The sequence below is a fragment of the Pristis pectinata genome, chromosome 1 (genome assembly GCF_009764475.1).
Source record: "Pristis pectinata isolate sPriPec2 chromosome 1, sPriPec2.1.pri, whole genome shotgun sequence".
In the NCBI taxonomy this organism is placed as follows: Eukaryota; Metazoa; Chordata; class Chondrichthyes; order Rhinopristiformes; family Pristidae; genus Pristis; species Pristis pectinata.
In genome coordinates, this window is record NC_067405.1 from 121,467,772 (window position 1) to 121,593,485 (window position 125,714).

The following is a 125,714-nucleotide window of genomic DNA, read 5'->3' on the forward strand; positions in this document are numbered from 1 at the left end:
CTTCAGGGATTTTCACCTACGCTTAATATCCCTTACCCGGCAACAATTGAATGGGCCTTCTGGGTTTTGCATTCATGCAACCTACTGGTTTACTTGAGCATCCAAATGGCTTGGCTGTGAGGATGTGAAGATGTCAACAATGCTACCATCATTACTTACTGTATGTGGGCTTTTATCCCAGGTGGCTCCTTGGTATTGCACCTTGAGTGAAACTGCCTCATACTTTTAAACCCACCTCCATTTGGCAACCATTCTACACAATCCCTGGAACATTAATTCTAGCATTTCAGATAGGTAGACCTGAACTTTCTCATTTTCTAGTCCACACACTAAGTGATTTTGACTGCTCTGATGAAGGGTCCCAGGCCCAAAACGTTAATTGTTTCTCTTTCCACAAATACTTTCAACATTTTCTGCTTTTATTTCAGACTTGCAGCAGCATGAGTCTTTATGATTTTCTCTAACTAAGTGACTCTTTAACATCCAATCTAAACCAGTCAGGAAATTGCCTCTTTCCCCATGTGTCTTCAGTTTGACTACGTATTTACCAACTGTCTCCTCTGGACATCATTCTCAAAGATCTCTGATTATGCAGGATTAAAATGTACCTTCAACTGAGATCACATATATAATTCATAGCACTAGTGGACTCACTAACATCTCAAGTGTTTCCAGCCCTACTACCAGCAACAATAGCACCTTACTCTTCTTACATTAGGCCACATTTCTGTGTCCTTCACCGGGACATCATTCTCACTCAAGAACATTTCTATTCATCCCACATACAGCACATGTAGCTGAGCCCACTCATATCCCACAAGTCATTTGACTTACCTATCATGTCCACTGCCTGCCATTTTAACTGCTCTGCTTAGAGAACCCCATTCTGTATCTTCTTTGCATTGAGCCACTGTGCTGAACTCCCTCAAGCAGTGGCATCCTAAACACGAGGATTATGGTCTCTTAGATCCTTAGTACTGCTACTTACTAAAGCAAACAATAGAGCTGGAGCTGTCAAGAGAATACCCTTTATTGAAGTCAACAACCTCTCAACTAATGGTATTACAAGTCTTACCACATGATACATAGTACTTTAAAAGGTAGTTTATGATTGTCAGAGATAGTTAAAATCTGTTCAAATAGATATAAATAATAAAAAGTTAAACACACCAAACCATAGCAAAAATATTCCAATTAAGCAAAATAAGTAAATTAAAACCTGCCTTCTCTCTACTCCACAGCAACAACCGTTCATTCAAATGAATAGAGTTACGCCTACCACCTGACATAAAGCTGAGGGTCCGAATACGAACTGCAGCAACACATCAGGGCTTCACTATTGGACTCTATGAGAGTTCAGCAACAGAGCGAAAGGTCAGGTGTGCTGGAATCTATCCTCCAGCTCGCCTCCGACTTCCGCCTTCCAATGCGCCCTCGCAGAAGTCGCAGACGAGCTGAATAGAGAGAAAGTTAAGACAAAGATGAGCATGATACGGCTTATGCACTAATTCAATTTTCTAAAAGTTACGACAGTTTGAGAAAGCAACTTAAAAACATGTTAAATTGACTGAGCTGCAACACCCTCCATGCCATAACCGCCCTGATCCAGTATATCTCCTCTTGAAACAAAAGCAGAAAGTGCTGGCAACACTCAACCGGTCAGGCGGCATCTGCGGAAAGAAATATAGAGTTATTTCAGATCGAAGCCCCTTCGTCAGAACCGGGAAAGAGAAAAGTATCTAGATTTCAGTTGCAGAGGGGGTGAGGGAAAGGGTGGATAGGTCTCAATGGATGAATGGAAAATGGAATGTTTGTGATAGCGCGATGCCGTGGGGATTTGAAGAGGTCCTTCGGTCATATCGGTTAAGAGGACAGTCACAGGGCCAAAGCCAGTGACAAACAAAAAAGCGCGGTGTGTTGCAAATAGCAGGATTGTGGGTCATGCCCAGCTTGTCAGACTGTACTGATGGAGAGGCAAAAAATATGCCAATATCACAAATTGATACAGGAGAAATTACCAATTCTGATTCAGACAGGGAAAGTAAGTTACCTGGAAAAAAAAACTGCTGTTGCTAGAAATCTCAAATAAATTACCCGAATTTGCAGCATTTTACATTCAGACTGGAAGGCTACAACGTGCACAGGTGGAAGATGGGGCTCCCCCTATAAACCATTTGATTGGTAGACCACGACAACTTATTCCAGTTTTGATGAAAGGTCCCAGACCCTTGGGGGGAGGGGGTTAAATGAATTATCTACGTTTCGAGTCGAAACCCTGCATCAGGGTTTCCAGGACTGATGCAGGGTTTCAACCGTAAACTTCGACCATTCCTCCCCACCCCCCAGATGCTGCTCGACCTGCTGAGTTCCTCCAAACAGACTGTTTGTTGTTCCCAGACTCCAGCCTATGCAGCCGCTTGTGTTTCCAGACAATTTGCTCATTTAGTTTTGTTTTCTAAAACACACAGATCTTCAGTAATCTCAGCAAGTTGATGCGGCGCGCAGGAAATGTAAGACAAAGTAACATACTTTGCATCAAATGGATAAAACTGCCCGTGCCCTGACCTGCTGGTGGTGTGGTGGGCGCTTGGTCACGTGTGGCCGAACAGCCAGTGGGAGTGAAGCATGAGCAGGCGGCCCCGGCTGGCACCGAGTGAACGGCCGCCAGCGGGAAGCGGTGGCTGGAGATCGAGCGCGGGGTGGCGGCGGTCCGAGTCGGGCCGGGCTCGAAATGCCGAATAAAAACAAGAAGGAGAAGGTGAGCAAGAGGTGGGCGCCTCGGAGGCCTGATGGGCATCACTTGGGGGCGTCATGGAGTCTGTCTGTTGCTCGGACCGGACGGCGAGGGACTTGGGGACGGTCGGGTTGGAGTGGCGGTTGCACCCCCTCCATCTCGCCTCACCCTGGGCAGTGAGGCGAGGGGCTGATGAGCCTCCATCTGGGCCAGTGCTTGTATTCGGACGCGGACCGGACTGCCTGCGGGACGTTTGCTGGGATTTATCCGCGGCCACTTCTGGAGGGAGGGGGTGTAGCAGTACTGGTCACCGCAGAGACGCGGCCGACGGCCGGGGAGCGACTCTGCTCGGCCTCCCGGCTCCTTCAGCTCCCGGGCTGATTGACTGACTGATTGATTTCTGCATCTCTCACTTTAGGAACCAACTAAAAGTGGGAAAAGCAGCACAAAGGACGGACAGGAAAATGCCGAGCATGAGGTAAAGATTGAATGCGAGCAGGCGGCGGCCCTCACTCCTTTGGAGCGGTTAACAGGGGCCGGTGTGGCCGTGGCCAGCAGTGCTTTAGGGGAGTGCTGCCCTTGCACGACTGCGGTGCCACAGAACGCTCCCAAGTTCCTCGTTGCTGCAGCCCTCAACTTTGTCGCCCTATTCATACATTTACAGTTTCATTCGGCGCAGGAATGCGATACAGAAGAATATTTGAAACCGTGTTGTGAATGCAGAAATAGAATTTTCTCATCATCCTCATTAATTGCAGTTTTCCATCGTAATCACCTGGAATCTGAAACGTTAAAAGGAGCCGTTCGACTCGCGTGATCTATGCCGGTTAGAATACTCCACGCAAGCTCCCCTTAGTTCAGCTCTGCGCTGAAAGGAGCCGTTCGTCACGCGTCAGTGGGAATACTCCACACAAGCTCCTCTTAGTCTGATCTCTGCATGTAATCTCCTTTGCTATTCCACTGTTTGTGTTTGGTCCATCAGTGTTATTTATCTAGACTACTGTGGCTTACCGTTTGGTTTAAAGAAACTCCCGAGTTATATGATGTTGATGGAGTTGCACAAGTGAGATCCCCGTCCCAAATCTTTTTCATTAAAACTTTTAATTCTAAAGAATGGTGGAGTAAAACTGGAAATGCTCAGCAGGTCAGGGTGAAACAATGTAGAGAGAAACAGATTTTAACATTTCAGAGTAATGACCTTCTGTCAGAACAAAGAAAAGTTTAGAAATTGAACATGATTTTTAGCATTCTCTTATTTCAGATTTCCAGCAATGACATTTTTTTATCTTGCAATTCCAGCACTGGTTTTCATTTTCTGTCTCATGTCCCTTTTCATTTTCTTCTAATTATATCTCCAGATTTTTAATTTAAGTTTTCAGTTGTCGTGCTCTCCCCACAGATGCTGAATGTTTTCAGCATTTTGTCTCCTGTTTTGTAATTCTGAAGTCCTCAATTACCCCTTGTCTTGGTTATCTATTTTCCAGAGAAGAACCCCAACTTAATCACAAAGTAGTAACAAGAAAAAAGGATAAAAAGGAGTGTTAATGAAATACATTGATTAATTTCTGAAGAAACTGGATACAAAAGCAGGAATTTATGTGACAATATTTGCTGTGATAAGGAAGGAAGATGAGGACACATTAGAGAAAATATATTTAAAAAATATTATTTTATTACACATAAATTAAAAACAAGACTGCAGAATCTGGAAATCCAAAAGAAAAACAAAAAAATGCTGGAAACATTCAGCAAACCAAAGAAACCCCTTCTTCCCAGTACCTCCACCACATCTGTTCCCATGATGAGGCTTTCCATATGTCCTTTTTCAGTAACCGGGGTTCCCTTCCATCACCATCAATGCTGGCCTGCTGCCCTTGCCCGTATCTTCTCCACTTCCTGCACATCTGCTCTCACCCCCTCCCCGACAAGGTTCCCCTTGTCCTCACCTACCACCCTACGAGTCTCCGTATCCAACACGTATCCAGGGTGGCACGGTAGTGTAGCGGTTAGCGCGATGCTATTACAGCGCCAGCGATCGGGGTTCAATTCCCAATGCTGTCTGTAAGGAGTTTGTACGTTCTCACGTGTCTGCGTGGGTTTTCATCGGGTGCTCCGGTTTCCTCCCACATGCTAAAGATGTACGGGTAGGTTAATTTGGGGTTTAAAATGGGCGGTACGGACTCGTTGGGCTGGAAGGGCCTGTTACCACGCTGTAAATAAAATTTAAAATTTAACATCATTCTCTGCAACTTCCGCCACCTCCAAAGGGATTCTACCACCAGGCACATCTTCCCCTCACCCCCCTCTCCGCTTTCCGAAGGGACTGCTCTCTCCGTGACTCCCTTGTCAATTCGTCCCCCCCCCACAGATAAACCCCCTGGTACTTATGCCTGCAACTGCACCAAGTGCTACACCTATCCCTACACCTCCCCCATCACCACCATTCAGGGTCCCAGACAATTCTTCCAGGTGAGACAGAGCTTCACCTGTGTGTCCAAGGGTGTAATTTATTGCATCCAGTGCTCCCGGTGCAGCCTCCTGTACATCGGTGAGACCCAACGCAGATTGGGTGACCGCTTCGTCGAATACCTTCACTCCATCTGCCGCAACAACCAGGACTTCCCGGTGGTGACCCACTTCAATTCCACATACCACTCCCATACTGACATGTCTATCCATGGCCTCCCCTACTGCCACATTGGAGGAACAACACCTCATATTCTGCCTTGGGAGTCTCCAACCTGATGGCCTCGACATCGATTTCTCTAATTTCTGGTAACCCCACCCCTTTTTCTCCCCCCCCAACTGTCTTCCCTTATTCCTGTGGCTCCCTTCCCTCGGCTTGATGATCTGCTCATCTCCTCTTCTCCATCCTTTATTTCATGGTCCACTGCCCTCTCCTACCAAATTTCTTCTTCTTAAACACTTTGCCTCTTCTACATCATCTCTCAGTTTATTACATCTTCTCCCCCTTACCCACCCACCTACCATCCCCTCTGACCTGGACTCACCTATCACCTGCCTGCGTATGCTCCTTCCCCTCCCCCCACCTTATTCTGGTTTCTACCCTCTTCCTTTCCAGCCCTGATGAAGATGAAGGGTCTTGGCCCAAAACGTCGACTGTTTATTTTCCTCCATGGATGCTGCCTGACCTGCTGAGTTCCTCCAACACTTCTTGTGTATTGAAACAGTTATAATTTTAGGTCAAAGACCCTTCATCAGAATTGGGGGAGGTGAGCAAAAATAGTTTCAAGTTGTGGAAAGGGTGGAGGAGGAATGGACAGGACAAAGGCAATATCTCTTATAGGTTGAGGCCAATATTGCAGGTGACCCCAATATTTATTGGGGGCATTTGGTTATTAGATTATTGAGGGAAGTTGAAGAGAAGACAAATAATAGGATATGTTAAACTAGTGAAATGCAGGTCAGAGCTGCTGTTGAATCCTGAAACCAAAAGGAGAATGCTTTGGGTTTCAGAATTCAGAAGATTAACTTTACTGAAGGGCTGGTTGGTTCTGAAGCAGATAGAAAAAGTGAGTTATCTGAAATTGTTGAATTCAAAATTGCAGTCTTCAGGACTTAATATATTCAGATGGGAGATAAGATGCTGTTCTTCAAGCTTGCATTGGGCCTTACCGGAATAGTGTAGGAGGCGACAGACAGGACAGAGTGGGATGGTGAATTAAACTGACAGGCAACTGGAAGCTCAGGATCACCTCTGGACTGAACAGAAGTGCTCTGCAAAGTGGCCGCCCAATCTGTGTTTGGTTCCTCTAGTGGAGAGGAATCCTGAGCACCGAATTCTAGATGAAGTACAAGTGAATTGCTGCTTCACCTGAAGAACTGTTTACGTCCTTGTGTAGTGGGAAGGATGAGGTAAAAGAGCAGATGTTGCATTGAAATGTGTGGTAAGAAGGCTGTGGCTCATAGGGTCAGAGGAACAAACCAGGGAGTTGCAATGGGAACAGTTTCTTCAAAATGCTAAAAGGGAAGGGGACGTGTAAGAGTCAACCAGTTACTGTGGGTCGAGTTGCACACAGGCTCGAAGTCCAAAGAACGATACATTTCCTTGTAAATATTTTGATAATCTAGGAGTTCACTGTTACTGATGCTTGTTTTTACCATCCAGAATTTATTTAACTTCCTCAGTTGCCAGGGTGGGATTTTATTTGACTTGTGGTCACTAATCCAGATCTTATTTTTGTTAGTCCGGTAACTTACTGCAATGCAACTGTACTCCAGTAGGTGTGGGTTACATCCACCTGGACCTGGATAGCTATTGTTTGACAATATAATTGAGTGTGGCTGGTTTGTTTAGTATTTTCTTTCTTTCTATCTGTATAGTTTAATATACCAATTAACTCCATTGTTGCTCTTTCCTCTTTGGCAACTCAGTTAAAGCTGCCACTTCAATTTCATCTCATGAATTTTTCTTGTTTACTCCTTAATGGACATCCTTAATATAAACTCCTCTTGTTTGTGTGTAATGTTTGTTGTTTACAGAATATTTATTTTTGATTTCATATTTCCTCCGTTACTTGTGTTGGCTAATGTCGATTATGGAAGATAAAATGATACCATACACCAATCTTGTCAGCATTATAAGAGTTGTTTGGGGTAAGAGACCATGTTCATCGACCAAGCCTCTGAAAGAACTTGATATATTTTTCAACATTGTCGTAATTGTGTTTTTTTTCCCCCCACTTTTGTTATCCTTTTTATGCATTTTGGAAATGCCTTTGTCCTTGGATTCAATTTATGCCTTATCCAAAGCATATCATTTTCAGCAAATTCTTCTTGTCTTTGTGCATTTTATCTCTCATTGCTTATTGATTCACCTTGACGTATTGTTACTTGTTCTATTACTTCATCAGTCAATATTTCATTTAAGTCTTCTGCCTTAACTACTACATTCTTTCTTGTGACTCTACCCTGAGGAACTCTTTCAGCCTTGTCTTCTGTAAAATAGAGGATTACCTTGAAGTAATTACCAGTGATCAAGTTCCAAAATATTTCAATGCAACAGAAGTGAGAGCGGTACTGTCCTTGGAACGTAATGAGGTGGGTGGTGAAGGAAAACATTCTGGAGGACATCCAGGATTTCACTAATTGGCTTTGCTTTCTTCCTTAACTCTTCATCAGAAGGATGGATCTGAAACATAATGGACAGTAAGAGTTTCCTCCAGGCTTTCAAAGTTTGAATCTTCACAGAATTCCACATATTTTCTAAATTGCATCTTTGGTGTACTTAGATTGAAATTTTTGAATGCTATCCTTATAGTACACCAGTTTGTTCTACAAGAAAGATTTCATGAGTGATTTCATTTTTTTTCTTTTTTGGAGAATTTCTTGATCCATTAGCTGTATACCATATTTGCAGACAGGAAAGCTGTGAAAATATTCCCAGATGTTAACTTGGACTCTTAAAAGATGGACTCTGTGGTTATCAAGTAAAATCACCTTAGTATCTTCTGGCTTTCTTGTTCTGAAGTGTTCCTAAAATGTTCCTTTTTACTGCATAAAAGCACATTGGAACCAATAGAGTAAGATTTCTCTGTTCATCCAGGCATTAAATTGTGCTTTGTATTCCAATAGTGAATCCACGATGCCCTTGAAATATCTTGGCTTGCTGTATTTTCCAACAACCAGTAATTTTATCTTGTGCATGCATGCTATATTGCATATGGGACACTATCTTGATCAGTTGAGGATGGAGGCCTAGCCTATTTGATCTCTCCTCAAATGACAGACTCGATCCCCATGGTGTAAGTCACTGATGGGTCAACTTCTTTCTTGTTTGAATTTAGTGCTTATAGTATTTTAAGGAAGGAAAGTATGTCTTGCATTTGATGTTTTTAATTGTACTTCATTTTGTGGTTGTCAGTTACATTAAACTTCCTGGTTTTTAATTACTCAGTTTCTTTAATGTTCAATCATTGTATCAGTTTTATTTGAATTATGTCTGGATATTTCATCTCCCTTCTCTCTCTAAATGAGGGAAAACCAGATCATGTTAATTCTAGGCTGTGTTGGCTTATCAAATCCATATAGATTGTTCTTGTTCTTCCAGAAAGCAAGAGGTGACCTGTTTGAGATATGTGGCTGAAGAAGCCGTGGCAGATTGCTGTTGGCCATTTGTAGATCTTAAAAACTTGTAGACCAAGCAACGCTAGTGGTGGAGGAATGAGTATTTAAGGTGGAGGACTGGATGCAGATGAATAAGGTTGGTTCTCTCCGCGACACTTGTATTTCTGTTAATGATGATTTTGCCACCCATCTTCCAGGAATTGATGGTGGAAGAATAGTTTAATGTTGTTGAATGGTGGATAGGCTAACCATGCAGAGGGTCCATTGCTCATTATTTCCGACTTATTCATTTTCTGTACATTGGTCTCATTGACGAGTCCAGCACAAATTGCCCATCTTGAATTCTTCTGGATAAGGTGCTGGTGAGCCACTTTCTTGAACTGTTCTAGTACCCCCACAATATTGTTGGGTAGAGAGTTCCAGGACCTAGACCCAACACTGAAAAATCAACACATTTCTAAGCCAGGGTGGTCTGCAGTTTGGAGGAGAGTCCATATGTGGTTGTGTTCTTATGCACCTGCTGCCCTTCACCCACTTGGTGACTGAGATGGTAGGAATAGGAGGTATCCCAAGAGTGATCTAGGCAAGTGTAGCAGTACCTGTTCTGAATGGTGTAGATAGTGTGACATGGATATTACTTGTACTTTTCAACCCACTGCTGAAATTCTGTCTTGAGTCTTGTATGTTGTTTATTCTACTTCATTATCTGAGTTGCAGCTATAAACTGTTTCATTATTAGAGGACTGAACAATGTACTGTCATCAGTCAACATCCCCACCTGTGATCTTTTGACAGAGGTAATTCATTAATGAAGTAACTGGATTTGAACTTGGACTCTACCCTGAGAAACTCTTTTAGCCATGTCTTCTACTGGACAGGTCATTACTTGGAAGATCCAAAATATTTCAATGTGATGAGAGTGAGAACAGTACTGATCTTGTAATGTAATGGGGTAGGTGGTGAAGGAACAGGCTCAAATTGTTTATTTCAGTCATTTGAGTGTTGTCAAGTTTTTAGATACATATGACATAATTATTTTAAAGTACATTAGTTTGCATAGGCTAAAAAGGTTGTCCTTTCAAAGTTTGGACTCTCAATTACTGTTGAAACTAGCAGTACAAATTTTAAAATGCTCAATTTTGAAGTGCATAAAGAGATTTCTAATAATAAGACCATTGGAAGTAATATATGCATGACAATTATTGCAAATCTCATAGAACGTAAATATTACAGCACAGTACAGACCCTTTGGCCCACAATGTTGTGTCGACATTTTATCCTGCTCTAAGATTTATCTAACCCTTCCCTCCCACATAGCCCTCCATTTCTCTACCATTCATGTGCCTATCTAAGAGTGTCTTAAATATCCCTAATGTATCTGCCCCCACAACCTCTGCTGGCAGTTCGTTCCACACATCCACCACTCTCTGTGTAAAAAAAAACTTACCCCTGACATCCCCCTTATAGCTTCCTCCACTTACCTTAAAATTTATGCCCCCTTCTGTTAGCCATTGTTGCCCGACAAAAAAGGCTCTGACTGTCCACTTGATCTATGTTTTCACTTTTTTGATAAAACTTTGTTAGTGATAGAGAGCTCAACAGTTTTCCAAAGCATTCTTAATCAAAATGTCAGTGGTAGCACTCTTCCCCTAATTTGGATGATCATTAGTTAATGCTTCACTCTAGGACTTGGGTACGAGGTCTAATCGGAGATAATACAGAATGCTTGAATTACACAGCAGGTCAGGCACCATCAATGGATAGGAAAATAGAAATGAAATGTCATTGACCTGAAACATCAAAAGAATGGAAGGGGGGTGGGGAGAGTTAGGAGTAAAACCAGTTATAAGATGCTTGGGTTTGGTACTGAACTAATGCTAGTTTGTCAGATAAGATGAATTTCATATGAAATATTAAACAAGACCTTATGGCATTATTTCAAGGGAGAAGGTTCTTGATGTAACCTAGCAAATTCTAGCATCACGTTATCTGGCCATTAATCTTATTTGCTCTGTGCAGTTTGTTGACTGTGTTTACTCTATCATCAACCTAATATGGTTACTTCTGAGGTGCAAAGTATTTGATAGTGACCTGAGGACATAAAAACATGACAATAATGGCAAAATCTTTTTTGATAAAACTTTGTTAGTGATGGAGAGCTAAACTGTTTTCTAATATTTTTATATTTCCTTTTCTGTCTGCCTTTTTTATAATCACAAACAGACAATGAATTGCACCAGCAACATAGCATAATCTCTAAGTAGTGTTACCATTTGAGAACTACTTTGCCCATTGAAGTGTGGCTATTACACTTTAAATAATACATTTGGCATTAGTAACTATCTTATTTCTCACAGGCAGTAGTTCAACCTGAGTTTTGTATATAGTCCCTATTGCACAAGAAAATCATTGAGACAATGAAGCTTAAGGAAGAGAGTTTGATCCTAGTGTTAGAACACTTTAACTTAGAAAATGTTTAAAGCAATTGTTGATTAATGCTTTTATTTGGAAGAATTTTCTTTCCATTAATATATGTGGTCTGAACTTTTTTTCCAATTTTCATGATAGCATTTGAAAAAACTTAATGTTTGCAGGCATAGAAAGTTCTGAAGGCCAAATTCAGAACATGCTCTTCTGCATGTTTCCTCAGTGTTAAGTTGTTGTTGTTGTATTACTATGGAGGAACAGATAGGGATGAAGAACCAGGGGGAAAAAAAAGTATATTGTACACAGCCTATGATTTTTCTGGCCTTGAATTGTACTTTTTTTTAAAGATATCATAAATTTATCCCTGACTGAAATAGAGGGCTTTTTTCAACCCATGTTCCCGTTGAAGGTGGGAGTGGGGAGTGTATTGGATATTTTGTCTTGGCTCTAAGTGCATACAGTTTGATTGGAACTGCTCATGTTCAAGTCCCTCTTGGTATTAATGGACCTTCATCCAGACAACCTGCATACAGGCACAGGAACTATGCCATTGGTACTTAAACCGCAGTTGCCCAACAGATTTTCTGGTTCTTCAAATGTCCTTTTAAGGACTAATAATGGAAATGGTATTTTGTTGTATGGGTCTTGTTTGCTTAAAGACTATGCCTATTGAGGAAGTAGCATACTAATTTACTGGTCCAAAATGACATTTTTATTAAATCTTAAACAGTTTAGAATATTGTGTATTTGAATAACGCATTTATCAGGAGCATAGTTATGTTGTAAGTCACTGCTAATGTTGCATCATAACAGATGGTGTACATGTCTTCTTGATACTGAATACTTTTCTCACGTTGAAATCAATCTAATTTGAAAAGGAGCAGTTTTGCTCGTGAATACTTGTGGTACATTCCTTAACAGTTTGGATTGCGCTGGATCTGACCTGCCGCCCATGCAGACATGTCCAGATGCAAAGGATTAATCTCAAGGGCCATCCTTGCCCTTGAGTCATGTGGCGATGTCTCAGTGGCAACTTGGCCTCCGATGCTGTAATATATATTGTCAGGTTTTGATAGGACGCAAAGTAGGAGGAAGAATTTTGTGTTCAAAGCTGAGGCTTTTTAAATTGTTCATGTTTCTGATAGAGATTTTAATCCTCACTATTTCATTTTGTTTTAAGTTTAAAATTGCATTAAGATGTGAATTAAAAATTAACATAAAATAATTTTAAATTAACTTTACTATTCTGCAGACCAATCGTCTCCATTAAAATGAATTGTTTCTTTGACCCTGTGCTTGCCTAGGATCAGAGAAGTGATTTCTTTAAGTTTTATTTCTCCCAGCTGGAATCCAATGACAGAATATTGTGATAGATGAAACAAGAGGTGTCACAGAGTAAGGCCGGCACTTTCAGCAGGCCCATGCAAGTCCAAGATCTCTTTTTAAATGACTGAATGCCAGAGGTCCTAAAGGCTATAGTCAGGAAGGTCTGTTACATTCTGCTTTCAACATGGGCACTAACACCACTATTCACATTCTGCAATAATGTTTTTTTGGAGGCTGTGAAGAGACATTTTAAAGTACAATCATCTACTTTCTTGGTTTGAGTTCCAAGTGGGTATAGATGTAACCCTTTTTGTGAAAGTGTACCCTGTGAGGTATAAAACTAATTTGATATTTTGGTTTAGTTCAAATATTGCTTGGCATTGCTTTTGATAATCTGTCTCATTTTCTTTGATTTTGAAGGTGCTGCTATTATAGGAAAAATGATTTTCTATTGTGCATTAACATACATATTTAGAACTACAGCACAGGTAGTTCCAAACATGATGCCAAATTAAACTAATACCTTCTGCCTTCACATGATCCTTAAACCCTCCATTCCCTGCATATTTATGTGCTTGTCTAAAAGCTAATTAAACATCACTATTGTATCTGCTTCCACCACCACCCCTGGCAATGTGTTCCAGGCAATCTCTGAATTTAAAAAAAACTTGCCCCGTACATTATAAACTTTCCCCCTCTCACCTTAAAGCTGTGCCCTCCAGTATTCAACACTCCTACCCTGAGGAAAAAGATTCTGACTATCCTATCTATGCCTCAGAAGTTTATATCATGTCTCCCCTCAGCCTCCAATGCTCTGGAGAAAACAGTTCAGGTTTGTCCAACCTCTTATAGCTAATACTCTCTAATCCAGGCAGTATCCTGGTAAACCTCTTCTGCACCCTCTCCAAAGCCTCCACATCCTTCCTCTAATGGGGTGACCAGAACTGCACACAATACACCAAATGCGTCCTAACTAAAGTTTTATACAGATGCAACGTGAGTTCCTGTCTCTTGCACTTAGTGCCCTGACTGATGAAGGCAAGCATGCCATATGCCTTCTTTACTACTCCATCTACTTGTGTTGCCACTGTCAAGGAGCTGTGGACTTGAACCCCAAGATCCCTCTGTGCATCAATCCTGTTACGCATCCTGCCATCAACTGTATACTTTCCCCTTACATTTGACCTCCCAAAGTGCAAAACCTCACACTTGCCCAGATTAAATTCCATCTGCCATTTCTTCACCCATATCTGTGACTAATCTATATCCTGCTTATTCTTTGACAACCTTCACTATCTGCAGCTCCACCAATTTTTGCGTTGTCTGCAAACTTACTGACCAAGTCATCTACATTTGCGTTCAAGTCATTTACAGATTTCACAAACAACAGAAGTTCACAGACCTCCACCCAGAATAACACCCTTCCACCACTAACCTCTGTCTTTTATGGGCAAACCAATTCTTAATCCAAGCTACCAAGTCACTGTGGATCCCATGCATCTTAATCTTCTGGATCAGCCTACCATGAGAAACCTTGTCAAATGCCTCAGTAAAGTCCATTTGGGCATCGTTTTGCTCACCAAAGCAACTACAAAATTTACTCATGCAGAATCTCACTTGTGCAATGTCTTGTCAATATAACCTTATTTCCTGTGTCAAAATTTTGTCTCAGTGTGTCACCATTTCATGATGACAGATTTTTTTTCACTTGTAGCATCTTCTCAATGATGGGATTCAAAGCTCTAAGTAGCTTGTATATTGTGCTTTTGAAAATATAATTATTGTTTGGTCTAGAAATGTAGTAGCATATTTGAACATGGTCTCGTTGCTGTTTGTGGATTTTGCCAATAGCAAAATTATTTGATCATGGAATAAATATCCTCTAGTACAAAGCATTCACTTGTTTTTACATTAGCAATAGTTGGTAACAGAAACAGGAAATGCTATAAAAATATACAGCTATTCAGTATTTATAACATTGTTATCATTCTAGAATGATGTTTATGGGTTTAATAGTGCCTTAGGACCTTTTGTTTACATCTATCTTGGGGACAGTTTGTTCCTCTGACAGCACAGCACTCAGCTCTTTTTTAGCAGTATCAGCCTAGATGTTATGCTCTAATATGGTGGGAATTGAACCCATTATGTCTTGGAAGTGGTTCCATGTGAACCAGGTAAAACTGTGGCAATAATGGCAAAAAAAAATGTCGACTTTTGTTTTTGTAATAGGAATTTCTTATATCTGTCTGTTTTGTTGTAGGTTCATTCCTCCTACTAGTGCTGGCATTTGGCACAACTTGATGAGATTTACTCGCTGGTTTCTTTTTATCTAATATTGTACCTTATTTAGTCAATGTGGAAAATATTACAAAGCCATAAGCCTTTTGTTAATTGGATTTGGGGCTATCAGTTGTTTCCATGATAGCCCCTTGTTTTCTTTCCTGATAGCAAGTTTGAGGATGCTTTAATTGAGTGATTAGCTCTACTCTGCATTATGGAAGTATAACCTCCTGGACTCCTTAATCTAGATTTTATTTAACCTGCATGTTCCTCTCAATTTTCTTCAAAAAAAGTTCAATCAACTACTGAATACTGAATGAGTTTAAAAACAAAATCCATTACAAACATGCTTTGTTTGACAACATGCATGTGTTAAATGACCTGATAAAACTTTTTGAACTCTTACATTTGTTTTTCCCTCTAATTTGCCTTTCATGTAACAATAGGAGGTATAAGAAATATGTAGAAAATATTTTATTTTTCATTACAGAAATATGCTGTAATGCTTATGTACCTTGCCAAACTCTTGCAATCTCATGAAGCTTCTGCATTTTCCACATCACTGAAGACAGTATGATGCAACTTATGTGGATGATTACTGTTCTCATTGAGAAATCAAACTTCATGTCCTTTGACATAAAAAGAACTAGATTCAAGCATTCTGGGTTAAATACTTTTAAAACTAAATAGAATTATGAATTATCAAAGCATGAGAATATTGTAGTTAAACATAATTGGTAAAATTCATTGGATTAAATACCTGTTTTGTTTTGCCTTGAAACTTTTGACAAATTCCATTTACCTTTTATATTACTACTCCCCTTTTGGTCACTCTACAAATTAGAATTCACGTCAAGCAATTTCTCCTACTCGCCCCCAAACCCCAAACATGCTTTCATTTTTACTTTTTTCATTTGTTACATGGTAGTACAGATTTTCCACTGAGTTTAAATGGAGCTGGAAGTAGAACCCACTGAATTTCAGATTAACCCCTTGATGTTCCCAACTCCAGCCACACACCTCACTCGCAGTCTGGATCTCTGGCTTGCACTGTGGACTAATGTGTGAGCCAGGTGCTGAACCATCAGGATTTTCCCACAATCAGATGCTGGATTATTAGAGTTTTATTGTATTCACATGCTTCAACAGTTTATATACACAGAAGACAGCCATTTGGTCCAATATCTTCATCTCCTCCTCGCCAAAGGAATGCTATCTACATATGGTGGCACCCAAAACTGCGCAATGGCTCTGGGCCTAACAAATATGTTGCTATGTTCTTGGAAACAAAACTGAGTTTATAAAACAAGAATGTTAAATGTGACTCTTTTCTTGCACGTGAACTAAATGTTTATGAACCTCTAGATGGCTGAGAGTTTTCATTAACAGTATTCTCCCCTTCCCACTCCCTCTTCCAAATGGTTTAACTTCATATTTAATCCACATCATCCAAAACATGACTTTAAAAAAAGCATCTGCAGCACCTGCAGTCTCTTGTGTCTCCACATTTTAAATAAAAAAAAGCACATGAAAGGAATAGATAGGTTTAAAGTAAACCAGCATGAAATAGATTCACTAATCCTACGTGTCCTTTTCCATACATGAACAAATTCATTTTTCTTCTAAGTCCTTTCAAGTCAGGTCAAATTAAAAATGAGAATAAAGATATGGCTGAGAAATTAAATAGATTTTCTGTCTGTTTCTATATCTGAAAACTTTGTTGTGCAACAAACTTTCATAATCTTCCCTTGTAATAACTCTCTGCAATCTTATTGGTTAGCCATTTATGTTTGTATTTCTAAAAGATTGTGAAAAGAACACATTTGTGTAATGCCTTTCTGGATCTTGAGGTTTCCCAAAGTGCTTTACTTCACTAGTGAAATTTATTCATTGCTATTATATAAGAAAGAAGGCAGCCAATCTGCTCACTATAAGGTCTGGCACAGCAATATGATATATCTAGTGAAGTTCATTGGGGGGTAAACATTGGCTAAAAATTCTCAGCAATTCATCAATGCCATGGGATCATTTATTAGAAAGAGCACTACTGATGGCTTTCGAGACTGCACAGGAGAGTCAGCCTGGATTGAACTTTCAAGTGGCAAGATAACAATGCAACCGTTGAGCAATGGCACTTTTTATAGATTAATAGATTATTAAGGTATTTAGTGCATTTTAATATATACCAGAATTACTTAAATTCTGTTAGGTACTTGCAGCATACCTATGAAGAATTTTAATGTATGTTATGACCAACTATTGTTTCTATATTGATATTTTTCTTTAAATTTCAATATTTCTTTCTTGCCTCCAATTCTTACTAATAAGGCAAATCTTAATCAACTGAATAATGTTATGTTTATTCAAAGGAGGTTGGAGACAGCAAATTGTTAAGTTTGCTAAAACAAGGTTTAGTTGAATTTGGGAAAGACTGTTTCTAGTCTGGGAGAGAAACTACACAGACAATTTGAAAATAAATGTTAAAAATCTATTATCGTGCAAGGCTGACCCGAGTACTGGTTCTGTTAATGTTCTAAATATGTAACCGCTGGTTAATGAGATGAAAAATGATTAAGGAAAGTGAATGCAAGTAGATCTACCTTCAATAACAGAACAGCTTCTTGTGATTCCACTTTATTTCTAGCATTGATTCTTCTGGGAGCAGAGGAAGGAAAGGATCACTATTTTGGTAAAGTTAGAGAACATAAAACCATAATTGCAACTCCAGCTCATTAATTGTTTACATAGTTATATAATAAATCTTCTATAGTGAGTCACATAAAGATTTTTCACTGCAGACTTTTTTTTTGAAAATGGTGATGCTTACATATATTAAGTTCTTCCAAATGAGTTAGCTCTTGCAAAAAAAATTCTCAGTGCAAGCCAAATAAAACCAGAGTACTTGGATATTAATTGAAACTGTTAAGTAAGGACGTTCATTTTTAATTTTAAAAAGCTAATTCTCACGTTATGAAGGGCCATATTCTGTAATGTTGTGTAAGAATATTTGATTAAGCTATCGCTAAGCAAGGTATGGTGGTAGTTATTCTACTTGTAATTCTGAGATCTGCACAAATGATCTAGAGATTTGAGCAAATTCTGTCACAGCAGGTGGGGAATTTAAATTCAGTTAAATAAATTGGGATTACAAGGCTATTATGAAGACCATAATACTGTCAAGTTGTGATAAAAATCAAAATACTGAAAATGTTCAGCACATCAAGCAGCATTTGTAGGAAAGCCAAACTGATGCAGTTCCTTGACCTTCCAGGACAATCAGAAAAAACATTATTTTTGACTTTTTCAGGAATTGTTGAAATCTTTCTGGTTCACTAATGATCTCCAGGGATGGAAATCTGCCTTCCTTGTCTGTTTCTGGTCATAGGTGATTCCAGATCTACAGCAAATATGTCAGCCATGAAACCTACAACTTGGCAAGGTCCTATGTGAGCAAATCTGAGTGGACATGAAGATGAGGGTGGGAGTGAATGATTTTTGACGCCAAGGCAGCATTTTACGAAACATCAAATGGCCTTAATAAAATTAAAAATCAATGTGAATCGGGTCAAAATGTTGCTTGCTGGAGTCATGCCTGCTACAAAGATGGATGGTTGTAGTTGTTGGTGTTCTGTCTTTTCTGCTTGTGTCTTTGCTGAGGAGGTATCTCAGCAGAATCCTAGGTCCAGCCATCTTCAGCTGCTCCATTAATGATTGACAATGTGTCACATGGTTTTTTTTGTTTGTTAATGCTTGAGAGATTGAGAAGCTACAATAAAAAGTGACCAAGTGCAAGTTTTTGAAATATATGCTAATATTTACAGTATTGTTGCATAATCGTCCTTTTTTTTCAACTGAATTTGATTCAGCAATTAGACTATATGCTAAAATTTGTATCTGTCAATGTAATTGACATTGTATATCTTCATTGTGCTTCTCTGTCTTTTGGAGATACTTAGCAAAAATACTATCAATCCCAACCATGTTGAAAACATTTCCAGCAATTGCCATTAAATTCTGATTCAAATTACTTTTGTGTTCCTCATTTATTAACTATGACAAATGTTACCCTGATCTGCATTTTTCTTTGAATTCCCGTGTATGGTTGCATTTATCTTTTAGAGGGGCCCTGGTCAGAGCATCCATGTTACAACCCTAGGAGTCTTTGTGATGACTGATCCTGCTATCATCATTCATCAAATAAGCCAGTGCTATTGTGCCTGCCAGAGGAAGGACTTATGACTTTGGTGAATGGACATGAAGACAGACTTTGTCTCTGAATACTAAAGAAAATATTGACAGGTCATCAACCTGAAATGTTAGCTTTCTTCTCACAACAGATGCTGCCTAACAACCTGACGATTAAAATCACTTTTGAAGCTCTTGAAGGTGATATATGAAAGTCTTCTAATATAGTAACATGATTTAGATTTAAACTTAAAAATAAAAGATACAGCTTCACAAAAATGAACAGGAACTGTAATATCATAAAATAATAAGTGCTCAGCAGGTTAGCATCCATGGAGAGAGAAACAATTAATGTATTGGGTTGATGAATGCCAAATTCCTGAGTATTTCCAGCATTTTCTGTGTTTTTTTTTCTGATTTCCATGTGTTTTTTTCCTATGTTTTTGATTCTTTTATCTTTCAGTGACTAAATTGGCTACAAAGTGTATACAGATCTTGAAATTGAACCATAAAGCTGTAGTACAATTTGAAAATTTCTACTGAGATTTTTTTATTTGCAGAGCTCAAACAAGAGATCCAACAACAGTACTCCTCCTACAACACAGCTGACAAAGATAAAGCTTCCTGGTTCCACTGCAATAGTGAAGAAAGAAAAGCGACAGAGTTCTTCTAGGTTCAATATCAGTAACAACAGAGAACTACAAAAACTACCACCTTTGAAAGGTAATATTTATTCAGTTTTATGTATTTAACTGTATGGCAATTTTTATCTAAATTGGTGAATCCACTGTAACTGGGTATTGTAAAATCAAAAAATATCTGTTGCTGTACAAAACTTAAGTATTGCAAATGTTAGAAATCTGAATTTAGCATCACAAATGTGGCAATTTCGGGTCACATAGATCTATGGAGAGGAAAATGGAGTTAATGTTTTGTATTGTAGACCTTTTAATCAAAATATTCTGATGAAATGTCAGCAACCTGAAATGTTAGTATTCCTCTCACCATAAATGCTGCCTAACTTGCTGACATTTTCAGAATTTTTGTTTTTATTTTGGTTACTTGTGTGTGACTGGTCTTGCCTGTTTTCGATGTGTCTCCTGTTTTGCATGTCATCTTTTTCAGCCTTAACTCAGTGTAGTGTTCTCATCTTGGACAAGGATAACTCTAAAGGCTTTGGGATACAATCTGGGCAGGTTCCTCAGTACATTTTTGGGAGAGTGCAACATTGTCTTGAGGTGTTACCTTTCAATTGAGGCTTAAACAGAATTCCATCTGGCCCCAATGGTACACGTAAAGATCCCATACACTATCAAAGTTCTGGTGTTATGAACAACATTTATTCTTCAATTTGTACCTAGAACAAATGCTCTGAGCATTTATTTCATTGCTCTTTGGGATTTGGCATGTCAATTGCCTATTGTTGTAACAGTTACAACACCTGTATAGCTGAGGTTATGATGCTTTATAATGCAAGTTACTTTTGTCTTGTTTTATTTTTAGTTGGAGGATGTGGGTGGGTTGGTGGTGCATTGTGTAGGAAGAACCCATCAGCTCTGTTTAGTGCTGGAAAGTGAGAGTATCTATGTGGGAACTAATCTAGGTCAAAAGCATGATTGTATGATTTCATAGAGCTAGCGATGGGCCCTTTATTTTATTAATGAGCTGGACGATTATCATGATTGTCATTGTCCAGGCGGGTTGGGATCAGTGGAGGATGAACATGAGGTTGAATACTGAGAGATTGGTGCCAGCATAGGCTAATGACATGTGACTGAATGAAAAGGGCAAGTCTGTAAAATTCTCTCGCCCTTGCTACTTTTGCTAGGCTTGACCAACATAGCCACATCTAGCATTGTCTAGAACTGCTTGACCAAAGCAGGTTTCCATTACTAAGCAGAGAACTAGAATTTTGTGTTTTTTTAAATTATTACTTATTTAAGTGCTTCAAAAGATGTATACATCTTGATGCTGATGAGTGTGGCTCAAGTATAGATGGTGGACCTCATGACTAGGATAGGTTTGAACTGAAGCTAAGGCTTGGGAGCGGCTGAAAAGAATCAGGACCAATTGCAGGTCTCGGTTTAGTTAGGCTTTGCAGGGGAAGAACCAACTTGCCTGTTGACAGGTGGGTTGATGTAGTGAAAGCATTCGTTTAACCACTAGGTTCCCACCATGTGCTGCTCCAACTTATTTTAATTTCCTGTCTTTCTTGCTATATTCTTATCCATCCAATTTCCTATTTTTATCTTAAAGCTTTCTATACTTAGAGTCCAGTACGAGGCCTGCATGCATACAATCAAGCACTAGCTTTTTTCTATGCAAGGTACCGTGACTAAAAAAGTGCTAATTATAAATTTTACTTCAAGGATTTTGACAACTGTATTTTTAAATTTAATTGAGAAAACCCAAGGATTAGACAGTTTTAGGGGCTAAGGAAAAATATTGCATTTGTTATTTGTGAAACATTATCAGAAATTAGGTGGCTACAAAATCTGAATTCATTTGTCACCAATTGGGGGAGAAAGTACACTGTTAAAAATCTGGTTTTGTGGGGAAGACCAAGCCCTTGCAGTTTTTAAATTGAAGAGTAAAGGGGGGGACTTGGCTATTAGTATATTTTCAGTTCAAATCATCCTATGTTCTGATAATGCTGCAGCACATGGGGTTCCATCCACACTACTGACCTTAATTTGGCAGTCTGCCCTCGAGACTATGATTGAATCAGGTTCATTATCACTGACTTGTATGATGTGAAATTTGTTGTTTTGCGGCAGCAGTACAGTGCAAAGACATAAAAATTATTATAAATTACAAAATAGTCCAAAAAAAAGGAATAACGAGCTAGTGTTCATGGGCCATATAGAAATCTGATGATGGAGGGGAAGAAGCTGTTGCTAAATCATTGAGTGTGGGTCTTCAGGCTCCTGTATTGATGGTAGTAATGAGAAGAAGGCATATCCCAGATGGTGAGGGTCCTTAATGATGGATGCCAATGATATACTTAAGTCGTGTACCAATGAATGATCTACCTAAGTGGTTATTTAGTGCCTCCCCCCCCCCCCCCCCCCCCCCCCCCCCCCCCCCCCCCCCCCCCCCCCCCCCCCCCCCCCACTCTGCCTGATTTGAAGACAAAATATCAATACTAAGAATTGGTGGGTCTTTTTCTTTGTGACCAAAATTTTTTCTGCCATTTTGTGTGTGAACATTTTGAGTTTAGAAGTTTGATTTTTATCTCTCTCCCTCCCTATTTGACTTATGTGACTTGCTGTTTACTTTGTCACCCTTCACATTTTTAGCTAAATCTAAATGAGCTTTGATCGTAAGGGAGTTAACACTTACAAAGCATCTACCTGAATTATATGGTGTTCAGTTGCTGCACCTCGGCACTACTCCTTGGGTACTGATCAGTTGTCATGATTGGATTGTTTTATTGTCTTCAGAACCTAGGGTCACTGAGGATAATTGCCTAATGACTTTACTATAAACAGAATAGAGATAGAAACAGACCTTCATAATCTATGGCTTACCTAACTATTCCTTGAGTAAATGAATTGGAGGAACATTTTGCTTTTATTTATTCACTTGGCTGTACACCTGCTTTTGTGTAACAGAATAAGAGAATTAATATTTAATTATGCAGAGTACTCATTTGAAGGGTCCTAAATACTTTGTTAATTGCAGTGGTGCAGCAGTTACAATCAAATCTTCAGTTAACTCAGTCTTGCATTTTCTTAAGACTTAAAATCAAGTATTTGTGCACTATATCATGTATTGCTGTTGTGGGTGACTTCAACTTCCCCAGTATAGACTGGTACCTCCTTGGTGCAAGGGGTTTAGATGGGGCAGAATTTGTTAGGTGCATCCAGGAGGGTTTCTTAAATCATTATGTAGCTCGTCCAACTAGAGGAGAGGCCATACTGGACCTTGGTATTGGGGAATGAGCCTGGCCAGGTGACTGACCTTTCAGTGGGGGAACATTTAGGAAACAGTGATTACAACTTCTTAGGTTTCAAGGTAGCTTTGAATCAGAATAAGTATGGATCTTGCTGGAGAGAGGCAGGGAAAATTACAAGAGTATTAGGCAGGAACTAGGGAGAGTTAATTGGGAACAGCTGTTTTTGGGCAAGTCCACATCTGATGTGGGCATATTTTAAAGATCAACTACACAGAATAGAGGACATGTATGTCCCAGTTAGAAGGAAGGACAAGGATGGCAAGGCAAGAAGGCAAGAGAACCTTGGATTATAAGAGAGGTGGTGAATTTAGTCAAGAAGAAAAGAAATATGCAAGGTTTAGGAAGCTAAAATCAAATCAAACCCTTAAGGATTATAAAGAAGCCAGAAAAGAACTCAAAGGGAATTAGGAGAGCCAGAAGGGGCCATAACAAGTCCTTGGCAGTCAGATTTAAGAGAATCCCAAGGCATTCTATACACGCATCAAGAGCAAGAGGATAACTAGGAAGAGGGTAGGACCACTCAAGGATAAAAGAGGGAACATGTACTTGGAGACGGAGGATGTGGGTGAGGTCCTAAATGACTACTTTTTGTCAGTATTTACCAAAGAGAAGGACATGGAGGATAGATCAGTGTGGAGTGTGCTAATATGCTAGGTCATTTTGAGATAAAGAAAGAGGTAGTGTTGGGTCTCTTGAAGAACATTAAGGTAGATGAGTCACCAGGGCCTGATGGAATATACCCCTGGTTATTGAGGGAGGCAAGAGATGAGATTGCTCGGGCCTTAACCAAGATCTTTGTGTCCTCTCTAGCCTCAGGCAAAGTTCTAGAGGACTGGTGAGTAGCTAATATTGGTCAAGAACGGAAATAAGGATAATCCTGGAAACTATAGACTGGTGAGTCTTGCTTCAGTGGTAGGGAAACTATTAGAGAGGATTCATAGGGATAGGACATATGAGCATTTGCAAAACCATGGCCCTAATTGGGGACAGTCAGCATTGCTTTGTGGGGGGACAAGTCATATCTTAATAACTTGGAGTTTTTTGAGGAGGTGACAAAGGTAGTTGATGAAGGTAGAGCTGTGGATCTTGTCTGCATGGATTTTAGTAAGGTGTTTGACAAGGAGGTTCATCCAGAAGATTAATTTGCATGGGTTCCACAGTGACCTTGCTGTTTGGATTTAGAATTAGCTTGCCCACAGAAGACTGGGGGTAGTGGTTGATGGGACTTATTCTGGCTGGAGGTCTGTGACTAGTGGTGTTCCACAGGGATCTGTACTGGGAACTCTGCTGTTTGTGATAGATATAAATGTTTTGGATGAAAACATGGATGGGTGAGTTAGTAAGTTTGCAGATGACACAAAGATTGGTAGTGTTGTGGATAGTATGGAAGATTGCCAAAGGATACAGCGGGATAGAGATCAGTTGCAGATATGAGTGGAAAAATGTTGGATGGAGTTTGTTCTGGCCAAGTGTGAAGTGTTGCACTTTGGGAGATCAAATGAAAAGAGAGAGTACACATTTAATGGCAGGACCCATAAGGCGTTGATGTACAGAGGGATCTTGGAGTCCAAGTCCATAGCTCCCTAAAACTGGCTGCACAGGTTGATAGGGTGGGAAAGAAGGCGTATGGCATGCCTTCCTTTATTAGTCGAGGAACTGAGTTCAAGAGTCGGGAAGCCATGTTGCAGCTTTATAAAACTCTGGTTAGGCCGCATCTGGAGTATTGCGTTCAGTTCTGGATGCCCCATTATAGAAAGGATGTGGGGGCTTTGGAGAGGGTGCAGAAGTGTTTTACCAGGATGCTGCCTGGATTAGAGGGCATGTGCTATAAGGAGAGATTGGACAAACTTGAGTTGTTTTCTCTGGAGCAGCAGAGGCTGAGGGGAGATCAGATAGAGATTTATAAGATTATGAGAGGCATAGATAGGGTAGACAGCTTGTATCTTTTTCTGAGGGTTGAAATATCTAACACTAGAAGGCACGTATTTAAGGTGGGGGGGAGCGGGCAAGTTCAAAGGGGATGTGCGGGGCAAGTTTTTTTCCCCCACAGAGAGTGGTGGGTGTCTGAAATGCGCTGGGTGGTGGCAGCAAATATGATAGAGGCATTTAAGAGGCACTTAGATAGGCATATAAATGTGCAGAGAATGAAGGGATAGGGACATTGTGTAGATAGAAGGAATTAGTTTAGTTAGGTGTTTAATTAGTTCGGCATAACATCGTGGGCTGTACTGTTCTATATATATATATAGAGAGATAGGAGTTTAAAAGGCAATTATTTACAATTAATCTGTTTGCGTGGTTTTTTAAACTTAATGTATATTTGTAGATCTTCTAGTTCTAGAAATTGAACATGATCCCCAAAAGTGTTTTAATATACTCAAGATCAATAGATACAGTTGTGGTAATCTCATGTAATACTTTTGTATTCATTTATATTAATACTCAGATCATGTATCTTGCAATAAGATTTAATCCCTTTTCTATGGTGTAAGACCCGATCTCTTTGCTGGATGGAATTTTCAGTATATTTAACAATCTGTGACAGTAGATTGTTGTTCGTTAGTAGTGTTTATAATAAAGGATTAACAAAGTGGAGATCAAATTCATTAAGTCTGGTAACTATAAGCTGGCTGCCATAAGTGGAAAATTCAGGCTTTGTTGTAAGAAAGGTTCTTCAGGGTCTCAAAGGGCAAGGGCTCTGGACACAGTCTCTGGAATTTAAAAATGATTTATTCACAAAGGCAAATGTGGGACAGAATGAACGGGAATGAATGCACACTTGTGCGCGCGCGCACACACATGATCGCAAACATGGGAAATCACAACGAGAGTCACACACACACACACACACACACACACACACACACACACACACACACACACAACAAGTGATCAGGGAAAGAAACAATACAATGCCTGACCCCCTGACTCAGTGCAAGCATCAGCTCTATGCTATCGGGAATCTACTCAGGACGCTCCTAACCCCTGTGTAAGTGCACACTCTTACCAATGGTCCGTTCGGCGTGGTTTCAATTCCTGGAGCAATCAAAAGAGACTGAACCACACACATGTGGCATTCTTTATAGTGCTGGAGATGTGGAGCCAGCCCAGGTAATTCAAAAGATCCAATGGGTCATGGCCAGGTACAAAGGTGTGTACAGGAGCCAATGGTCAAGGGTGTGTACTAATGAGTGGGTGGACCCAGACCTTGATTGACAGTGGTGTTACTTTTGACCATGCACTCAATGGTGTCATGTGACAGCCATGACCTTTCACACTACAGGCTTGTAGACATATGCCAAAGTGCGTTGTAAACAATGAAGCACATTAGAAGTGTAATTCTTCAATCTATGAATGTTAGGTTTATGAATTTCTGTTATAATTCCATTGGTGCTTTGGAGTTCATTTCCTCAATTTATGAAACTATTTTTTGCTATAATAAATAATGCACTACTCTCCATGTATAGGAATACACCACTGAGTAATGTCAATAATGCATTTCACCTGGTGTTTACAATTTATAAAATTTCACTAAACTAAATATTCTCTTTGAACCTATCCTTTTTCGTAAATTGAGTAACAAAATGTAATGCTGTAATATAGGAAATGTAGCTGTTGATTTACACCACAACTCTTTTTAAAGAAAAACAATATGATATTAGATAAAGCTCTAAGTGTATCACTCGTGTCATTTAGGGAAATAAAGCTACTACAATACATGAATGACTTTTAAGGTAATGTGGAATGGACTGTAAATAACACCTTGCCATATTCTAAGAACAAATAATAAAACTGCTTCTTAAAATGGGTCGTGCCCTTGCAGTTGGTGTGTTTATGTACATTTGTGTCTCCCTTCCTATCCCATTTGGAGAACAAGTCTGGCAAATGTTTTGCAGTTTTGTTTATTTAGAATACATCCAAAGAATCATGTATAGCATTTTAGCTTATTGCTTTTTATGCTATTCCTTGCTTTAAAAGCAATAGAACATTAAATATGTAAAATATTCACTTGATTAACATGTATAATTCCTGTTTTTACATACTGCTTCACAAGAATATTGAGACGATAACATTTAGCATGAGATTGTGTGGAAACTTGTCAATGAAGTGAGTACAGAGAAATAACTCCAAGTGAACTAATGCATTTTTACTTGGGCTTAGCAAGACACAAATTTAGTAAACCGGCAAGTGTGGTTACCTGTACTACAGAGCATTCCTGTTTAATTGCTGTCATGCTGGAAATGAAATGAGAGTAACTGCCCTTGACATCAAGGTAGTATTTCATAGAATCATAGAACAGTACAGCACAATACAGGCCCTTTGGCCCACAATGTTGTGCCGACCTTTAAACCTCGCCTAAGACTATCTAACCCCTTCCCCCCACATATCCCTCTATTTTAAATTCCTCCATATGCTTATCTAGTAATCTCTTGAATTTGACCAATGTACCTGCCTCCACCACCACCCCAAGCAGCGCATTCCATGCTCCAACCACTCTCTGGGTAAAAAAACCTTCCTCTGATATCTCCCTTGAACTTCCCACCCATTATTTTAAAGCCATGCCCTCTTATATTGAGCATGGGTGCCCTGGGAAAGAGGCACTGGCTGTCTACTCCATCTATTCCTCTTAATATTTTGTATACCTCTATCATGTCTCTTCTCATCCTCCTCCTCTCCAAAGAGTAAAGCCCTAATTCCCTTTGTCTCTCCTCATAATGCATACTCCCTAAATTACACAACATCCTGGTAAATCTCCTCTGCACCCTTTCCAACGCTTCCACATCCTTCCTATAATGAGGCGACCAGAACTGGACACAGTACTCTAAGTGTGGTCCAACCAGAGTTTTGTAGAGCTGCATCGTTACCTCGCGGCTCTTAAACTCGATCCCACGACTTATGAATGCTAACATCCCATAAGCTTTTTTAACTACCCTATCTACCTGTGAGGCAACTTTCAGGGATCTGTAGATATGAACCCCCAGATCCCTCTGCTCCTCCACACTACCCAGAATCCTGCCATTAACTTTGTACTCTGCCTTGCGGTTTGTCTTTCCAAAGTGTACCGCCTCACACTTCTCTGGATTGAACTCCATCTGCCACTTCTCAGCCCAGCTCTGCATCCTATCAATGTCCGTCTGCAATCTTTGACAGTCCTCCACACTATCTACACCACCACCAACCTTTGTCTCGTCTGCAAACTTGCCAACCCACCCTTCTACCCCCTCATCCAAGTCATTAATTAAAATCACGAAAAGTAGAGGTCCCAGAACCGATCCTTGTGGGACACTGCTAGTCATAGCCCTCTCAATCTGAATGCACTCCCTCCACCACAACCCTCTGCTTTCTACAGGCAAGCCAATTCTGAATCCACACGGCCAAGCCTTCCTGGATCCCATGCCCTCTGACCTTCTGAAGAAGCCTACCATGTGGAACCTCGTCAAACGCCTTACTAAAATCCATGTAGACCACACCTACTGCACTACCCTCATCAATCTTCCTGGTCACCACCTCAAAGAACCCTATCAGGCTTGTGAGACATGATCTGCCCTTCATAAAGCCATGCTGGCTGTCCCTGATCAGACTATGATTCTCTAAATGCCCATAGATCCTATCTCTAAGAATCTTTTCCAACAGCTTGCCCACCACAGACATAAGGCTCACTGGTCTATAATTCCCTGGACTATCCCTACTACCTTTTTTGAATAAGGGGACAACATTTGCCATCCTCCGATACCATTCCTGTGGACAACGAGGACTCAAAGTCCTAGCCAACAGTTCAGCAATCTCCTCCCTCACCTCGCGGAGCAGCCTGGGGAATATTCCGTCAAGCCTCGGGGACTTAAGTGTCCTAGTATTTTCTAACAGCTCCAACACATGCTCCCTCTTGATATCTACATGCTCCAGAACATTAACCTTCCTGACACTGTCCTCAGCATCATCAAGGCCCCTCTCCTTGGTGACTACTGAAGGGAAGTATTCATTGAGGACCTCACCCACTTCCACAGCTTCCAGGCACATCTTCCCACCTTTGTCTCTAATCGGTCCTACCTTCCCTCTCGTCATCCTTCTGCTCTTCACATAAGTGAAAAAAGCCTTGGGACTTTCCTTAACACTACTCGCCAAGGCCTTTTCAAGTCCCCTTCTTGCTCTCCTCAGCCCTTCCTTAAGTTCCTTCCATGCTACCCTATATTCCTCATGAGCCCTATCTTGCTTCCTAAACCTTATGTATGCTGCCACTTTCTTCCTAACTAGTTGTTCCACCTCTCTTGTCACCCATGGTTCCTTCACCCTGCCATTCTTTCTCTGCCTCACCGGGACAAATTTATCCCTAACATCCTGCAAGAGACCCCTGAGCAATGACCACATCTCCATAATACATTTCCCTTCAAAAATGTCATCCCAATTCACACTCGCAAGTTCTAGCCTTGTAGCCTTATAATTTGCCCTTCCCCAGTTAAATATCTTCCTGTCCTCTTTGCTCCTATCCTTGTCCATGACAATGCTAAAGGTTATGGAGCAGTGGTCACTGTCCCCCAAATACTCACCCACTGAGAGATCTGTCACCTGACCCAGTTCATTACCTAATACTAGATCTAATATGGCATCCCCTCTAGTCGGCTTATCAACATACTGTGACAGGAATCCGTCCTGAACACACTTTACAAACTCTGCCCCGTCTAAACCTTTGGTACTAAGCAGGTGCCAATCAATATTTGGGAAGTTGAAATCTTGCATGATAACAACCCTGTTATTCTTGCACCTTTCCAAAATCTGCCTCCCAATCTGCTCCTCTGTATCCTTGCTGCTACCAGGGGGCCTATAGAATACTCCTAGTAGAGTAACTGTTCCTTTCTTGTTCCTAACTTCCACCCATACTGACTGTAGAGAGGATCCTTCTGCATTATCCACCCTTTCTGCAGCTGTAATAGTATCCCTGACCAGTAACGCCACCCTTCCTCCTCTTCTTCCCCCGCCCCCCCATCCCTTTTAAAACACTGAAATCCAGGAATATTCAGTATCCGTTCCTGCCCTGGTGACAGCCAAGTCTCTGCAAGAGCCACAATATCATAGTTCCGGGTATTTATCCAAGCCCTTAGTTCATCACCCTTATTCCTGATACTTCTTGCATTTAAGTAAATGCACTTTAGCCCATCCACCTTTCTACTTTTGTACCCTATACTCTGCTTCTCCTTCCTCCACTTTGATTGAGTGTGGCGTCAAGAAGCCCTGACTAAACTAGAGTCAATGGATATGGGGGTGGGGGGGAAAAGAAACCCTCTCCTGGTTAGAATCATATCTAACATAAAGGATGATCATATTGGTGGTTGGAGGTCAGTCATCTCAGCCACAGGACGTCTCTGCAGGAGTTCCTCAGGATAGTGTTGTAAGCCCAACCATCTTCAGCTGCTTTATCAATGACCCTTCAATCATAAGGTCTGAGGTAGGGATGTACGCTGATGATTGCACGATGTTCAGCACTATTCACAATTCCTCACAAGTAGTCCACATCCAAATGCAGCAATAGCTGGACAATATCCAGGCTTGCGCTAATAGGTTGCACATAAGTTACAGGCAATGATAATGTCCAATAAGAGAAAATCCAACCTTTACGCCATGACATTTAATGGTATTACCATCACTGAATCCCCCACTATTAATATCCTGGGGGCTGCAATTGACCAGAAACCGAACTGGTGTAGCCATATGCACAATATCGCTACAAGAGCAGGGCAGAGACTAGGAATTCTGCACTGAGTAACCCACCTCCTAACTCTCCAAAACCTGTCCACCATCTACAAGGCTCAAGTCAGGAGTGTGATGGAATACTCTCAACTTGCCTGGATGAGAGCAGCCTCAACAACACAAGAAGCTCAACACCATGGATAGAAAAGATTTGAAGGGATATAGGGCAAACAAAGGCAAATCCAACTAGCTCGAATAGACATCTTGGTCAGCATAGATGAGTTGGACCGAAGGGCCTGTTTCCATACTACCTGACTCTACAACCATGCAGGACATAGCAGCCCACTTGATGGGTACTCCATCCACAACCATTCACTCGCTCCAACACCTGTGCACAATAGCAGCAGTTTGTACCATTTGCAGGTTTCACTGCAGCAACTCAACAAAACTCCTGAGCCAGCATCTTCCAAACCCATGACCTCTACTTGTTGGAAGGACAAGGGCAACAAAAGCATGGGAACAGCACCACTTGGAAGTTGCCCTCCAGGACACGCACACCATCCTGACTTGGAAATATATCACTGTTCCTTCACTGTTGCTTGGTCAAAATCCTGAAACACTCCACCTAACAGCATTGTAGGTATACCCACACCTTAAGGACTGCACTGGTTGAAGAAGGCAGCTTGCCATCACCTTCACAAGGGAATTAGAAATGAACAATTAACTGCTGGCTCAGCCTGTGAAGCCCATATCCCTTGAAAGAATTTTTAGAAAGGCTTAAATTTGATAATTCATTATTTGAATATATTTCAAATTCCTATGACAAAATGTGAATCACAAGTGTATGTTATATTTTAAATGTTTGGCACATAGGAGCCAGTATCACAAATACAGCATGGAAGGAAGCCATTTGGCCCATTAAATCTACACCATTCTGTTCAAGTTCAGTCCAGTTAATCCCACTATGCATCTGTCCTTTTATTTGGCTATATAGTTTAAAGCACCATTCCTTTTATTGTCAAAGATACAAAACAGAATTTCAGTGAATCAGAGGACAAATAGTAACGAAACAACATTAGTGTTCTATCATCAAATGAAGTGAATAGTTTATCAGCTTGAGTAGGCTGATGGTGCAGGGATTAAGTTGCAGGCTAACAGTTCAGAAAACTTAATGAACAAACCAGAGATAAGAGTTCAAAAACCACCATGGCAGCTGTGAAATTTTAAATTAATTAATAATCTGGAATTTGGAGGAATAAACCTAGCCTTGGTAATGATGACTCTGGGAAAAATTAGTGGATTGTCATTAAAAGTCCATCTGGTTCACTTTTTTTGGGATGGGTGAGTAGGGGGACTGGAGGGACGATGAATATCTGGTATCCAAATTGGGAGAGCTATCCCACAGACTAGTCAAACAATGGCCTGATATAGTCCTCCTCACAGAATCACACCTTACAAACAAGGTGCTAGACTCTTCCTCCACAATTCTCAACATCTTCTCCAGACCCCATGAAGTCTCATGGCATCAAGTCAGACCTGAGCAAAAAAACTTCATTGTGATTACAATGTCTCTCAGATGATGAATTAGTGCTCCTCCATATTGAATAACACTTGGAAGTAGCATTGAATGTAGCAAGGGCACCGAATGTACTTGGGGTGGGAAACTTTTATGTCCACCACCAAGAATGGCTTGGTAGCACCACCACAGACCAGGCTGCCTGAGTCGTGAAAGGTGAAGTAGACTTAGTGAGGTAAACCTAGTTGACCTTGCCTTCGCCAATCTACGTATGACAGATGCATCAGTCAAGGATAACATTGGGAGGAGTGATCATCACACCATCCTTGTGGAGACAAAGGACACACTGAGAACATCCTTCATCACGTTGTGTGGTGCTACATGCTTGCTAAATAGCATAGTCTTAGAACAGATCAAAATTGGGTATCCATGAAGTGTTGTGACCCATCAGCAATAACAGGAATGTAGACTCCCACAATCCGTAACCTTGTGGCTGAGCATTCACCATACTCTATCATTACTATCAAGCCAGGCTATCAACCCTGATTTTATGAATGCAGAAGGGTGCAGCACAGTGCCTTCCTAAAAGTAATGAGATGCCACCCTACTGAAACTCCACTGCAGGACTCTCTAATACCTGGTTTAGATTTGGTCAGGACCACAAGACCTCGTCATGGCCTTTGGACCAAAGAGCTGAATGTTACAGATGAGGTGAGAGTGACTGCCTTTGACATCAAGGCATCATTAGACCAAGTACAGCAACAATGGGTGTCATAAGGAAAACACTCCAATGGTATGTGCCATTACCTCTCACAAAGGAAGCTGGTTATGGTAGTTGAAGGTCAATCATCCCAGCCCCAGAGCATCATTGCAGGAGTTCCTCAGGGCAGTGTCCTAGGCCCAGCCATCTTCAGCTGCTTCATCAATGACCTTGCTTCCATCATAAGGTCAGAAATGTGAATGTTTGCTGCTGATTACACAATATTCAATCCCAGGCAAATGAAGAAGTGCATGCTCACAAGCAGCAAAACACTGAGGCATGGGAATGATAAGTGGCAAGTAACTTTTGCACCACAAAATATTATTTCCAACATGAGAAAATCCAACCACAGCTTGATTTAGTCGTACTCACAAAAGCATACCTTACAAACAAGGTTTCAGACTCCTCCATCACAAGCCCTGGATATAACTTATCCCACCAGCAGGACAATGGTGATATACAGGTAGGAGAGAATAGCCCTTAAAATCCTCAATATCCACAAAATACTCAGGTAAGGGATGATAAGTGGCAAGTAACATTTGCACCACAAAATGCTATCTCCAACATGAGAGAGTCCAACCACCTCAATGGCACTTCAGTGACAGTAAGTGGCATTATCATCACTGAGTCCTCCACCATCAATATCCTGGGATCTCTAATGACCAGAAACTCAACTGCACTAGCCACAAATATCGGACTACAAGAGCAGGTCAAAGGCTGGATATTGTGCAGTAAGTAACTCATGTCCTGACATAAAAGGCCTTTCCAATGCCTACAAGACAAAAATTCAGAGTATGATGGAATTATTTCCACTTGCCTGGATGAGCTCCCCACCCTAAGGCAAAACATCCCAGTTGATTGGTGCCCTATTAATCACCATAAACATTCATTCCTTCCACCTCTAGTACACAATACTTCAGTGTGTACCATCTACAAAGCCTACTGCAGTTACAACTTTTACCATTGAAATAAAAAGGACAGCAAAGGCAAGAGATCACCCCCACCTGCAGGTTTGCATCCAAGGTGCGCACTGTCCTGACTTAGAAAAACATTACTGATCCTTCAGCATCACTGTTTCTGTATTCTGGAATTTCCGTTGCCAACAATGCCCACATCCTGAAAATTAATATTAAAAAAACTTTGATGCATTAAGCATACTGTAAGTCTCAGGTGTATGCTTCTGGATGGCAGTTATTTAGTTATGTAATTGAATTGTGTATAATCACCCACTTTTGTTTAGAATGTTTCAATGTAATGTAAATTGACCATAAATAATGTACTGCATGGTTTTATTTGCATTTTCTTGTGTTTTTTTCTCCTTCAAAATATATATCAAATTCTATTGAGGGCTGTTGGTAAATCTGAATCTATCATCCTATCAGGCAGTGAGTTACAAAACATCACTGATAATTAGAAACGTTTTCTCCATGTCAACTCTGGTTCTTTTGCTGATTCTTAAATCTGTGCCCATTAGTTATTGAACCAGGCCTCCAGCCATTTGAAATAACTTATCTCTCTGTCTAAAACATTCACAACTTCAGATGCCTCTTATTAAATCTCCCCATTGGTCTACTCTGCTCTAAATATTACAACCTCAGCTTCTCCTGTCTATCTGTGTAATTGTTAACTCTCCAGTGCCTCATGACTTGGCTAAAACATGGGGCCAGGTATTAGAACATTGTGTGACAAGTGGGGCTGAACAACATAAGGAGGTACTATGCCAGATAACCAAAAGCCCGATCAGAGATTTTAAGAAATACTTTAATGGAAAATGAAATTCAGGCTCTATCATATATTTCAAGTGCCTATCAGAATATTCCTTTGGACATTTGTAGAAAATGAATTACTGTTAAGTGAGAAATGAAGAAGTTAATTTGAACATGCAAGCAGCTCTCATAAGAAGTCATGTGATAATGACCAGATTTTTGTTTTGGAGGAGCGCAAGTATTTTGGAAGGTTTTAGGGCAAGGCATATAGAAATTTGAAAACGGGCATGAGAATTTAAAATTGAATTGTTGTTTAAGTGGAATCCAGCAAAGGTCAGCAGGCATGGATGTAATGAATCATGAAGGTATAGCGTGAGCTAGGAGACACAAGTAGCAGGGTTTTGGAGGTTTTCAAGGAAGCCAGCTAAAAGTATGTTTGGAATAATTAAATCTAAAAGTAACAGAAGAGTTCACCCAATATCAGATGTTGAACAAGTTATCTGGCAATTTGGAAACTGGGGAAGCCGAGAGATTTTGGTGAGGTAGAGCTCAGAATCAGATTTATTATTGCTGCTTTTTGACACTGAGTACGTATGGAGCATGGGCATGTATTAGCATGCACCTGCAGGTTATGTTTTCAAATAATACTAAAGAAATATCTAAAAGTAACTAATAATGTGGGAATAGAAGTTATTGCTGTTAATTTTCTAATGCTGCTTAGATAAGAATGGTATCAAGCAGGTATGATTCCACCCAGCTAGCTGTCTATAGAGTTGGAGGAGGATGGCGCAGTCAACTGTGTTAAAGTTTGCAGACTGGTTGAGAAAGGCAGAGGATTATATTATCTTTGTCAGTCAAATAGGATGTAATTTTTTGCCTTTTAGAGCTGTTTTAAGTAATGTGGATCTCTGAATGGAGGGATTCAAAAAAGGATTTGGAAAAGTTGGGTGATCCAATAGGAATAATCTTCATGATAAATTAGTTCATGAGTTTTGCACTTGTTCTTGAATTAGTCTTACTGAATTATTTTGAAGAGGTAATGGAGTGGGACAGGAGAATGCAGTGACTGTAGTTTATCTATATTTCCAAAAGACCTTTAATAAAGTGAAATTTAAATAACGATTGAGATCAAAATGTGTTTTAATGGACAGGTAGCATATTTAGTGGTTAGTTGCTCGTGACAGAGAGTTGAGTAAAAGATAGCTATTTGGAGTGGAAAGAGGTAGAAAGTGGGATCTCACAAGGATCAGAGCAATTTATATTACTCACAATTTATATTAATGATCTAGAAACAAAAGCACAAGGTCTAAGTTTGCAAATTGAGCAATATAATTCAAACTCAACTGAGGGGAACTTCAAAAATTACAGGAAAACATTCAACCTACAGAACAAGCATTTAATTGGCAAATGAATTTCAACACAAGTTGTGAGATATTGCATTTCGATAAGGAAAATAAGACCACATTTTAGGGAAAATGTACTTCGGATAGAAGAGTAAAGAGATCTGGGAGTACAAATGACCCTACAAATCAAAATGGATGACCACTATTGTATTTTTTTAAATCAAATGTAACACTTGGGTTCCTCTCTAATTTTCATTGCTATTTCCCCTATAAAACTTATGCTGAACTTGGTAAAGCCTTAGTTTGACTACACTTTGATAATTGTGTACAGTTATATATTTTTAAAAATCGCAGGGATGATACCAAAAAGTTGATTGGCTTGTAGTTACTAAACTTATCAAACACAACAAAAATATTTGTTTTAATTAATAAACTAATGAAAAAAATTATGAATTGGCACTGCACAACTTTAGGCTTTCTCAAATTAAGCCATTCCAACATGTTTAAACAAATTTACATTGACTGAAAGTGTTATACAGTATAAGAAGAAATGAACCTGGGTGGACACTGCAATAGAAACTAATTTGTATTGGAAGATGGATTTAATTTTTTCAGCTGAATTTAATAACAGCATCTAAGTTACCTCATTCCTTCTATGTCAGATAGACAAAACTCCCTATGATATGATATTATTGCAATTTAATCAGCAATAAGATTGTAGATTTTTCATACAGCGGTCCCCACCATCATGAAGTGCTTTGAGAGGCTGGTCATGGCACGCATTAACTCCAGCCTCCTGGAAAACCTCAACCCACTGCAATTTGCCTACCGCCGAAACAGGTTTACTGTGGACGCCACCTCCCTGACCCTAAACTCATCTCTAGAGCATCTGGACCGTAAAGACACCTACGTTAGACGACTGTTTATTGACTGCAGCTCCACCTTCAATACTATAATTCCAAGCAAACTCATCACCACACTCCGAGACCTGGGACTCAACATCTCCCTCTGCAACTGGATCCTTGACTTCCTGACCAACAGACCACAATCAGTGAGGATAGGCAGCAACACCTCTAGCACGATTATTCTCAACACTGGTGCCACACAGGCCTGCGTCCTCAGCTCTCCACTCTACTCTACTCCCTATGTACTTATGACTGCATGGCCAGATTCTGCTCCAACTCCATCTACAAGTTTGCAGATGATACCACCATAGTGCGCCGTATCTCAAATAATGATGAGTCAGAGTACAGGAAGGAGACAGAGAGCTTAGTGACATGGTGTCATGACAACAACCTTTCCCTCAATATCAACAAAACAAAAGAGCTGGTCATTGACTTCAGGAAAGAGGGCGGTGTACATGCACCCGTCTACATCAAAGCTGTTGAGGTCGAGAGGGTTGAGACCTTCAAGTTCCTTGGAGTGAACATCATCAATAACCTGGTCCAACCACGTAGACACCATGGCCAAAAAAGATCACTGGCGCCTCTACTTCCTCAGGAGGCTAAAGAAATTTGGCATGTCCCCTTTGACACCAACTTTTATCAATGCACCATAGAAAGCATCCTATCTGGTTGCATCACGGCTTGGTATGGCAACTGTTCTGCCCAGGACCGCAAGAAACTGCAGAGAGTTGTGGACACAGCCCAGCACATCACAGAAACCAGCCTCCCCACCATGGACTCTGTCTATAACTCTCGCTGCCTTGGTGAAGCAGCCAACATAATCAGACCCCACCCACCTGGGTCATTCTCTCCTCCCCTGTCCCTTCAGGCAGAAGGGTACATACCACCAGGCTCAAGGACAGCTTCTATCCCACTGTGATAAGACTATTGAACAGTTCCCCCATACAATGAGATGGACTCTTGACCTCACAATCTACCTTGTTATGACCTTGCACCTTATTGTCTACCTGCATTGCACTTCCTCTGTAGCTGTGACACTTTACTCTGTATTCTGTTATTGTTTTTACCCCGTACTACCTCAATGCACTCTGTAATGAACTGATCTTTACGAATGGTATGCAAGACAAATTTTTCACTGTACCTCGGTACAAGTGACAGTAATAAACCAATACCAATACTTAACGAATCTTTGGTACAATTAAGGGTTTTATTTTATTTGTCATTTAATAAAAAGTAGATAATAGATTTGGAGACCATCCTTCAAACACACGTACATGAATAGCAGTAACATTTAGCAGTCTTTGATTGAGTTAACAGGAAGGAAGCCTGTGAAATAAACAAGCTGTTTAAAATGGAAAACGAACACTCTTTTAGACCTGTACTGTTCCATCTGGCAACAATGGCTATTTGGATGAATGACTTATAACCTTTCAGCTTGTTAAAAGAATCAATGTTTGTTTTTGAGTTACTCCATCCTTACTGAGAAGAGATTGACTAGCTTCTGTGACTTCTTTTCTTACCTTTCACAGCAACCAGTACCCTTCCAAAATGTTAAGGATTTACTGTACCTTCCACTATATGAATTCTCACATATAGGTGACCCCTGCATTACAGAGATGTTGCCTTCCTAGAAAATAGTTCGTATTGTGATTTTCCTTAATGCGAGGCTGCGTCATCTGCAAATGTCAAGAAACATAAGTTGGAAAAAGAAAGTTTGTATTTACTTTTTTCCTTAATGCGAGGCTGCGTCATCTGCAAATGTCAAGAAACGTAAGTTGGAAAAAGAAAGTTTGTATTTACTTTTTTCACATAACTGTCATGAGAGCGAATTTTATTCTGTATTACAAATTTTTGGGAAGTGATCAATTCATTACACAGAGCATTGAGATAGTACAAGGTAAAACAATAACAGAATACAGAATAAAGTGTAACAGCTACAGGGAAAGTGCAGTGCAGGTGGACAATCAGATGCAAGGTCATAATGAGGTAGATTGTGAGGTCAAGAGTCCATCTTATTGTACTAGGGAACCATTCAATAGTCTTACAACACCGGGATAGAAGCTGTCCTTGAGCCTGGTGGTACATGCTTTCAGGCTTTTGTATCTTCTGTCCGATGGGAAAGGGGAGAAAAGATAATGTCCAGGGTGGGTGGCATCTTTGATTATGTTGGCTGCTTTACTGAGGCAGCGAGAAATGTAGACAGAGTCCATGGAGCGGAGGCTGGTGACCAAGTTTGAAATGAAGACTAGTCAAGACTGAAAGAAAACTGTCAATTCAAGAGACTGTAAGACCGTTAATGAGGATTTAGACAGTAGCTGAGGTGAGGAAGGCATGGTGTTCTGTGCTATTATATGTGGCAGTGGGTATTCTTAATATGGATCTGTAGTCCAGAGTTGATGTTGAGGTCAAATGTGATGCCAAGGTTGGAACAGCCTGCTTCAGCTTCAAATGTTTGCTGGCCTGAGGTTGGAGTTAATGGTTGGGGTATGGAGTTTGTGATTGAGAGTGAAGACAGTGGCTTTGTTTTTACAAATGTAAGTAAGTATCTGATCATCTCCTTCTTAAGCAGTCCCACAGGATTGAAGATGACTTGCTCCCACTCCAGTTTTGCGGGTTTTGAGGTGGCCAGTGGGGGAACTGCACACTCTTCCACAGATGGAACAGGTGGTGGCTGACCTGACAGGTGGTGGATAGTTTGTAAGGTGGTCACTCCTGTTGTCTGTGGAGATTTTCTCTGTTCTATTGATGCAGGGTCTTGAGGTTCTCTATGCTATCCAGAATGCTCCTTTTCTACTGACTGAGAATAACTAGGGCTTTAATGATGGGTTCTTTGGCCTGGGAGATGATGCTGACATTGATTTCACTTATCCTTCCAGTTAATTTATTGGATTTTGCGGAAGCAGTGTAGGTGGTATTTCTCCCAGTGCCTTGAGATGCCTCCTGTAGGCATTACAGGTCTCGGAAGCATGCAGATGGACTGGGAGACACTTCTGTTCCTGTAGATCATGAGTTTTCTTCCAGGTTTGGGGTCTTGATCTTCAAATATCTTTCTCCTCAACCAACTACAGTCTGTGCTGGCACATTGATGAAATTTACCATCACCTTCATCGATGAATGCTTTCACCAAATGGTGGCTCCTGAGATATGGGAAAAGTGATGTACATTTTCCAGGGTCTTGCCATGACTTTATATTGTCCAAGGATAGTGTGGTGTAGTGGGGGAAGATTCATGTGCAAATGCAAACACTGCCTGCATGTTGCAATTCAACTACTGAGGAGTGGGTGACCTTTGTTCTGGAGTGTAGTTGCTATAGATTGAACAGTTTCCCATTACTGAGAACCTCATATTCTTCCAAATATGGGGCAGGTGGTGTCCAAACTTCAAGAAGAGCTCCAGCGCTAAGAGAAGTTTGTTCAAGGAGAGGTGCAACATTGCAGCAAGAAAAATTGAGAAAAGTTTTGGGACACTGAAGCAGCCTAATTTCACATCAGTCATCATTTACTGAGATTGGGTAGTATCATGGCTTGCATGTCATCGTGGAGCAAATGTAATATGGAGACGAATTTCTGTGGGCAGCTGAATTGAAATGGGTGTTCCACAGTCCCATCCAATTGGTGGAGTCAAAAGCTTTAGTGAGGTTGAAGAAGGCTATGTATAGCTGCTCTCTGTAGTTGTCGCACTGTGAAAATCATACCTACTGTTCCCCTGGATGGGAGGAATCCATATTGATTTGGGGACCAGCTCTAGCCATTGAAAGAAGGTGGTTGAGGAGAACCCTGGCAATGACTTTCCCTATGGCAGACAGTAGAGAGCTCCCTGTGTAGTTACCAGAAGTAGAATTGTCTTTTTCTTGAAGATGATCTAGCACTGGATGAACCAGTAAAGCAAGCAACCTTAAAAATGTGAGTCAGTTGAAAATCAAAAAGTGATGTTGCAGTAGAGCCAAGTGCCATCTTAATAATGTCAAGAAACAGATGCTGTGTTTTGAATGAATGTTGCTGATGGGCAACATGTAGATGGGAAAATTGGAGCACGTAGCAAGGACAGTTGCTTGGGGACAAGCAACAAGCTTGGGGACAAAAGAAAATTCATTGCTCATGATTGTCTACTTGTGATTGGCTGAGTAGAAATGGATGTGTTCCCACTCAACTGGGTGAAAGTGGAAAGATACTGAAAGATTGGTTAAGCATGGAAAAGACATGGTTTATGATTGCCCAAGCAATTTATGGCTACCTATATTGATATTCAGTTATTTAAGAATTGCCTGTGCTCCAGAACTAGCTGGACCTCTAGCTAAGGTGTTCCAGTACAAATACAATGCTGGGATCTACCTGACGATATGTAAATTGCCCAGGTATGTCTTCTACACAAAAAGCAGCAGAGCAAATTCAATCCAACTCATTACTGTTCAATCAGTTTACTTTCAATCATCAATAAAGTAGAAGGTGTCAATGACAGTGTTATCAAGCAGACTTACTCAGTGACAACATGTTCACCAATGCCTAATTTATGTTTCCCCTGTGGGAGTGATTTCCCTTGATGGCAGGGCAGCATTTGACTGAGTGTGGCATCAAGAAGCTCTATTAAAACTGACAACAATGAAGATCAAGAGGAAACGCTACAATGGTTAGCGTCATACCTTTGTACAAAGATGATGGTTATGGTCATGGAGGTCAATTATCCCAGCCCCAGGACATCATTTTAGTAATTCCTACTTCATCAGTGACCCTTTTTCCATCATGAGGTCAGTAGTATAAAAGTTTACTAATTGCATAGTGTTCAATTCCATTCACAACTCTTCATCAAATAAAGCAATTCAAATCTGCGTACAGCAAGACCGAGACAAAGTTCAGGCAAGTAATGTTTGTGTCACAAAACTTCCTGACAATGACCCTCCACCAAGAGATAGTGCATCCACCTACATTTGACATTTCCTGACATTACCATCAAGAACTCCCTGGGGGTCACCATTGACCAGAAACTCAACTGGGCCAGTCATTTAAATCCTTTTTAGGCAATCCATCATGAGTGGAGATAACTTGTTTCCACTCCATTTTTGTGTGTTCCGAGGCAACTAATAAGGTGAATGGAGGAACCATGGACTCTACTACACATGGGGAAGGAGGTGCCTGTTGTCTTGGGCAGTTTGGTGGTGTGCCCCTTCTGTCATTTATGCAGAACTTATGTGTGTTCCTAATGCATCAACTCAGGGTTCTCAATACTACCCTGAATGCCCCCTTTCCACTTTAAGCAGTCATGGGCCAGGTATTCCCAAGAGTCAATGGGGATGTTGCATTTCTGCATGGCAGACAGTAGTCCTGGTTCCCCTTACCATTAAAGCCTAATAATTATTGTAGCTGCAAAAACAGATCAGAGGCTGGGTATACGCAACACCCAAAGCTTTTCCACCATCTGCAAGGCCAAATTCAGAAGCATGATGGAATACTCTCCACTTGCCACGTATCCACCGCCCTAAACATTAATTCATCCCACCATTTGGATGAAGTATGTTCCTGCTACAAAATGCACTGCAGTTACTCACCTAGGCTACTCTAGCAACTCCCAAAACCTGTGACCTTGTCATCAAGAAAGACATGTGAATCAGACACATGGGAACATCATGTTCCCTGCTAAGTCACGCCATCCTGACTTGGAAATATCATTGTTCCTTCATTGTCCAAAATGGGTCCAAATCCTGGAACACCCTACTGAACAACATTGAGGGAGTACCTTCATCAGAAGGATTGCAATGGCTCATGATGGCTCAACCACCACCTACTCAAGTGCATTTCAGGATAAACAATAAATGCTGTCTTTGCCAGATCCTACAAACTGAATAAATAAAAACTAAATTGAAACGTTATACTACTGCCACATCTTGAAAGTTGTAAAGACTGTACTGATCAAAAGCTTTGTCAGGGTTGGAATTAGGGAGGGTTTTAAGAGAATGAGAAAGGTTCCTGAAGGGAACTCCAAAGACTAGATAAATTAAATACAAATGCCAAAGTTTGTCAAGACTTGTGGCATTCTGCCCTCTTTTATTTTTGACTATGTAAGCAACGTTATTAATAGGATCGATGTAGAATTGCATAAAACATAGCATTATCTTTTTTTAACCAATTGTTTAAAAATATTCGAATTTGCAATGCTAAAGCTGAGTTTCCAATTTGATCCTGTAGCTTTAAGGTAAAGCTGATAAGACAGAAACTAGTTTTTCCATAGTTCCAGAAGAAATGATTACTACTTAATAACATTGCCCATAATATAAGTTCCATTGTTATGAGAGTAGTTCTCCCTTTGTCTTTCTCATTCTCAGCTCATTCACACATCAAATTAGTAGGCATTATATGATGTAAAAACAAAATCCTGGAACTATTTGGCAGATCAAGCACCATCTGCGAAGACAAATTATGGAGAGATCCTGTGACATCGAGATGATTGCCTACCCCAGTGTTCTAGAATTTTCTGTTCTGTTTTTTTCACCAGTGTTCACAGTATTTTGCATGTAACATTATGTGGTGTCTGACTTTAAGAAACGTAAAAAAATTAAACCTTTTATTATCAGTAATTAAAAACAAAAAAATGTTTGTGTCTATTAGACCAAAGTTTTTTAGAGCCATATTAGATTCACACCTGAAGTTTAGGTCAATATTTTCTTTTAAATAAACATTATAATGACGAAATCTTCCCACTGAAGGATAAGGGTGATTTGGAAAGAAATGAGGAAAAATCAAATGCAAAACTAATCACCCGAATGTTGTTGAAATTAGGAGTGTTCAGATCGAGTGTCTTTCTCGAAGGTATTGCGATTTGGGGTCAGGCTTCAAATGAATTAAGCCTGTTTCTGTGCAAATTCTAGCAATCGTTTCGGTCATTCAGTAGACCTGACAGTTGAGGAGTAAAAATGGATCTACACAAGCAATGCAAATGAAAAGGTTATTTTCTTGTTGCTGTACCGTGTTTCTAATGAAAGGAGTCAAGAATGTGAAATTGATTTGTTTTTTTTCATATTTGAGATGAGGTGGAAGTTAAAGTAAAGATTGAAAAGGACTTGCACAAGTTTTTAAAGCTATTGCTAACTTTAATTTAAACCTGGAGAACGAATAGAGTTGAACAGTAATCTGATCAATTTACCGTCTTAATACACGGCCAATCAGAAATGCTTTTCTATTTGCAGTTTGCCTGTCATTTTATGTAGTCATTATTACCCAATCAGCTTTCTACAAGGTGCTGACATCACTAACTAGCCTCTTCGTTGGGTAGCTTCATTTTCTAAGTGTATTGTGCTAAAATGGAGGCTGGTTTCTAGCCCTAAGAAACAGCTTTTTTTCTGCTGGCATAGGCTAGATGTTGACATGTAACAGAGCTGGTAGCAGGATGGTGGTGGATGCAGCCGGTTCTAATGGGCCTTTCCAGCCCACGGGCCTTCTACACTTTCGAGGTGGGTTGAAATGTGTGTGCAACAGTGGAATCCTGCGCTTGCTTTTCTGTTCGTGCAAAGCTTTTGTGAGGTGAGATCGGAAATAAAAGTGCTGTCTTGTAGAGGATGTTTATTAAAGATTCTGCTCCGTAAGCATTTGTTGTTGCTTAAAACAAATGAATAAATCCCATAAAAAGCAGCAAATGCACGATTGGTAAAACTGCTTCGGTCCATTGAAGCATTTCATACCTATCTGGAATCTGAGTTTGCTGCTTCCCACTGTCGCTGTCATGGTCCTGGTCGCGGTCCCATCCCCCAGCAAAGCATGCTGATGTCAAAGGAAGTGAGGTCATCGGCTTGCAAGAGAAATTGAGATTGGGGGCTGGGTATTGGCCCAGACCTCGTTCTCCGCGGAGGTTGCTTCTCAATAACTAGTAGCGGCTTGTGCATTTCATGTATTGCAGTTTTGGTTAAATCTACCTTGATTTTCTTTTCCCCCCCAAAAAAATCCGTGAATCTAGTTTTGCGCATGCTGTGACAATCTACGTGTACCAAATTGATTTGTACCTTGATGGATTTTCTGCTTGCTTTTTTTTTCAAAAAATACTTTTGGAATATTGTCTGTACTATAGTCTGAGAATTGTAATCATTAACAAATATTTAGTACTTACACTCCTTAGCAAAGTTATTTCCTAATTTTTGATTCGACTTTATTGAAAGCACACTTCAAAACATTTTCACTGTAGTTGTAAGTACTGTGAGTTTTTTTAACTTGGCACTATAATATTCATCATAGGGAGGTGACAGCTATATCTAATTTAGGCGGGAAATCCATTTGTTAAAATCTTTCAACAGACCTGTTACGTAAACACACAATCTTCTGCTTGCTGGCTTGAATTGAAGTTCTAGATTTAATAAGCACAACCCTCCAACAATTTGTATAACCTAAAGGGAAAGATCAGTATTTCTAACTTTAACTATGTAGACTAAAAAGTTGTTGTTGCAGAAACTAAAGTTAGAACCTTTAACTTTTTTTCCAAGCAAATAGTCTATGTTTGACAATGCTGACATATTTTGTAGAATGGTTTGTATGCTGCCAAGCCAAATTCAGATTGATATTGAGCAGGTTTGTAAGGCTGGTGGGTGAAAGTTTTATTTTGTTATTCAAGGATGCAGACAACATTTACCAGTTCCACTAAACTAATTTGTGCTTGGAAGTTCTAGTGGTTTTAATTCAAAGCTGGCACGTAGCTTTACAGAACTTCCTCTTAAAAAATATATTGAATTGCAGTGCAAATCTGTGGAAATTATTTTTAGGATGCAACCCTGACATGTATTTGGAGCAAGTGTTTTGGTACAGCATGAGATCCAACTGCAAGTACAAGTTATTTCCCCTTTGAGTATAGAGTAATTTTACAGATGGTGCATTAATTTGTAATTCTGGAATACTGCAATTTTGCTGTATTGTGGAGGCAATGAAAATGTTGGTTTTGGTATAGCCTGTCAAAGTCGGGTTTATTGTCACATGCACAAGTACACGTGTGCACAGGTGCAATGAAAAACTTACTTGCAGCAGCATCACAGGTGCATCATATAAGCAGCATTCACAAGAAAAACAAACAATTTTTACAAGAAAGAATACAATTAGAACAAAAAAAAGTTCATTTTAGTGCAAAGTGATCATGGTGTTGCTTAACTGTTGTGATTAGGGTTTTGCCAGTTGATTCAAGAACCAAATGGTTGAAGGGAAGTAGCTGTTCTTGAACCTGGTAGTGTGGGACTTCAGGCTTCTGTACCTCCTGCCCAATGGTAGCTGTGAAAAGAGATCACACATTTGTTTAATGTGGTTTGAATTAAGACAACTGTATGACATTCCAAACTTTATCTGAGAAACGTACTGAAATCGTAGTATGGTTAATAAGAGAGCTGCAATAAAGATAAAAATCCTAGAAATAATCAGATTTAGTTAAGTTGACATTTCAACAGAACTGCTGAAGTATGTTGACACACATCTGTTCCATAACTTTTGGCAATTAACATTTTAAGATTGTTTTAAAATGTTCATCTTGTCTTAAAACATCTTGTCAATTGCTGTAATGGTTCTTCCTGTTTTTATCTGATAAATCCTGAAGCAATGCATAAATATTTACATTTCCAATTTAAGGGATAGAACTATTACTCAGTATTTCAAAGCATCAATTGGGGCAAACAAGCACAAAATTTTGCTGCTGTTATTGATTTTCAATTATTTAATTTATTTGGATATTATTGAATTAAATACAAAATTGTGAATACTTAACTTTCTTAATTCTAAAACTACTTTTTTATTTTAGTGTTTTGTTTCTCTTTATGGGTATGTTTGGAAGCACACCTAATATAAACAAAGTCTTAATGTTACAAGTACAAGCATGAAGGCATAGACTTCCTAATATGGAAAACTAACATGGAATGTGTTAAGTCCTAGCTAGTGTATCATTAATTCTGAAACAGATATACATTTTAAAATTATTTTCCTAACACTTTCTGTGCAAAGTAATCAAATTAGTCCTCGAGTGGAAAACATTCCATTCTCACAACTTTTGTTAAACTGATTAGACCAGAGAGAACACTTTACTACAGAACTAAAATGCTTGCTCATCCAACCTCAAGCAGATTGAAGCAAGAATGTGCTTTTTCCATTTTGCAGATCACTTAGTTATTGGCCTGTTGCTATATTGTCTCGTTATGTAAAATCTTACAGAATAGGTCATTTGCCCCATTCAATCCACTTGGCATTCGTGCTCTGCTCTACTCTACCTTCCTTCTGTCCTTTCCTCATAAACCTCTATCAATAAACTTGCTTCCCTTTCTACCTCAGAACCATAGAACAATACAGCACAATAAGGCCCTTCGGCCCACCAAGTTGTGCCGACCTTCAAACCACTCCTAAGGCTATCTAACCCCTAACTCCCACATATTCCTCTATTTTAAATTCCTCCACATGCTTATCTAACAATCTCTTGAACTTGCCCAACGTATCAGCCTCCACCACCACCCCTGGCAGTGCATTCCATGCACCAAGCACTCTGGGTGGAAAAACCTCCCTCTGAAGTCTTCTTTGAACTTCCCACCCATTACCTTAAAGCCATGCCCTCTTGTATTGAGCATTGGTGCCCTGGGAAAGAGGCACTGGCTGTCCTTCCTTGTGCTTATCCATCCTCAAACGTATCCATATTCTTCACAACAACCAGTCCTTTATGATACCAAGCTCGTTTTTTTTAAAAGCTTCTTCTAAATTGTCCATAGTTTCTAGTTCTTCCCTGAAAGTGGAAATAGCAATTACTGCAATCAAACATTTATAATCAAGTCTTTACACATTTTATTGATAATATAATTTTAATTAGAAAAAAGACTAGAGAGGATGGGGAGAGATGAATAGGACAAAGTGAATAGCTCTGATAAGGAGAAGCAAGTGTAAAATTGTTAAACCTTATTGTACAGAGTATTCATCAAAAATAATCCAGGTTGAAAACTCTTCATCAGAAAGGTAAAACAAGGGGAGGCACAAGAGACTGCAGATGTCAGAACATGGCACAGAAAACTAACTGTTGGAGGAACTTAACCAGTTGAGCAGCATCTGTGAGGGGGAAAGAGCTACAGACCTGTCACGCTCCTCTCCCTCTCCTCTTTTTATAATGGCTATCTTCCCCCTCCACTCTGTCCTGATGCAAGGTCTAAACCTAAAATGTCGACAATTCTTTTTCCCCTAAAGATGCTGCTTGACCTGCTGTTCCTCCAGCAGTTTGTTTTTTTGCTGAAGGTGAGAAAACAAGCTAAAGTTCCAGAGAGAGTGAGGAGAGATGGAAAGGACAAAGGGAATATCTGTAAGGTGAGGCCAATGTTGTTTGGGTGATCCCACTGTTCACAGGGTTATGTGGTTGGTAGATAAATGAATGCAGTTAGAGGGGAGAAAATAAGGACATAAAAGCAGTGTAATGTAGCTTGGAACAATTGCAGAGAATCGAAACCAAAAAGACAATGCTGGAAATGCCCAGCAGATAGGTCCGTGTCTATGGAGAGATGAAAAGCAGAATTAGGTGCTGTTCTTGATTGGAACACTGCAGAAGGCCACAGACAGATCAGAGTGGTAGTGAAGTGGAGAATTCGAGTGAAGGGCAGAATGAAATGTTATTCAGTTATGCTATTGTTATCCAATAAAAATTTTGATTTGCCTAACAACTATTTGTTATATGCTGTTTTAGGAAATCAACAATATTTGGTGTGACATTTTTAAAACGTTGAAATAAATTTTTGAATTCTGAGCTTGATTGTTTAAGCAATATATTTTGGTTTAAATTTTCTTAAAATAAAATTGTACCTGAGCGGATAAACTTAGAAGTCTTTCTCTGTTGGGGCTTGCAAAATTCTACTACATGAGATATTGCCATGTTGTGTCTTACCCGATTAACTGCTTCGGAGCAAAAAAAAAACTGCTGGTGGAACTCAGTGGGTCAGGCAACATCTGTGGAGGGAAATGGACAGTCAAGCTACTTCATTGGCGCTGAAAGAGGGGAGATGGCCAATATGGAGGTGTGGGGAAGGGGTGGATCCAGGTGAGGAGGGTTGATAGGCAAGTGGAGGAGGAAAGAGTGGAAATAGCAACAGAGGCTGGAAGGTTATAGATGGAGGCAACAGAGGGCTACAGATGATGGAATGCGGAGTGTGGAATCAAGTGAGGAAAGTGGGGTGGGCAGATTGGAACCATGGGAGGGACCAAATGGAAGGAGGCTGTGGGTGAATGGCTGATGGAGTGGGCAGTGGAGGGGAAAGAAACGGGGTGATGGGGAAGTGGGGTGAGTGTACGAGGAATTGGGTAGATCAGTAGGAGAGAGAAAAGGGAGGAACAGCAGGTTGCAGACTACCAAGGCAGAACATGAGGTGTGATTTCCCCTAGTTAGCATTTAGCCTCGCCCTGACAGTGGAGGAAGCTGCAAACAGATTGGTTGGGAATGGGGAGGGGAATTAAAATGGCAAGCAATGGGAATTCTGGATGGCCACGGTAGATGGAGCACAGGTGCTCAACCAAGTGGTTGCCTAGTCTGCACTTGGTAACTACTTTGGAATTCAGTTATCCATTATATATGGGTTAATGCAACAATCAATTACACATAGTAAAGTCACATATTTAACAAATTAGATGAATGGCCCTTGAATCATTTTGATTTTTAACTTGGATGATGAAGATGCTCTATTTTTATCATCTGTGTTTCCCTAGTGGGTAGGTGGTAAGAAGATAATGGCCATATTGGGGGGGACTTTCTGTTGAGGCTGTAGCAGTTTGTGTTGAGCATTATGGCAACTAATTGCACTTTTGCATTCCTTTCCAAATTTATTCGTTTGGCACCAACATATGGAAGTAATACAGCATGGAGACAGGCCCTTTGGCCCAACTCGTCTATGCCAACTGTGTTGCCTAGTGAGCTAGTCCCATCTGCCTGCATTTGACCCACAGCCCTCTAAACCACTCCTATCCATGTGCTTAATCTGGATGACTTTTAAATGTTACTAATGTGCCTGACTCAACCACTATTTCTGGCAGCTCATTCTGTGTGAAGAAGCTGCCCCTGATGTACCTTTTAAGTCCCTCTCCTCTGATCTTAAACCTATGCCCTCTTGTTTTTAGTCTTTTTCTCAGGGAGGGGCTGCTATCTTGTATACCCTCTATCAGGTCACTCCTCAATCTCCTATGTTTCAGGGAATAAAGTCCTAGTTTACACAACCTCTCCTTGTAACTCGGGCCCCCCAAGTCCAGACAATGTCCTGATAAATCTTTTCTGCACTTCTCCAGTTTAATAACATCTTTCCTATAACAGGGTGACCAAGTGCAGCCTCACCATTGTCTTGTATAACTGCAACGTAACTTTCCAATTCCTGTACTCAATGCCCTAACTGATGAAGGCCTGCATGCCAAATGCCTTCTTCACCACCCTATCTACCTGTGATGCCACTTTCAGCGAATCATACGCACACTCCTCGGTCCTTCTGCTCCATAATACTCCCCAGGGCACTACCATACACTATGTCTTACCCTGGTTTGATCTCCCAAAATGTAATACCATGTGTTTATTTGGATTGAGAGCAATTGCCAGTCCTCAGCCCACATAACTAGCTGATCAAGATCTCCCTGTATTTTTTCATAACATTTTACACTATCTACAACACCACCTATTTTTTTTACTATCATCTGCAGACTTACTAACCATGCCTTATACATTCACATCCAAATAGTTTATATAAATTGCAAACAACACAGGTCCAGGACTGACCCCTGTGGCACACCACTAGACACAAGCCTCCAGGCTGAGAAACAGCCCTCAACCATCACCCTCTACTTCCTACCACTGAGCCAATTATGAATCCAATCTGCTGTCACCCCCTAGAGATCTAACCTTTCAGACTAGCCTTTCATGAGGGACCTTGTCAAAGGCCTTGCTAAAGTCCACGTGGGCAACATCCACTGCCCTATCCTTGTCTACCCTGAAATCCCTGGAAGTGATGTGTTTTTTGTTGTTGGATAACATTTACTGAATAGTATATTGGAATCTGCTTCATTTTGTCCCTTTTAAAGTTCAATAACTATAATTAGGTATTGGAGTTGGTATTGGTATATTCCTGCTTAAGCATAGGGTTGTGGTTTTCCTATTCAAAACTAGATTAATATATGGTTACGGTATTGGGTGAGTGTTTCGGAGAAGGTGCAAACACCATGTTAAACGTCGCTGACCAAAAAGTTAACTGGATCATCCACATATTGTGGCAGTGAAGCATCCACATATATTGTGGCTGTGGGAACAAAGTGGTGGTCAGTGCAAGTTCAGCATCATCCCACAGCAAAGTAACATTGGCACTCATTCACTAACTCAATGATTGAATTCCTCCACCAGCACATTGTAGCTGCTATGTGTGCCAGCTGCATGGTGTTTTGCAGTTTTTTTCAGTAGCATCTCTAAAATGTATGATCTTGACTTTCTGAAAAGGACAAGGATAGGAGGTACAGGGAACTCCACCACCCTACAAGTTCTCCTGGCTTGGAAATGGGTCACTATTATTTTGATGTTCTATCAGAATTATGGAGCTCCCTCTTTAACAATGTTGTGGGAGTACCTTCATCCCACCTTCACTAGTCCAAGAAGGTGGCTTACCATCACCTTGTGTAAATAAAAATGGGTTATTGCTGGCTCTGCTGTCACTACTGCATCTGAAATGGATTAAAAACACAACTGAAGTTCATTTTCACATGGGTTCTTTAATAAATTAGCTCGTGGAGGAAGTTTTGGTATTGGTCACAAGGGTTGCCTCAAGTTTCAGGGTTTTTTTCTTTTGGCTGGCAGAGAATGAATGCTCTTAAAAGGTAGACAGTATCTGTTAGTACAATGGATTTGATGCTGCATGATGAATTTAATGGTTTTCTTGGTCCTTGCAATCAAGTCATGAACTGAAGCCAGTACCTAATAGGGACATCAATTAATCAGGGTCCTGTTCAGGCAAGAGCTGTTAAATGGAGGGGAACCATGAAAGTGATGTTTGAAGTCTCTTAAGATATTAATCAAGAGCTTCTGCAAAAGTAACATGCATTGTATCATGACGTCAGAAGAATTTGTAGGGTGAGCAAACTTGATATTAGATACCTCATCACACAAGTCTGTCAAATGACATCCTCTGCATTTAGTGAAATATCTGACAAATGAGAGGGATATTCCAAGGAGATCATTGTATTGACATATAATGGAAGCATCAATGGGACGTAGTTGCATGGATTATTTTGGGGGCTAGAAGTTGGGGTGGTTGTGCAGGGATGGAAAGAATGAAAGTGTAGTGTACATAAATAGTGATGAGCCAGTTGAATGGGACAAAGTGATAGAGACACACATTATCTGGATGACAGCCTTGGGGCAGTATTTGTGTTATAATGAATAATGGCGAAGAAAGGAAGATAATTGGCAACAGCATAAGAAATGGGAGCAGGAATAGACCATGTAGCCCTTCAATGCCTGCTCCACCATTCACAAAGAACAGCTGAGCTGATCATGGCCTCTATTCTGTTTACCTTTCTGATCCCTATACTCTTGGAATTTGGAAGCAATGCTGAAAATCTGGAATTTGGGTGGGAGAGGAAATGGAAATGCTCAAAGTTGAGTCTAAAAGGTTACAATGGTTTCGTCAGAAGATAAAGTATAGTTATTCACATTCCACACTTGCGGATTGAATGGAGGCAGTCCACAAAGTTGTAATGCAGTCTGCATTTGGACTCCCCATTATAGAGGAGGCTGATTTCATATTTCATCAATCATGCATACCTGGTTTCTGTCTCCTTCCTGCATACTCATTGTTTCAGCTTGGAAACAAAAGTCTAAGCAAAACCAATCACCTGGTCTCTTACCTGCATCTGTGATACTTCTGATGCCCTCTATCACTAGACAGTTTTTCCACTTCCTGGCTCCAACAGTCTCATTTTCACCATGGACACCCAATTCCTCTAAACCCTGCTTTTCACTCCTAGAACAGAGTTCCAACTGGTCCTCTTCCATCACCACCACTCAATTGCATATTGAGCAACTTTTATTTCAAGGAAGTGAGTAAAATCAGAGGTGTTACTGTGGGAATGTGTATGGGTCTACTCTGTATCAGCCCTTCTGTACTGCTTCTGCTTTCCCCCCCCCCCCCCCCATCTTCAAGATCCATTTTTGACTCTTTCCCCCCACATCTTTATCCTGATTTCAAGGGATAAGCTAGCATCTACTTCAAGCAAACTGACTCCCAAGTTACTGTGTCCTGCTTTTTAGAGCTCTAGTTTCCCAGTTTTTCCATCTCCATTGCATCTGTTCTTACGATACCAGCTTCCATACCAGTGTTTCCACAACATCTTCCTTTTTCCTCAACTATAGATTCACAAGGCATGGAAGGCTATGAACCTAATGCAGGTAAAGGTGGGCTAAAGGGCCTGTTTTTTGTACTGTATGACTCTGACATTCAACATGGTTGATAGGACCCTTGATTACATCTGTTCCATTTTGCACATTTGATCACCTCCTCATTCCTAGTATAGTCTTATCCTCACTTTCTGCGTCATTAGCTTTTACATTTATTAACCTCTAGAATTTCCAACACCTCCAATGGGATGTCAACACCAGACATGTATCCGCCTCTCCTATCCTTTCAGCATGTCAAAGAAACCATTCCCTTCAGGATGCTATAGTACAGTTGTCCATCTTCAACACTACTTACTTCCCCATCCAAGATACCTTACAAGCCAGTAGAGAAGATAAAACATCCAGCTCTTTTTGTCTATTCCCATCCCACCATCCAGGAATCAAAAGTGGTGATTAACTTCACTTTCAATATAAAATAACAACATTGTCTTCTCTGCATTAGGAAAATCATTTGCAGACTTTTGACTGTTTGTGGAACATCTCGATTCTCTTCTGAAGCATGACACTGAACCTCCAGCTAGATCGTTAGAAATATTTAAAGTGGAGGTAGATTTTTAAAATATGGGGGAATTGAAGGCTGTGGTGATTGAGCACAGGAAGAGTTGAGATGTGAGAGATATTAACCAAGAACATATTGAATGGCAGGACTGGCATGAGGGGGCAGGTGACCTACTCCTGATCCTATTTGAATTCCATCCTCTGCCTCCTATGCTTTCCAATTGTCTGTTGCGGTCATTTGGACTCCACATTAGGTTTTGTGTCACAAGCATTCCTGGCTCTTTTTATTTCAGTTTTCTGGAATTCCAAATTCTTTTGGTAATTGTTCTGCATTTTCACCTATTTAGGTTTTTGTTACCTTGCATAAGTACTCCATTGCAGTGGTTTTCAACCTTTTTCATGCTGCAGCCCCCCAGAACATATCCTTGTTAGATGGCGGACCCCCAAAGCCCACAAAATCAAACAATCGATAATTCATGCATACAACACTTAAATTACTGCACACAGGCCCTATTGAAATAGTGACTATTTCCATCACCGATAATTACCAGTGGTATCTTTCAGTGTTCAGTTCAATGTGAAGGTTGTCCCTGTTTTGCACTGCAGAGTTTGTCCAAACGTGGTGATATGTGCAACAAACATACACATATGTCATCCTCAATATTCAATCTTGATCTGTATTTGGTTTTCATGGCAGTGACTGCAGAAAATGCTATTTCGCACAAGTAAGTGGTTGCAAATGGTAAGAACATTGACGGCTTTGCCGGACAGCAGTGGATACTCCTGGGAACATGTTATCCAGAACGACAACAGTGACATTCAGTTGAACTGCAAGCGCAAAGTCCTGTCAGATGACAGTTCAGCCAATTCTTCTTGTTCACGTCCAGTTAAATCAGTAAGCATGCATTCAAATGGATTTCAAATCCAATCAAACATGCTCGTGTCGTCATTGCCGGAATACTTCTGGAAATAATATGACAGCTGTTGAATATGGTTCAAAACGGTCCTCACAATGGCCTCTGTCTTAGTCTCGTTCACTGTCAGAAAGTCAGCCAGCAATGGAAACATATCATAGACGCCTTGCTCACCATCTTCCCTTCCAGATACAGAGTTTTTTCTGGAAGGTGTTGATTTTTGTCATTGCGTTTCAGAACATTTGAGCCAGGTCCTTACAATGATAGATTTAAGCTGTTCAAAATGTTGAAAATATCTGCAAGATAAGCTAATCTGGCAACCCACGTCTCAATCTGTCAAGAACTGTGCCAATGATCGGTTGTGCTCATTTAGAAAAATGAGCAGTTCATCTTGCAATTCATATACACGTTGCACAACGCGGCCTTGTGACAGCCATCTGACTTCTGTATGTAGCAACAAATGCTTATGCTCGGCTTCCATTTCACGGCATATGTTTCAAACAAACGATTGATTGAGCGGCCTAGCTTTGATAAAGTTAACTATTTTAATGCACGTGGAAAACACATCCGCAAGATTTTCATCCATATCCTTTGCAGCCAAAGCCTCACGGTGAATCATGCAGTGGATTGCTGCTACATGTGGAGCTACTTTCACTCGTGCAACTAGACCTGACTTCTGTCCTGTCATCGTGGCAGCACCATCCATGCCTACTCCAACGCACTGTGTCCACGCCAATGCCGATTGTACAAAAAAAGGTGTCAAGCACACGGAAAAGTTCTTCACCGGTTGTATGCCCTGGGAGCGCCTTGCAAAACAAAGTCTTCCAAAACCTCTTCTTCCCAGCAATATAAACCAACAACTGCACAGCACTGGCAACATAAGTACTTTCATCGAGCTGAATCACAAATCTGACTTGCTGGAGATGTGCTATCAGCTGGCTCTGTATATCTTCCGCCATATCGCCAATTCTTCTGCTTACTGTGTTATCAGACAGTGGAATGGCTTTCAGTTTTTGACTGGATTCTTTTCTCAGTACAACTTCGCACATCTACTGCTGCAGGCAGTATAAGCTCTTCTCCAATTGTGAGGCTTTCTGGAACGTGCTATTCGTAATGCTACCAAATATGATGCGCGAAGAGCCTTCTCATTTACAGTGGTGCAGGCTGTCATTTTGCCTTTCTATTTGAGGTACAGCTCCTTTTACCACTCAAAATATTCCTTTGGCTTACTGGCAATATCTGGATGCACTGTTGTTAAATGGCGCTTCAATTTCGCTGGTTTCATTGCATCATTGGACGGTGTTTGCAAACACACAAGAGGTTGGTCCGCGTTTGTCCCCTATGAAATGTATTCTGGATCGTACTTGCGTAGTTTTCTTTCAGTCACCCTTATCCCCTTTGTCATCAGAATCTTCTGGTTTCTGGTCAGCTTTTCTCTTCAGAAACTTCTCCATACTCAGCAATACACGCTGGACAGTTTAATTACTATTACTGATAAAATTATCAAAACTAATCTAAAATTTACATGCTTGTGCACTTTTGGTTTAACAGTGATGTCACTGGTGTAAATGCACAGTAAGTAAGCAATATTATTAAGGCACACCAACAACATCACTCAGTCTCACTAACACTACAGTGTTCAACAGAATAGTAGTGAGCACTACTGACTACACAAATCAAATATTAAGCTGCAGCTTACCAGAAGGGAACACTATCTAAGTCTCTAAGATTGTCGTCTATAACAGATAGAATAGATATGGCCGATTTTCTGAATGGTGGAAAACTGGAGCAAGTAAGCTACGTCTTTGTAACAGGTGGCTTTTCCATTTTTTTTTCTTGGCTTGCTCACAGACCCCCTGGCAACCCGCCGCGCCAGGGGTCCGCGGACCACAGGTTGAAAACCTCTGCTCCATTGTATGGTATGCTTATCCAATCACTTAGCCTTGCCCTATCACTATAGTATGCTTTACTTCTTTCACTAATTTGTCTTCATCTTGAAACCTATATATCTTTCGTTTATTTGTCTTATAAAAGGATATTGATCCAAAATGTTAATTGTTTCCACAAATATTATTTGCCTTGCTGAGTACTTCCAGCATTTTCAAATCTTATTCCCTGCTCTTGTGATTAATCACCCTTGCAATAAAGGATGGTGTTCCATTTGCCCCCATTTACTTGTACCTGCATGTTAACTTTCTAAGATTCTTAAATGAGGACACCCAGATTTTTTTATTGAACACTAACATTTAATAATCTCGCACTACTTAAATAATTTGCTTTTCTGTTCTTGCCATGGGGGAATCAATGGTTAATGTCAGGCACTTCTGGATGACTCGAGCTGAATCTACAAGACTTGTGCAATGTTGCCAAAGTGTATGATCAATTGATTTCCTCCCCTTTTTATGATGAAAAGAGTCACCAATAGAAACCACTCACCAACAACTTGGCCACAGCTTGGTTCATGTTCCACCAGAAACACACATTCAAGACTTCAAGTTTTTGTGTAAATATCTGGTTCTAAAGTATAAACCTCTGACATAAGAGGGTAATTTTCAGCAGCATTCAATCAAGTGTTTCATTTATGGAATAAGGACATTTCTGGTAAGACTAGAATATATTCTTCTTCAATGATTGATTTTGAAGATGGTGAGCCACAGCAGTCCTTCTGGTGAAGGTATTTTTGCATTGTTATCGGTAGGGAGTTCCAGGTTTTGGAACCAGCAATGATGAAATAACTTTGGCCTGTCCAAATCCAATGCCAAGATTGGTGTTGTGTGTACTTGTGGGTTTTATTGTTGTGATTGCTAGATCACTTCAAAAGATTGAGCTGACCACACTTAACTGAATTTAAATACTTGGCTATGTGGTGGTATTTGAACGTGGTTAGTGGTTACCTCTTGGATTACTTGTCCACTGATATGACCACTCTTATCATTGCTCCCATAACACAAGGCACTTCCCTTAATTTTCCCTTCCAAGCTCATCCAGGTTTCTACCCCTGTCATTGCATAAATAAACATCTGTGAATGTTTTAAAACTGATAATCAGTATTATTTCACTTGCTCTTTCTTTCACAAACCTTGAATGAAAGAAGTGTTAATGGCACAACATTGGTAAATTCTTTCTGACCATGTAATTGGGCAAAATTGCTGCTGATTTGCATTAATTTTGTAACTTTGTAGATGGCATATACAGATTAAACAGAACTTTTCAGAAGGGTAGCTTCAGAAATTTCGTATAGCTTATGAATACCTGTGTTTTGCATTCTGAAGCTTCCAAGTTGCACGGTTTTGAAGAATTTAAAACTCTCTACTTGATTTTGCCCTGTCAGTAGCTTTCTAAATAGCACTAACTGGACTGAGGGTATATCCACAGTGAAAAATGAAAGCATTCTCATGTTTTCTGAATTGTGTTAAGTGATCAAGATGTGAATTATTTCATTGACTTGGTGTTCTATAAATTATCATATTTTGAAAAGTACATTATAGCTTAAGTTTTGGGCTGTGGATGTTGCTAGTATTTGCTATCTGTAATGGCCTGGAGCTTGAACTGTTGTAATCATTCTGGCAGAGTTGTTCCCACAATGCTGTTAAGCAGAGATTTCCTGGATTTGGAGCTGACAGCAATCAAACAATGGTTTGATAGGTGAAGTCAGTAGTGTAAATGTTGAGCGTGTTATAGATGGAGTGGTGGTTATTGCTGTTATTGAGGGGAGAGCTGGTGGTTACTATCTTGAGTACTCCCAACAAATGAGTAAAATCTTTTAAATATCGAATCATGATGCATCCAAGAGAACTTGTTTTCTCTAACTTCTTTACAATACCTCCATTTCATCATGTGAGCTTGAATATCATACCATGTCCTGTTCACCCATCACATCTTGATAACGTATACTGACTCCTGAATAAGCAATGTCTCTATTTTTGACATCTCTCTGGTTTGCAGTTCCCTGAAACACCTGCATTCCTCCAATCTGGCCCCAAATTTAATTACTCTGCCATTGGCAGCCCTGCCTTTAGCTGACAAAGCTTTAGGCTCTTTAAATTCCCTTGCTACTTCCTTCCTACTTTGCTCAAATGCTCCCTTCCTAATTTTAAGATGCTCCTTAAAACCTGCCTCTTGACCAAGCTCATCCTCCTTCATAGACTCAAGTTTTCTAATGCATCTTAAATAGATCTGATATTCATTCTTGAATTACTTGTTGGAAAGTAATCAGAATCTAGTGTTTAATTTAGTCAAACTGTTTTCATCAGTACTTGGCTAGCAGAATCATTGCAGTTTGTTTTATAATGCACATCCAAAGTATTCTTTCTATCATTTCAAAATGTTTTGTTCCTAGGATTTTTTTGAATATGGCAATTTTCTGTTTGCTCTATATGATTGTTTTGCTCTGAAAGATTTGGATCATTCAGCTAATCTCTCAGATATGCATCGTTGAACAATCCATGTGTTATTTATGTGCTCTGCCAGAAAACCTGTCAACTCACTTCCAAGTCTGTGCAAGTGAGAGAGCTTTGCCACGACAGCCATTGGGGCCCAAGTCTGATAAAGTAGATGTGCATGATTACTGCACATCTTGTGACAACAAAAAATCAAAATGCTAAAAATTCATTGATTTTAATGTAACTAACAATTCTATCACCGCTTCCTTTTTTTTGTTTTTGACTTTTGGGTACCATGTCTTTGGCTGTCAGCTTCTACATGTGCAAGAAATGTGATTCTACAGTTGTATTGGGTGCTTTTGAAAGGATTCCTTGAACAAGTGTTCCCGCATCTTGTTAGTGTCCTCATAACACCAATACCCTATAGCAACTAAATCCCACCAACCCAAAAAATCCAGTGAAACTAATACCATAACAAATTTCCTTAGTTACCTAAATTCTCTAAACATGAAGCATTCATTTTAAATGACCAGTACACTTGTCAAGTTATGGTACAGGTAAGCTAAACAGAGGCCAAAACATCTGTGGTGCAATATAACCCAATATTTAATAAATATTAGGAGTCTACTTTTCTCAGCCACAGTATTAATAACACTTAACACTGTGGTAGTTTACCCCCAAATCATTAAAATTCTTAACTTTCTAATTCCTCCTTGTTGGCAGCTCTGCTAGATTTTGCTGAAAAGCAGTATTTACAATGTTTTTGCTGGAGTTAGCTCTAATCCATTTTATCCACATGCATGCCATTCCTTAGTCAAGTGGTTTTGGTACCCAAACCAATGCTTTGAGGAGAAAAATAATACTTGCAGAAAATTTTTGTTACAGCAGGTAGAAGTTTCATAATAAAGAATTGTCTAGAGCGTAAATTATTTCTTTGAGCAAAGATGTTGAAATAAGAGTGTTAAAGATGCACAAAGTAAGATATAGGACTGGGATTGCTTTTGGATTTACCAACCAAAGAGGTGAACTGAAGCCTTTCTATGAGACATCTTGGAAAAAGATTTGTAAAGCTACATTCCAGTTGTGAATTGGGCAACCTGACATCCTTAGTCTATTCTCCACCTACAGATGCAAGCAAGAACAGATAGTTACTTCTGATAAATGCTATGGTCTAAATGAGGCACTCTCGGGAGGGGGAAAACCTGGCTATTTGAGCGTCCTTTTCATGAAATTTGATTTCTTGAAAATGGCATTATTTGTATTACCTTATTCACAGCGTAACAAATTTTATGATTCTTAAATGTTTTTTGCAAATAACTAATTGCATTATTTACTCTAGTATTGTGTGGTGATTCTAATTCTGTACCCAATCATTTCTGGTTCTGTTAATTTTTAAGTTTGTCATCTTTTTATTTTTGTTTCAATATTTGTGTACTTTGCATCCTTCTACCAATGGTGCACATGCCACACTTTCCTTGTATTCTCTAATTCAACAGAAAATTTGATGTATTTTTAAACTCAGCAGAAGGCTTATTACAGCAATCTGACAAAGATATTTGTATTAATTTAAAAGTATTCTCCTTCACTTTTTGCAAAGTAAAGGATCTTTGATTTTTGGTTCTCTTAGAGTGTGTCTCTTATCTCGGTTGCAAGTCAGATTTAAGATTGCATTCCTAAACTCTGAACTAGCTGGGAAAGTATTCAGTGACTTGTGGCTGAGGAGAAAGTGTTTGTACTCGCACAAATTGACAAACTCAATTTGTTTTGTTTGACAGACCATGGTGATGCCAATTACAGCTGATTCTACTTTGAAACTAATGCATGACTGATGGATTTGGTTTTAGCCAGCAAACTTTATAATAAAATTGTTAATGAAGCAAAACTTTTCTAAGACTTTCTGAAACATTCTTTTCAGGTTTTCTGCAGTTGGTTATTGAAACAATTCTATTCCTTGTATTAACCCGAAATACAAAATCTGGCGATTTGTATCAATGTGGTGTGATATTGTTGCTTTGGTATGATATGCCTGCTTTTTTATTTGCCTGTAAATTAGGTGAGATTAGGATGGTTCCAGAAAGTTTTAGTATATGATAACCTTCAATATAGGCATCAAATTGGCAGAGTTGCATCTGAGAATCCTACCTTCAATGACTTTCATTTAAAGTTGCAATTGAATAATTCCCAGCTTATGCTCTCACGAGAAACCAGATCATCTTCCCTGTGTTTTGCTACCAAAATAATGTAGAATGGTCACCTGCTAACAGATACGTCCACAATGGTTTTGTAGTGATGCCACAGCATTTACTTTACCTCATTGCCCAGTTTTTTAGTTGGATTAGGAAAGAAATATGTTCAAAAGGAACCTTATTGTTGAAGGAATCTTTTGTTTTTGTCTATATTCAAATTATCTATATTACTCTGGAACCATCTTGGAGAAATTTTACTGCAAACATCCTTGGTGTAAATATGCAAAATGGGAACCAAAGGTACTGCTCTAAATGTTTTCCCAAGTGATGAAGTATTTTCCAACACTTTTTTTTCTCACAAAGGCAGTGCCTTCAAATTATTTCTGACCATTTTCTTGGGCTTCCCAGGAACATTTCAATTTTGAATAAGGAACCAGGATAATCTAGAGCTCGTGGTTTCCCAATTGTTTTGCAGTTTGATTTTAATTCCTATGTGATTATTTTGAAACATCAAGGAGTCATAACCTGTATTGTGAATGCTAACATGTGGGACCTCGCATGGGCTTTTGCCATCACCAAACAACACTGCTGGAAAGGCAACCTTGAGTTCAGTAACACACTCTGAATGAATGAATGGCTTTTAAAACATTGTCCTTGCTAATTTTATCCATTAATATTTATACAGCATATTATTGAATAGAGCAACAAATGAAATTTAAAATTGCTTGAATTGCAATTTACGTCAGTATCCTTGTTGTCATGACAAAAATCACAGTAACTTTGAAAAGAATCACAGAAAATATTAAAATTATATGGTTGCCTAGTATTTACAATTTCTGTTTACTACATGAAGTATGTGTGTAAAAGAGATTTAAAGGGGTATATCTTGTCTGCATTTTGTACCCCAGAATCCAGATGATGTGGTTGACGTTTTTATTTCTCGTGTGTAATGTTAACTATGTAGTGAAACTCTTCTATTCACAATTAAGCCTAGACCTAAGGCTGTCCTTGACAACTAGACTATGTCCTTTTTGTTAATGACAAAGCTTTTCATCAGGCCAGAAGAATAGTACTTTGTGTATTATGCTTCTCTCCATTAAGAGTATGTTATCTTCATTATACATCCTTATGCCCATTCACCCCATTGAGTCTGTATTTGTTTTCAATGCAATCCCATTCCCACCCCCTCCCCCACTTAATTTCCAGTAGCTAATATTTCTCTCATGCCCATTATCATCCACCTAATTTTCCCACACTATAGTAGGTTCCCACCTACACTGTAGTAGCCAATTAACCAAACAACCAGGCTGCCTTTGGAATGTGAGGGGTAACTAGAGGATCAAGAAAAAACCCATGTGGTGTTCTCCTGGGGATCTGCTTTGTGGCTTCATTTTCAGCACTCAAGTGAAGTGACTGAAGTAGTAGTGAATTGTATAAATGAGGTGCAATATGTTGTAAATGGGAGCTGGAGGTTACAGAGATTAAGAACTTTGTAACTTTCAGTGCTGTGAGCAAAGGAATTTAATGTGGGAATGTGTGATCATTCAGAAACTAAATATTTCAATTTGGAAACCCAAGAAAAGTGGATAAATAAAAGGGATTTTGGGTATCCATTATGAACAACATTAAATAGAATCTTAGTCTGTATCTATGTTGGAATACCAATGTGAAGAAGTGATACTTCAGCTCTGCAGAGTCTTTGTCAAAGCCCATCTTGAGGACAGCTTTCTTTCCTGTACCAGACAGGAAAGACTCATTCTCCTTTTATGGGATAGAGCTCTACTTCACTAGATCAGTATGGATTAAAAGCACATTTTTGTCTTTATTTCCTCAAGTTTAGAAGATTGATCTAATCAGTATACTTAAAATTTGAGCTGGTCAGAAATTTTGGGGATATCAGAAGGGACGCTTTGTCAAATTCATCAGTTGATTTTTGTTATCAAGTATATAGTACAAAATTGGATAAACGAAACTAAAGTACAAATAAACCATTAATTAAATGGTGGAATGTGTTCAGAACTAGCCTGTTTACATTATAAAGACACTAAAGGTTGAAGGAGAAATTGACTACTCATGCTTGCCTGTCAAGTCATATTGAAGATTAAATTAATTTATTTCTCTTTTTTTTAATCTGGGTTAATCTGTAGAAGACTGCAACTTCTGTCCAATAGGCATTTCCTGTTTTTTTTTATTATTGACACTAGCACAATTCCTTTCCACATTGTGTCAACTGGGGGTATTGAATTAAAAGTAAATTTGTTCCTGAGCTTTAACCAAATTTCTGCTTGGTACCTGTAAGAGGAGGAAAAGGTACTTGTGATTGTTTCACAAATGGGTTGGTTTCTATTTTTATCATCATCTTGGGCAGTCCCTAAAGATTGAAGGTGAATTTCTTTCACCTCATTTGAGGCTAGTGTGGGATCCACAGATTCTACAGAAGTGGAGCAGGGGGAACTTGGTCAAGTTGGAAATGCAGCTGTGAACAGAGTTCCCAGGCAAGCAGAAGATGGTTGTAGCAACCAGCAAATCTATACCACAGTTCTCCTAAACACTCCTTCATGTGTACAGGCTATGCGCAAGTTGGGCATTTGTAAGCTTGAGAGGATTTGTTATTGTTTTGTTGTGCTTCTGTTTGCTCCCTTTTTTTAATTAAAAACAATGGGTCCTCAGTGACTTCTTGAAACACTCCTTTATTTTGATCAGTCATGGGCCAGGGGTTCCCACTGATTGGGAAGGTGTTATATATTTCTCTGGGAAGCTTTGAGAACATCTAAGGTGTTTCCTCTGTCCTTCTGGTTTCAGTAGTTTAGTGTCGTACATGAAAACAATGTGGACTATGTGTTAGAGTTGGCTGGAAATGTTGGCCTGAAAAATGACACTGAAGTTGGTTTTGCTCATTATGTTATTGAGTTTGTGGAGTCAGAACTGCTGGTACCTCTCCTGTACTTCAGTGGCTGCTGTTGATAGTCCAGATATTCAAAGCCTAGAAGAGTAGAGATCACTGCTGTGGTGAATTTTGATATTAACATTTACCTTCTGTAGATGGGTAGCTCCTGAGATCTGAAAAATGACCCACATCTTCCATGGTTTTGTCATGAAGCTTGATTATTGGGGCAGTGTTGATCAATGGCAAAAGGTTAGTATAGCTATTATTATGGACATTTAGTGCAAGGTCCCTTTTCTCATATGCTTCAGCAACTGAGCCAACAATTATGCGTTCTGTGCGCAAATGAAAGTGGTGAATGTGTACTGAAAGGGATGACCTTAGTTCTGGACTGGGGGCGATGGAAGTTGAACAATTTCCTATTCAGCTTGTAAATTAGCTTGATTCTAGTGGAAAGTTTGGAGATGAGGTGCAGTATAATGGCAAGGGGTGGGGAAGTAGGAAAGTTTTAGTGATGCTGTGACTTTGCTTGATCCTGTTTTGCATTGGGGTTGTCTTTGCTGGTTGGAATCATAATTTGCATGTCATTATGTAGTAGATGAAGAATGGGGACCTTTTTCTAAGGCCAAATTTCAGGAGGATTCTGCACAGTCCCCCTCAGTTGACAAAAGTTGAAGGCTTTTGAAAAGGCAACATTTCGTGGTTGTACTGCACTCTGCATTTTTCTTGGAGTTGTGCAGTGATGTGCATATCCATTGTACCTTTCGCATGGAATCCATACTGATTTGAGGCACAAAGGCTATAAGGAATAATTCTGGAGCCTAGTTGGTCAAGTAGTATTCTACCAATTGTACTTGGCAGTGTGTTCTACTGATCCAATGTGTGCCTATTTAATGTGGTATAGCAAAGAAAAAATTCCTCCAGATGATCAGTTTAGATTTTTGTTTCTTTAGTCTTTGGGGCATGGTTTTATCAGATCATCTAATGAATTTGTTTACAATGAATGTTATTAGTAAAGAACAGTCTCATTTCCAGAAACTTGATTTCTTTTTCAAGGCGAGGCTGGGTTTTATGTTTAATACCTTAAAATTCTGAAGGATTCCATTTCGAGATGTTTTTAAAGATACTCAAGAAAATGGTAACAAAGCTGGTTGTTCAAGCATGTTCCTAGGTGTGCACAAGATCTGAAGTACACCTACTTTTGCATCATTTTGTATCATATATTTAGAGAGATGGTTGCTAGTACAGATACAATAACTTCAGCTTTTGCTCAGCCTGATTCCTTACAAAATACCCATCTGTGTTGAAGCACTACTTAAACTGAGACTTTGATTAACTACAGTAGATAACTGGAGTTAAGTTTTCTGCTCAAAGTAGGTCTGTTTTCCAAAGGACATCCCTTGATTCCTTTGTCATTGTTAAAACCACATATCCTTCCCCCTTTCCTCTTCAGATCCTCAAATGACATATTGGTGCCTCCCCAAACCTGTCTTTCCCAAAATGCAATGTTTGAATTCCTCCAATTTTTTTTTATTGCTTTAAACCATTATAACAAATTTTAAATGACCTCAGAATCACCTGTAGCATCCTAAGTGACTGTGACCACGATGAACTCTTTCACGTTCTTCATTTGTTTGCATCTTTTGACCTACTGACCACATCATGCTCTCAAATAACAGTTCTCCATCCAACTGGGTAGGATTACATGTACCTGATTCCTAATCTGTTCAATTGTAGCAAGAAAATTGCTTGCAATAACTCTACCCTGGCTTCTGTGATACTGCCCCTGGTTTGCTACTAGGGATTTATTTAGCTGTTTATTTGTCAAATTACTGCCATTATTGTCTGCTCCCATACATGACATTCAATTCCATCCAGCCTCCAACTCTCTCAGACGCGTCATTGTTTCTGTATAATCATGCTGCTTTTCTGTCATCCAAAAAAAACAAATTTCCTCTAACCAGAAAAGGGGGACCAAACCTATCATTTGTGTCTCCAACAGTAAACTGTGCCTTAGCCATTGACTTCATCCTGTCCTTGGCTGCTGGGTAGGCCAAATCACACGGTTCCCAATCTTGGTGTAGATTTTGACCCGAGATGATGAGCTTCTGCTATAACTACTTAGTCATACAGCATGAAAACAGGTCCTTCAGCTGAATTGGTCCACACTGACCAAGATTCCCACCTAACTAGTCCCATTTTCCTATGCTTGGCCCATTTTCCTCTTACCTTTTCCTGTCCAAGTGCCTTTCAAATGTTGTTAATGTACCTGTCTCAGCCACTTCCTCTGGCAGCTTATTCCATACATTGACCACCCTCTGGGTAGAAAAAGTTGACCCTCAGGTTCCTATTAAGTCTCTCCTCTCTTGTCTTAAACCGTTTATTTAAACTTCTAGAGAATTATCTCAATTCATCAGCTGCTGAAACACTCTTCCATGCCTTATTTGCCTCCTAGATTTAACTATTCCAAAACACTCCAGTTCTACTCTCCATAAACTTTGCAGACTAATTTTCTCACATTTGTAACTTGTAAGTAATGGTACTGGTTAAATGGAATATGTTGTAAACAGGCAGTCTATTGTTCCAGGTGAAGCTGCAGTGTTTTAAATTTGCTCTAGGGAATATTTACTATGCAACTTTGGAATCTCATTTTGTCTCATCTTGTCTAAATAAGAAACTATTAAACCTACAGAATGGATCATTGCTTGGAAAATAATGGTGGCTATATTCCAACCCTAATCCTGAATTCAGAACTTCAAATCCCAATTGTGATTTTTATTTTGTGTGAAATCCAGCAATCAATTATGTGCATTTTATTTACACTTAAGTGCTTGGTGCATTAGCTACACATTATGCATTCAGCACTTATTGTTTAATTGAGGAGGTGAAGAAAAATAAATCTTATTATTTGATTGAGGTGAAGAAAAATATATCTTGTTTCATGATTTGCATTCTTTAAAGGAACAATTTTCTATTTCTCTTTTAAATATAGATGTCCCTGCAGCTGAACAAGAAAAGCTTTTTATTCAAAAACTGCGTCAGTGCTGTGTCCTTTTTGACTTTATTGCTGATCCACTTAGTGACTTAAAATGGAAGGAGGTGAAAAGGGCTGCTTTAAGTGAAATGGTCGAATATATCACACACAACCGCAACGTTATCACAGAGCCCATATATCCAGAAGTAGTCCATGTGGTAAGTAATCCAGCAACACTTATTAAGTAGTTCTTGAGAAAGGATAAACCTGTGATATTGACAAGAACATTAGTGGCTATATTTTGTCACCCTTATCGCTGTAAAAGTGTTTATTTTGTTTAGTTGGCCTGGTTAAAACTAGTTGAACCACTCTGTACCATAATCAATTGGATATTTGTTGAAAGATGACCCAGACACTTTTAAAAGCAGTCCACAAATTAATAATGTATTGGGCCAGTTCTGCAAATGAGAGAGTGTTTTAATTGAGTTGTTACATTGCTAGTTTCTAGAAGTCTACCAAAGATTTTTTTATCACCTATTTATAAGTGATTGGCGGTCATCTTCAAAAATGAAAATAGTAAGTAAATGATCCTCCAAATCACACTTTTACATGGCAAATCTAAAAATAATCAGGAATGTAATTATTTTGTGACTTTGGCAACATTTAGTGTATACTCTTGCAGAGCAAATGTGACTTTTTTTAAAAAAAACACATTTTCAAAATTTTGTTTATCAGATTAATGAACATCTGCACAGAGATGAAAAGCACGTAATGATGTATCAGATTTGGACCCTTTCAGAAGCAAGTGTAACCATACACGAATGGAAACAAAAGCTACTGAATGTTGAATATCTTGGAGAAAGTTGAATTCACTTGCAATCTTAGTCTAAGGCAGATTAATCATTTGCAGAATTTAAAAAGTATGACATAATAAGCAACTGAGTGAAGAGGAATTTGAGAAAGTAAGGAGTAATGGAGGAAGTCAAGTGGATTGGTTTATTTCATGTGGAAGGAAAAAGTCAGCATCAAAGGCTTTCATTTTTTTTGCTGTTCTAATTTGTTTAAACTCGATACTGCCTGTTTTCTGTCCCTCAGACAGATCGTAGTGATGCCGTTACTATGGATAATAGTTAAAATTTAAGGTTGACCATTCAGATACTTTTGAAGCATACATTAAATTTCATTGTAAGGTATGGGCAGTAGAAATGAAAGTCATGACCATGAGTCTTCCTTGCCACCCTTGCAGGTAATACTGCTATTCAGTGAAGTAATCACTTAATCTACATTTGGCCTTCCTAATATAGAGCAGGTTGGTTTGAACAGTAAGTGTATTATATTCAATTAGAGGAAGTTCATGTGAATTGCTGTTTTGTGTAGCAGGAGTGTTTTGTCTCCAGAGATGGTGTGAAAGGAAATAACTGGAACAAGGTGTTCCATTTCCTACTAAGGTCATGTGAAAAGGTACTAGCCAAAGAATTTACCCCACCTGGGTTGCGAAAGAATAAGGAAGACATTCTGGTTCCTCAAAATTAGAAACTGGGTGTAAAATGTTCCTGATGGTAGAATCCTTTTGTAAGTAGTGGAAAAAGTGAAATGTGAAGACTGGTGGAGTGGATGATGAAGGCAAATTAGGACTTCCTATTCAATCACATAAGGAATGGAAAAGGAGAAGAAACCCAGGAACTGAAACTACATTTTGTGTTTAACAGGCAGGTAATGAAACAAGTGACAAACCTTACAATAAATGATTGAAGAACTACATAAAAATGCAGTTTGGATTAATTCAAATATAGGGGATTCTGGTTCAATTGGAAACTAAATTATTCTACACGAACAGTAACAAAACACTTAAATGCATTAGCAATCTAATTTTGTTTTTGAATTTATCAAGATGACTTTGAAGTTATTCCCTTTCATCTCTAACTTCAAAGAATGTTTGATACAGGTACTAATGATGATGCAGAATTATGTTTAGTTCAAAGCTGAATTGATGTGTGCATTAAACAGTAGTTAGTCACATTATTAAAATTTTCTTCATAGTTTTAAGGCAAACTTAAACCAGACTATTCTATTTGACATTTTGTTCATTGTGTTTATGCAGGGAATGAAGTCTGTTGTCTCAAATTGGTATAAATTGTTTTGAATTTCTGAATCAGTAGATTGTGTTGGGTATGTTGCCATATAGTTCTTCAAAAAATCCATCATCCATAACTAAACAAAAGCTCTTGAACTATGTTTAAAAATTGGCATACTTCTGGGAAAAATAACCTCTGGTCTTGAGAGATTCTCATAATTTCAGTGGGAATTCTCTGAGTGTCTACTATAACTTCGGGAGAAGCCCATGAGCTCGCACACCTCAGAGGTTTCCAGCAAAATTACAATTGATGTTGTGGCAACCACATTGGTGGTAATCAAGCCCCTTCAGAGTTTTTTTTTAGAATATTTCAATAAGATTACCTCTCATTGATTGTAATGCATCCAAGCACAGATCAAATCTGTGCTAACATTGCATCCTCCATAACTTAGCTTCCTAACTAAAGGTTATAAAGAGACGTTGATGAAACCCAAGTGAGATGAGCCAAGATGAGTTTGGATCATGTACACTCAGGCAATCCTGAGCAACTTATTCCATTTGAAATGGTGCCCTTTGCCTGTGTGATGGGATAAAGTCCTTCGTGATTCCCTGCCTTGCTCTCAGACAGTACCCATGAGATAATTAAACTACTGTCAGCTGTTCTAAGAAATGACATTTAAAGGTGTTTAAGAATGATGATAAAAGGCCTCCTGAGGTGTGTGTGTGGGGAGGGAAAAGGGAAATTTAGTGGATTGTTAAATCTTATCACAGTACTGACCCCTTTCACATAAAATTCTTGTCACTTGTGACTCCAGTCTCTTAATCGTACAGATTGCCAAATCAATGAATTAGTTGTGAGATTTTGGCTGGGACTCAGGGAAAAGTGATTCCTACCCCTCCCCCCAGCATTGACAAAATGGGTTGAATTGATGTCACTTGTGTTGCAAATTTTCTGTGGTGTAAAGTTTTGGCTCCAGTCTCAAGGCAAGGGCAGGTTTTAATTTAACAATTCACTTATGCCAGTGCTTGGTCTTAATGCGGTCTAAAGTGAGTAGAATCCAACTCATTTGGTGTGCCCTTGTCCAGCCTTCAACAATGGCTTCAGTTTGGACTGGGTAATAAAGAGACCTTAAGTGGTGGTTGACGTGACATTACTGCTCATTAATTTTTTCTTTGTAAACTTAATTGTATGATTCATTTTGATCCACTTTTAAATCACACTTTGCTAAAGAATATTCATTTGATTTGAAAATTTAGCTTATTTTCATAAATGCAAAGAAGTCTATTGAAAATGGATCTCTTGGAAGTTGGGCATTAGTGGTCCAAGTTGAGAGAATGTGCTGCAGTGCATTTATTCCAGCAATCTTCAAAAGACACATACACCTACAAATTTGTTGTTGAAATAGTTTATTGGAATGCAGAGTAAAATTTCAAAGTTTACCAATGATGCCAAACTTGCAGGTAAGGTGGATAGTGAGGACGATGCAAGCTGATCCAGCAGGGCAGAAAAGTAGTTCTTAATACATTATGCATTCTGGTGGAAGTGGTGGGGAGAGTCAATATAAAATTAATGACATAGTTCTTAAAAAAAAAATGCAAGAATACAAGGACCTGGGGATTTGTGTGCATAGATCTTTGAAGATGGCATGACATAATTAACAAAACATATGGAATTTGAGGCTCAATAAATGCAGGTGTTTTATACAAAAGCAGAAGTTATGCTGAACCTTTATCAAGCCACAACTAGAGTATTGCTCCTAGTTCTGGACGAGGTCCTTGAGAGAATGCAGAGGAGCTTTACCAGAATGGTTCCAAGGTTGGGATGAAGATGCAGGAAAAATTTAATGGGGTTTTGGTAGGTTTGGGTAAGATAGACAAAGAAGAACTTGTCATTGGTGAATCATAAAGGATAAGAGGGCGCAGAGATATGGGCATGGGGTGCAGCATGTGTGAAAGACCTTTTTTAAAATTACACAATGAATTGGAAGTCCTTGAACTTGTGTGAAAGTGGAGATGATAAAAGATTTCAAAAGAATATTGAATAGATATTTGAGGGAAATAACTGTAAGGCTACAGAAATGAAACAGTAATGGAATTGGCATGGATTTGATGGGTTATTATGACTGAGCGCTCTGGATCTTGTTGTTAGACAACCATTTGTAATGGTGCAAGCAGTATTTTAATTTGAGGTTGTGCACAGACTAACTTTTTTGAACACAAAGCAATATTAATTTTCACATTTTTCTAGCAAATGTGTATATAGCTTACCTCTTAACCATTTTTCAGTTTGCAGTGAACATGTTTCGAACGTTACCACCATCATCAAACCCCACAGGTGCAGAGTTTGATCCTGAAGAGGATGAACCAACATTGGAGGCTGCGTGGCCTCATCTACAGGTACTGTAGAGTATTGATATTCAAACATGCAAAGTGTTTATGATCTTTGCCAACCATAGAGTAGTCTTGTTTTTCATTAAATTTTCCTTTTTTCTATTTTTTTCTATTTTAAAATCATTTTATTTTCCATTTAGTGTTTCCAATATGCCATGAAGTGTAAGAAAATCTTTGATCTGGAAGAACTGCTTAAATGTCAATGACCAATTACCTTTTCAAAAAAAAAATTGTTTTCTCTTTAAAAGTTAGATGTTTCCTGTTCATTTGGCTTCTGAACAGTATTATGACGGTATTATGTTCCTGATGCAGGAAATGATGAAACAACACTGACATTTTGAAAAACTTGCACCATTTGTCCTCCTGTCAGTCCTTAAATGGCTGCCCATGTATTAGGAATTTGGATTCAAATTTACCCTACTTCTCAGACTTCAATCTTCTCTCAATCCTTAAATCCCATTATTTTTAGAGAGAAACTGTTTTCCCTCATTTGCCAGAATCCCAGTTGCATTGTTATTCTCACCACAACATTATCTTTTTTTCAACTTAATGCATTTAACCATCTCTCTCCTTTTTGCAAGTTCATTGTGACCTCCTCGCAATTTGGTACCTTTGCATCATTAGCAAATTTGGCTATAGTACTATTTGCTTCTTTGTCCAAGTCTTTAATATAGATTATAAGTGGTTGAGGCCCCATCACCAATTCCTGTAATACCCCACTAGTTACTGATTGCCAACCAAAAATTACTAATTCATCCTGATCTTCTGTTTGCTGATAGTGGCTAATCCCCTTTCCATGCCTTTCAAGTTGACATGGATATATGAATGGGAAATTGTTTGATAAACCACTTGGAGTTTTCTTTTGAGGGTCTGACTGGGAGAATAGATGAGAAAGAACTAGTGTGGTGTACTTAGATTTTCAGAATGCTTATGATATTCCACATAGATGGTTAGTCTGAAAATTTCAAAGCACAAGGTATTGGTGTAATATAATATAATAGCATGGATTGGAAATTGGTTGACAGGAAATATATTACTGTTTTAATGGGACCCAAAGCAACAGTGTTGCAGATGGGCAAGTTGAGGCAAATATAAATGTTAAAATGAGGAAGATCAGTAGACAGGACAGGTAGGGGCAAGGGGGGAGCAGGAAAGGTCTAATAGACTAAACTGCAAGAAGCCTGATGGGTAAGGCAGAGGAACCTGGGGCATGAATTGGTACATGGGAGTCTGATATTATAGCCATAACAAATGTGCTTGAGGGATGGACAGGACTGGCAGCTCAATGTTCCAGGGTATAGATGCTGCAGACACGATGGAGGTGGGGGGTGAGTTGTGTTTTTGATTAGGGAGAACATCAGAATGGTACTTGGGATATTCTCAGGATTGTTCAGTGAGGTTATATGGGTGGAACTTAGAAATAATCAGGGGATTGTATTGTAAGCCCCCCCCCCACCATAGTTGAGAATTAGATGAACAAACGTAGGCAGATAGCTGTAAGAATAATGGGATTTTAATAGTTGGTTTCAACTTCCCTCATATTGGTCACCATAGTGCAAAGGGCTCATATATGGTGGAATTTATCAAATGCACCCAGGAAAGTTTTCTCAAACAGTATGTAGATTGCCCTAGTAGAGGGCAACACCTGACTTCTTGAGAAATGAGGCTGGGCAAATTTTTCATCTATATTAATGATTTAGATGATAATGTAACAAACTGGATCAGCAAATTTGCAGATGACACAAAGATTGGGGGCATAGTGGACAGCGAGAAAGGCTATCAAATCTTGCAGCGTGATCTTGACCAGCTCGGTAAATGAGCTGGAAAATAGTGGATGGAATTTAATGCAGACACGTGTGAGGTGCTCCACTTTGGGAGGAAAAATCCTGGGTAAGACTTGCACAGTGAATGATAGGGCTCTGAGATGTGCTGTAGAACAAAGGGACCTGGGAGTATAGATTCATAGTTTCTTGAAAATGGCATCATGGGTAGATAGGGTTGTAAAGAGAGCTTTTGGCACTCTGGCCTTCATGAATCAGGGCATTGAGTACAGGAGTTGGGATGTTATGTTGAAGTTGTATAAGATGTTGGTGAGGCCAAATTTGGAGGATTGTATGCAGTTCTGGTCACCTACCTACAGGAATGATATCAATAAGCTTAACAGAGTGCAGAGAAAATTACAAGGATGTTGCCAGGACCTGAGTTGTAGGGAAAGGTTGAATAGGTTAGGACTTTATTTCCTGGAGCATAGGAGAATGAGGGGAGATCTTAGAAGTATACAAAATTATGAGGGGTATAGATTGGGTGAATGCATACAGGCTTTTCTCTCCAAGATTGGGTGAGACCAAAACTAGAGGACATAGGTTTAGGGTGAAAGGTGTAATATTTAAGGAGAATCTGAGGAGAAAGATCTTCACTCAGTGGTGCAAGTGTGGAATGAGCTGCCAGTGGAAGTGGTGGATGCGGATTCAATTCTAACATTTAAGAGAAGTTTGGATAGGTACATGGATGGGAGGGGTTTGGAGGGATACGGTCTGGGTGCAGGTATATGGGACTAGGTGGATGATCAGGCAGCTGAAGGGCCTGTTTCTGTGCTGTAGTACTCGAGGACTCTAAGTGACAGAAGTGTCAGTGCAGGAGCACTTTGGGCCCAGTGACTATGTTAGCCTAAAATAGTTGTGGAAAGAGCTAGAATTGGCCCACAAATTAAAATCTTAAATTTGGAGCAAGGCAAATTTTGAAGATATTTGGCAGGAACTTGGAAAGGTTGATTGGGAAAGATTGTGTGCAGGTAAAGGGATGTCTGACAAGTGGGAAGCTTTTAAAAGTGAGATGGGGGTTCAGGGACAGCATATTCCTGTGGAATGAAGGGCAGGGCTGTCAGGATTAGGGAACCCTGGTTGATGAAGGATATTGAGGAACCAGTCAGGAAAAAGGGAGGTGTATGTTGGGTATAGGCAGCTGGGACCAGGCGGATCCCTTGAGTATAAGAGGTGCAGGAGTACGTGTAAGAGAAATCGGAAGGGCAAAAAGAGGACATAGCTTTGACAGATAAGGTAAAGGATAATCTCAAGATTCTACAAATATATTAAGAGCAAAAGGGTAACTAGGGAAAGAATAGGCCCCCTTAAGGATCAGTGTGGAGCCACAGGAGGTTGGCAAAGTGTTAAATGAATGTTTTTCATCTATCTTTCGTGGAGAAGAACGTGGAAGCTAAAGAATTGAAGTAAATAAGTTGTGATGCCTTGGACCATATACAAATTAATAAATGGGATGTATTGGTAGCCTTGAAGTGCATCAAAAGGTGGATAATCTCCAGGACCTGACCAAGTGAATCCTCACAAAGCCAGGGAAGAAATTGCAGAGGAGATTTACCAGGGTGCTGCCTGGATTGGAGAGCATGTCTTGAGGATAGGTTGAGTGAGCTGGGGCTTTTCTCTTTGGAGTGAAGGAGGATGAGAAGTGACTTGATAGAGGTGTACAAGATAAGAGGCATAGATTGAGTGGACAGTCAGAGACTTTTTCCCGGGGTGAAAATGGCTAACACGAGGGGGCATAATTTTAAGGTGATTGGAGGAAGGTATAGGGGGGATGTCACGAGTAAGTTTTTTTAAAGAGTGGTGGGTGCATGGAATGCACTGCCAGCAGGTTGTGGGGGAAGATACATTAGGGACATTTAAGATTGGCAGAGAAATGGAGGGCTATGTGGGAGGGAAGGGTTAGATAAATCCTAGAGCAAGATAAAATGTCAGCACAACATTGTGGGCCGAAGGGCCTGTACTGTGCTGTAATATTCTTTGTTCTATATTTGCATCATCTTTAGCCATGTGTGAGGTACTAGAAGACTGGAGGATGGCTAATGTGTCTTTATTTAAGAAAGGCTGCAAGGACAAGTCAGTGAACTACAGGCCAATGAGCCAGTGGGAAAGTTACTAGAATAGATTCTTGAGGGACAGGACCAACCAGCATTTGGAAAAGCAAGGACTGATGAGGGATAGTCAGCATGGCAGTATATTACACCAAAATTGGTGGTGTAATAGACGGTGAAGAAGGTTATCTAAGATCTATAACAGGGTTTTGGATGAACTGGGGAAGTGGCCCAAGGAATGACAGATGGAATTTAACTCTCACAGGTGTGAAGTGTTGTATTTTGGTAAGCTGAACCAAGGCAAGACTTGTACAGTATGGTACCATGGTAGGACCCTAAAGAATGTTGTAGAACAGAGGCACCTAGGGGTACAGGTACATAGTTCCCTGAAGGTGGTGATGCAGATAGACAGGGTGGTGAAGAAGGCATTTGGCAGACTTCCTTTCTTGGTCAGGGCATTGAGTACAGGAGTTGGGACATGTTGCAACTGTACAAGTTGGTGTGATCACACTTGAAGTATTGTGTGTAGTTCTGGTCACCAAGCTATAGGAAGGATGTCATTAAGCTGGAAGGGGTGCAGAGAAGATTCTAAGGACATTACTGGGGCTGGAGGGCTTGTTATAAAGTTAGGCTGGATAGGCCCTGGAGTGTAGGAGGCTGAGATGATCTGAAAGATAAGGTGGCTGCTCAAAGTCTTTCTCCCAGGGTAGGGGAGTCTAAAAGTAGAAGATATAGATTTGAGATGAAAGGGGGAAGATTTAAAAGGGACCTGAGGGTGAACTCTTCCACACAGGATGGTGGGTATATGGAACAAGCTGCCAGAGGAAGTGATAGAGACTTGTCATGATTATAAATTAACCAATTGATTTATTTTCCATTAAATATATAAATCAATGGTTTGCAGATTTCTAACGCATCTCCTTCCTGATGGTCCTTAATGTATGCAGCTATGTCACTATTTGGAAGCAGTCAAAACAATATGGCTGAATTTTTGTTACAAATAGTATTTAGTTCTTTGGAATGAATCTTTTTGGAGGTGAAATTTGACCATGGTAAATTTAAGGAAGCTCCTTTCTAGATGGTAGAAAATCTCAAAATTCAGTTCTAACCTAAATTTAATTGTTTCTTATTGGTGCTCAAAGTCAAAGTTGAATTTATTTCGTTGCACAAGTGCAATGAAAAGCTTACTTGCAGCAGCGTCACAGGCACAGAGCACCATATAAGCCTAATGTCCTACATTGGACATTGATTGTTTCTCACTCAAAATCAACATAGACTGCTACCACTAATTTATTTTGACTGTAAATCCATTTGGAACAACTTTAATTATGCTTTCATACTGAAAGTTGGCATGCAGCTGCAGACAATTGAGCACCAGTGACCACTTACAAGGAAATGTGGCCTAAATAAATCTGGAAAGCAAAAACTTTTTTAGACAGCACTCGTACCAAAGTCTGAGGAACTTTTGAGATGTAGACAAGAAGCCAGTCTGATCATCTAGCACTAGGTAACTTTCTAGTACTAGAGAAGTTATTTTGCCTGTTCTTCAAAAATGACTGTTCCTTTAAAATCTCCAGGACCCCAATCCTAATCTCTGCAGATGCTGGAGGTAAAGTGAGGGAGCAGTAATGGTGGTGGATAAGTTGCCATAAGATGCTTCTGCGTGTCCTTTAGGCCAATAAGCATGGTGCACATCAGAGATCAACTATGAAATGATATACACTTTTTAATACCTCAAAAATATAAAGTGATCTTGGTCATGTTAATACTAATGTTATTTTTTTTCATCAGTTGGTGTATGAATTTTTCTTGAGGTTTCTGGAGTCTCCCGATTTTCAACCAAATATAGCAAAGAAGTACATTGACCAGAAATTTGTAATGCAGGTAAGAGAAGTAACCAGCTACTGATTATTCAATTTGCACTTATTTTTCAAAAGCACCAAACTTCTTAAAATTTAAATTTGTATGCCTACAGAGTAGTAAACAGTGGCTTCCTAGTTGGCATCTCCTAATTTTGTGGCATTATAGTTTTGTTAAACAAATTGACCCCTCATGATCAGCATTATTTTCCATGTTTTTATTGTTAATTATCAGGTGATAGTTATCCAAACAAGATAAATGCAGAACATTATTTTATACATCAGTTCTGCAGTGGCTGTTGTATAGGTTTGTATCAAGCCTGTTAAAGGGGTCTGTTGATACAAGTTCAGAATCAGATTTATTGTCACTGATCCTGTGGCAATGCCTAAAGTGTGTTGTCAGGTCACACTGCCAATAAGCAAATTGGAGAAGTTTACAGCAAATGTTCAGATGCAGTAAATTAACTAGAATTTTCTATTTTTATTGCAATTCAAAGCTATAAAAAAAATTGGTGTTTTGCTTACAGCACTACGCTTCAAAAATAGCTCATTTATTGAGGTGCTTTGTGAACTCTTATTAACAGACGCCAGAATAAATGCAAGTTTGTTTTTCTGTATAATCTCTTAAAAGCCTCAAAGCAGTTCACGCATCACAAATGACTTGTGGTGACTATTGTGTTAGAAAATGAGCTGGTCTTTTTGTAAATAGCAGATTTGAGCCATGTGGTGGCTACCAATGCTTTCTATTTTGTAACTGAATAGGGAGCTTGAGGGTTACACTTGAATGCTGGCTCCTCTGGTAGTGTAGAGCTCTCGTTGCTACAGTGTACTATCGACTTAGATTTAGTGAGGGCATGATCTCAAAACATTTATGCTGAGACACTTCTGAATCAATGTTGTAAAATGTTATGGGGTACTTCATAAGAATGCCACAGAGTGGTTTTTAATGAATTTCTGTAATCTCTTCTGCCTTGCGAATCTTTTCAACAGGTTGTTTTGATCAACTTAATGTTAGGAAGTTAAATGTGACTTCATGTGCCTGGAATTCCAAATCCTATAACCCTCTCTGGGTTAAATAGGTGATGGCGTTATTGCCTTCTAAAATGCACTTTTAAGCTTAATTAGATATCATTATGGATATTGTTTACTTTTGCCAAACCTATCTCACCAATAGAAATTCTTGCTGAGCCAGGAAAGTGCTAATAGTTTTTAACATGTTTTATCCCTATTTCAATAGCTATTAGAACTGTTTGACAGTGAAGATCCACGTGAAAGAGACTTTTTGAAAACAACCCTTCATCGCATCTATGGAAAATTCTTGGGCCTAAGGGCTTATATCCGAAAACAAATCAATAATATATTTTATAGGTATGTTCATTTTAAAAAGTATTCATCAATTTGGATTTTTTTAGTTGATGTGGAATATAGTATGTTGTAATGGAGATGGTGGTTGCCATCACATGGACGAGTTAAATAAATACTATGCTTTTGGGAGTAGGTTTGGATGAGGGCTATCGTGGTAAGTGACTCCTAACTACCCAAAGACTTTCCACTGTCTTAAAGGCACATTAGGATTGCAATAGTGTACTTCTGTCTCTCAAAGTACAGCTCTGACAACATTATCCAGAACAAAGCAGAACACCTGTGACTCCATTCATGCACCCTAAATGTTTCTCCCCCATCAACTCGACAGGACTGTAGTGTTCGTGGTAAAAGATACCCTGCATCAACACCAAGATTTCAGCAGCCCTTCCTAAGCCTGTCAGTGAAGCAATTCTCAGCTTGCACACAAGCTTTTAAGTTATTAGTGAAGTAGGTTTAACCATTGTAAGAATGCTCTAATCTTATCTTGACTAAGTGCTTTGCACAGTCAATTCAATTCTCTACCCTTGAAGCAAAAAAATGTTCAATCCAAAACAAATGGTAACAAATTACTTTGTAAAATGACAGAAGAGAAAGAAATAAATTGAAACAGTTTGTACCTTGCTGTTTCATTTTTATTTGCTTTTCTCTAATCGTTGGCTTTTAAGATAACTGTTACCTTGATAACTTGGGTCTGTACCTTTTATCACAGTTATTTCCTCTGTTCTCTCCACCCCACTTCTGCAATTTAAGTTCACTTGTTCTCTCACTTTTCCTGTTCTGATGAAGGGTCCTTGGTGGATGCTGCTTGATCTGCAAGCATATTATAGTTGTCTGCTATTATTGAACTTATTATTTACAACTTGGTGGCTTACCTTGCTAGTCCTGAGGGTAAGAAGATTAAATTTTGTAATTACATGCAGGTTCCCTACCCAATTTTTTTGAATAAAAATGACCAAATAAAGTTTTCATGGTTATCTTTCTGAAATTCAAGATGCATTAATTGACAGATTTAATGGACTGGATTGGGTTTAACAAGCCCTGAGTCATCCACTATGCTAGCCCCATAGCCACACTGATCTCCTGCAGTCATTACTGTTTCAGTCTTCTAGAAAGCATAGTGAGCAACAAGGCTGCAAACAATGGAAAGTATGGCCCTGCCCTGATAGCCTTCTGACATTTCATAATCTCAAGGCCTTTTCAATGCTTCCAAATATCTCTCCTATCAGATGTATGAAAATTTTTTAAAGAAGTTATAAACTTTCATTAAATTATGAAAAGTAAAAAGGATAAGTTATTTAACACTGCTGCTAATTAAAGGAAAAAATATACAATGTGGAAAACCATGTTCTAAATGAAAGTCAGCAATGTAATCCATGGTTTACATGGATTTTAGTAAGGCATTTGATAAGGTTCCTCATGGTAGGCTTCTTCAGAAGGTCAGAGGCCAAGGGATCCAAGGAAGCTTGGCTGTGTGGATTAGGAATTGGCTTGCATGTAGAAAGCAGAGGGTTGTGGTGGAAGGAGTGCCCTCGGATTGGAAGGCAGTGACTAGTGGTGTCCCGCAGGGATCGGTTCTGGGACCTCTACTTTTTGTGATATTTATAGATGACTTAGATGAGGGGGTGGAGGGCTGGGTTAGTAAGTTTGCAGATGACACTAAGATAGGCGGTGTTGTGGATAGTGTGGAGGGCTGTCGGAGCTTACAGAGGGATATTGATAGGATGCAGAGCTGGGCTGACAAGTGGCAGATGGAGTTCAATCCAGAGAAGTGTGAGGTGGTACACTTTGGAAGGACAAACTCCAGGGCAGAGTACAGGGTAAATGGCAAGGTACTTGGCAGTGTGGAGGAGCAGAGGGATCTGGGGGTTCATATTCACAGTTCGTTGAAAGTTGCCTCACAGGTGGAAAGAGCAGTTAAGAAGGCCAATGGGATGTTGGCTTTCATAAGTTGCGGGATTGAGTTTAAGAGCCGCGAGGTTATGATGCAGCTTTACAAAACTCTAGTTAGGCCACATTTAGAGTACTGTGTTCTGGTTGCCTCATTATAGGAAGGATGTGGAGGCATTGGAGAGGGTGCAGAGGAGATTTACCAGGATGCTGCCTGGATTGGAGGGTATTGAATATGAGGAGAGGCTTAAGGTGCTAGGGCTTTATTCACTGGAAAGGAGGAGGATGAGAGGAGACATGATAGAGGTATATAAAATATTGAGAGGAATAGATAGAGTAGACAGTCAGCGCCTCCTTCCCAGGGCACCAATGCTCAAGACGAGAGGGCATGGCTTTAAGGTCATGGGTGGGAGGTTCAGGGGAGATGTCAGAGGGAGGTTTTTCACCCAGAGAGTGGTTGGTGCATGGAATGCACTGCCTGGGGTGGTGGTGGAGGCAGATACATTGAACAGGTTCAAGAGCTTGTTGGATAGGCATATGGAGGAACGTGAGATAGAGGGATATGCGGGAGTAAGGGGTTAGGTAGTGTGAGGGTGGTCTGATGGACGGCACGACACGGTGGGCCGAAGGGCCTGTTTTGTGCTGTATGGTTCTATGGTTAACCCATTCAGATGAAAGGGTGGAGTAAGCTGCAAGCCCACACTTGAAGTGTATTTGGCCCCTTGCATCAGCAACTAACGATGTCTTTGACGTGTAGTAAGTTCACAGAAGAGGAAGAGGTCAGATGCATATGCAACATGGTGCCAAGCTCACTGCAATGGGTGTGTACGGTCGCACATTCCAGCCCATAGGTTTCATTTTGTGCCATATTGAAACTTAATCTCTGGATTGCAAGTGATGTTCCATGAACACTAGGAGGCCATACTTGCAAAATTCAGCATTATTCTGGTTTTGGATTTAGTTGATAGGCTTAGATGCTATATGCTTAAATTAATTGCAATCTCTTTTATGTATCCTAGGTTTATTTATGAAACAGAACATCACAATGGTATAGCAGAGTTGTTGGAGATTTTGGGAAGGTGAGTGGTTGCTATTTTTAAGTGCTTTTACAACCTTTTTAAACAGATTTTTGTTGTTATGGCCATGAATTTACCATTTTGAAATGGAACATTTCCAAAATGTTACTTTGTTATGATCACCATGGGTACACTGTGGAACAGTGCATGGGTTAAAGCATTCTGGTTTGATCAGAAGATTTTTAAGTAGGTCTGTGGTATATCTAGAGGAAGTGTAACTAGGTTGCAGGTACAGTTTCAGTCCCATGTGGTAACACATTTGAGTTTATACATGCCTGTGATGAGGCTTATTATTCCAGTGGGTGTTTGCATTTATAAAGATCATGTTCTGCATTCTGTACTTGTATAGATAAGATCTTAAAATGAAATGAACTTTATTAAAAGCTCCAAATAATTGCATTATATTTAATGCAGAATTATTCGGAGTTGTGAAGCTCAGTTTTCACAGAAACTATGAATCCCTTGTTGGTTATGAGTGCTTTTAGATTGAAATTGTGCAAGTTTTAAACCTGTAAAGTCTTCCACTTCAGTGGAGGATGAATTTTTCCCCAAGGTTGATGAAATATTTCTAAACCAAATTTCCTCATTTCAACAAAGTGTTTCTTAAATGTGTATGTGTAATTTAGCTAGAAATATATTAGATGTAACTGGGGCTCATTTCCTGTTTTTGACTTTGTTTGTTGACAATTTGGTTTCTATTACTATTTGGAAAAATTGATTTCGGCTGTTTTTTTAAATAAAAACAATTTTCAACAGTTTTGCTAAAGGACATTAGATATCCTCAATTTTTTCTGAGCAATGTTGCTTGAGAAGGTGTTGCGTTCTTCACAATCACCTAAATTTCAATCGTAACAATAATCCTCCCATTCTTGCTCTAAACATAGAATGTAAACAGAATACTTAAAACTGGATTTTTTTTTAGGGCTTCTGTTAAGGCTCCATTTATTCCTCGCCATGCATGCAGGGTATTGCATGTCATTTTCAAAATGCTCTTGCATGTACCTGCAGCTCTGGCAGGCATATAGCAAAGTCTTGCTGCATGATCTCTTTTGCAAAACACTTCACTAATGGGTTCATCTGCTTGATTCAATATTGAGCACATTTCCACCATTGCCCAAACAAATGCATGAATGATATTGTACACTTTATCATGCTTTTTCATTTCATTTGGTTTCTTTTAATAACCTGTCCTGCTTTAGATGCTAAGCCTGGATATTTTAATTTTGTGTTGTGCTCTGAAATTTGGGTGATTTTTGCCAAATTATTTTTAAAGTTTAAAAATAAAACTCATTTGATTTGTGTGGGGATAAATTATATTTTGTTTAAATAAATCAGTACATCTATCTCAAGTAATAACAGAATACCTTAATAGTAGGATTTGGTAGAGTCAACATATTTATGAAGGGAAAATCATGTCGGACTAATCTTTTGAAATTCTTTAAGGATGTGATGAGTAATAGATGAGGAGGAACTGGTGAATATGGTTATTTTCTGAAAGGCTTTTAATAAGGTCCCACACAAATTTGGTTAACAAGGTTGGAGCACATGGAATTGATGGTACTACTGACATTGAGGATTGGTTATTGGATAGAAAGCAATGAGTGGATTGTTCTCATGTTGGCAAGCTCGTGGGGTCTCATGGAATTGGTGCTTAAGGCCCCAGCTATTCACAATATCAATGATTTGGCTGAGGCACAATGCCATATTTCCAAATTTGCTGATAATAGTAAGCTAGGTGGGATTATGAATGGGGAAGTCTCCAAAGTAATATGGGCAACCTGAATGAACATAGAACACAGAACAGGCCCTTCAGCCCACAATGTTGTGCCAACATAGCTAACCCTCCTACCTACAGAATGCCCATATCCCTCTATTCCCCTCATTCATGTGCCCATCCAAGCCCCTCTTAAAATTCCCCAGTGAATTTGCCTCCACCACCCTATCAGGAACACTTTCCAGGCATCCACCACACACAGTTTAAAAAAAAATACCCCTCATGTCTGCTCTGAACCTACCCCCTCACCTTAGATGTGGTGGGCAAGAAGATGGCAGATGGAATATAATGTGGAAAAATGTGAGATCATCCACTTTGTTACACATAACTAATGCAGAGTGTATGTTAAATGGTGAGAGATTTGAACATCAATAATTACACACCCTCCTTGGAGGGAGTGCAGTGAAGGTTCAGGGATGGCAGATTTGCCATAGAAGAAGAGATTGAGTGGACTGGGAGGATGAGGTGAGATCTCAAATGCTCAATGTTCCTGAAGGGTTTGACAGGCTAAATGCATGGAGGTTGTTTCCCCTAACTGAAGCCCACAACCATGGGGCGCAGTTTGGGTATGTGGGCCAGTTCAAACTGAGATGAGGAAGGATGTCTTCACTCAGGGGATGGTGAACCTTGGCATTCTTTACCTTGTTTAGCTGTAAAAACTCAGTCATTGTTCATTCAAAATAGCCAAAATGAATCATGGGATGTGGGGATAGTGCTGGAAAAGGTAGAAGATCAGCCATGATCTTCATGTATGATAGAGCAGGCTCAAATGGCTGGATGGCCTACTCCTTACTATCTTGTGTTATTATGTTCCCTCTGCTTCTGAAAATACCTTTTTGTTTGAAGACGCAAATATGTGCTAGTTTCTTTTATTATACAAAACTTTTTTGTACATGCAGAGTTCTAACTAGTAACAATAAGCCAGCATCTTGAATCAAACATTTGGTGCTACTGCGTTATCTGAACTTCCTTGGTTGGATTTTAAGGGAAGATTATTTCTTGTAATTATTACAAGTAGCTTTCAGTTGATAAAGTATTTTATCTACAAGAAAATGCAACTTGTATGCACTAATGAAAAATATCAGGTAATTGCTGCCATCTGCTGTTCTTGCCTACCTAAGTTGGTGCACTTAAAGTAATGTAATTAGCAAAGCAGCACCTTGAAATGATTTGGAATGAAAGGCCATGTACAAATGCAACCTTATAAACACAATAAATGGTCATACTTCATCTGCAGCTGAGGGTTAATTTCTTAACAGATATCAACAGCACCATAACAGGGAAGTTGTTAACTAGCATCTACTGCTACATACATACATTTCCTGAACTTTATCAAATTTTTTGTAGTAAATTGCCAATTGTTTTAACACAATTCTGACAGTTGGCTAGTTGAGTTTAACCATACTGCGGTGAAGTCTGAAGAACCCTATTCATTCATTGGTGTTGCAGTTAATGTCTTTATTTGTTGCTGTTGAAAAGTTTGCACCCTTGATTACTCCAGCTTGATGACCACTGTTCTTTTCCTAATGGAATACATTCATTGAGGAACTATTAACAATAATTCTGCAATTTGATCACAGAATAGTAACTAAAAAGTACTTAAAGTAATGTAACATATTACATCAATAAGTAGAGCAAACACAGTTGCCAGAGGTTGGGATGAAAGCATAATTTGAGGTCTTGGATTTAACATGTACTGTAAGTGAGAAAAGAGATTAATAATCTGTACTTGGACAATGTTGCCAGAAAAATAAGTGAAGTTGTGGCTTTCTGATAGCTGCTTTATTTTCCTGTCCCCCAGGAAAGACTTGACTCTAGATTTTTTGGGAGGGCAGTCAGGTGCTTCAAACACAAGTGATATCACCTCATTAGCAGCCTAGAAACCAGAGTTTTGCTTTTGCTGTAATATTTAAGGGAGAAATAGAACCTGAAGCCAATGGTAGGGTGAACGCACAGTCTGTTTTCCCGGGGAAGGGGAATTTAAAAACTTGTAGGGCATGGGTTTAAGGTGAGAGATGAAAGATTTGAAAGGGACCCAAGGGGCAACTTCACGCAGAGGGTGGTGTGCATATGGAATGAGCTGCCAGAGGAAGTGGTTGAGGCAGGTACAATTCCAGCATTTTAAACTACCTTTGGATAAGTAAATGGATAGGAGGAGTTTAGAGGGATATGGGCAAATGGGACTAGTTTGGTGGGCACCATGATCGGAATGGACAAGTTGGTCCGAAGGGCCAATTTCTATGCTGTCTCTATGAATGTACTATACGTGTGCTTCATATCCAGCTAGAATCGGAGATATTGAGATTTGCAGTGGCATAAAATCCATGATTTGAGTCATTACATTTATGGAAAAAACCTGATTCATCAAATTGGAATTGGAGATCTACTGAAAACATTTTAAAGGCCTTTTTTTAAAAAAAAGAACTAACAGACATAATTGTTTTGATTAACAAGGTAATATTTAATTTATTTAATAGCCTATTTGAATTGGGCCTTTTAATTGCATTGTCCTTTGCATTTCTTCAACCCCCCTCCATTTTAAATAGTGTCTTGCTCCCTACTCTAAACCATTGTTTTAAAGAAAAAGAAAGTCCTAATGGCCATTCACATCTGTCTCTGTATCGGTTCTAATACTGTTTCTGCTTTTATCTTCTATGTTCGCTCCATCCAATCGTATCTGGCTGTATCCCAGTTTCCGATGTTCCTTTTTCTTTTTAATAATTTTACTCCACCGTAGCCAGGAAAAACAATTCAATTACCAGCTGTTTCTCTTAAAAGAATGCTACCCATGATGAAAATCACCCTCAAAATGTCTGCTGCAACGGCTCTGCTACACCAATTATATAGCTCTTTTAATTTGAACTCCCTGAAGCTGCCGGATAAAACTATTCTTGGCTTCTGAATTGAGTTTTAAGATTTGGAATGCAGGCCCAATATTATGGAAAACATGTGATCACACAGCATCTGTGTGGTTAATGGCAATGGCACATGAATTTCATAAGACTTGCACATTTTCATTCATTAATTAGATCACTTGTTCCCCTGGCATATGCTAGATACATGTGTTTGGTGTAATATGAAAGGCAGTCCTTAGTCAACCCAGGTAATCTGGCCGTGAAAACCCATCATATTTGTTTGGTTTTTCCATTGCTATTCTTCAGGCTGACCATATCCTTCAGCTGCCTTAAGCATGCCTCCCTCCACACTCCATACAGATGTGGCAGAATTGTTTTACTCTACAACCTTAAAATAAAGAGGAAAAAATTGTCTCTGCACACTTGGTACAAATTTCAATCTGGCCTCAACTCCAATTTCTTTTCCATCATAAAAGCCAACTGCCACCTCTTGTCTGAAAGAATTAAGTGCTACATGAGCTGGAACTAGAAAAGTTTTTGAGAGCAGACAAAGTGGTGGGTACGGGTAAAAGCTACACTAACTTTTTTAGTTGCTTGACCATCACGCACCTTTCTTCAATGTACATTATAAAAACAGCTGTAGTGTGTGGACTAAGGGATAATACAACAGTTGATGGAGAAGGGTTGGAGGAATCTGTTCCCATTGCCCTTATTCAGCCTGCAATCTCCTAGTAGCACTTGCAATATATAGTCCTATTCCCTGCTTTCAGTAATCTCTTTTCCTGCCACCTTTGTAGTTTTTCCTGCTTATTGCAATGTCTGCTGTCCTGATTTGTAAAATACTCTCTTCTACATATCACTATGTTCCTATCAGCAACACTGCCACATCATTCACTTCACTGGATTTACTACCATCTCTTGGCCTCAAAACACTACCGAATACTTCCAGCCTCTGACAACCAGCACTTTTGACATGCAGCGATTTAAAGTAGCTGGGGTGACGGTGATGGATCATACTAGAATAAAACATTAGTTAACCCAGAAGTAGCTGCCACCACTACCCCTCAACCTCATCTGGATAAATTTTATCAACTCTAATTTTGTTACACTGAGCTAGTGAAATTATTTTGCAATCTTTTTCAAAAGTCCTTTAGCTCCCATCTTGCTTTCTCTTTCAAAATATATTCTTACTGTAAATCATGTTTGTCATATAAAATTGGCAGAAGAATTAAATGCCTAAGTACTCTTATTCATACTGTCTGCTTTTTATTAGAAGCAAGTTCAAAAATCATCTGTTCACAATGACTTCTTGAGCCATCTCATGTGAAACCGCATGCTTGACCTATGTTTTTGCTAATGCATTAAGTAACTGTACTCACAGCATGGCAGCAGGTTTCCCTAGCTCTGTCCTTTTTCTGACATTGTAATAAGTTAGAGCTGTTTGGAATGGTCAACATTATTTTAGCCTCAAAGAACTCTTGTAAATGGAGATGTATTGTGACTTTATGCAGGTTCTGTGGCTGTTCTTGAATTCTCTTAGTACTGATGGGGTTTTCATTTGTGTCTTGACTTTTTTCCTTTTTTGTAGGAGCGGTCTAATTTTCACCTGATTGAGAAATTCCACAAGAGATCTTGTAATATCAACTCATATTGTTTCAGACAGTCAAAGTCAAATATCATCAGCTGATATTTTTTCTTTTCAGTATAATTAATGGATTTGCTTTACCATTAAAAGAAGAGCACAAGGTTTTCCTACTGAAAGTATTGCTACCACTTCACAAAGTAAAATCTCTCAGTGTCTACCATCCACAGGTAACTTGAAACTTTATCTATTGAAATAGAGATGCCTTTGAATATGAGGTAGTAATTTGTTAAGTCATTAATTGTTCATTGTATTAACATGCAAACAAGTCCAGTTTATTTACTGTGGCAAGTCATAGTGCAATATGTTGAAATATTGGTTCCATAACACTGCAGTAACCTGTTCTTCCCTGCAAGTGTGAGGAAGGACCTGTTAATGTAGATTCCTAAAAGCAACCTCGGCACCAAATTAACTTTAGTAATCATTTTCATAAGGATATTGTTTTGGTTTAGTTTTTTAAATAAAACTAGCAAAAGGTTAAAACTATTTAGTTCAACAATCTGTCCTTTGCTCTTGAGGGTAGCTATATGCCCGTTCCAGAAATGCTTCTAGTTGTCTATTGAACATACTTGTACTAGGTAACTTTTGGTTTTGTGATGACTTTTTTGTATGTGTAGTATCTGAGGATTTTAAGCAGAGCTATTCATCAATTTCTCAACCACCCTAATTTTCAAAGTTGCTAACATTCTTTTGCAGTTTAATATATTTTGTAGGTTTTTCCTATCAGGACCACCTGCATTTGTAGATCAGGAACTATATGCACTTGGCCTCTTCACTTTTAATGGATTATGTCAACTTTTGATAGTTCACACTAGGTCTTGGTGTATCTTTCTACATCAATTTTAGGGAGGGTTGGATACTGAATCTTTAAGTGTACTTTGATCCAATTGTTTGGAGTTGATCTTCACATTAAAAGATGTTTTGTTTTGCACAAATGAAGAGCATATTGGGTCGAAGCTTTTTGAAACATGACTCAGCGTACAAAATCACCATCACTGTTCCCCATCTGCCAGATGCAGAGGGCCAATTCCACTAATCCTTTGCTTCCAGGTATCAGGTGGTGAGATTCACAGGAGTCGGCCTTGGGTGGCTTAATTTGAGGCCCCACCCCTAGTCGTCCACAACTACTGACAGTTGGGGACAGAGCTTTGACTTTGATATGTGGAGACATTCTAAAACTAATAATTAATGTAATTAAAAGTAAAAACTGAGGGGTGGGGGAATTCATTAACTTTTTTTTAAAAAAGTAATTAAAAACAATTAAATCTAACTTTTACATAGTCTGAGAATCCCTATTCAAATGTATGGGCCTCCAGTTCTATGCCAGGTCTGGCCTGCTGTAAGTAGTATTGAAAAGGCAATTTCCCTGCACTCCCAGCACAAGGCTCCACTACTGGACTCCATGTGGAATCCAGAAAAGGAGCACAGTGAGATATGGGGCAGCATCTGTCACACAGTAAGTTTCAGACTTGGCGAGTCTGCATAAGTGCCAGATCTACTTCCACTTGAATGGCTGAACAAGAGCTTCCAACTATGACCAGGAAGATTGGGTCATACATGTCAAGTGCTTGATGGTTGCATTAGCAAAGGATAGGAAAATATGGCAGAGTATCATCATACCTTGTCAGCTTGCTATTGCTTTGCTAACAAGTTCAAAATGCTTTGGTGCAATAGAAAAATGCATGATGGAAGAAAAATTGTTCACAAAACAAATGAAAGGATTTTGTTTCTGAAATGTAGTTAAAATGCTGTGGAAGATGCAGCAACTTAAATAAACAACCTGCTGAAGCACTCCATTAAGCAAATTATAACTCAATTATTTTGTTTCAAAAAATATCACCCTTTATAAAATATCAATAATGAGGCTAACGCGTTATGCCCAATCCTCTGAAGAGTTACTGAGTTTTACAGTGATAATGCAGCTCTTTGTGCATCAGATCGGAACAAAAATGGACACTCATTCCAGTTTTAATGGGGCAGGTCCTAAAGATAATGTATCATCACGCAATCCTAAATTTCCCTTTTTTGGTAGTTGCAAAATTTCACATGTATTGCACAAGCTCACAAATAATGAGTGTCTGAATTTTTTTCTTTCACTGCTTAAAAAATAGATGAATTAATAATTGCTCAAATCGCCCACACTGTATGCTGCAGGTGTGCCACATTGTGAAATAAGCTACTTGGCTACAATAATTCTGCAATAATTCCATATTCCTAAAGGAAAAGTAAATCTGGAAGAAAGAAAATCTGCCTAGGTCACCTTTGTGTATTGCTGGCTTCAGTTGCAGAGTTGATTGTTCTCATCTTTTCATTTGTAGCTTGTTTTGTGCACTTCTGAAGGGGAAGAATTCAGTAGATCTGCTTTTTGCTGCATACTGTTATCCCAAATGACCTTGTCAATAATGCTGAAAAGTTGAAATTTTAGCATCATACTGCACTGACAAGATCTAACTCCAGTGGTTAGCCCAGAATTTGTGAGTGTGCTGCAGTAGTTTTGGCACTATTGGGCAATTTCTTTAACTTGTTATCTGAACATCTTGAGTTGTCAAAAAAAATTTGAGTTTTTTCTTCCTATTTTCTATGTTGAATATATGCACAGACATCTAAGCACCTGGTAAAACTTCAATTCTGGTTTGATTAATTGATACCTATGATTTGGCATTAAACTTGCATATGTAAAGTTACTCTTGGACTAACATACATTGCATTTGAATAAGAGCTGCTGCAAAGTAAGGAAACCTACTAAGCAAGCATTTTAAGTTGCAAAGTATACACATTGCTTTAACCTGTTTCTACTCTTTATTTAGTTGGCGTACTGTGTGGTGCAGTTCCTAGAAAAAGACAGCACCCTTACAGAACCTGTGAGTTGACTTTAATTATGTGATCTGAGTTTATTTTCCATTGAGATATATTTGTATTAATTTTAGGGAAAATTATTCCTTTATGAAAGGGATTTGATTATTGTTTTAAGCATTTTTGAAATCTCTATTTTTGATTTCTTAAATACTCTAGTCCATAAAATATTCTGTCCATAAAAACAATATAAAGTATCTGAACTTGATAAGTTAAATGGGAAAGCTGTGAAGAGGACATAGTGCCTGCAAAAAAAACATTAATTGAGCAAGTGAGGAGGAGGCAGGTGGAGTACAATGTAAGTGATACATCTTGGTAGGAAGAGCAGAAAAGCAAATTATTTTCAGAATGGTGAAAGATTCATAAATATTTGTGTAAGGCAGATATAAGTATGCAGGTTTTAGAAGGTGGGAAAAAAGCTTGTAGGTATAGGAAGCAATTAGGGCAAATAGAGAAAATTCAATTACAAGAGATCTGGAATAGAAGTGTAAAGAAGTCTTGTTGCTCTTGTATAGGACTTTAGTGAGACCATATGTGATGTACTGTGTACAGTTTTGGGCTGCATCGCTGAGGAATGTACAGTATTGAAGTCAGTGTGGCATTAGTTTATAAGATTGATTCTTGGGAAGAGGAAATGTTGACCAAGAATAGTGATTGGAAGTTTGATCTATACCAGCTGGAGAATGGATATCTCATGGAAACAAGATTCTGAAAGGGATTGATAGAGTAGAGGACAAACATTACTCCAGAGGAAGGATGCAGAACCAGAGGTTGGCCATTTAAGACCAGAATGAAATTAAATTTTGTGTGGTTGTAAATCTTTAGAATTCTCTCCCTTGGAGTTGAGGATACTGAGTTGATGACTGCATTCAAAGCTAACACTTCTAGCTTTTTATAAGTACATTAGAAGATATGTTGGTGGTTAGGAAGTGGATTGGAAGTACAGGATCAACTGATGTTACTATATGGAGTAGGCTTAAAAGGACATATAGCCAACTGTTTTATATTGTGTTTCGAGAGTTTACTGTTCACAAATAGGAGCATAAGAAGTTGGAGTAGGCCATGCAGCCTTTTGAGCCTGCTCTGCCACTCATCAGGATCATGGCCGATCTTCCACCTTGGCACCACTTTTTGCACTATCCACATATCCATTGATTCCTATAATGCTCAGATTTGATTTCAGTTTAGCAACTGAGCATCCACAACCAACTGGGGTAGAGAATTCCAAAGGTTCACCACAAGTAAAAGCACATTCTCCTCATCTCGGTACTAAACTACCTACCACTTACTGGGATTGGTGTATTATTGTCACATGTACCAAGATACAGCAAAAAGCTTTTATTTTTTGTGCTACCCAGACAGATCATGTCATACATAACTGCATCAAGATAGTGAAAAGAAAACAATGCAGAATACTTGTGTTCAAATACACCTTGGTCTCTTTGAACACCAACACTATCCAATCTCTCACCATTTAACAAATATTCTGCTTTTCTGTGCACCAACATGGTTGACCTGCATTTCCTACATTATATTCCATCTGCCCTGTTTTTGACGACTAGTTCAGCTTGTCATCCTACTAAAGCCTCTTTACATCCTTTTTCTTATTCTTAATCCTACCTAATTTAGTATTGTCAAACTTGGAAATGTAACATGTTATTCCCTCAGCCAAATAGTTGATGTAGATTGTGAAAATGTGACTTTGTGAAATTTGTGACCTCATGAAGAATATGAACTTTGACCTTATCAAAAGCCTCTGTCATTCCCTCATACCCCATTCTTCTGCCTTTGTGAGGCACCTGTATTTGACCACCTTTGCATATCTATAAAAACTCAATGTATTTCAATTAAGAAATGGTCAACTTGTTGAAATACAATATCATAAAATTTTTAGTCTAGTAATAGACAATTATGAACATATCTAATATTGGAAAATGTCTGTTTTAAACGGTTACAAATTTCAAATGCAACATAGTGAAGTTGAATTAATTGTCAAGATGTTTGGATTTTATCGGCCTTGATCTGAGAAAAGCATGGAACTCTAGCATTTTTAACTGGAGCAGGAAGTTTTCAATGTTGAGAAATGTGATTGAAAACAATTTCCCCAAACTAGTTATTTCTATTTTTATTCAATAGTGAAGCCTTTTTTCTGCTGCTATTTCATTCTAAGCATATTAACATGTTACAGAATTTTCAAAGTATTGAGCTCTAATAATGGTTTTAACTTTTATAGGTGGTTATGGCATTGCTCAAGTATTGGCCAAAGACGCACAGTCCAAAGGAAGTGATGTTTCTGAATGAACTGGAAGAGATTTTAGATGTCATTGAACCTTCAGAATTTGTAAAGGTCATGGAACCATTGTTTCGACAGCTGGCAAAATGTGTTTCCAGTCCTCATTTTCAAGTGAGCATTAAGTTACACAGAAAATTGAGATGCTATTTTAACTTTATTTTTGCCTTGAAACAAAAATTGTCATTCCATAAATGGCACCTGAGAATTATTATATAATTTTAGTGTCCAGAATTCTTACTCTCTTTTTGTTCTGCATTATAGGTGGCAGAAAGAGCTCTTTATTATTGGAATAATGAGTACATTATGAGCCTTATCAGTGACAATGCGGCGAAGATCTTGCCCATCATGTTCCCATCCTTGTATCGTAATTCAAAGACTCATTGGAATAAGTAAGAGGACAACTGTTTTGTGTTATCTTTGGTCTTTCAGAAGCTCAATCAAAAATGCATTTTTAAAATAAGTAATAGGTAATAGATTTTTGTCTAATAAAAGCATGAATATTAAAAGATTGTTTCTGATTTTCAAACTTTGCTAGATAGATCTTCATGAAATAAAAAATGTTTCATTTGGACAATTTAAAATGGAATATACTTCAATTATCCAACTAATTTTGTTTTGAAGTATATTCAGTGCTAATAATCATAAACAATTTCCATGGCGATGAGATCAAGACTATTCAGCCACTTGAGCCTGTTCAACCGTTTGATTAGGTTGTAATCTGCATCCTGTTCTATTCTTTTTTGCTTTCCATCATTTAATACCCTTACTCAAGAATTCTGACTTAAAGCCATAGCCATTTGAGAATGAGGGAGTACTTCATTTCTTCCTTTTGAGGAAGTGACCTGAATAATAAACCTTGGGATTCTGGCCTCTTATTTTCTCTGAAAAGAAATTCCTTTGGTATGTCAACCAAAGCAAATTAATGTCTTAAACTGTGTTTACCTGTCTTTTAAACTGTAGAGATTACAAGCCACATGTATCCTTCATAATTTACCACTTAAAATGTAGCTGTTAAATCTGTGCTGTACTCATTTATATTAAATTCTCTAGGCTTGTGCTCAAGTATTTTACAACACCGCTCTTAAAAGTCAAATTCTCCAGAGGATCTGTTATGAAACATCTTAATTTGTCTATTAGCCTGTGGTTTAAATGTGCTTTCCTATTGCATGTCACCAGTCAAAAGATGATAGGATCACAGTTTGTGTACAAAATCTGCTAAATACACTTTAATCTGGTTCCTGAATTTGCTAGGAATATAACTAAAAAGCTTGTGTTACGTACCAGCAACAATAGAAAGACAGTCATGTATGTGTTAGAAACTATTTTATTAATAACTACTTGTAATAAGAAAAATAAAAACATTAGATATCAAACAACATAATCCCCAAAACTAAACTCAAAGTGTGTGTGTGGCAAATTCCCAAACCCCCAAGTCTAGGAATAGTTCTCAAAGTTCATTTCAGCAAGTCATCAGGTGAAACGTGAGCAAAAGCTTTTGCAAAACCACCATTGACTGAAGAGAAAATGTAGAGAGAAATTATGAAATCCACATATTCCATGATGGATCCCATACGACACCTTGATCTCTGATCTCCACTGCTTTGTTCCGAAGTATCTACCACCCCGAAGGCATTTGATATGTGGCCGCCCACAGAAATACCTGTTTCCCATTACAGGTTAATGACGAAGTGGACTCCACTTGATTGCTCCAAAAATCCATACATGATTGTAGTGACAGACACAGCTATTGTTCTTCGTCCATTGATACAGAGACCAGCAGTCAGTGCCCCTGGCCTCACTGAGCAAATCTTGATGACACCACACACACACTACTACTCTACTGTCCAGGTGCCTTAAAGGGACATTCACCAAATAGCAACCTGACTCGTAACACCTCCCCAAAAAAAAATTTCATCTACAAGAGCAAAATTTTTAACTGCATGTACAATTAGTAAAGTGATGTGCTATAATCATCATGCTATGTGATTACAGAAAATCACATTACTAAAGATAGTTTCCCATTTAACACCAGGAAAGGCCATTGCTGATTGCCTTCCATGTGATCTATCACATGATCACACTCCATCTTAACCATTCTCAAACATGTTCTGAAATTTTAAAATTAATTGCTTCACTCAGACTTTGGAAACATTCCAACTTCGTTTCAATGTTTCCCAACTCATTTTTGTTTGTCAGCCTTGCTTTGAGCATATTTGGTCTAACACAATCTTTGCCAGCCTCAACTTTCCAGTTTGCAGTGTCAACATTAACGGCCACAACTGTAACTTTCTCAAAACAAAGGCTTTCAATTTGGCAAGCCTTTCTCAGTCAGTTTTTAACTTTTTGAACATAATCCAACAAATTCAAATACATCTTTTCATTAACCCATTGTCCCCTTAGCAATTCTAAAGTTCCTCTAACTTGATGCCCAAACACAAGTTCAAAAGGACTGAATCCTAAGGATTCTTGTATTGACTCCCTCATTACAAACAAAAGTAAATGAATTCCTTCATCCCAATCCTTTGTCAATGGGCTAACAGAGTCCACAATCACCTTCGAAAAAGGGTCACCAAAGGCAGGAATAGGCTGTAAAGGAGCCACAGGGGGACTTTGATTAGGTTTACCTACCATCTCATCACTTCAGAGTGCTTTTTCTCCCATTTCAGTAAACTCAGGGTCCTTAGTCTGCTCCACTATAAATTCTTTCCTGGATAGAGACAAATCTTTATATTCAGACTCAATACAAGGGTTTTGATCCTCAAATGAAGACAAAGTCTCTGACAAGTGATCATAACTTGCATCCTGTTTAGGGCTGTCACAGGGAACAACATCAGGCTACACAGGACTATCTGCCTTGGCTAATTCTTTAGCCCTAGCTCGAGTCACTGCACAGGATGGATAAACATCCGAATCATTCTTGGACTTATTATTTGTTTGGTCATTAGCTATACCACAAGGACAATTTTTCCACCTGCAAGGTCATTCCCTAATAACAAAGAAACTCCTTCCACTAGTAAACTAGGTCATATCCCTATCTTAACAGATCCTTCTACTAACTATGATTTTAAAATTACCTTGTGCAGAGGTACAGACATGGTGTCACCTGTAATGCCTCACACTAAATTTGCCTCACCAGTAGCAGTCTCCTCACCAAAATTTAAAATACTAACAAGATTGGGAAGCCCCAGTATCTCTAAGGATTTTCACTGGCATGTGGGGTGACACATCATTCAGTGAGACAAAACCCTCTGACACAAAAGAATGGAACTCCTCCCTAACCTCATCCAACATTTCAACATTTACCTCTGGTAAGGACTGACCTTTAACAGCATGTCCTAAACCCTTACGACTTTTGGGTTTAACTACTTGAGGCAGTGCCAAATGCTTGTTTTCCTCTTTCTTTCCCTTCAAGAGGGAACAACTAGCTATCACATGACCAGGTTTCTTACAGTAAAAACAAGTACGTTCCGCAGGTTTCTTCAGCACTGGCTTCCAATCATCCACATAACTCTTTTGGAAAGTTTTAGTTTGTCCTACTCTAGATTTATGGGTTGAAGCACACTCATCTGCCAACCTAGCGGTTTCTTGCAAAGTTTCCACCTCCTTCTCATTTAGATATGTGGTTATTTCCACTGGGACACACTTTTTAAAGTCCTCCACTAAAATCAATTCTCTCAATTTATCATAATCCCCATCTATATTTTTAAACATGCACCATTGTTCAAAATGCACTCTTTTCATTAGCAAATTCCACGTACATCTGGTCTGCAGACTTCTTCAGATCCCTAAATTTCTGTCTAAGCTTTAAGTACAACTTGTTTTACCTTTACGTAATCAGCTGCCTCCCTAACAGACAAGGCAGAATAAGCTTGTTGAACTTTACCTTTAATCACACTGTGTAACATAAGAGCCCATCTGTCCCTTGGCCACTTTGAACTCTCAGCAACTTTTTCAAAATGTTGGAAATACTGATCAACCTGATCTTCAAGTAGAGGGACTAATCGAACCTCCCTACTGGCTATAAAACCATCATCAGAATCGGATCCAGTACTCCTTCGCTTCATTGCTAACTCATGCTGCCTCTGTCTCTCCTTTGTCCTCATCCTCCATCTTTTTCAGTTCTATCTGGGCATTTATCTTCCTTAGTTTGGCCTCAGCTTCTAACCTCTTTTGTTCCAACTCTAGCTTTCTTTGTTCTGCCTCAGCCTCTAACTTCATCTGCATTTGTTCTCATTCAGCCTCTATCTTTGCTATCTGCTCCTGAGCATCAGAAATCTCTGGTTTACTCCCAGGAAACTGTTTTAACACTTCCTCCCCAAACACCTTCAACTTCACATAATGGCCAGCTATCTGTCTCTGAATATCTGCCTTTTTCATAAACTGCTTCACTGTTTCAAGACTTTGATTTGTTGAGCATTGCTACAAAGCTACCTTTCTCAACCCGGACAATCTCTCAGGTTGGTGTTTTCATAAATGTATCAATATCCATTGCTGCTGGTTTCTGCACACAAGCCAATCGAAAAAACTTTTATCAGGCCAACCAACAATCAGTTGTCCAATAAACCCCAATTTGTTCAAACCCAGACCTCTTGTACCAGTCTTGAGTTTGATTTCAAACCACCCTCGTCAATCTTGGGATTGATCCTGGACGAGCCCCCAATTTTGTTACATACCAGCAACAATAGAAACACAGTCATGTATCACACAGTCATGTATAAGTGTTAGAAACTATTTTATTAATAAATACTTGTGGTAATAAGAAAAGCAAAGACGTTAGATGTTAAACATTAACCCCAAATCTAATAAGCTCAAAGTGTGTGTGTGGCAAATTCCCAAACCAAGTCTAGGAATAGTTCTCAAAGTTCATTTCAGCAAGTCATCAGGTGAAACATGAGCAAAGGCTTTTGCAAAACCACCATTGACTGAAGAGAAAATGTAGAGAGAAATTACAAAATCCACATGTTCCACGATGGAACCCATACAACACTTCGGGCTCCGATGATCTCCACTGCTTTGTTCCGAAGTATCTGCCACCCCGAAGGCATTTGATACGTGGCTGCCCACATAAATACCTGTTTCCCACTACAGGTTAACGACAAAGTGGACTCCACTTGATTGCTCCAAAAATCCATACGTGGATTGTAGTGACAGACACAGCTATTGTTCTTCGTCCATTGATACAGGACAGTCAGTCTCTCGCTCTCGCTCTCCTCACTGAGCAAAACAGCCAGTACATTGTTATCTTGCTGTCTTGATGACACCACACACACTACTACTCTGCTGTCCAGGTGCCTTAAAGGGACATTCACCAAATAGGAACCTGACTCGTAACACTTGGTTTTATTATAAAAGTTCTGTAATCAATGGCTATATATTTTTTATTTATACGTTCAGCTTGTTTCAGAAGCATGGTCCTGTTGCATTTATTGTTACTCTAACTGTATCCTCTTGGCTGAAAACTTGATGGGTAATTTTGACCTGGTGCAAAATTACAAACTGGATTGGTTATCAATTTTTACAAAGAAATATGTAGTTGGGTAGGAAGTAAAATGGGTAATTGATCTGATTCCAGCCAAGTGAATGGTTTAAATTTACCCTTTTCGTTCTTAATTTGGGTGTGATTTGGGAAGAGTTTACATTAAGATGTAAATCACTTTAGTTGGGAAGTGAGTACAAGCTTAAACTTTTGTTAATGGATGTGCAGATTAGATTAATTGCAAAATATAACTGATGTTTGTAATCACACTATATCAGTACAGTGTAACCAGACCTGACTTTAAAGTTTTATGAATATAGGACTATCCATGGATTAATTTACAATGCTTTGAAACTCTTTATGGAAATGAATCAGAAGCTTTTTGATGACTGCACTCAACAGTTCAAAGCAGAAAGGCAAAAGTAAGTCATCTATGTCTATCTAGGCATCTGTCAATTTTATTCTCACATAAAATTGTAAATGTATATTTGATGTTGTACTTGTGATAAGGGCCCAAATTTTGTGTATTTAGTACAGCAACAAAGGACAATTGAACAAGTGGAGAATGTCCAATCAGTAATCTAATTTTTTAAAAAATCAAATCTGACACTGGCGCTTGTACCAAACAGCTTGTATCCCATCACGGCAAATCGTAAAATTTAATTCTTATTTAGTAAATTAGAAACCTGCAGCAATAATAGTCTCAACCAGTTCACTTTTGTTAGTTTGATATGATTAGCTCAGTGCTACTGCTCCTTGCGCATGGGCCTTGCTCTTGTGATGGCTCAGCAGAAATTAGAATTTTTTATATATTTTTTTAATTGCTGTAAAACAGATGTGATAATTAAAGCTTCCATTGCGTAATTTACCCTTTTTTTTGCCAACTAAATTTTTATTACTATTAAGAAAGATTCAACATGTCTCTCAAACGTATAAAAGTTCTACATTAGGTGTCATTTCCACTCGGTTGTGCTTAGTCATAGTGTGGAAACAGGCCCAACACATTAATGCCATGCCAACCCATATGCTCTAATCCCATTTGCCTGCATTTGGCCCATATCCCTCTATACCTTTCCTATCCATGTCCCAGTCCAAATGTCTTTTAAACATTGTAATTGTACCTGCCCCTACCCCCTCCTCTGGCAGCTTGTTCCATATACCCAACACCCTCTGTGTGGGAGAAAAACTTGGCCCCGGGTCCCCTTCTAAATACTCACCCTGGGAAAAAGACTGACTCTCTACTCTTTCTGTGGCCCTCATAATTTTGTAAACTTCTGTAAGGTCACCCCTCAGCCTCCTATGCTCCAGGGAAAACAGTCCCAGTATATCCAATTGCTTTTTATAACTCATGCCCTGTAAATAGTTTCAGTACCCTCTAGCTTAATCACATCCTTTCTATACCATGGCGACCAGAACTGTACATATCACTCAAAGTGTGGCCTAAGTGCTCTCAAAAGAAAATCAATGTACTTAATTTGTACTTAATAAGCCTTCTAATTATTTTTCCCTCTGCTTCCAATAGTTTTGAAAACAACTGAGCAGAAGTTTTCTAGAAATTTCTTGTATATGTTGTTATTTCTGAAATACATTTTGAAATGAATTTTGATTTGTTTAAAATGCTTTAGAATTTATACAACATTAATGTGTTTTCTGATCTCATATTCTTATGATTTAAGATTTGAATATTTGAAAGTACTTAGCCCAATTTGATTTGCCTTTTTTCAGACAGAACATACCTGGACATTTTTGGGTAGTTGTTACTGTACTGTACTGGAACAGCTTTGCCAGAGATGTAGCTGGAAGACGTTAGCACCTTGGGCTGAAATTTGTCTGGTCCTAAAACCTCTTTAGCATTCTGTGTTCACAGCCATCTCTCTCTATCACAGAGAGTGAATATAATTAGTTGCGATCTTGTTCACAGAATGTAGACAACACTGGCAATGCCAGCATTTGTTGTCTAACTTAATTGCCCCTTGAACATAGGAGACAGTTGAGACATCGATAGTTTGGGTTTGGAGTCGCGTGTGGGTCAGAACGGTAGGCTTCTTTCCTTGAAAAATGTTATTGAGTGAGCTTTTTATCTTAAAATTTAATTTAAAAAATCATGAACCAACTTGAATTCCCTATCTGCCATTAGAGGATGCAAACTCAAGCCTCTGGTCATTAGTCCAGAACTCTGACTGCTGGTTCAGTAACTTAACTGCTCTGTTGCCATTCTTCTGTATCAGGGAGACTGCAGGCGAAAGCGGGGATGTAACTTCTATGCAGCATATTTGCTGAATGTAGTTGAAAATGTTGTTTGTCTTGTCTTTTGGGGGCTCAACCATTATTTAATGATGGGGATTGTTTTTGGAGGTCCCACCTCCTGTTAGCTAATTAATTATCTACTTCCATACATGTTTGGTCTGTTTTGTGATATCTTTTAACTTTATTGTATTCTTTGCCAGATTTGGCACTTCGTTTTTAGGTAAATTGTGTGTTCCTCTTGCATGCCTTCCTCCTCTGATTTGAACCATGGATGGTCCTTTTCGTGATGTTAATGGTAGAATGAGGGATAAACCCAGCCTTGAAATTAGACAGTAGTAGAATGCAACTGTGCAGCTGCAGATGGCTGTGGGATCTTATGGATCACTGGTTTTGAGCTGCCACATCAGTTCTGAAACTATCCTGTTTAGCATGGTGGAGTGTTAGCTCAGTGTAAAGATGAGACTGTCTTTATAAGAACCCTGCAGTGGTTGATTCACTGATATTGTCACCAGCACCTCCATGAATAGATGCATTTGGAATTGGTAGACTGGTGAGGACAACTTCAAGCAGGTTTTGTCTTGTTTCACATGCCATCTGTCACACATTCGGTCTGGTAGCTATATCTTGCATCAGTGGTGGTGCTAGTGACCCATACTTGGTGATGAATGTTGAAGTCTTCTACCTAGAGTATATTTTGTGCCTTGTTACATTAAGTATCCTGACTACATCCAGTGCTGCTTTCAACATTGAGCTGAGGTTAATAGTAGGTGTTGATCAGCAAAATATTTCCTTGCCCTTGGAGTCCAGATTTGGTATTAAGAAACCATTGCTTTCCTACTGTATAGCACTGCTGCTTGTTACCCCTGTGATAATCTGTATTTTTTCTGGAATCTAGTTTGGTAGTATTTTTCTTATTGTTGAAAATCAAAGTCTATCTTTCCTCTTTTTTAATCTTTCGCTGTCTATCTCTTGCCCTCCCCTTGCATTCCTTGCCCTCCCCTTGCATTTCTTCAACCTGTTTGCTGTAACTAATTGACAAGAAAGAATTGCAATTGCTGGAAATCTGAAATAGAAAATGTGGATATGTTCAGCAGATCAGAGCAAAAAAGCTATCACAGGTTGATGATCTGTCTTCTGAGTTTGATTTCATGTTTCTGGCATTGCAGTATTTTTGGCTTATTTTTCTCTCAACAGTGGTCAGTTCATTTTCCTTAGACTCTCTCCATTATTTTAAAGGCTGTCTCAGTAATGTTAAATATTTTGTTTGAAGTAATCTTTAAGCTCCGGATAGCATGTGTGTTGCATTTTGGAAGGCGTACAATAAGGTGTCCATCAAAAGAATTTGGGCATATCGCAGGAGGAACTGTGGCGACTTTTCCAAGCAAGTTGTGCTCTGGAATACAAGACCTGAAGAGGCAGTGGAAATAGATTCAATAATTATTTTTGGGACTATTGCATAATTACTTGAAGGGTAAACATTTGCACAGCTTTGTGAAAGACCAATTGACTACTAATTGAATAGCCAGCACAAGCACAGTGGACAGAATACTCCTTATGAGATGCATCATTTTGGTTCTATGCAAGAATTATTAGCTAGTTAATGGGAACTACGAAATACCCCAAATCAAATTACTATTTGCAAATGATATGGGTAGAAGTAGAATTTTTAGTTTGCAGGTAACAGTAAATAGTTTGGCAATGACAAAAGGGATTAAGATACTTTGAAGATAAATTAGTTCAATGTTGGTGGATTTAATTGTGATTTGTGAGGTAATGCTTTTTATGGGAGGAAAAAGAACAGGATACTGAGGGGTGTGGATAAAAAGTGAAACTTAGGAATTTGATTCCCTGAAAGCAACAGTAGGTATATAATAAAGCTGTACCTAAATTGTGGGTTGAATTTTAGGGAAAATAAATATGGCTACATTGCAGACAAGACAGACAAGATTGTTGGAAAAGTAAAATTTGCTTGTATTGATGCAGTCATTTGCAAACTTCAATGGGCATATTTATTTCTGGGTGGAGCACTTTTTATTCCTTATTTAAATGATATCTGTAAAGTACACTGTAGTTTGTTCTGTTCAAGGGATATAATGGGTTTACTTCATGGGGCCTGCTGCAGAAGCAGGTGAGTCTGGGATGGTAAATGGCAAGTCCTGCTCGTGGCCCGCTGGTGGGAGGAGGTCAGAATCTGGGAGCAGCCAAGATCGAGGTCAAAGATTCTGAAAGTGGGCAAAAGGGAGAACAAAAGCTGGAAGCAGCCATAAGGGAGGGCAAAGATCCAGGGAGTTGGGTGGAGCCTTCAATTTGCTCATTAAAATAATTTGGGCATTGCCTTATAAATGATAAAGGCTGAATGAAGATGTTTTGGATTTAATAAATAGCACCGTACAAGAGGTGGTAATGACAAATTTGTAGAAAACGTCATTAGAAAAAGGGTTTTCAAGCTTTTCCTTCTGAGACCACCAGCCATATTATAAAAATCCCCTCAGATACCCTAACAAGCTGCTCCTTCAACTAAACAGGTTTGTGCTATTATGTTGGCATGCACATACTGTGTGGTGAACTTGGCTGATCCAAGTCTAAATCCAGATCATGGGTGGAAAGTGAACAGTCAGTGGTCTAACTGAGATCAAGAATAGATTAACCAGTAAATGCAAACCTGAACAGTCATAGTAAGAAATAGATATGCACTGAGGACTCATTACTTTGAGCAATCCAAAGATAATTGAAGGAAGCTGTTCCCAGTAGTGATGTCTCAAGTATCAGAAAATACTGATGTAAAATTTGGGGCAAGAGGTGAGCAGCAAAGCTCTTTACTCAGAATGGTAAGGATCTGGAATTTCCTGCTTGTATGAGTGGTAGAGATGATCAGTACCTTCAAAATGGACTTGGAAAGAATAACTTGCAGGACTATAGGGGGGTGTGGGGGGAAGAGGGAGTAGAAAATGGGATAGGATGCTGCACTAGGATTTGGCGTAGACTTGATGGGCTGAATGACAACTTCTTGAGCTATAATAATCCTATAGTTCTAAGCTTTTGACCAACAGAAAAAGAGTGGATTAATCGTGAGTCTGAATATCTAGGCTGATGAAGAACTAAGCCTGGACTGTAGGGGGAAGAGGTTGGAGATCCAGAGGAATAAAAGATGAGGGACACAAGTCACGTGTGAAAGTCTTGTTCCAAATTCACTAACTGTAATATCTTTGGTTGATCCTTTGAAACCATAGACTCCTAGCTCAGATGCTGAGATGGACCATGATGCTGTGTGCAGCCATGTTATTGAAAGTACAAAGTGGGCAAAAAAAGTACATTTACGTAGCTGCTTCAGGCTAATGTTTAAAAAGAGCACTATCGTTATGAGGAGAAACTAAAGATATTGCAGCTCTTCAGGCTCTGAGCAGGCAGAGAGAAAATTGAGAACAGTTTTGTTAGTGGATACATGCAGAATCTCTGTCAGGAGCAATCTTGGCTTTTTATTATAAATTGGATAATTAGCAGGGAAAAATGAGCCAATTTTGGGTTATATTGACAAACCAGCATAAACATAACGATATACATGGTTGTCACATATTGTAAATATCTATGGTTCTGTTGTTTTCATGCACACTAATAGTTCTGCACAGGTGAACAATGTCACTGAAATTGTTGCTGTTTTAGTAGTTTTGATCTTACTCTAGCTGAGAAAATCTGTTCAATTTTTTTCATAATGTTGAATTGGCTTCTTTAATTGCCTTTTAAAACTTCCAATTTTTTGTGATGTTTAGGGAGAAAGCAAAATTGAAAGAACGTGAAGAGGCTTGGCTCAAAATAGAGAATCTAGCCAAAGCAAATCCACAGGTATGCTTATCATTGGAATAAATATTGTCAATGGACAGTATACTATGTACTGCAATAAATAAGATAGTAACTTCATTTTTTTTCTTTTGGTACAGAACAATTTTCATTATGTAGGCTGATTAAACTATAAGGACTAAGTATATACTGTACCTTGTTTCTAAAGAACAAATTCAAAAATGGAATTAATTGTACCGATACACTTTGTAAACTTGTATTGTTGGCTGATTTGCATTTGGCTTTGGAAGGAGTTATTTGTCATGTTTATAATATTGTACCTATTAACTTCAATACCAGCTATTCATACTGATCTGTTAGAATTGCATTTATTGATTACAGACTTGCTTTTTTCAGTTTAACCATAAAAACTGGCAATGTAATATATCATTAACATAAAGAGAAAAGTGTTAATATTTTCTCTCAACCAACACTGTGGTCATTATTAGTGTTGTTCAATTTGTCTGTTTTTGTTAGAATTGCTGGTGGTTCATAATTATTCATTTGGGAAAGTAAAGAAAACTCTTATGTCACCCAATTTCTATTGGAAAATCTATTTCAAATGTCCTTGCCTACATATAGTACCTGAAGTGACTATGCCCTGTCTTTACCATGTTGTAGCCTGGTAAATTTAATCTTTAACACAAACAGCAAGCCAGTTATTTAAATTGCATTTCCGCATCAAGGAAAATGCTGGGTTTGCAATAGTGTGATTTATATTGACCTTGAATAAGCATCAGAATAACTTTTTTTAAAAAAAAAGTTTAACAGTCTACAATGTGACAAACAAAAGTAATTTGATGTACACCTTTCCTCCCACTCAAAGAATATTAATTTCATGTTTATGGTGGGATTTACAGCCTTTTTCCATGCCAGCTTTTACTGGTGCCCTGCTAGTGTGTTCTGTCTAATTTTCTTTCTAATTTTCCAAAGATGGGTGTTTTGGGAAATATATAGAAGGCCACTGGAAAGACTATCATTTTGAGCCAGTGGTAATGACCCACATGTAATGGCTTTTAGTAGCTGCACACCTATCTTTGCTATTTCCTCCCATCTCTTCCGTAATTAGATTATTTACCTGATATGGCATTAAATTGCTGTGTCACTAGTTTAGCCTCTCCATAAAAAAACAATGCTGGCTTTCTAACTCCTTTTCTTTCTAGTTATCCTCCCCTGTCTCCTATCCTGCCTTGCTCCACTTATTTGTCCCATTCTCTATTCTCCCTTGATTTGAATAGTGCAATTGATTCTACTTGTACAATATCACAGGACATCCACCAGTAAATTTTACAGCTTATCAAATGATTGGGTGGCACAGTAGTTCCCTTGTCGTAATTGAGTAATACAGCCACGACTAATTATGTGAATGTTACTTTTCAAAGAAGCCCAAGCTGGCCAGCCAAGGCCAATCTCAAAGCATGGGTTTATGGGGCAAGTGGTTGGGGGGGGGGGGGGGGGGAGCCACTAAATTGGTATCAAATTTCAGTTTTTCTGGTGAAATAGAAAAGTATTATCCATTTGGGAAGACTCCTCTGATGTTGAGATTGAATTCCATTGTTGGAAAAAGTAGAGGAATATTTATTGTGTTCTTTTCCTATGCTTTGCCTGACCTGAGGTCATTTTTCCATAAATATTGACATATTTCCAAGACAAAATTGCTTTATTTTAACCAAACTTCATAAGTGACTTCCTTTCATCAGACACTGGGTTCCTTTCGAAACTGGCCATCCTGGGAACTGTCCATGTGCCCAGTCTCCAAAAACCAGGTAGGCAATTATGTCGAAATGCACAAACACTTAAAACTTTTAAAAATTTTATGTGATATTTAATTAGTACCCCCATTGAATAAATTAAATGCCTAGTCATGGAATAGAGAGAGCTCTCAAGAAAATTTAGCACCATTGCACATGACGCATGTACAATGCTGAATGCAGTTTTTGTTGAGCTCAAAGAAAATGCTATTTTAAGCAACTACCCCTTGAATCTCGTACAGTCCAAAAGTTGATTTGCAGAATAGGCAAGTTATAATTTTGTTCTAGTACCATAACCCTTTCCCTCTAGAATGTATTGTAATTGTCAGATTTCAAAATCTTTTGATTTGAACATTTTTAATTCAGTGATATTTGAATGTCTTTGTCCTTATTTCAGCTACATTTTGAAAAGCTTTTGTAACCATTGTTGGTTGACCATGATTAGATGAAAGGTTGGTAAATTTTGCACTTGCCTGTCATGCAACATTCAGTAACTGGAGTACAAAAGTGATAAATTTCCACTAAAAGCAGTAAATGCTGGGAATACTCAGCTGATCAGGCAGCATCTGAAGGAGAGAAAAACTGAGTTAACCTTGCAGGTTGATGACCTTGCGTCAGAACTAGCAGTTCTGTTACCAACAGAAAAAGCTGGTTGTCTGAAATTGTTGAATTCAGTATTGAGCCCTAAGGGTTGTAATGTGTCTAATCAGAAGTTGGGATGCTGTTTCTTGATCTTGCTTTGGGCTTTATTGGAACAGTGCAAGAGGCCAAAGGCACGGGTTGGAATTGGATGGAGAATTAAAGTGACAGGCAGAGTCACCCTTGCAAAAAGCCTCCACTCAGTCCACAATCTGTATTTGGTTTCCCCAATGTTGAGGAGACCACATTGTGAGCAAAGAATTGAATGTTACATTGAAAGAAGTACAAATGAATTCCTGCTCTGCCTCAAATGAACGTGTGGGTTCCTGGATCATGGAAGTGAAGAGGAAAGGGGCAGGTGTTGAATCTCCTGTAGTTTCTTGGAAGAGTGTTATTAGAAAGGGAGTGATTGTTGTTTGAGATGGAAGAGTGAGTCAGAAAGGGAACAATCCCTTCAGAATATTGGAGGAAAAGGTGATGGAACTGTCTGGTGATGGCCTTGCCTTGATGGTGGCACAAAAAAAATATGAGCTGGAGTAAGCTACTTAGCCCCTTCATCGTGGCTGATCTGCCCAGGTCTCGTTTCTTCTTCCGTGCCAATTCCCCATGGTCCTCAATTCCCTGAACTTTCAAAAGTTTATCTGTTTCCTCTTTAAATACCCCCAATGATCTAGCCTCCACAACCCTTCAGGGTAGAGAATGCCAGAGATTCAGCACCCTCTATTAGAAGGTTCCTACCCACCTCAGTCAAATGACTTCTTCCTAATCTTGTTTCTATGTCCCCTCCATTTGAGATTCATCCACAGGTCTCAAGATCTACCCTGTTGTTCCCCTTCAGGATCCTGTGTTTCAATAAGATCTCCCTTCATTCTTCTGAATTCCAAAGTATATGGATGCAATTTATTCAGCCACTTGAAATAGGACAACATTCTCATCCCAGGAATTAGCCTAGTGAATCTCTTTCAGACTACCTCCGATGCTAGCGTACCTTTTCAAATAAGGGGACCAAAACTGCACAGTATTCCAGGTGTGGCCTCTCTAGTACCCTGTAATTATAACCATCATGGCAGAAACGCTCTACTCTGTCCCCTTTCATTGGCCTCTCTCTCATCAAGACTGAGAGGATGCAGAACTCGTATTTCATTATCTTTTGGTCTTTTTGATCTTGCACCCTTTTGATGATTCTTCCCCTTCATGATTTTTCTCTCTCCATCTTGGGACAGGTTAGCAACCAATACCATTCAAAGTCCACAAACTTCTATAGTTATCTTGATTGCACCTTCTATCCTGCTTCACGTCGGAACCACATTCTATTCTCTCAGTTTCTCCAGCTTCACCATATCTATTCTAGCTACATTACTTTTCACACCAGATGAATCTTCCAAGATGTCTAACTTTATCCTTTAAAATAGTCTTCCATTTCCTGAATATCTGTTCTCCCCTCTTTTTTTTCCCAAGTGGGATACCTGTTGTTCACGCCTTCCATGCCACCAGCCTCCATATTTATTGGATCATCCTTAGTCATTTCTACCACCTTCAAAATGATGCCACTACACCGAGATACATCTCCCCTCCCCTTTCAGCATTTCAAAGGGACAATTCCTTTACAAATCCTTGACTCAGTTTTCCATCTCCTTGAGCACTCAGTCCTCTTCTCACAACACTCTCTCATGCAACCACAAGAGATGTCCTTTTTCCATCTTGCCATCTAAGGCCCTTGACACTCCTTCCAATTGAAGCGCTGATTCATTTGTCCTGCATTCTATGCTCACAGTATGGTCTTCTCTACATGGGGAAACCAAACAGTGATGGGTGACCACTTTGAGCATCTCTGACTACAAGGGTGACCTGGAGTTTCCATTTTCCTGTCATTTTAATTTTCCAATGCACTCACACTCTTGATCCCCTCTGTCTTTGAATTCTTACATTGTTCCAACAGAGCCCAAAGTGAGCTCAAGGAACAGCATCTTGTATTTAGACTAGGCACACTATAACCCACAGTAGTTGACATTGATCAACAATTTCTGATGAGCTTTTCTGGTTTGTATCAGAATTGACCAGTGCTGATGAGTCATCAACCTGTAACATCATTCTTGTGTCCACAGATGCTGCCTGACCTGCTGGGTGTTTCCAGCCTTCTCTTTCACAATTACAACTGTTTCTATATCTCTGTTCAGCATTTATTTCTTCTCTCCTGTAATGTCACTCATCTCATATTTTACATCTTCTCTAGAAAGGTCATCAGCACTTTAAAGCCTTTACCAACCTCTCACAGCCAGCAACCCCATTTGTGTCATTCAGTCTCTTGGGCTCCGCCATGTCAGACTTTGTTCTCTCCACCCCTCCCTCTTCTGCAACTTAAAATATGCTTGTTTTCTATTTTTTTTTCCCCTTGTTCTCATGAAAAGTCATCAATGGAAACATTAACTCTGTTTCTCTCTTTACAGATTGTGTTTAATCTGCTGAGTATTCCCAGCACTTCTGTTTTTATTTCAGATTTCCACCATCTGCAGATTTTTTTTTGGCTACTTGATAAATTTGCACTGTGGCATAGTGTTCATACCTGTTCACTTAAAATCACATTTTCATTTAAGGTTAATTCCATTTTTAGCACTAAAATTATTTCAAACAACAGGAATAGGGTGTATTCCTTGTAAATCTTTAACTGCCAAGTAGCAGTTAACCTGATAAGGTAAGTTAGATTTTGATCTCCTAGTGCCAGTCCTAATTGGAGGATGTTTTGTAATGAGCTACCATATTTATTGAATGTTTAAAAGCAAAGGAGTTTTCATTAATTTGTACCTTCTGCTGCATCAAGACATCCCAAAATGTCTCAGAATTAATGAAATACTTTTTGAAGTGCATTTACTGTTGTAATATGCTCTTTAAATCCTCCGATATCTATGACTTTTATTAATGCTACTCTGTATCAGTTGATATGAGCTGTGCTTCGCGATGATTATTATGTGGTACTTTCATAGGGTAGTCAAACTGGAAACGTAGTTTTTTTTTTAGGTACTGAGCAGAGCTAAACTTGTCAAATGTTATCTACTTGACGACAATTCTAAATCCAGATTAGAATGCTTTATCATATACCTTGTTGGCTGTGTATAATTACTCAATTACCTTTTGACCTAATGTGCCATCCTCTAGAAATACTTTGTTTAAATAGGAGTAGGAGGTAAATGCTGATTCCAGCAAAAGTTTGTGTTGTCATCTATATTTATTCACTTTGTATTGCAATTCCAGACTTGCATTCCATAATTGTTAGAAAGTAATTTTCACGTATAGTCTTCAGTATACACTAAGTAAAACTTCTATTTAAATTTGCTTTTAAGTATTTGAATCATTATCAGTTGGAAATTAATCTGTTGTTTTGAATTTTTATTACCAAAGATTGTCAAATTTATCTCAGCTGTGTTTCTAGTACATGTGGGGTTACAGTATCTACTCATAATTTCTGGCAAGAATGCCAGTGTTGCCTGGACGGAGGGCTGGATTTGTATTTGCTACAATCATTACACTTGTACTGTCCCACAGAATTACTTTGAAGTTTTGCACAAGAGCTTCCTTTGATTGGATGGGCATTTTAGTGCAGTGCCCTCAATATGGAACTTGTATTAACTAGGCAAATGGATATCCATAATCAATCAGGTGAAGAATTGTTGACAAGTTTATTCCATGCCATATCCCGTATAGAAAGCAAAAAGATGGGATTGATGGACAGAGAAAAGAGATGAAGGAAAAATTAGCATTGTTTACTTCAACTTTGCAACATTAATAATGCAGAAAGCCTGGAAGATTATAGGAAGCATAGGAGTGAACCCAAAAGGAAAATCAGGAAAACAGTATGAAAATATATTGCCAAATCAAAACAAAGAAAATCAAATGATTTGGAATCAAATAAAGAGCAAGGGGATAGCTAAGGAAATAGTAGGGTCTATTAAGGACCAAACGAGTAACCTGTTTGTGGAAGCAGAGGATATGGGCTAGGTTTTTAATGAATCCTGCCAAATTTGTAGTCAAGGAGCAAGTATGTGGAAATTTTGAGTGGGATAAACAAGCAAGACTGGAAATATTAAAAGGTTTAACATTGAAAATTGATAAATTACCAGACTGGAATGAAATTTATACCTCACTACTGGAAAAAGCAAGAGAAGAAATGCAAATGCTCTGACCATGTTTTTCAATAATCCCTGGCTAAGGGTGGTGCCAGAGAATTAGGGAGCTGCTAAAGTTGTATTATAGACAGACATATGAACTGGTAGGGAATAGCACAATATGGACCATGTAGAGGCAATGGAATTAGATTGGCATTGAGGTTGGCACAGACATGGTGGGCTGACACGGTGGGTTTCACAGTTGTAGAAATATATTTCTTTATTGCCAGAGTTTCTCTTGGCCATAATTAAAACTTGTACACTGGAATGGACAAGTCATTCTCCAGCAGGTTTGGGTGTATCCATTGTGCAAGTATGGTTACTTAACTCTTCCAAGTGTTTCGGTCCAGATAAGATACTGGCATAGTGCAACTTGCACAAGAACTTTTGCATTTCTGCACTAAATGAATGATTGTTGGAGTTTGCTGTTTGCTTTGAATTTTATTAATGGCACTAACATTCTCATGATTTTTGAAAAATCTGCGCCATGGGAGTTATTGGTGTGAAAGAAGGGGAACTAAATGCTTGACTGCACAGATTTAGACTGGGATACATGCTGGAGCCTTTACTAGTGCTCCTTGTCTATAATGTAGCTACTCAGGATATTCAGCCCAGCCACAGCCCATGCTATCAATTTAATTTCCTCACCTTGAGTTCAATTATTCCAAAGCCACAAGTTCATTATGAATCCAGGAATCAGTTTGGACAGCTATATTCTATACATGTATTTAAAATTAGTATAATGTAATGGAGCAGATACTTTGCTTACATCAGTGAGCAAGAACACTTATTGAGTAAATCTCAGCACAATATATTTTAAAGGGGTACTTATTGTCACTTCAGTAATTTGTTAAAGGAAACTCAACTGTTAAGTTTACCTGTATATAAGTAATATATAAAGCAAACTTCTGCCTAACTATGAATACTTCTGGCAGCAAAATGAACTTGGAAAGTTGTTTTTACAAAGGTGGGAGCATAACTAGTATGGTAACTTCTTGAGCTTTTCATCTTGCATTCCTTGCAACCCGTTTATCAGGTCCAATTCCTCCCTCCCTTTTGTCCCCACCCAACTCAAATTTTTCCACTTGCCCCTCTTGTTGTTGCCGTATGATTCTTCAGGGATATGCATGCTCAAAGAATTATCTTGAGTATGCCATTTGACTGGACACAACTGCCAATTGTTCTCAAATCTGAGAAATGTGACTACACTAATGCATTTTCTGAAAAGTAGCATTGGATAGTGGTCAGATTTGGAATGTCTAATTGATTTTTGGAAATCCACAATATGTCAGGCCACAATATTTAGTGCTGCTTCCTCTGAGTGAAATCAGATAATTTGGCATAAAGTTACCAGTCCATGTCCCTCTATATCTGTGGTTCCCAACCATTCTGAATTTAAGGCTCATAGCTGGGGTAGCTAACATACTGTGGGTATGTTTTCAGATTTTTTGTTGTCAACTTTCTAACTAGATTACCTCTAAGACCACCCGGACTGTCTGTGTGGGTCAGGCACCTAGGTTGCACTATCTAGCAGGTAAATGTAATTTTGGTCTACTGCTGTGCATGAAGACTGATATAATGGGAGACATGTAAATAATTTTTCATTGACTGGAGTTTGTCATTGAAGAGCTTTTTTACTATATTGAAATATTTTAACTTTACAGATACAAATAACTTGTTCTTTAAATAACTTGTACAATGAATAATTATATTAATATTAAAACAATAAAGAACACTTATTAAGAGTGCTAGATTTTTGTTCATCCAGGTTTAAAGTGAGGGGAAAGATTTTAAGAGACCTGAGGGGTGACTTTTTCACACAATGGGTGGTGCATATATGGAACAAACTGCCTGAGGAAGTGATAGAGGTGGGTACAATTAGAACATTTAAAAGGCATTTGGACAGGTACTTGGAAAGCAAAAAGTTAAAGGGATATGGGCTGAGCGTAGACAAATGGGACTTGCTCAGTTTGGCAACTTGATCAATATGGATGAGTTGTGCCAAAGGGCCTGTTTCCATGCTACATAGCTCTGTTACTCTGACTCATTCAAGTAACCAGAAGAAATGTAGCATTGTAGTTTAATGTCACAGAGCAAAACCTCGTTGGACACTGCTGCACATCCCAAACAGCTGAGGTGGTGCCATTATCCCTGCTCTTCTTTCCAAGTACACTTGAAACATTTCGCTGCAATTACCTGTTTCCTGTGTTGCACGGAGATTATGTTGTAGTTGCTGGATAGCACCTGGAGACCTAGATTGTTGATCTGGAGACGCAGGTTTCAATCCCACCATACCAGTTAAGGAATTTAAATTTAAGCACCTAAATTAAATCTAAAATTAAAAGCTAATAATGGTAATGAAATTACTGGATTTATTGTTTTAAAAAATCCATCAGCTTTACTAATATCCTTCAGGGCAGGATAATTGCCATCCTTCCATGGACTGGCCTGTTTCTGATACTGGACACAACTACCACTGAAAAGTACAAGGGCAAAGAATGCACTTGCATGCCATCCTGACTTGGAAATGTTATCATTACTTCATCACTGGGTCTCATTTTTGGAACTCCTTCCCCAGCAGCATTGTGGGGGTATGTTTGCTTGAACAGCTGTGGCCATTCAAGGTAATGTTTGCCATTACCTCTGGGCAATTAGGATTGGATAGTAAATGCTGACCTTGCCAGCAATGCCCATATCCTGAAAAAAGTATAAAGGGAAGAAATAGGGGCACTTTAGTGGCTTGCAGGTTACTGGCCACATATTGCCCCATACCCAAATGATGTCTGAGTCTTGCTGCATGCAGACCTGGACTGTTTCATTTGCTTAGGCATTGTGAATGGGATTTAACATTTGTGCAATCATTAGCAAAATATCACCACTTCTGACTCTGATGGAAAGAAGGTCATTGAAACAGCTGAAGATAGTTAAGTCTAGGATACTGTCCTGAAGAACTCTTAGTGATATCCTGAAACTGTGGTGATTGACCTCCAAAACCTAAAACCTTTGTTTTAGGTATGACCAAACAGAAGTGTTCTGCCTTTAGCCATTGATTTCAAAGACCAGGTCTTTCACGCCACACTTGGTCAACTGCTACCTTGATGTCGCACTCAGTCAAGTGCTATTTTGACTCCTGCAAAATTCAGCTCTTAGCCCTAATCCAAACATAAGGTCTGGAACCAAGTAGTCCTGGTTAATTCCAAACTGAGTTTCATTAAGCTGTCCAACTTTGACTCTTGAATGTTAGCCAGAATTGTTTCACAAACTTGTTTATCTAAAGCATCAAGCACATTTGGAACTGAAGGGAATATGCATGACTAAAACTTGAAGTGTAATTTAAATACTCTTTGGAAATCAAGAACACCAGCAAATAACTCCTAAAATACAGACAATGGTATTATTTTCAGTGGAAAAAAAAGTTGAACGTGACATCTGCAGCAATGTTGAATAGACATTGAACCCAGAAGAAAGTAGAATGAACTGCAGTTTAAGATCTGCTTCGGTGTTACTTATTCTGGGGTTGTGGGATTGTCCTTGCCAGCCCACTTCCAAAAACAGTTAAGAATTGACTTTGTTACTGAATTTCATTTTGTATATAGGCATGACCAAGGAAAGCTGGCATGTTTTCTCTCAAGGACGTTTGCGAACTGGGCTTTATGGATACTATATGAGCTGTTTAATTCCAGATATTGTATTGAACTAAATTTTGAACTCCCAGGTGCTGTAGGCTTCTGGTATAGTCCAGTAATAGCATTGTTGTCTCGGGTGTAAATCACATACAGTGGGCAGCCTGTCAACAGCTTTTGTAAATTCTGATTAAACTTTAAAGAAATTATTCAGGCAAACTAAATGAAACTAAAGCATGGTACTTGGACTGATTTCTTTTGCACTGAAAATCATCAAAAATCTAATGAGGTAAATTGATGGCACCTTTTTCTGCTTATAAGTTTGAAGATACACTGGAACAGTTTTGGAAAATCAGGGCTAAAGAAATAAAAGATTATCTACATTTTGGGTATGATGTTTGGTGCAGAAATTGTTCACATATAGTGTATATAAATCACAGATGGTGACGATGACAATTGCTACATAACAGATTTATCCAGATGTTTAATGGTTAGGCTTTTTTGTTTTTTAAAAAAAATGAAATTATAGAATTTGAGTTAATTTTGACACTCTAAAAGGACGTTATCCTGATGGCCTTGGTTATCAAAACATTAAAAATACAATTCAGAAGTTTGAATTGTACAACAAATTCAATTGAGAAGTAAAATTAATTTCCACTTTATCTCTAATTTCTAGTACTTGCATTTTTCTTCTAGGAATCATTAATTGGGTAGGGATACGGATGTCAACCAATGGAAGTTTTTAATGATATTTGCAGCACATATCACCCAATCATACATGAATGTCAGATGTAAAATTAAAATGAACATAAAGGAAAACCTGCTGCAAAGAGTAATTCCCTTTTTCATGCACTTTATCATTTTACCTCCTTCATAAAATTGGAGTATGAAGCCCATTGAATGCTCTAGTTATGCAAGCAGAAGTTCATTAGCAGAACTTGCTTTGTCACCTAAATCATGCTTTGTCTGACTTATCAAGATGTTTTTAAAAATATACATACCCTGTTCTATTAGCACTGATAGAATTACTGTAGAAGACACTGGCACCCTGAAAGGAATATTTTTTTCCCCCCCAGTGTTTGGGCAACTTTACCTTAATACCAGACCAGCAATTCTAAATGATAAACCTTTACATCGCCTTGGAATAAACACTTTTGATCATTGTTAATAAATTAGATTGAATTTTGTACTTTATATGTTTTGAACTAACTTTTTTTCCTTGATCTATATTTTTACTAATTTTGAGTTTAAATCCTGTGTTCCATAGACTCTATTGGTGGTCAAGAGAGCAGATAACTTGCATCCAAATCTCTCTCTCTCTCCATTCATCCCCACTCCATTTTTTTTTAGGTTTAAGAGGCTCTCCTGCAAATATATCAGCTTCTTGGAGTTAATTTAGCTGAAATACCTCTAGTCCAAATGTCATCATTCAGATAAGAATATTGATAACTTTTTTTTGACATTGGTCATCACATCTGAGCCTGGTCTTGTCCTTGCCATGCAATCACAAGTGCAAATTTATTAAGATGTGGTGGATAGATTTTGAAAATGGCAATATTGACAAATCGATTCTACTTCTGCTGTAGCTGAAATTGGCCATCCTCGGTTTTTGGGTAGTTAGACTCACTTCAGTCTTGTTCTTGAGTCGGTCATCCAGTAGGCTCAGGATTAGCATTTGCTTACCTTTTTTTTTTCAGTGCCTTCCTGAAATTTGTATTCCATTAGTTGAAAAACTTTCACATGCCGATAATGGATGCTTTGGCCATCCAGTGCACCCCACTCTTTAATATAGAACTTGCTATATTATTAACTTTATAGAGCTATCTTGAGCTTTGATGTGCATGTTTCATTTAAGTAATACTTGAAATTATTTGCAAGTGAAGCTTAAATTTTATCTTGCAGTATCAGCTTTTAATTGATCCAAGTGGAGTGAATAATCCAGTTGCAATGGAAACAGATGGCCCCTTGATAGAAGATATCCACATGATTCGAAAGGCAGTGGAAGATCAATCAACACAGGTATAAAATGGCCAATGCTACCATTTTAGTTGTACAAAATTGCAAAGGTGCATAACAGCATTGTGTACTTCACAAACTGTTGTAGATTATACTTTTTGTCTAAAGCAGTTTGATACATATGATTGGTCACTGGTATTACTAATTTAAGTTCCTGTACTATTTAATTATATGGTGCTTTGTTTTAATAATTCATGCTATGACTACAGTGTAAATTGGTGTTTTTAATATAATCCAGACTAATTTCACAAGTTAAAAGTACCTGCTGTTATTCTTGAGCCTTCTATATGCATCATGTGCTGCAACAAAGAGAAACTGCTTCCATTGGCAAAATTATCCAGAACCAGAACACACCACAGGTTGCAGGAAACATGTTTCCACACAGCTATTAGTCATGATCTAGAATTCATTGCCTGAGGATGATGGAATTGTGGCTTTCAAAAGGACATTGGATAGATACACAAAGAACAAAATTGCAGGGCTAAAGAAAGGGCCAATGGGACTAACTGGATTTCTCTTGCAGAAAACCGTTGAACGCATAATGGGCCAAGTGTGCAGTAATTCATGCATGGTTTGCTTGGTTAGAATGATGCCATCACAGCTGTTGTGAGAAATTCTTTTGAACTGATACCCATTAAAAGCAGCTATCAGGAAAGGGGATGTTCTTGGCACATGTTGGCAGATCTTTATGGAGGAATTTTGTTCAAGGTCATTGCCAGGCAGTGTTGCTTCATAGCTGACTGCAAATTCTAGATCAGTATTACTTTCATTTGTCCAATGGAAAAGTACATTTGCTTTGACAGCAATGTTCACAGATTGAAGTTGCAGAGCATGGTGCCCACCCACACTAACCCAAAATGGATAGTTGGTTGCACCAACTCTTGGTACCCAAGAGTTGTCCTGTGATGTGGAGCGGGCCACAAACTTCAATTGTACCTCTGGTGGCATACCCCAAGGTCCTGCCCCCGCAACAACCTGATGGCTTTTTGACATCTCAGTGCTATTAAAAGGTTTCTGACAAACCAAGATCAGATGGGCTTTAATTATTTTTAAGAAATTAATTAAAACTCAAAAGTTGTAAAATTTATAAACTAGAAGTGAAATAAATAAATCTAAATAAATCATCTGAATTTTTTTATTCAGGGTCAGCAACCCCTTTCAAATTAAATGAAGTATTTTTTGTGCCAGCCATGGATGTAAAATGCATTTGGTTGCTTGATGCAGTTGAGACCTGACCCCTAGCTCATCTGATTTCCACATTTCACTGCCCAGCCACAAGTTATAGTTCAGTTCGCTGTGCAACTGCTAGCTAAGGGCAAGTGTTTTCCAGCCCAATCTTCGTACAATAATCATCCAGTTCACTGCATGGGAGATTCACAGCACATCCACTGATATACATTATGATTTTCATTTTTTAGCAAGGTTATGACTCTGTGACTCATTTCTGATGCCACATTTATGTGAACTTTGTGCATAGCGATCACACTGCAGAACTGATGGCCTTGATTTATTTCAATGTTTTACTGTCCCTCTTGGCCATCCCTGCTATTGAAATTAATGGAGAACTAGTCCCCCTCCAGAAGATGCTGAAGCAGATGCTGAAACTTTTGACTCCAGAAATTTATTCATTGTAGGAATTTGACATCAGTGCTCTGATTTTTTTTTAAACCAGGGCCATCACTTTAACAGGTTCAAGTTCAAAATGTCTATGGCTAATACCCTGAAGAAACATTTTTATTTATATTAATCTTGTTTGTTTCGGCAACTTTTTAAATGTTACAATAAAAACGTTTGAATTTAGATTTCACTTATTGGCATTTCCTCTGATTTAAATCTTTTTAAAAAGTGATTGTGAATGGAAAAACTGATTTGTTATTTTTATTTATTTTGCATTTTAAACCTAAGTGTCAGTCTTGCCACTGACATTCACTTATTTTCTACAGGCGCAGAAAGATCTTCGAAAGGATCGTCCACTTGTGCGTCGCAAGTCTGAACTGCCTCAGGATATCTATACAGTGAAGGCCTTGGAGTCTCATCGCCGGGCTGAAGAGATAATATCTGCTCACGATGGGCATTAGGTCACTTCAGAAAAATATTGTTTTTAAGAAAGTTATTCTCTGAAATCTGTCTATTGTAGAGGCTATTATGCTTTGTGCCATACCAATCAGCTATACATTGAGTCAGTGCTTTCTTGAATTCGGTTTGTAGGCAATAACTTTACCATTATGAAGTCAAGCCTTGGTAGTTCAAACAATGGTAAATAGAGTATAGTGTTTTCTACAAAAGGTGGAATTAAATCTTCAAGTTGTGATGTCCACAGAACAGAATTTAAAAATTGTGGTTTCTATTTTTTATTTAAAGTCTTTGAAAATAAATGGGATATAGAGTCTAAACTTATTCCTGAGAAGTCACAGACTGAATTTTTAGTACATAAAGTCACACTTTTGCATTATGACATTTAACCTTATTTACTTCACCCAAATATAATGTAAACTTCAGTGTCACTTTGAGTTCATTCATCTGACCATTTTAAAGGAGGAATCTTTTGTTTTAAATAAGTTTTTATTAATGTACTGCATGAAAAGTATCTTTAGTTTCGGGTAACATTAAAAGAGATGGCCTTGATTTTTTTTTCTCCATTCAGTAGTGACATGTGATTTTAAAATGCTGCAAGGTTTTATCTGTAAATTAACTCAATTTTAAATCTGACTTAGTCCCTCACTGATATCTAAAATAACTACAATTAATTCCTACTGAGATGGTTTGGGTTTAATCTTTTTTTACTCAAGTGCTTTGATATCTCATAGCTTTAAAAGTTTGTCAGAGCTCTTTTATTTCTCCATGTATATTATGCAAGATAAAAGTAAGAAGTTCTGATGAATCTCCAATAGTACTAAATCATCTGTGGCAAGTATTCTCAGGGTTTGCTGTTATCTTAATCCATTCCTTTGTCCTGTTAATGTTTTCAAATGTAGTTTTTCTGGTTCTATAATCTGAATTGTCAGTTTGCTTTAAATTGTTCTATCTCAAACTTTAAAAAAAATTAAGATGCCTTGTGGAAAACAGACCTGGAAAAATGTCAGTCTTCTAATTTAAAGTGCACTAGATTTTGGATATAAAAGAGATGTCTCACACTGTTCTAATTTAATGTGCACTAGACTTTACAAATCCTGTTAGAATATGATATGCTAGGTATGTGAAACCAGTATTGCATATCTGTTGTAAGCTGTGTGAAGTAACTGATTTTGACTTGGTAATCAGAAGCTAGTCAGAGGAAAACCAAAAATTAAGTGTGCATATTCTTTTAGTAGTTGTTTGGTCAGTCTTGTATAACTACAGCACAAATTTTGCAAGTGAATCAAATCTATCTGACAGTGGATTTGTAATGCGAATGGCAAGAATATCTGCAAACACCACACAGTTAAAATTTTCTCATTTTCCCATTTGTTTACATTTTTAAGATTTTTTTTTCTGAGCCTAGCTTGATAAAACAAGTATACAATTGAAGGGATATTCAGGGCTATAAAGATGTTAAATTTGAAGTTTTCCCATCTTTTTATTGTGTGAGATAAATCTTCAAATTTCAAAAAGCACTTCCTGTTTAACTTGAAAAGTGAATGTTTTTTAAAAAAAGTCCTATTTAAGCATGTAGATGTTAAGTGTACATTCACCAGTAGTCGAAATCTCTTCCCAATACTTGTTCTTTTATAATATAGTATCTTGCAAGCTGTTGCAGTGCTATATTTATTTCCATTGTTTGAACTTCCGTCTAACTTTGACTAGTAGTTTCTCATATTCATTGGTTTTGGGTGTTCAATATGTTTGTGTGAGGTGTTGCAGAAGGATTGTAATTTTATTTTGGCCACTAGAGTGTATATTGTTTGTATACAGTTTGAGATATGATCCTGTCTTCAGCAGTTTTAATTTTAAGTATCTATTTGCTAAAGATTGACACTCACCAAATTGCAAGTCAGTTTTGAATTGCATTTATTCTGTTAGTGTGATTGGCAACATTTTTACCTTTTAATCGGGGATTTGCATTGCAGTAAAGAGGCTAGCCCTCATTTTCCAGCCTGCAATGGATGATAATTGCACAGGTTTTGAGCTGTTACCAAAATAGTAGTACCTCACTGTGCTAAATATTAATATCTTTATTCATAAATTGGGAATATCTTTTTACAATGTAAAATTATAAGGCTAGTTGGTAAAGAGGTGCAGACTCTGGATGACTTGATGTTGGGGGGGGGGGGAAAAATCATTCTGCAGACCAACCAGCACGGAATGGATACCCCACAACTAGCATGAGCAGTATTATGTTAGGTAACAAAAATTATAAATATTTAAAGTAATTCCAAAGCTTGTTCTGGTGACTGTTTTTCTTTAAGAGCATATTAATAATTGGCATCTTTTAAGTTTCTTTACTTGTGTTTGTTTAAAGCCCTAAAGCCCTGTACAAGAAGAATGTCTAGTAACATGACAAGTGACCTTTAGTGTGATACCTATATAAATGGCTTCATTTTAATATTGTACATATGTTGTACTTTGTTTTAAGTAGTGTAATATCTTAAAGTAGATTTCATATTTTGTACAAAATGGTCCTATGTACAGAATAAAAAGTTCCTAACAACCACGAAAGTTGATAAGTGGCAAAGATGTTTTTCTTGTAGAAAATATTTGCAATGGTGGCATTAAAAAAAAATTGACATGTCCCAAATTTAAGCTGCTTCAAAGTTGGTATGTTTTTTGTGGATTAAGCACTTCACTGTGCACTTTTACCCAGACTAAAGTTTTTTAAAAAAATGTACAGCTTTGTAGTGAGAATAAAAATAACAATTTTGCATTTTCAGTCTGTGAACTACAGTGAACAATGTTCAATCAAATGACTTCATTACTGCTTCATTAAGCAACACAACCATTCCAGTAACTGTTTGCAAACTGATTTTCTTCAATCCTTCCATAAAAGTATTTTTTGTCTTCCCACCACAGCCTTTTGTCCTGGATTTATCTACAAGTAGAATGTAACTTTTATCTTCCTTTTAGTTATTTTGGATACTGATTTCTTGCTGTTTAAAAGTTCACAATTTAAGTTGGCTTACCATTTCCACATAATTCATTCCTCATTCCAGATTCCATCCTGGTTAAGCTGCACTGTACTTCTATAATGAGAAGTCAAAAACAATTCTATACTGTAGGATTGACCTTAAAAATGACCTTTCTGCTCTTTTTGAAATTTGAAAACCCCAAATGATTTTTGTTTTAAATGCTTAGTCGCTTCTGTAGGCAACTGCTCTGCCCATGACCACAAGAAACTGTGGACACAGCTCAGCACATCACGGAAACCAGTCTCCCCTCCATGGACTCTGTCTATACTTCTTGCTGCCTCAGTTAAAGCAGCCAGCATAATCAAAGACCCCACCCACCCCAGACATTCTCTCTTCTTCCCTCTCCCATCAGGCAGAAGATACGAAAGCCTGAAAGCATATGCCACCAAGTTCAAGGACAGCTTCTATCCACTGTTACAAGATTCTTGAATGGTTCCCAATACAATAAGATGGACTCTTGACCTCACAATCTACCTCTGTGATCTTGCACATTGTTTACCTGCACTGCACTTTCTCTTTAGCTGTTACACTTTATTCTGCATTCTGTTATTGTTTTACCTTGTACTACCTCAATGCACTGTGTTAATGAATTGATCTGGATGAAGGTATGCAAGACAAGTTTTTCACTATGCCTTGGTACATGTGACAATAATAATCCAATTCCAATAACTGCTTAACTAAGTAAATTTTGTTCCTTTGCTGCATTCAGGAAAAATTATTTAAAAATGTATCCTTCTGCTTCCATCCCCAAAATGTATGACCTCAATTATTGCACGATTGCAAAATTTATTTATGGTTCTATGATTTGCTGCTACTTTGGCAATAAGCTTTGATATCCATCCATTTGGCTAACTGATGCCAGGACATCTCAATGGCCATAACCTGCAATCTGAAAAACAACCATTTAACAGGGTGCTTTGCTGTCACCCTTTCAAGAAAAAGCATACAACTGGAAAATTTTAGATTCTTGTTTATCTAAAATTATAAGGTTATAGAAGATTTAGGAAAGAGCAATATAGATTATATTAATTTGAATGTCTTGCAATCCCACTCCTCCCCAAATGACATTGCAGTCAATGATGTGGTCAACCATTACCAAACATCCACAACTATTATGTTTATTTTAAAATATTTGCTTCCTCCCCTCCAACTATGGTTGTTCAACTTAATAAGACCTCTACATTTGTGTTTTCAAGTCAAATTTGAAATTGATACAAATTTAGCGGCATATTCTTCTACAGGAAAGATGGTTATAAACTTCAAGAAGATGTAAACAAGCTGGTGGAATAAGTAGATGGATGTTAGGTGAAACTTAGTGCAGAGAAATGTTAAGGGAAGAATGAAAAGAAGCAATATAAACTAGAGGAACATTTACAATAGGGATACAAGAAGAGAGATCTGGGGGTATATATGCATACTTTGAAAATGGTTAAGAAACTGGCTTAAGAAAATACCCGTGTTCCTGGCTTCATAGACGTGGAATACAAGAGCAAGAAAGTACTGATGGACCTTCATAAAATGCCTGTCAGGCACAAATGGTGGATTGTGACCAGTGCTGACTGCCACACTTTAGGAAAGATGCTGAGAGGGTTCAGAAGAAATTTACTAAAACAATTCCAGGATGAGGGACTTTCAGTTGGGGGGGGATAGACTGGAGATTATAGAGTCGTACAGCATGGAAATGGGCCATTTGGCCTGACACATTCATGCTGACAGAGATGCCTATCTATGCTAATCCTATTTTCCTCCAATTGGCCTGTGTCCCTCTATTCCTTTCCTCTTAATGCTTTTTAAATGTTATGATAGTAGCTACGTCTATCACTTTATTCCAAATACCTACTCATGTGGAAAAACTTGCCCCCTCAAATCTCCTTTAAATATTTCCACCCTCTCATCAGACCTATGTCCTCTAGTTTTAGACTCCCCTAAAAAGACTGTGATGAAATTCTCCTTTGACTGGGAACTTTCAGGATAATCTGACAGATATTTAAGGCATAGATAAGAAATGTGTGATTTGTTGCATGGTGTAAGAACCAGGGAGCATAGAATAAAGTTGATTAGCAAAACAGCCAAAGGTGACAGGGAAAAATGTTTACAGTGGGTGGTTAGGGCCCAGAATACACTAGTGGTAGAGGTGGTAAATTAAATTGCAATGTTCAAACAGGTGTTAGAGAAATATCTGAAAAGAGAATTTGCAGGATTATGGCAAAATGGTTAGTGGATTGGGATTAGCTTTGTTGTTCTTGGGTTGTGCTGGTACTGACTTGATGGCCTGAATAGCATATCCATGCAAAGGATTAGAAAGTGTGTTTTTATTATATTAAGTCTATTGACACAGCTGGTATCCCTGTCCTTTTTTTCTTGAAGGTGTGATGTGGTTTTTGTAACTGAGCTAGCAAGTTTGCCAGTTCAAATAATAACAAACTGCAACCTTCGGGGATCTGTGGACTTGTATGCTAAGTTTCCTTTGTTGTTCAATGTTCCCTAGAGTCCTACCATCAATATCCTACCCTAATTTGACCCCACAGAGTGTCAGGATTGAATCCTATCTTCTGCTGCCCTGTCCAACTTGCCAGCTAATCAATATCATTCTGTAGCCAAAGACTGCCTTCCTCACTATTGACTATAACAAAAATTTCATTATCTAATGTTCCAGTGAATATTATTTGTTAGAAAATAATCCCCAGTGAATGGTTCACATGAGTAGATGGGTGGGGACAAGAAAGCAAATTTGAACAATTAGCAAGACTTGAGCCAGGTAAATCTCAAGGTGGAAGAACCTGAGTGTGCACAGAGCAAAATGAAGTTGAGAAATGGCTACTGCCAAGAAAATGGATCCCAACTTCAGAGAGGCGATAATATCCCTTCATCTTGCTTGTAAACATAGGAAAGAAAGGAACAGAAGGTGATAAATGAAAAGAGAAGTTAGATGAAAAGAAGGTTGAGTCACAAGACAGTGAGACTAGCAGCTCCCATACCCAGAACTAAAAGTCTCCTTGAAGTATGTTTGTGTTTTAAGCTGTCTTGTCTGTTTAACCTTTTACAGTGTGACATTTTTAAAGTTTTTATTTACAGCGTGGTAACAGGCCCTTCTGGCCCAATGAGTCTACACTGCCCATTTTAAACCCAAATTAACCTACCCATACATCTTTGGAATGTGGGAGGAAACTGGAGCACCCGGAGGAAACCCCCACAGACACGGGGAGAACGTACAAACTCCTTACAGACAGCAACAGGAATCGAACCCCAATCGCTGGCGCTGTGATAGCATCGCACTAACCGCTACGCTACTGTGCCGCCCATTGTTTCTGAATTGATTTAAAGGACATGAATGCTCCATGAGTTTTAAAATGTGGTATGAAACTTGGTGACTTTTGAGTTATACAAGAGAGCAGTATGGTGTGTGTTTGAGAGAGAGAAAAAGTTGTTGGTTATTAAGTTTGTCTATTTGTCACAGAATTCCAGACAATATTCAAGGAGTAGCTCAATCTGCAGAAGAGGAGAGAGGGCAAGCAGTTAACAAGTAAGTTCAAAGATGATAAGCACAGCTGCTTGGAAGTATCTTGTCAGGATGCATTCATTGGAGAATAGTCTAAAGAAGTGGAAGACAAATATGGTAATAAGTTTGATGTATGTTGTCACATTGTGTAGAGTGGGTTTATGTATATGGTCTGGATGAAAAGTTATCAGAGCAAGCTAGAGGATATCTGCAGTGCTTTGTGGCAGGTGCAGCAATAGTGTATAAATATTATTCAGGCTGGCTCGGCATGCAGAGCTGCCAGGTGACAAGTA

At 38.9% G+C, this 125,714-nt stretch overlaps 1 protein-coding gene across 5 annotated transcripts; it reads left to right on the plus strand.

The window, feature by feature from the left end:
- The first annotated feature begins 2,468 nt into the window (after window positions 1-2,468).
- On the plus strand, window positions 2,469-121,612 carry LOC127573656 (serine/threonine-protein phosphatase 2A 56 kDa regulatory subunit gamma isoform). 5 transcript variants are annotated; one of them, XM_052022106.1, is made up of 17 exons: window positions 2,469-2,758; window positions 3,153-3,212; window positions 19,600-19,762; window positions 67,156-67,355; window positions 71,498-71,608; window positions 77,262-77,354; window positions 78,567-78,697; window positions 81,601-81,660; window positions 87,990-88,098; window positions 90,736-90,789; window positions 93,015-93,185; window positions 93,336-93,463; window positions 98,871-98,972; window positions 104,565-104,637; window positions 106,332-106,397; window positions 116,707-116,823; window positions 118,764-121,612. In XM_052022106.1, exons 1-17 carry the CDS (start codon window positions 2,732-2,734, stop codon window positions 118,896-118,898), a joined length of 1,800 nt encoding a protein of 599 aa, XP_051878066.1. In that variant the 5' UTR covers window positions 2,469-2,731; the 3' UTR covers window positions 118,899-121,612. The 5 variants fall into 5 exon arrangements, with proteins under 5 accessions (XP_051878066.1, XP_051878152.1, XP_051878231.1 ...); XM_052022192.1 differs by lacking the exon at window positions 106,332-106,397; XM_052022271.1 differs by lacking the exons at window positions 2,469-2,758; window positions 3,153-3,212; window positions 19,600-19,762 and adding an exon at window positions 44,130-44,351.
- The last annotated feature ends 4,102 nt before the right edge of the window (window positions 121,613-125,714 follow it).

What these genes read in the sequence shown, in the direction of transcription:
- LOC127573656 (XM_052022106.1), top strand. Translation starts at nt 2,732, where the DNA reads ATGCCGAATAAAAACAAGAAGGAGAAG. An exon ending in TCAGTGTCTACCATCCACAG is followed by an intron (nt 88,099 to 90,735) that starts GTAACTTGAAAC and finishes CTCTTTATTTAG; the next exon opens with TTGGCGTACTGTGTGGTGCA. An exon ending in TGGAAGATCAATCAACACAG is followed by an intron (nt 116,824 to 118,763) that starts GTATAAAATGGC and finishes TATTTTCTACAG; the next exon opens with GCGCAGAAAGATCTTCGAAA.